The sequence below is a fragment of the Malus domestica genome, chromosome 08 (genome assembly GCF_042453785.1).
Source record: "Malus domestica chromosome 08, GDT2T_hap1".
In the NCBI taxonomy this organism is placed as follows: domain Eukaryota; kingdom Viridiplantae; phylum Streptophyta; class Magnoliopsida; order Rosales; family Rosaceae; genus Malus; species Malus domestica.
This window is the reverse complement of record NC_091668.1, coordinates 9448886-9574378: the sequence shown is the minus strand read 5'-3', so window position 1 is coordinate 9574378 and position 125493 is coordinate 9448886. Positions and strand designations below refer to the sequence as shown.

Genomic DNA, 125493 nt, shown 5'->3' with positions numbered 1-125493 from the left:
TCCTCATCCCCATCTGAGTATCTCATCTTTAGACGCAGCATCCTACCCTGATCTGCTACACGAGCACAGCCACAAGGAACGAATAGCCAGCAACAACAGAACGGAAGCCAGCTATCGGGATGAAGTTCATGGAAACCCACAAACAACGCTGCCGGCAAAGGCAGATAAGCCAGAGAAGGTGGCGGTGTTGGAAACACCTGAGCCAGTAAAACCGCCAGAGCTCAACACACGATCTCCACGATATTCATGGCTGAAAATCGGAATAAAGATGAACAAAGAAGAGGGACACCAACTAGGAAAGAGGGATAGAACAGATCTGGGTTGAAAGCAGGGGGAGAGAGCAGTAGAAACAAAAAACAGAGGAAAGGAATAAAGAAAGGAGGATACGGCGATTGACCCCAGCCACGGCTAAGGTTAGGGGTGGGCATGGTGCGGTTTGGTGCGGTTCCACACCTGAATCGGAACTGGAACCGGAAAATATCAACGGTTTGGTTTAGTGCTGTTCCGCTTAAATTTATTACTAGAACAGTACGGTTCGGTCTACACCGGTTCCGATTTGGCTCTTGCCAGTTTACAGTTCTGAATACTAAATTATTTGAACACCAAATCATGCATTCAAATTATTTATGGCACAAATCCTCAAGAATTGTACAATATGTTTTCACAAATGGGTTTGGCCAAATAGAAGAATAACTACCTAATTTCCATTTGGAATGTCCCTCAAATTGATCCACAAGCAGCATCAATTTGAAGTCCACATGATTTTTTTTTCTTGTTCTTTTGTCAAGAAATTGGCATAAAGTTTATGTAAAAAACCTAGGAAAAGCGATGAAACAAAATGCTCTTCAACTGACATGAGATCACATATCCTAGCAACAAGACAACATAGCAATAGATGCACCGCACCACCCTTTTCCTCTACTCATAGAACACTAAACCAAAGTAATGACACTCCTCTTGGGAGAATTTTCAATTTAAGGTAGCCACTAATATTGGTTTATGTAAAATAGAGTGCAGACATTCCTTTTTTCCAAATGGCAGCGACAACTAAAAAAGTGCAACCAAGTGGGGCCAGCTGTGTGAAACTGAAATGGGGGAATAGGGATATGAGGTTGTGAGTGAGGTGAGTGAGCCCTAATTGGGATGGGATCCATTGCTTTACAACTTGGTGAAACTAATTTTTCAACCTATTATACCATGACATGTGTGTATATATATAATTTATTTATTTATTATTAATAAACTGTTCGGTTTGATTGCGGCCGGTTCTTGTTCATTCGAAACCGAAACCAAAATCGGTTTGAACGGTCCGATTCGGTTTTTGACTCAAAGTTGACTTTTTCGGTCAGCATAGTTTTTTTCGATTTTTTTTTCATACGGTTCGATGTGGTTTTGTAGTTTTTATGCCCACCCCTAGCTAGGGTCGGTGCCACCGGGTTTTCGTGATTTTTGAAGACTCACACCAGAAGGTGAGAAAGACTCTCAGAATGAGAGAAAACTCTCACTCGGAGAGAAACAGGACCGGAAATACTGCTCTACTTTTGTTGGCAGATTGGAGGATTAGAAACATGACTATTACTTTCCAATTGGCTTTTTTGTGCATTAATTGCTACTTCATTAATTTTACTAATCAATGTACCTGTTGTATTTGCTTCTCTTGAGGGTTGGTTAGGGAACAAAAATGTTCTATTTTCCAGCACATCATTATGGATTGGATTAGTCTTTTGGATGGGTATTCTTAATTCTCTCATCGTCCATATTCTTATGAGTGACGTATTCGATAACTAATAATAACTGACTTAACTCAAATCCTTCGCTTATAATATTATTGCATAAAATTTATAGTATACTATCTAATTTAGGGATCATAATAAATACGAACGAATAAGAATAAAACGCTCATCCTTGCCAAAAGAATGATTATTTTAATGTATCCCCTTTGAAATCATATCAACAGCAGGTGGACTCGCTAGCCAATAAAATGATACATGAAAAGGGTCATCAAAATTTCTTTTTTCATACATGTTGTATTTGAGTTTGCATTTCTCCAACGGCGAGTTTAATATCAAACTAGCTATAGCTTCACAGAGTCATATTCGAATTAAGTATTTGTAAATCCATACCTAATTAAGACAATTATTCTTGGATTAATATTAGTAGTCACTTATGATTAGAACATGTAAGCATTCTGAAAACCATGTGTGGGCATGTTGTCGTGTACTAACCACTCACTAATGTTCTTATAAATTAGTTGACCAACTGTCGTTGTAATCCAACTTTATTAATATTTACGATCAATTATATGATTCTTGTCCCTCTAGTTTAGAGAAAGTTTTGGAATATGTAATTTAAACTGTCGCGATTTAACTTTTGAAGTTTATTAGCTGTTGCAATTTAAAGATAAGTAGATAATTGCGTTACTTTTTATTAATTTTATTAAAAATTGAAAAGTTTTGTCTCGTCCAACATGCCAAAATTTAAGAAAATGAGAAATTAGGTTTTCATCCCTCTTTTTTCAACTCCATTGATTGAAATCTTATTCATTTTCAAATTTTAATCAAGGTCTCTTGGTTTTAATAAACATAATTAATTATTTCAAAAATAAAATATTTTACATATCAAGATAATTAAATTTTATTTCTAAATTATTCATTTAATGTTAGAAATGTTACATTTCATATATTTTGTTACATTTGATACATTTGATATAAATTATTTCTAAATTATTCATTTAGTGTTAGAAATGTTACATTTCTAAATTTTGGATCATATATTTTTATTTTTAATTTGCAACCCTTTTTTTAAATTGTGCCAATTTTCTATTCAGTTTTAGTTTGTAACCATATATTAATTTCTTTTTGTGTCCACATTTTTCAAACTTTTATTTGTACTTATATTTTTTTGAACTTTTATTTGTACCCATAATTGTGACAGCTCGTCCCAAATTATTTTTATCGATAGCGTGAATTGATGAAATTGCCCTTGAGCATTTGGTGATGGTGTGTGTAGATGGGCTAAGGTTTTGGACCAATTAAGTTCATTTCCTAACTATTTGGACCCAATCAAATTTTAAAGTTTTATTTGTTTTGGTTGGTGACCCAATTTGGACCACACACACTCACCCTCATCTAATCACGTTGACCCTTTCTCTCTCTCTCTCTCGGATTTCCTTCCATTTCCGTACAAACTGTATGGTCAACCTCAAAACCCTTCAACCAGTCGCAGATCGAGGTTTTGGTTGGTGTCTTTGGACTCCTTACAAGCTTAGGAGTCGAGTGGTACCATTTTTAGGACACGAAGCCGTCAGAATACCCAAGAACCAGAAACCCAGATTCGAGGTACTGTTTATGCACACGTAAATGTGGAGTTTTTGGAAGATTCTAAGGTTATAGGAAGCTTTAGATCATCTTCACGAGGCTCGAAGAAGAAAAATGAAGTGATTTGGACGTCGGGAAGTTGAGTTTCGACGAGTTGCAGGTTTAGCCGGATTATCAAGGGATTTTCCGGTGAGATCCCATGAGTTTTATGTCCTAAAATTGGTAAGGATTGTTTCTACTTGTCTTAAGCTTCATTTTGGTATAAAATTCGTGAAATTTGGTTGAGAAATGAAGAAGATATTAAGGTTTTTCTAATTTCCAGTTTCCGGCAACGACGACGGCGACCGGCGATTCGCTGGAGAAGAAATGAGAATATTACATCGATATTGACGGAATATTCCTAACAGCAGCTAACGGCGTCAGGTTAGTTTTAACGGAATATTCTAATTTTTAGCAGAATATTCCCTAACGGCGGTTAAGGATTCTGTCAGGGTTGGCCATGCGTGGGGGCGCTTCGGGCCGTGCCTTGGCTGGCGCGTGGGAAGACGAAAAATTTTTCTAAAAATATGGGGATGTTCCTAAGGCTGAGTAAATCATGGTGGTATATTCAAATACCCCATTTGAGTATTGTATGAAAAGTTATTACCTAATTTTGTGATGTGCTTTAAATAACGTTTATTCAGTTATTTCGCATATAGGTGAGACATATCCTAAGGACGAGCGCCATCAATCAAGGCTCGGGGGCTACGACCCTTTGACATACCAGTGAGTGGGCTTTTGGTTTTCCGTATATACCTATATACTTGAGATTTTTCCCAGAAAATATGTTTAAATGAATATATGTTTTGAAAATGCCGTGCAAGTATCTATCTATTTTAATTATGCATTAGTAGTTGCATACATTCATGATTGGTGTTGCGGACGCACAGGTAAGTGCCAGGTAAGTTCATAAATCAAAGGTATGTGATTGTTTCGGTTATGTGAGATATGTTGTGATGTATTGAGAGCTCATAAACCTGCACCTCGGTGTTAGTGCTCCCACCCAAAGTTAGGGCACAGTCCTTCACGTGATGTTCACCTCCCGCACCATATGCTCACCTTGGATCCAAGTTAGGTGCACAGGCTTGTCGTACAAACCACTTTAGGTGGTTTCGACTCATAGGTGACCCGCGATCATTCGCACAGCCTTCACATGATCGTAGCACTAGAGCATATTTACTTTACACCTAGTCTTGTCGTACAGGCCACTTAAGGTGGTTCTGACTCGTGTGCAGGATTTGATTTGATATGATTGAGATTGTGTTGATGCACAAAATCAGTGCGGAATTTGGTACAACAGAAAGTGTTAAGTTTGTGACATTCGCTAGATTGCTCCGGTCTCTAGTGTGGATAAGTATGTAAATGGAGAGAGACAGGGAAGCAAACACAAGATGTACGTGGTTCACCCAGATTGGCTATGTCCATGGAGTAGAGGAGTTCTCATTAATTGTGAAGGGTTTACACAAGTACATAGGTTCAAGCTCTCCTTTAGTGAGTACTAGTGAATGATTTAGTACAAATGACATTAGGAAATATTGTGGGAGAATGATCTCCTTTTATAGAAGAGAGTTTCTAGCTTTATTCTGACATTGACACATGTTGTGTTGTGATTGGCTTCTGATGTTGACACGTGTCACACTGTGATTGGCTTCTGATGTCGACACGTGTCGCGTTGTGATTGGCCTCTTGGTTGGAAGGAAACTCTTTTGGGTCCTCGACGGTATAACGTTGACCAGTGCTCGGTAGTTTCGGGATTGGTCAAGTATGGTACAAACAGTGCTCCCTTAAGTTCCCGAGTGAGGGAAGCTCCTCGGTTGAAGACTTGCAAGATCTAAGCTGCTGAGTAATCACGAAACTTCTAAGTACCAAAGTGTGGTATCGTTTTCACTTGCCTTATCTGTCTCATAGGTAGGTGTGGCATCTTCTCTGGAAGTACTTTTCCTCCATCCAGGGATGGTATCTTTAACAGGTGGAGATGCACAAGGTAATGTATCAATTTCACTTGAAACTTACTTGTAGTTTCAGGCTTGGTCAAGCGCGATACAAACCATATAGTAGGAGTCCCCCAAGTCGCTGAGCTAGGAGATCTGCCGAAAGAGGTGACAGACAAGGTAAGCAATCAGAGTTCCAAGCAATTAGTCCCAGATCAAAAGTTTGATTTCGAGTTCCGGCTGATTGTTCTCATTCTCCCTATCTTGCAGGCAGTAAGGAGGATAAAGAGAAGAAAAATGAGAAGAGATAATATGAGATACTTTTTCTTTTAGAGAAGTAACTTTCCACAAGCTTATTCTTGAACTAGGCTGGAGGGTTTTCTGGTTTCCTCTAGAGTATAAGGCCGACTTAAGAATTTAAGGGTCAAAACAAGTCCATCAAATCTAGAGTACATTTGACCCTGATGATATGAGATACATTTGCTATTGATAAAGTAGTGGATGTGGCATGGTGAGGCTTTGCTCTTTGGCGACGGTGTCAGCGAAAGGTTGTTGAAACTTCTCGAGCTATTCGAATAGGGCAATGATGTCGAGCTTGGATTTGACTTAGACTCCTCTGTTTGGATTATGTGGTTCTGCAGGGGGCGTCGTGCTATAATGATCTGTTCCAGCTCATCGTTGAACATTTTATTTCAATCCTTTGCATCGCAGAAGTGGTGTGCAACCTTTACATTTGAATGGTCCTTCAGAGTACTATTTCTCAGCGACTCATCAATGCTTGGCAGCTTCAGTGTAAAGAGCCAATATTGTATCAACTGTTCTAAGGTATTTGCTGAAAGAATTCACGACCTTGACAACAATTGAGGATGAGTACTCGAGAGCAATGCTAGGTGAGCAACCAGGCAAAGGTTTCGGGCAATTAGTTCCAGATTGGAAGTTTGATTTCAGGTTTCGACTGATTGCTTTCTTTCTCCTTATCTTGCAGGTAAGAGCAAGGGCAAAGAAAAAAACAAGGAAAAAGCATGATATGGGATACTCTTGCTTTTAACCCTGATGATATGAGATACTCTTGCTCTTGTGTGGCTTGTTTGCAGAGGTATTATCAGGGAGAAAAGAAACTGAGTATTTCGAGAGACTCTGTTGAGAGTGCCTATCGGATGTGAAGAAAAGTTGAGCATTTTTTTTCTTTGCAGGTCTGCTTGGCTGTGGCTGATGGAGGTCGACATATATAGGAATTGTCCCAACAGCGAGTAGTAACAATGTTCCTTTACCCTTCTCGGTCATAGCAATGTCGTGGGAGCTGCAAGATTCACGTGTTTTAACTTTGTTAGAGCACTTTGAAACAGTGGTCTGTGGTATCTAGAAAGCTGATGCTGTGTGTGAAAATTGCAAACAAATTTTATCCAAGGAAATTTGGCTCTCGAAGTTCAGAGAACGATGCCTCTTTGGTTTTCAAACAAGCAATCCTGTTGGGGATCTGGCTCTCGAGATTCGGAAAGCGTTGCCTCTTCGATTTTTGAACAAGCAATCCTATTGGGCATCTGGCTCTCGAGATTTAGAGAGCGGTGCTTCTTCGATTTTTGAGAAAGCAATCCTGTTGTAGGTCTGGCTTTCGAGATTTAGATGGCGGTGCCTTTTCGATTTTTTAGAAAACAATCCTGGTTAGAGTCTGGCTCTTGAGGTTCGAGGAGCGGTGCCTCTTCGATTTTTGAGAAAGCAATCCTAGTGGGAGTCTGACTCTCGAGACTCGAAGAACGGTGCCTCTTTGATTTTTGAACAAGTAATCATGTTGGGAATGTTTTCTCGATGTGAGTAAAGGTTCGACATTTTTGCTAGTCTGCCTTGCCACGGAGCACAAAGGCTGACACACATAGGGACTTTCCAGTTGTCAAGTAGTGGTGACGTTTCTTTATTCTTATGGGTAATGAGAGGGTAGCTAGACCTTCAAAATTTATGTGTTTAAACTTTGTCAGAGATCTTTGGTAAAGTGATCTTTGTACCCTAGGAGCTGATGTTACGTGTGTGGATTGTCGACATATTTTACTCAAGAAAATCTGCTTCTCGAAATCTGGAGAATGGTGCCTCTTCGATTTTTGAACAAACGGCCCTACTGCCATTTCTTTTATAGGGGCACCAATTGTGTGCAAGAAGTACGTTCAGAGAGTTATTACTTGTAGGAATTTTCCCCTTATTTTTGTACTTCAGAGATTTATTGGACCTCATTTCTGAAAATGTCTGGCCCATCCGACCGTCGTTTTGACTTGAACTTTGGTGAAGAGGAAGTCATGCCTCCTCAAGACAACATATGGCACCCATCATTCTTATCTCTTACTGGTCCTTTTATTGTTGGGGACTCTATGATGAAGAATGATATGACCGCTGCAGTGGTGGCCAGGAACATTCTCACTCCCAAAGATAACAGACTACTTTCCAAACGGTCTAATGAGTTAGCTGTTAAGGATTATCTGGCTCTCAGTGTTCAGTGTGCAGGTTCTGTGTCTAATATAGCCCAACGCCTATTTGCTCGAACCCGCCAAGTTGAATCATTGGTGGCTAAAGTGATAAGTCTCAAACAGGAGATTAGAAGGCTCAAGCATGAGAATAAACAGTTACACAGGCTCGCACATGACTATGCTATAAACATGAAGGGGAAGCTTGACCAGCTACAGGAATCTGATGGTCAGATTTTACTTGATCATCAGATGTTTGTAGGTTTATTCCAAAGGCATTTATTGCCTTCGTTTTCTGGGGCTGTACCGCGTAATGAAGCTCCAAATGATCAACCTCCGGTGCCTTTTCCTTCTGGGATTCTGTCCAATACTAAGGCTCCGAATAATCACCCTCCGGTGCCTTCTTTTTCTGGGACTCTGCCGACTATTAAGACTTCTCCTGAGCAACTTTTGCGAAGACTCCCTCTTGTTTGTTTATTATGATTCATGTATATGTACATATTTGTAACTTATCGGAGATATCAATAAATAAGTTTTGCTTCATTTCAACGTATTGTGTTAAATACACCAAAGCTTTCTTCACTAAGTTCTTTGAATTTTTTCTTTTGTTGAAGCTTTGTGAGTGAAGCATGTAGGTTGAGGTAGTGCTCCTTTAATTTCCCGAGTGAGGAAAACTTCTCGGTTAGAGACTTGAAAGATCCAAGTCACTGAGTAGTCGTGAACCTTCCAAGTACCGAGGTGTAATAGCATATGGTAGAAGTCCCCAAAGTCTCCAGTCGAGGGAGTTAACGAATGAGGTGTCTTGCTAGTAACCAAGTTTCCAAAGTAACAAAACTTCACCATTTTCCTTTCTAAGTGGTAGCTCAAAATTCATCTTTCATATATATTTGTTATGAAAGTTGTTAAGCTCAAAGAATGGGAGGTCTAGGCTCTTCTTTTTTTTTTTAATTTTTTTTTTTTCGAATTTTTTATTTTTTTTTTCGAATTTTCGAAAAAAAAAATATATATATATATATATATTGGTGGTGAAACTTTGTTGTTGAAGTTTTGTAGGTGAAGCTTTTGAAGTTGAAGCTTTTGTAAGTAAAGCTTTGAAGTTGAAGCTTTGTTGGTGAAGCTTTGATGTTGAAGCTTTGTAGGTGAAGCTTTGGTGTTGAAGCATTGTAGGTGAAGCTTTGGTGTTGAAGCTTTTGTAGGTGAAGCTTTGGAATTGAAGCTTTGTTGGTGAAGCTTTTGTAGGTGAAACTTTGGTGTTAAAGCTTTTGTAGGTGAAGCTTTGGAGTTGAAGCTTTGTTGGTGAAGCTTTTGTAGGTGAAGCTTTGGTGTTGAAGCTTTTGTAGGTGAAGATTTGGAGTTGAAGCTTTGTTGGTGAAGCTTTTGTAGGTGAAGCTTTGGTGTTGAAGCTTTTGTAAGTGAAGCTTTTGTAGGTGAAGCTTTGGTGTTGAAGCTTTTGTAGGTGAAGCTTTGGAGTTGAAGCTTTATAGGTGAAGCTTTGATGTTGAAGCTTTGTAGGTGAAGCATTGTTGACACCATAAATTGATTTTGCTTCACACTATCTTGATCAAGAGTGTGTGAAGCTTTTAGCATTTGTAGTTGCCCTCCATTTGTTGAAGCTTTTGTTGGTGAAGCTTTTGTGTTGAAGCTTTGTAGGTGAAGTTTTGAGGTTGAAGCTTTGTTGGGTACCATGAATTGATTTTGCTTCACACTATCTTGATCAAAAGTGTGTGAAGCTTTTGAGAATTGTAGTTGCCCTCCATTTGTTGAAGCTTTTGTTGGTGAAACTTTGTTGGGTACCATGAATTCATTTTGCTTCACACTATCTTGATCAAGAGTGTGTGAAGCTTTTGAGAATTGTAGTTGCCCTCCATTTGTTGAAGCTTTTGTTGGTGAAGCTTTTGTTGTGAAGCTTTTATGGTGAAGCTTTGTAGGTGAAGCTTTGAAGTTGAAGCTTTTGTAGGTGAAACTTTGGAGTTGAAGCTTTGAAGCTTGTAGGTAAAGCTTTTGTGTTAAAGCTTTGTAGGTGAAGCTTTTGTGTTGAAGCTTTGTAGGTGAAGCTTTTGTTGGCACCATAAATTGATTTTGCTTCACACTATCTTGATCAAGAATGTGTGAAGCTTTTGAGAATTTCTGGTTGTCTTCCATTGATGCAGCTTTTGATTTCCACCATAAATTGGTTTTGTTTCACACTATCTTAATCAAGAGTGTGTAAAGCTTTTGAGAATTTGTAGTTGTCCTCCATTGATAAAGCTTTGTTGAATTTGAAAACTAGAAATTTGAAAATATGGGAGATATAACATATACAAATTTTGCTTCCACACTGTTGAGTAAGAGATTGGGATGCAAGCCACACCTTGTAGTAGTTGAAGGTTTGGATGAACCATATAAATTGAATTTGTTTTGAACAGTCTTGATCAAAAGTGTATGAAGCTTTCTACGAGTTGTAGTGTTTGCATTGTTACAGATGAGAAATGTCTGAAGCAGTTGTAAGAAGGCTGAAGAGCTTGATCTTCGTATACCATGCACTGAAGTCATTGTTGGCTTGCAATAAAACTTTGTTGGTGACTATAACTCTTGTTAGGCTCTAGTTGAGTTGTAAAGCTTAAGGGTTGTGCATTTCATCACCTGGTTGGTGGCACGAAGATGAGTGCCTTCTTCACTTGGTTAGTGGCATGAATGGCAAGTTGGCAAATGATATTAGAGTACGGGATGTACATTTCATCACCTGGTTGGTGGCATGAAGATAAGTTCCTTCTTCACCTGGTTGGCTATATGAGTGGCAAGTTACCAAATGATATTAGAGTACGGGGTGTACATTTCATCACTTGGTTAGTGGCATGAAGATGAATTCCTTCTTCACATTCATCACCTGGTTGGTTAGAATACGGACAAGGTGTCGAGGCACATTGTAGCAAGTGTCGAATGACACAAAGTATGTTGAACCATTTCGAAGCACAGTTAGCTTATGTATAGATGTGTTGGAATGTATGATGTTTATGTATGAATGTGTTGGAATGTATGATGTTTATGTTGATTGACATGATTGATGCTTATGAATGTTTTGTTATGCATGAAGGGATCCATGCTTTCGATATGTGAACCATGTTGGTTGTAACACTTAGTATCACATACTTTGTGTCAAAGTACGCATGTTGAAGCTCTGAGTTGGAGTGTAGGGGTAGGTTAGTGTAGACCAAGTGTTCCAGTGCTAGGAATGTAAAAGACTCAGAAGAAGTTGTCTGAATTCCCTCTTCTTTAAATATTTGCTGAATGGCTTATGTGACAAAAGATCTCAAGCGGTTGAGAGTCAAAACATTTGTAATGTGTATGCCTTCTCATAATAGCATTTTCTTCAGTACTTAGTCCTCCACTTTGAAAGAATGAGGCTTGGCTCCATAGTCATAATAGTCGACGGTATGTTCAGCCCTGCTTGTCTTGATACGAACTTTTATCCCTCTTGTTGTAATAGGCTTCCTGAGAGTAAAAATTCTTCCTCTTACCAAGAGACAAATACGTTTGGTGACTTAGCGAGTAGCTAAATGAGGCGGGAGATGATGCAATGGTTGCATGAATGGCCAAGATCTCCTCACTTGGCAGAACTTGACTTCCACTTCCTACTTGTTGATAGGGGTTAACCATATGAGGATTCCCTTGGTATGTCCTTGCTTCGGCGGAGGCGTGGTTATAAGCATGTGTCATCACCTCAGAGTAAGTTTCCAAGTGTTGGCATTGATCATGTACTTGAAGAAACAATCAGGGAGGCCTGCCGTGAAGGCTTTGAGGGCGGTCTTGTCATCTGCCTCTACGCAGCGAGAATACTCATTGCTGAAGCGACCGGTATACTCTCGTAATGACTCGTCCGGTTTCTGGCGAATAGTGTACAAGTCATTTGCAGAATGTAAGCGATCGGTCTGGAAGATGTGTTGAAAGACAAACAGTTTCCTTAGTTCCTCAAATGAATCTACTGTCTCAGGCGGAAGACGACAATACCAGTTTAGAGCTCCGCCAGAGAGTGTGGAAGGGAAGAGAAGACATCGCTCTTCGTAGGTGTGCATCCAATATGCCATGTGGACTCAAAGAGATTAAGGTGTTCAATCGGGCCATCCCTTCCAGTATAGAGTTGTAAACCAAGCTTTTGTTTTGTTTTTGCTTGAAGAGGGGTGTTGAGGATCCTCCTTGTGAAAGGCCTAGGCCTGAGTTGGTTCCAGTCAGGTATCTCGGCCTGACGTTCGACCTTCAACTTGTTTACTTCCTTAAGGAGCTGTAGAATAAAGAGGTCTTGAGTGTAGTCATGTACCACTAGAATTTTCTTCCGTAAGTCTCCATCGCCTCTTGGAAGTAAGAAAGTTTAAGCAAGAACGTGTGGTTTTTCCTTGGACTCGCCGTACTGACTTCTAGAGCGAGTATGTTAGAATACCCCCGAGTCCCCTATACCTTCATGTTCCTTTGGGACCTGTTGTTCCTTCCCTAGATTGGCAGCTGGCCTGGGTCGTGGAAGGGGACCAAGTCTTTCAGAAACCCTTGGGTCACTGATCTTAGAGCTTATGTGGAAGGGATTCTCTCGACGTTGCTTTAGGAAGTCTCGGTAATCACGATAAACGGCTTTCGATTCTTCTAGCTTTTCTGCAATTAGGTGTCTTCCTCCACTTCTTCTGCTTCGGGTCTAAGCAGCTGGGTTGAGAGAAGTCTCATGTTGATCAATGTTTTGATAATTAGCTCCCTCCTCATCAGGGATACCCATGTCAAATGAAGGTGACCCTCCGTGTTGGGGGGCACCCAGATGATGGTTGATGTCCACAGGGGCAACAAGCTCGCGTGTTTGAGTATGCCTAGTTTTGTGGAGCGTTTTGAAGAGCTTCTCATATTGTTCTTGAATGATCTCATTCTTTATTGATATCTTGTTGTTCTAAGCATCCAGCTCCTCGACTTTAGCTTGAAGAACGAGTTTTTTTTTTCCTTATTTCGTTGCTTCGCACTAGGTGCGAGAAGGGTGTCGTTTTGCGTGTTGTGGCTTCCTTCGCTTCCCATGTTGAAGAGGGATGCCTAGTCAAAAGAGAGTGTACGAATGGTGGAAACCAGCTTGACAAAGCTGAAGAGAGTAGGAATAAATGCGTTTCCCACAGACAGTGCCAAATGTTGATGCACAAAATCAGTGAGGACTTTGGTACAACGGAAAATGTTAAGTTTGTGACCTTCGCTAGATTGCTCCGGTCACTATTATGGATAAGTATGTAAATGGATAAAGACAGGGAAGTAAACACAAGATGTACATGGTTCACCCAGATTGGATACGTCCACGGAGTAGAGGAGTTCTCATTAATTGTGAAGGGTTTACACAAATACATAGGTTTAAGCTCTCCTTTAGTGAGTACTAGTGAATGATTTAGTACAAATGACATTAGGAAATATTGTGGGAGAATGATCTCATTTTATAGAAGAGAGTTTTTAGCTTTGTTCTGACATTGACACATGTCGTGTTGTGATTGGCTTCTGATGTTGACACATGCCGCACTGTGATTGGCTTCTGATGTCGACACGTGTCACGCTATGATTGGCCTTCTAGTTTGAGGGAAACTCTTCTGGGTCCTTGACGGTATAACGTTGACCAGTGCTAGGTAGTTTCGGGATTGGTCAAGTATGGTACAAACAGATTGGTTATAAGCTATATACTCAGCAGTGCAGTTTAAGTTAGATAGATTTGGCTGATGTGATATTTGATATTTATATATTTTTCCTGGTTTACCTATAGCATTGCATTGAGATACTTTGGCATGGCATACTTATGAATATCGTTTTCTGAGCATGGTTTTGAGATATGTATATATTCTATTTTTCTGGGAAAATTATACAGGTTTTACGACGAGGAGTTAGAATTTTTGAGAAATAAAATGATTTTGAAAAGCTTTGTTTTTGCCCACTCACACTTTCTGTTTTGCACCCCTCCAAGTTTTAAGTAGAAGTGCTTTGGTGGATCACGAGGATTCTGCCGGAGGGTTTTGACAGAATATCACCATGTAAGATCACCCTCAGGTATTGTATAATTAGTACTTGTCCTGCTTGACTACATCTAGGATATTATGCTCTGGTTGTGTATCTCACACTTAATCTCGCACTTGCACCTTATCTTATCTAGTACTCTAGTTGATTTGGTTTTTGTTTGTTCGTAATTCCTTATATCTCTATTGCTTCTGCACTGTGCACATGGCTACGTCACCCTTACGTGACGGCCAGCATGCCTCAATCTAGGTCGAGGTGTGTCAGTTTGGTATCAGAGCATTAGGTTTGCATTCCTGCATATCTTGAGAATTTCTAATTATTTTGATGTCTTCTGTCAGAACTATGCCGCCTCATAAAGATCCACGTCCTTCTATTGAGCCTAGTTTCCCCGATATAGCTCAGTTATGGGAAGCTATTGTTAATACCATTCAGTCTTCGCTTCGTCCTCCCCAAAAGACACCTCTTGAGACTATGTATAACTTGAAGCTAAATCATTTTATGGGGAATGAATGACATGAAGGAGCGGAGAAATGGATCAATCATATTGAGAAGACTTTCCGTGTAATGCAAAGTCAAGGGGAATCTTCCTCCTGATAGGTGGGTCGAGATGACTCCTGGTTTCTGGGTTCGGAGCCTGCATCTTGGTGGAGACAAAAGTCCTATCAGTTGACCCTAGAGGAAATTGAGGACTGGGAAGTATTTAAACAATTGTTTTAGAAAATGTTTATTCCCCATGAGTATATTGATCGCAAAAAGCAATAGTTTACTCAATTAAAACAGGGGAAGATGATGACAAATGAGTATTATAAGAGATTCACTGACTTATCTCGCTATCATCCGGAGGTTGTTGCTAATCCGGTTGAGATGCTCCATCGTTTCAGGTTAGGTACTAAGAAGAAATGGCGTTCTATAGCAACCTCGACTCCCTGTGCTACTTACCAGGAGTTTTATGTGATTTTGTTGAGGATTGAGGACTCAGAGAACATACCTAGTGAAAGTGAAGATGAGGAAGAAAAGAATGGGACTCAGAGGCGAGATGATAAAGGTAAAGGTCAATTTTCTCAAGGACCTCGCAAGACTTAGAACTTTAAGAGGAATGGAACTAGTTCCAGCTCTTATAGCAAAGGTTTTAGTGCCACTGGTCAGATGAGAGGTGGTAGATTTTCAGGAGGTTCTAGATTCCAAAGATAGGGAGATGCTGGAAGAGGAAGTGCTCATTTGTGCCGCATATGTAATAATAGGCATTTGGGGAGTGTAGGAGAGACAGCAGTGGATGTTTTACTTATGGGCAAATGGGACATAGAGCTATAAACTGTCCCCAGAGTCAGCAAAGGCCCCAGCAGCCTTCTATGCCACCACCAGCACCGATCCAACAAGTTCCAGGGTCTAGTAGTTATGGTCAGATAGGTCGAGGTGGTGCTTACCATTATCAGGGCGATGTCGCTCCTTATGCTTCAGGGCAGTATCAGTATTCGCAGGATCCATATTACCAAAGTGGGTATTCTCAGTATCCTGGAAGGTATACACCGTATCCTTCCGTACCAGCTGGTGGATCTCAGTGATACCAGGGAGGCCCCAACAGGTAGAGATTGCTTCTAACAGTGTAGGATCTTCTAGGCAATCTGGTCAGCCAAGTCAGGGACGAAGTGTACAGGGGCGAGGTAATCAAGCTAGTAGAGGTCGTGGAGGTCGACAGCAAACCCATGGACGTGTTAATAATATCTCTCCGCAGGATGCACAGAATCATCCGGACTTGATCATGGGTACGTTAAACATTCTTGGTCACTTTGCTAGAGTTTTAATTGATTGTGGAGCTACGCATTGTCATTTCTCATACATTTACTTAAGTGACACAACATCATCCTACACCTCTAGGGTATGATTTAGAGTTTGCTATGCGTAGAGGGGAGAGATTTTATATTGATTTTGTATATCTAGGATGTCCAGTGTTGGTAGAGGATGTGGTTATGCCAGCTAATATTATCCCGTTAGATATTGTTGATTTTGATGTTATTTTGGACACAGATTGGTTGCATTATAATCGTGCCAAGATAGATTGCTACGGGAAAACAGTTACTTTCCATCGTCCTGGATTACCTGAAGTTATTTTTGTGGGTGAACGTAGTGGGGTGAGGCATGATGTTATTTCTGCTGTAAGGGCAAAGAGGTTGTTATCGAAAGGTTGTTAAGGATATTTAGCTCATGTAGTGCTGAATGATGTTGCTTCTAATAATGTGGAGGATGTTCGAGTAGTCAGGCATTTTCCTGATGTATTCCCTGATTATTTACTTGGATTGCCGCCAGACTGAGATGTGGAGTTCACTATTGATTTGCTTCCATGTACGGATCCTATATCTTTGACTCCATGTAGAATGGCTCCTGTTGAATTGAGGGAACTGAAAATCCAATTGCAGGAATTAGTCGATAAAGGTTTTATTTAGCTTAGTACTTCACCCTGGGGAGCTCCAGTTTTGTTTGTAAGGAAGAAATACGGGACTTTGAGGCTATGTATTGATTATAGGCAATTGAATCGGGTAACGATTAAAAACCGTTATCCATTACCGTGTATAGATGATTTGTTTGATCAGCTTCGAGGTGCCTGCGTGTTTTCTAAGATTGATTTGAGGTCTGGTTATTACCAATTGAAGATCAGCAGCGAGGATGTCCCTAAGACTGCTTTCAGGACTCGTTATGGTCATTATAAGTTTCTAGTGATGCCATTCGGATTAACGAATGCGCCAGCAGCTTTTATGGATCTGATGAATTGAGTATTCCAGCCATTTATAGACAGGTTTGTTATTGTTTTTATTGATGATATTTTGGTATACTTTAAGACTAAAGCAGAACATGTTCGACATCTTACTTTGGTGTTGAAGAAATTAAGGGAACATCAATTGTATGCTAAGTTTAGCAAATGTCAATTTTGGTTTACTCATGTGGCATTTTTGGGACATGTCATTTCTGCTCAAGGTATTCAGGTAGATTCTCAAAAGGTAGCAGCTGTGGATAATTGGGAACAACCTCGAACCGTTACTGAGGTACGGAGTTTTCTTGGCCTAGCAAGCTATTATAGATGGTTTGTTAAGGATTTCTCAGTCATTGTTTTGCCATTAACGAGGTTGACTAGTGTTGATGCATAAAACCGGAGGGGTCTTGGAACAACGTAAATCCAACTGTGAATCTGCAAGAAAGTAAATAACACAAGATGTATCGTAGTTCACCCTAAGGTTTGGGCTACGTCCACACTGATATTGTATTTCTGAGGGAAAGAGAGCTCGGAATATAAGAGTGAGAACTTTGAGAGAGCTTAGAGCTTAGGGGATGTGAGAGTCCTAAGAAAATGGCATCCCCTAATGAGGTGAGTGAGGAGTTCTTTTATAGAATAAGGGCTCCTCACTTATTACATATTTGCCCCTTCCTTTATTACATAATTACATTTGAATCCCTCGAGTATTTATACGAGGTCTAAATACAGAGGCCCTAAGTATGGTACAAACAGTAGTCCCCCAAGTCTTCAGTCAAAAGAGTCTTTTAGCTGAAGACTTGAAATTCAGTCCATGTGTGGGTCGAAGTAACTAGATGACGTCTAGAACTGATACTTGATATGAGGCGGTGCCCAATCGGAAATAATGTTTAACCACATGTTGCGAGGCTGCTCTGCTTGGCTTATGTTGCCTTGGTTGGCTCGTGTTGTGGCGTTTGAAGGTGAGGGAGTCCCTTTTATAGAATAAGGGCTCACTCCTCAATACATAAATGATGGGCTAGAGTTGATGCTCGCGGCGAGACAGTTGCTCAGTAGGCGGCGATGCTTTCTAATGATGGTGAATGAGTCCCTTTTATAAAATAAGAGCTCGCTCCTCAATATATAAGTGATGGGTTAGGAGTGATGCTCACGGCGAGGCGGTTGCTCAGCTGACGGCGTTGCTCTCTAATGAAGGTGAGGGAGTCCCTTTTATAAAATAAGGGCTCGCTCATCAGTACATGAATAATGGGTGCTCTTTAATGAAAGTAGGGGAGTCCCTTTTATAGAATAAGGGCTCGCTCCTCCGTACATAAATAATGGGCTAGGTCCCCCAAGTATTTTTCATGAGGCCCAGTTGAGGCCCAATATATGGTACATAATGTAGTCCCCCAAGTCTTCGATCAATAGAGTCTGTTGACTAGAGACTTCAAATTAAATCCATGTATGGGCCGAAGTGGTGATTGTTCGGATGTGGTATTTGTATACCCTGCATTGAATCTTTGTAGGTGAAACTTTGCAAGTGAAGCTTTTGAAGCTAGAGCTCTGTAAATAAAGCTTTCGAAGCTGGAGCTTTTGTAAATGAAGCTTTTGAAGCTAAAGCTCTGTAAATGAAGCTTTTGAAGTTAGAGCTCTGTAAATGAAGCTTTTGAAGCTAGAGCTTTTGTAAATGAAGCTTTTGAAGCTAGAGCTATGTAAATGAAGCTTTTAAAGCTAGAGCTCTGTAAATGAAGCTTTTAAAGCTAGAGCTTTTGTAAATGAAGCTTTTGAAGCTAGAGCTCTGTAAATGAAGCTTTTGAAGCCAGAGCTCTGTAAATGAAGCTTTTGAAGCTAGAGCTTTTGTAAATAAAGCTTTCGAAGCTGATTGACATGAGTGATGCTCATGAATGTTGACATGAGTGATGCTCATGGATGTTGACATGAGTGATGCCCATGAATGTTGACATGAGTGATGCTCATGAATGTTTATGTATGATTAATATGAGTGATGCTCATGAATATTTATGTATGATTGACATGAGTAGTGCTCATGTATAATTTATGTATGATTGACAAAAGTAGTGCTCATGTATAATTTTGAAGTACTAGGTGTACCTTTGATCACCTAGTGGGTGATAATAGCGGCAAGCTGCCGAATAATTTTGGAGTACTAGGCGTACTTTTGATCACCTGGTTGGTGATAATAGCAGCAAGATGCCGAATAAATTTGGAGTACTGGGCGTACTTTTGATCACCTGGTTGGTGATAATAGAAGGCCTGGCTCTTTTGGGCATATGGGCATTCGCCCTCCACATAACATTCCAGCCCATTATTTTGGGCTTGTCGTTTTTTTTTATTACCCTCTGATAGGGTTATACAGATATCTCCGAAAGATACAAAAAATAAATCACATCATTCAAAAACAAGAAAAATAAATCACATCATTCTGGTGGGGTGTTTATTCCTTGCTTTTGCAATGTGGGTGTTTATTCTTTGCTTTTGCATATGGGTGGTCGATGGCGCATCCTCTTCTGTGAGATCCAGAACACATTTCTGTGTTTGCCCCACCATCAAACATTACTTTTACTTTCTTCTTTTATTCCTGTCATTTCTTTCTGCTTTTGCTTTCGGCTTTTCTCCATAAGCAACTGTTTTGGATATGTCGCATGATGACATGATTAAGAGCAATATTCCTTTCTCTAAAGTGACAGCTGCTTGGACAGCCTTTTCGACACCACCCACTTGCTTTTCTTGATCTTTCCGCTCATTCTCTGCCCACCTATGTTCTATGGCCTTGGAGACCATCTGGTTTTAAGCTTTTAATTGCCACTGTAATCCCTGACCCGGGTTTCGCTGGCCCTGTCCCATTTTCCTCTATCCGTCTTTTGAACACGTATCTAAATCCGCCTTTCCCAAGAATGCAATTTGGCCTGAAGCTTCCCGTTGTTGATTTTAGCTCCTTAAAAGTGAACTAGAGCAACTAACGAACCGGCTTCTCATCTGAAGGCGGTGGATTGGGAGCATCAGAGGATAGTTGGGCTTCATTTGGAGGCAAGAGGTCCCTATTGCTGGCATTAAGATATCTGGTGTCAAACTTAGCCTCTCCACATAACATTCTAGCTCAGCATGCTAATCCTGACGTACCTCTAATCAACCCCAAAACGCCTCATTGTTCTTCCTTATACCTTAATATGTCCTCTCAGAACCTTCTATGTGTCTACATCCTCCTCCGCCTTCATCCATGCAAATGCTGGATATGGTTCAATGGACTTTCCAGAGAATATTTAGTACTTTTTGGGGTAGTTGGGTAGGCTGAAAACTTCACTTTGCTTGACCACTTTTCTTAACCTCTCCCATCTGTTCCCCATTATTTAATGGCAGTGGTCGAAAAAGAGCTCAGAGTTGTCAGTGGACTTGCAGTTCTCATATCCGTCGCAGATCACTCTCATCATCTTTACAGCTCGTTGTTGTGAATCCTTGGACTTTTGCATCACCATTCTTTTCCAGATCATTAGGTGTCAGAGTGCTGTCATTGGTGGCAGCATACCTCCATCCCACTGTGGTTGCCATGGCAGCTTTGCTGCTATTCTTCAAGATTCCTTAGGAAAAACCAGCGAAGAGAAGAGATCAGCTTTGCTCTTCTCCAAATCTACCTCACCTCAAAGCCGCTTGCAGTTCTTTTTTCTTGAGAGAGAGAGAGAGTCAAAAGGGGGTTATGTAATGGATGGGAAGATTGCAGAAGATTCGAGAGAAAGAAAAATGGGTTTTTGGAAGGTTTTGCAGATTTACGGTGGATGTGAAAAAATGAAAGAGAACCGACATAGTTTTTCGTGTCGTTTCCTACAGATGACACCAAATGTTGATGCACACAACCGAAGGGGTCTTAGAACAACGTAAATCCGACCGTGAATCTGCAAGAAAGTAAATAACACAAGATGTATCGTGGTTCACCCTAAGGTTTGGGCTACATCCACACTGATATTGTATTTCTAAGGGAGAAAGAGCTCTGAATATGAGAGTGAAAGCTTTGAGAGAGCTTTGAGCTTAGGGGATGTGAAGAGCCCTAAGAAAATGGCCTCCCCTAATGAGGAGAGTGGGGAGTCCTTTTATAGAATAAGGGCTCCTCACTTATTACATATTTGCCCCTTCCTTTATTACATAATTACATTTGAGTCCCTCGAGTATTTATACGAAGTCTAAATACGGATGCCCTAAGTATGGTACAAACAACTAGAAAATAAGCTAAGTTTGGGTGGGATGATAATTGTGAGCAAAGTTTTCAGCAGTTGAAGTATTATCTCACTCATGCATCTGTTTTGGCACTCCCAGATGATAGTGGTAATTTTGAGGTCTACACTGATGCTTCTTTGAATGATCTGGGTTGTGTATTGATGCAACATGGTATGGTGATTGCTTATGCTTCGAGATAATTGAAACTCACGAGAAGAATTACCTTACTCATGATCTGGAGTTAGCGGCTATCATCTTTGCTTTGAAGATTTGGAGACATTATCTTTATGGTGAGAAATGTAAGATCTTCACAGATCATAAGAGTATTCGGTATCTTTTTACTCAGAGGGATCTTAATCTTCGGTAACGAAGATGGATTGAGTTGCTTAGTGATTATGATTGCACGATTGAGTATCACCCTGGTCGTGCAAATGCAATGGCAGATGCACTTAGTAGGAAGACTCCAGCTAGACTTAATGCCATCTATGATTGTCATGTTCCTCTTCTTGCGGATTTAAGGTCCACTGAGTGGAGTTAGGAGTGGAAGATTGAGAGGAAGCCTTACTTGCTAATTTTCAAGTTAGGCCAATTTTAATTGATCGTGTATTTAAAGCCCAGACGAATGACGAAGAGACCCAGGAAATAATTCAAGCAAGAAATCGGGGGAAGAAGAAAGACTTCAAAATTCAAGAAACTGATGGCATGCTTATGCAGGAAAGTAGGATGTATGTGCCAAATAATATGGAATTAAAGAAGGCAATTCTTGATGAAGCACATATTTCGGCTTATGCAATGCATCTAGAAGGTACAAAAATGTATCATACCATTCAACCATTTTATTATTGGCCGGGTATGAAAAGAGAAATTGCTGAATATGTAAGTAGGTGTGTCATTTGTCAACAAGTCAAAGCAAAAAGAAAAAAGCCTTTTGGATTGATGCAACCACTTCTTGTTCCACAGTGGAATTGGGAAAATATTACTATGGATTTTGTGTACAAGCTTCCTCGTACACAGAATGTTCACGATGGTATTTGGGTGATAGTTGATCGGCTTACTAAGTCAGCACATTTTATTCTTGTGAGGGAGAAGTATTCTTTAAGCCGATTAGCTGAATTATTCGTATCGAAAATCGTGAAGTACCATGGAGTCCCAATTAGTATTATCTCGGATCATGATCCAAGATTTACTTCTAAGTTCTGGATAGCGTTCCAGGAAACTCTTGGTTCGAGATTATTTTATAGTACAGCATATCATCCTCAGACAAATGGTCAATCAAAGAGAACCATTCAGACGTTGGAAGATATGTTGAGATCTTCAATGTTGCAGTTTGGTGATGCTTGGCATAAGCGATTGGATTTGATGGAATTTGCCTACAACAACAGCTTTCATTCCAGTATTGGTATGTCACCTTTCGAGGCTCTTTATGGTGGATCTTGTCGCACACCCTTATGTTGGTCAAAGATTGGTGAAAGAGTTTTAGTGGGTCATGAGATAATGAAGGAGACTACTCAGAATATTCAGGTGATTAAGTCTAACCTGAAAGCAGTCCATGATCGATAGAAGAGTCTAGCAGATAGGCATGCCACTATCCAAGTGTATAATGTAGGTGATTGGGTATTTCTGAAGCTATCGCCATGGAAAGGTGTTATGCGGTTTGGAAAGAAAGGCAAGCTGAGTCCTAGGTACATTGGACCGTATATGATCACCGAGCAAGTCGATGAGGTTGCTTACAACCTTGAGTTGCCTCCAGAGTTATCCAAAGTGCATAATTTTTTTCATGTCTCTATTCTTCGTCATTATATCTCAGATCCTTCTCATGTGATACCTCATCAACCTTTGGAAATTAATTCGGCTTGAACTTACGACGAGGAGCCAGTGACTATTTTGGATTGGAAAGATAAAATTCTGAGAAATAAAACCGTGCACCTGGTGAAAGTTCTATGGAGAAATTATTCAGTGGAAGAAGCTACTTGGGAGACAGAGAACCGGATGAGAGAGATGTATCCTCGCTTATTTTATGATTTTTAGTGGATTTGATGATTGTGTAAATTTCGAGGACGAAATTTTATAAGGTGGGTTGATTGTGACAGCCCGTCCAAAATTATTTTTATCGATAGCGTGAATTGATGAAATTGCCCTTGAGCGTTTGGTGATGGTGTGTGTAAATTAGCTAGGGTTTTGGACCAATTAAGTTCATTTCCTAACTATTTGGACCCAATCAAATTTTAAAGTTTTATTTGTTTTGGTTGGTGACCTAATTTGGACCACACATACTGATGCGAATAATATAAGCACACAAATTAAACCCTCTTTTGACAATTGTAGCAAAGTATGTAAGTAGGGATCGTTCTAAACCGGGGATTAGGAGGGCTTACTAAAACCTCTAAACTGACTCAAAAACAAAAAGAAACAAAGTTAAAAATGTAAACAAAAGACTTTAAAACAAGAAAGTAAAAGGGGGATTTGGGTTGGTGAAGTTGAAAGTAAAACAAATAAACTTAAACTTAAATAGATTTTTAGCTAGGCAGATTATAAAACGAATTTGAGAAATAAGATGATGGATGGATTAGTTAGAGGTCCGTTCTTCACACATGATACACTTGTACATGAATCGATTTCCAATTGCTTTTCAATAAACTATGATGCTCAACACTCCAGATTGACCGTGATGCACAAATTAACCCTTAGATTTTCCTTTACTTATTGAATTGGATGAATGCATGTGACAATCCAAATTATTCTCTAAAAGTCCCCTATATGAATGCATAATAGAGATACAATCAGAGATCATTACGTTCAATGAAAATCATAAGTGTTGACGAGGCAATTGTAACTATGAATGCATGATACGTTTGCCAAGAATTCAATTAACGCGATTGTGACAAGCAACCTTCACTACTCATGAATATAAACTTGTAACAATTAGGTGAAACTCATTTATATTCTAGCATCTAATTCATGTATGAAAACTAAGTATGCATCCTTAATAAACATACAAGAATCAGTTATGAAGAAAATAGATAATTGAATTGCAATCACAACTTATCAAATCACAATTGGAAGAAATCAATTCACATCACAAGCATGTTCATGGCTTCAAACTTCCCCCTAACTAAATAGGGGTTTAGTTCCTCATGTTCACAAAGCAAAGATAAATAGAATTATACATTGAAAACAAAAGAAAGAAAACACCTAAACGTTCCAACGATCCATGTTGGATAGCAAGCACGTACAAGAACTTTCCTCTTCTTCTTTGTTGCAACACAAGGTTGGAGAATGGTTAATTTCTGGATGTCCCTAATGAAGTTGCTGCCATGGGTATTTATAGGGAGGGAATGGACTTATTTAATTCAATTTCTTGGTGTGAACACAACAAAAATATACGGCAAGCATGTGGAAAATGTGGTGGGTTAGGTCTTGAATCCTTCACTCAATTTTCTAGTGTGAATCCATCAAGAACTCACGGCAAGGATGCACTTTTAGGTGTGAATCATTTATTCAATTTCCTAGTTGGTTAGGCATTGAACAATCACTCAAATTTCTGGTATGAAACCAACTAGGATGCACGGCAAGGATGAACTTTTGGTGTGAACATGGCTTTGAGTGGAATTTTGGTCAATCCTTCTAGAAACCTATCCTTTCTTTCAATTTGTATTTATTGCACCAGATTTTTAGCATGTTTATTTGATGTTTTGACTTCAAATTCGTCCAAACTCCTTGCTCCATGCATATGTACTTCATTCCAAGCCCAATTTTGCTCCTAAAAGCTCCAAAATGCTCATTTTTGCATATTTTAGACAATAAAACCTGAAATTGCCCGAAAATGACTTTAAACACTAAATTAACTAAGGAAAAACAACATAAATGCATGAGAACAAGCCAATTAAGTCGCATAAAAATGCTCCTATCACATACTCACCCCCATCCAATCCCGTTGACCATTTCTCTCTCTCTCTCTCTCTCTCTCTCTCTCTCGGATTTCCTTCCATTTTCGTACAAACCATACAGTCAACCTCAAAACCCTACAACCAGTCGCAAATCGAGGTTTTGGTTGGTGTCTTTGGACTCCTTACAAGCTTAAGAGTCGAGTGGTACCATTTTTAGGATGCGAAGCCGTTGGAATACCCGAGAACCAGAAACCCAGATTCGAGGTACTGTTCATGCACACGTAAATGTGGAGTTTTTGGAAGATTCTAATGTTATAGGAAGCTTTAGATCGTCTTCACGAAGCTCGGAGAACAAAAATGAAGTGATTTGGACATCGGGAAGTTGAGTTTCGACGAGTTACAGGTTTAGCTGAATTATCGAGGGATTTTCCAGCAAGATCCTATGAGTTTTAGGTCCTAAAACTGGTAAGGATTGGTTCTACTTGTCTTAAGCTTCATTTTGGTATAAAATTCATGAAATTTGGTTGAGAAATGAAGAAGATATTAAGGTTTTTCGAATTTCCAGTTTCCAGCGACGGCGACCCGCGATTCGCCAGAAAAGAAAGGAGAATAATCCGTCGATATTGACGGAATATTCCTAACGGCAGCTAATAGCGTCAGGTTAGTTTTAACAGAATATTCTAATTTTTAGCAGAATATTCCCTAACGACGGTTAAGGATTCCGTCAGGGTTGGCCGCGCGTCGGGCAGTGCCTTGGCTGGCGCGTGGGACGTCGGAAAATTTTTCTAAAAATATGGTGATGTTCCTGAGGTTGAGGAGATCATGGTGGTATATTCAAATACCCCATTTAAGCATTGTATGAGAATTTATTACCTAATTTTGTGTATGTGCTTTAAATAACGTTTATTCAGTTATTTCGTATATAGGTGAGACATATCCTGAGGATGAGCGCCATCAATCAAGGCTTGGGGGCTACGACCCTTCGACATACTAGTGAGTGGGCTTTTGGTTTTCCATATATACCTATATACTTGAAATTTTTCCCAGAAAATGTTTAAATGAATATATGTTTTGAAAATGCCATGCAAGTATCTATCTATTTTAATTATGCATTAGTAGTTGCATACATTCATGATTGGTGTTGCGGACGCACAGGTAAGTGCCAGGTTTGTTCATAAATCAAAGGTATGTGATTGTTTCGGTTATGTAAGATATGTTATGATGTATTGAGAGCTTATAAACCTACACCCTGGTGTTAGTGTTCCCGCCTAGAGTTAGGGCACAGTCTTTCACATGATGTTCACCTCCCGCACCATACGCTCACCTTGGATCCAAGTTAGGTGCACAGGCTTGTCGTACATACCATTTTAGGTGGTTTCCATTCGTAGGTGACCCGCGATCATTCGCACAGCCTTCACGTGATCGTAGCACTAGAGCATATTTACTTTACACCTAGTCTTGTCGTACATGCCACTTGAGGTGGTTCCGACTCATATGCAGGATTTGATTTGATATGTTTGAGATTGATTATGAGCTATATACTCAGTAGTGCAGTTTGAGTTACAGAGATTTGGCCGATGCGATATTTGATATTTATATATTTTGCCTGGTTTATCTATAGCATTGCATTAAGATACTTTGACATGGCATACTTATGAATATCGTTTTCTGAGCATGGTTTTGAGATATGTATATATTCTATTTTTCTGGAAAAATTATACAGGTTTTACGGAGAGGGGTTAAAACTTTTGAGAAATGAAATGATTTTGAAAAGCTTTGTTTTTGCCCACTCACACTTTCTGTTTTGCACCCCTCCAGGTTTTAAGTAGAAGTGTTTTGGTGGATCACGAGGATTCTGACGGGGGTTCTGACAGAACATCACCATGTAAGATCACCCTCGGGTGTTGTATAATTAGTACTTGTCTTACTTGACTGCATCTAGGATATTATGCTCTGGTTATGTATCTCACACTTAATCTCGCACTTGCACCTTATCTTATCTAGTACTCTAATTGATTTGGTTTTTGTTTGTTCGTAATTCCTTATATCTATATTGCTTCCGCACTGTGCACATAGCTACGTCACCCTCACGTGACGGTCAGCATGTCTCGATCTAGGTCGGATTGTGTCAATAATTTATTATTAATGTACCCATTTGTCTTTAAAAAGGTACCACTTTGTTATATGTAAAATGTAACTTTTTTTTTGTAAGTACCATCTCTTTTGTATAAAATGTACCAATTATATAAAACGTATCACCTTTCTTTGTATAAAATGTACCACCTTTTTGTATGTAAAATGCATTGTATAAAATTTACCAATTTTTTGTATGTAAAATGCATTGTATAAAATTTACCAATTTTTTGTATGTAAAATGTCATTAATATAATTAATGACAAATCATGGGTTTTATTTACGTATAATTTCTTTTAATATTTTCCACAAATTATGGATTTTATTTAAAATCTCATTAATATAAATAACTACAAATTTCAAATTTTAATTTAAAAATTATAATCCTACATAGAAATGCATTATTGCATTAATTTCAAAGACTTTAATAAAAATTGAAAACCAACAAGGTTTTAATCAAAGAACATTGATAGATAATGATCGCATCCAAAGTTTTCCTTAAGAAATTGATGAATTAAGCATATTGTCCTTAAATTGCAACAATTTGTAAGTAGTGATTGAAAATCGACACTGTAGAGACTACAATTATACTGCGACGTGATATTTGTATTAGTGCAGTATTACGGTCAATCACACAAGAAGCACACGGTGACTAGTTTTAGCCGTCAAGGTGTGCGGGGTGGCTGAACTTAACAAAATACTTGTATATATACAAGTGAAAACCCAGATTTAGTTTCAGTAATCCAACTTATCAAGTAGTTGGATTTTAAAACAATTTTTATCATTTGATTATTCTGATAATTTCTTAAAACGAATCTTCACCATTCATTCTATGAACTACTCAATGTTTCTGAAATATATTGATGAAATGAGGTGTGGACCCGGTGACCGGCGAATGAAAGAAGGAGATGGCATTTTCATACTCTTTCCATGCCCTCCTGTGATGTGTGGTCACGGTTAAGCCACGTTAATATTTTATATTAATTTTTATAAAAATAATAAAACAAAAAGTAATAGGAATATAAAATATTGACGTAGTTTAACCATAACCACATAAACAAAAAAAATGAGAAGAGTATGAAAATGGAAAGCCAGACAATTCACCTCTATGAAAGAAGGATGGAGAGTCCATATCCAACCTTTTGCCTGCATGTTCCAGGTTTCTTCTGTGAATAATATATTCAGTATTTAATTAATTAATTAATTAATTAAATTGTGAATCGTGCAAAGCTTTTAGTTTTCGGATGAAGACAATAACAATAATAATAATAATTAAGGGAACAAAAAAATGAGAACATTGATTCCATGAACTTTTCTTTTAGGCTGACACTGGCCTCTCTTTTTGTCTTTGCTTAATATTTGTTTACTCGTTTTCACAACGAGCATGGCCGCTGATGGAAATTGATATATTGCCCACTCTAATTCTTAGGTATCTACAAATTTTATACAATTAAATTAATAGTCCAATTTGATCTAATAGTTTAAAGTTTAAAATTGATGATCGTTGATATGTCACTGTGAACACGGAAAATTCCTGAAACGAAAGAGACAAGAACAACGTGCACAAACAAATATTTGTATTTAGATGATTTTGGGTTACAATCTCTCTCTATTTTGATCCTCTGATTCGATCTCCGTAAGGTGTTGATTTATGGATGTTTCGTTGATCCAAGGGCCGTCGGGGCTTGATCTTGGATGAACTGTTTGGAAGTTTCTTCAAAGGGCCGTGGGGTTGATCTTTGAAGGTGGATTTGAGCGGATCTTCAAGGAGCCGTTGGGGCTTGATCTTGAGGATGAATGTTTCTTCAAGGGCCGTTTGAGGCTTGATCTTGAATAACGGTGATGAGCGGATCTTCAAGGGCTTTTGGGCTTGATCTTGAAGAAACAGTGATGAACAGATCTTCAAGGGCTTTTGGGCTTAATCTTGAAGAACGGTTGGATGTGTGTGGATTTGTTGACGTTGTTGATCCAAAGGGCCGTTGGGGCTTGATCTTGGATGAACGGATGATGAACGATGGTGCTTTCTTCAAGGGCCGTCGGGGCTTGATCTTGAATTGGTGGATGATTGTTGATCCAAAGGGCCGTTGGGGCTTGATCTTGGATGAACGATGAACGAAGAACGAAGAGAGCTTTCTTGATTCTTCGGGAACCTGGATGCTTGAGAGCTTCGGAGTTTCAGAGCTTCAGAGCTTCAAGGTGTAATATCAATTCCTCGCCTAAATGAATGAAATGGGCTTGTATTTATAGAATTTTCCAAGGCCTAATTTTGAATATAATATCCCAGATGAAATAAGTCGTTTCTGCCAGGTGTTGACACGTGTCCTATTTGATGACTTTTCCAACTCATTTTCAATTTTTGTTGAGTCACATGCTACGTGTAAAATTTATGTAATACATGAGCGTTGACACTTTGATTTATCGGTCAACATTTATTTACCGAAATTTCGATGTCTACAAATGCCCCCACTTCAAGGCGCGCCGTATACATGTGCTTGTCGCGTGTAGGAGATGCGTTTTGAAGTCCCTTAATGTAGATGTCGATCCAAGGGCCGTCGAGGCTTGATCTTGAATTGGGCTTGAGATTTCTTCAAGGGCCGTTGAGGCTTGATCTTGAACTTTGTTTGAAATTCTTCAAGGGCCGTCGAGGCATGATCTTGAAGGTTGAAATTGGACCACAAGGAGCTTCATGTGGTAGATGATCTTTGGCTTTGGTAGTGGGTGAATCGGCACATATTTTGTTGCGCTTGTTGACTTTCCACAGCTTTGATTTTGAACTGGGTTGAAGGATTTTCTGGATTCCTCCAATTGTTGATTTTCCACAGCTTATTCTTGAACTAGGTTTTGATTCAAGGGTGGTAGACACTTAATCTTGAATCGGACTTGTGATTTCTTCCAGGGCCGTCGAGGCTTGATTTTGAATTTGGCTGGAAGCTTCTTCAAGGGCCGTTGAGGCTTGATTCTTGAAGGCTGACTCGAACACGTGGCAAGCAGGCACGAGGTGAAGGTGATGACTTGTTGCTTTGTTCAATCTTTCTAATTCACACCTGAGCAGTTTGGTCAACGGTATGATCTTCAAGATTGATGGGCTCTTCTTCCAGTTGGTGACTTGATCTTTAAGGATTTGATTTAAGGGTGGTGAATCGGCACGTGCAGCCCACAACGCATAGTAAGTCGACCCAAGAATTTGAGGGTCAAAACAAGTTCACCGTCCTCAGGCAGATGCGACATCTTCTCGAGTTCTTCATCTCAGACTCTTTCTGCTGAGTTGACTGTGCATGCTGCATTCTTCTCTGCTTGTTTCTTCAGGCAGATGTGGCAGCTTCTCGAGTTCCTCAGTTCAGACTCCTTCTGCTGAGTTGACCGTGCAGACCGCATTCTTCTCTGCTTGTTCCTTCTGCATCTTGTCTCCACATGCTGCAAGGTATCATTTTCACTTGCCTTATCTGTTCTCCAGGCAGATGTGGCAGCTTCTTTGAAAGTACAGCAGCAGTGGAAGACGAGTACTCGAGAGCAGTGCTAGGTAGGCAATCAGGGAAGGGTTCCAAGCAGTCGGTTCCTTACCCGAGTTTGAGTGGAAGTTCCGGCATATTGTTTTCTTTATCCTTGTCTTTGTAGGTAAGAACAAGGACAAAGGAAAGGACAGGGAGAACGCATGATATGAGATACTCTTGCTTTCTACCCTGGTGATATGAGATACTTTTGCTTTGGAGTCATTGGCTTGCAGAGGTACCCCAAGGAATAAGGAACACTGGGTAACTCGAGAGGCTTCGTTGGGAAGGCATTCTCAGAGATGAAGAAAGGTTCTGTATGTCTGCCTTGCTATGGAGGGTGAAGATGGACAGTTATAGGAAGTTCTTTAACACCTGTATATGTACTATTCTTTCACTCGTGTCGGCAACCGTTGGATGATTGAACAGTATACTTCACGTGCTTTCTCCTTCATCGAAAATCTTCGACAAATTGCCCGTGATTTTCGCCAAGCTGAGTGTGCATGTGACAGGTGTTGACGCGGCTGAAAAAGACTGGCGCCTCTTCAATAACTGGGATCGGCTCTTCGACAAATTACCCGTGATTTCCGTAAAGCTGAGTTTGCGTGTGATGGGTGATGACGTGGCTGAAAAAGACTGGCGCATCTTCGATATCTGGGATCGGTGCTTCGACAAATTGCCCGTGATTTTTCGCAAAGCTGAGTTTGCGTGTGACGGGTGCCGACGCGTCTGGAAAAGCAAGATGCTTCTCCGATTTCTGAGCTTGCCTCTTCGATTTTTGAATGGCCTCTTCGAATTCTGAGCTCGCCTCTTCGGTCTCTGAAATCCCGTCGAGTGCTGATTTTTTATAGAGGCACGCTGTTCGTTTCAAAGCACACTTGAATTTTACTTGTGAAAACTCTCTTCTTGTACTTCTAAGATCTTGATTTGTCCGATCTCTTCTTCCTTCAACACTTTGAAAATGTCTGGACCCTCCGACCGTCGTTTTGACTTGAATCTTGGTGAAGAGGCAGTCCCACCTTCTCCAGACAACATATGGCGCCCATCCTTCATATCCCCCACTGGTCCTCTTACCGTTGGGGATTCGGTGGTGAAGAACGATATGACTGCTGCGGTGGTGGCCCGAAACCTTGTCACTCCCAGAGATAACAGACTACTTTCCAAACGGTCTGATGAGTTGGCTGTTAAGGATTCTCTGGCTCTCAGTGTGCAGTGTGCAGGTTCTATGTCTAATATGGCCCAACGCCTATTTGCTCGAACCCGTCAAGTTGAATCATTGGCGGCTGAAGTGATGAGTCTCAAACAGGAGATTAGAGGGCTCAAGCAGGAGAATAAACAGTTGTATAAGCTCGCACATAGCTATGCGACAAACATGAAGAGGAAGATTGACCAGATGCAGGAATCTGATGGTCAGATTTTACTTGATCATCAGAGGTTTGTGGGTTTGTTCCAGCAGCATTTGCCTTCGTCTTCTAGGGCTGTACCGCGTAATGAAGCCTCCAATGATCAACCTTCGGTGCCTCCTCCTCCTGGGGTTCTGCCGAGTGGTGTGGCTTCAAACAGTCAACCTCCGGCGCCTCTCATTTCTGGAGCTCTACCGAGTGGTGAGGCGGCACCTGATCGTCCTTGAAGATCCCCTCTTGTAAATTTGATTTGATTTGATATTTTTTTTTTTTTTTTTAAGGTATGTATAATGCAAATTTATGTAAAATTTTCAGAAAAAATAAATAAAATGGACTTTATTTCTCTCAATGCATTTTTTTTTTTGCTATATATATATATTATGTACACACATATATATATATATATATATATCTATATATATTATTTCTTTTTCTTTTGGCGCTGTACAACCATCCCCTTTTTTTTTTTTTTTTTTTTTTTTCTCTTTTTCTTTTGTCACATGGTGCCAGACGCACCAAAGATTTTTTTTTATTTTTTTATTTTTTATTATATATATATATTGCCTTTAATTATGGTGCCAGATGCACCCCTTCCCCTTTTTTTTCATATGGTGCCAGACGCACCATGCATTTTTATTATTATTATTTTATTTTTTTTTTATTTTTTTTTTCTTTAATCATGGTGCAGTGTTCCACCATATATTTTTTTATTATTATTTTTTTGTATAAATTTGGATGACGGGATGGGGAATTTGCAGGGAGCGGAGCAAGAGTGCAGAAGGAGCAGCCATGGCGTCGTCGGTGCCCTTGATGACAGTTCTGGCGCAGAGGTTGGTGTCCAGGATCAGCAGCGCAGCCGATGAGGAAGACGGCGATAACTGGGTGGCCATGGATTCGTGGAGCACGCAGGAGGAAGGCGAAGGCTGAGGCCGTTGCGGCAGAGACGGCAAGGATGGTTGCTGCTGCGATCGGGGGAAGCGTTGACGGGGGACAAGAAGCTGGCTAAGGCGGTGCTCGATGCCGCTGCTTCTTCAATGGAGGGAGGAAGACGACGAGGCGGCCGCGGAAGGGCTTGGATCCATGGAAGAGCTTGGATTTGCTGCAGCCGTGGAGGAAGAACCAACTTGGGGGGAGCATACAATGGTCAACTGATAGTTGAGAAGAAGTGAGGAGGTTGTGGTGGCTTTCATGGCCGAGATGAAGGATGAGCAGGATGTGGACCCTGACGGCGAGCGACGGGCTCGGGTTGGCTTTGCCAAACGAATGTAGGAGAGAGCACAAAAAGGTCATAGCGGAGCTGGAGCACGCCGTCAGAACGGATTTGAACTTCTGGTGGCGAAAAGTCAAAGCCGCCGTGGTTAACAACCTCTTTGTTCTTCTTCACTTTCTTTCCCTTCCGATCGGCGGAGTTCTGATCTTCTCCGGCACCGAGACTTGCTGCAAGGCGGAGGTGGCGCAACCCAGGCCTCTGAAGCTGGAGAGGAGGACAAAGGGCAGTCGGGCGAGCATTTAGCCACAAACTGGAGTCTGGCGGAGTTCGTGAAATGCTTGTCAGTGGCCATACTTATTCATACCCTGAGTATCTAAAGCTTGGTAGAGAAGGCAATTGCAACCCAATCAGGCTGGGAAGAGGACCACTGCAGCTGCTCGATTTCAGCCCCAGCCGTGTAGTGCTCCTTGTCGCGCAGGTCAAACACTCTCACGGAGCCGTCCGCTGAGACGGAGGCGAATACACCGACGCCGCCCCAAGCGATGTCGTACACCTCATTGTCGTGGGCGATGAGCTGGGTGTCCACGGCCTCGCGCTCGATGTCCCAGATGATGCACGTGGTGTCGATGGAGGAAGTGCCGATGCGCTTGGGTTCCGCCTCGTTCCAGTCGAAGAATGTGATGGGCCCGCAGAACTCGGAGTTCTTGTTGCCGTTGAGGAGGGACTTGAGTCCACAGACGACGAGGAGTCCGAGTCGTCCTTATCCCCCGAGATGCGTCACACCCGGAGGAAATCGCTGGAGGTGGCCAGCAGGTCTGGCTTCTGGCACTCCTTGTCCGGGATGAAGATGGTCTTGGTTGGCGGGTACGGGTGCTCGAATGACAGGTTGGGGTCCGACCGGATCTCCCCGTTTGAGTCGTCCAGCTGCACGATCTCCACTCGGTTTGGGTACTGCTCGAGGAGGAAGACGGCGATGGCGATAATGGCTGAAGGTTGGGCAGTTGATGGTTCAAATGGCAACAAAATGACCAGAGACGGCTGATTTGCTTCCGAAGATCAACGTTTTGAGAGCGACGAACATATGATACTTGAGCCTTGGAATATCCAGTTATATTCCTGCTTCGGATGACACTTAACCGCAAAGATTGATCTAACGACTCTCTTTCTCTCGTATTTGTTGAGACAGCAGCTTAATTTGACACCGAAAGCACATAGTAAACCAACCAAGCTCCATCTGTGCATCATAAGCAGGGCCTTCCATTTGGAAGTGGCTTGCTCCATCAATCAGATGCGTTTCAACAGACCGGCTGCAGAGCTTTAGCTTGTTCTTTAACTGCTTCACGCTAGTGAACCCGTCCTGTGTCCCCATTACGAAAAGCTTGGGTTTTGAGGATTGTAGTACGGCTTTGTGGTGTCTCCCGAAAAGGATTGAGGCAAGCATGCCGAAAGGATAGCCTAGACTAACATAGCCCACCACTTGTTCAATCTGATCTACCGCAGAGCCTGCAATCGGGGCACCTAGTGAGAGAGGCATCTTCGTAGTAATAGGGTGACAATTTCCCCTCCTCCACAACAGCACTTGAATTGAATATGTCAAGTAGGCCCGACTTATGAGCATATACTACTGTTTCTCCATTCCAATCAGCACCAGCAACTTGAGCAATGGCATCAACATCAGCGGCGCGAACAGAACCATTGAGGGTACTAGGAGAGTAATCATGAATGCGCGTCTTCTTTTCAATCTTGCACCAACCGGCACCTTGACAGTTTAAACACACCAACCACACCAGAGAGATTGTTGACATTCCATATTTTGAGCCAGCTGGTCCTGTCCCTTGCTGGATCAGCGAAGAGACAATCACGGGTAGGCTTGCCAGGTAACTTGGCCTGGAGGACAGATCCATCAGGGAGAACCAGCTTCCTCAGAAGGTCAAAATTGTGATGTCCTGGCTTATCATTGACATAGATTGCACATCCACCAAGAGCACGAGCTGCACCGTGATACTCTACCGCTGGGTGTAAACGTCACCGTCACGTCCCTCGTCGTCGTCTTGGGACTTCTTCAACTTTTTGCAGTTTTTGGCGAGCGACGTCATCCCAGCATCGGTCAACTCACGGTATGCGCGGATCTTCAGGCGCGTGAGGTTACGGCATCGCAGAAATGAGGACAAGCGCCTCGTCGCCGACGCTGACGGATCTGCGGTCGCATTTGAGGGCGAGCTTGGTGACGGCGCGGTGGAGCGAATTGATGGCGGTGAGCCGAGCGGAGAAGGCGAGATCGGAGACGCCCTGGGAGTGGCCTTCGAAGGTCTGGGCGGCGGAGATGGTGGGAGTGGAAGAGTCATCGGGGAAGGAAATTAAGTAAATTCAGATCTCTGAGGCATTGAAGAGGATGACAGGGCCCTGTAGCTTGAGGGGTGTATGGATCAAGAGAGGACCGGGCCTGGATTTGTTGCTGGTGGACTTGGGTCTTCTTCTTGGAGCTGGATTTGGACATAGGTTTGGGCCTGGTCGCTGCCACTTGGGTTTGGATGACCTCCTTTTGATAGGCTGGCTGGATAGAGGTCATATATACATATATATATATATATATATATATATATATATATATATATATATATATATATATATATGTATATAAAAGGAATCTGTTTTTTTTTTTTTTTTTTTTTTTTTTTTTTTTTTTTTGCATTTGTAAAAACATAATAACATATGTATTCTCTTTCTCTTTTTTTTTTTAAATACATAATAACATATGTATTTTTTTTTTCTCTTTTTTTTTTTTTTTTTTTTTTTTTTGAAGAAATTGTAATTTAATTTTGTACACAAATTTTCTTAACAAAATAAATTTGTAATGAAATCGACCTTCTTTAATAAAACATTTATTCTTTTGATTTTGATGTGACTGAACTCGAAAAAAAATTGAACATTCGAGCTGCCTACGTACCCCTCCAAAGAAGAGATCAAGTCGTAACGTAGTTCAAATACATACATATTTTTTGGTATTTTCTTTTTGTGCCGTTTTGCAGTTTTAACTCATGCAGGCAAGGAGTGTTGGTGTCGTTTGCAGTTTCAACTCGTGCAGACAATGAGCATTTGGTGCCGTGTTGCAGTTTCAGCTCGTGCAGGCAAGGAGCATTTGGTGCCGTGTTGCAGTTTCAGCTCGTGCAGGCAAGGAGCGTTGGTGTTGCCTTTTATGCTCGTGCAGACCAGGAGCGTTGTGCCATTGCTGTTTAGGCTCGTGCAGGCGAGGAGCCTTGTGGTGTTGCCTTTTATGCTCGTGCAGACCAGGAGCATTGTGCCATGCAGTTTAGGCTCGTGCAGGCGAGGAGCCTTGGTTCGTGCAGTTTAGGCTCGTGCGAACAAGGAGCATTGGTGAATTTGTCAAGCAATTTTGGCGAGGCGTTCCTCACAATCTTCATAGCAAGGAGCCTTGACCGAGTGATTGAAGAAGTCTTCGGGCAAGAAATCACGCATCATGATGGCAACGGACGATCTTTGTGTCGCAATTTTATCATCTTCAACATGTTCACGTTGCTTTGAAGGTTGACAAGAGCTGTTTTGCCCCCTTTCCGATTGGCGGACTTGTGGAGGAGATGTATGCTTCTTGTGCAATTTCTTAGGAATGACTTGAGTCCATCCTTCAATTTTGCTTGTCTTGGAGGATGCCCCCAGCGGTTGAGGTGAAAACTTTGAGTCGGAAGAGCCAAAAGTGGATGTGGTATAGTTTGACTCCACCATATCGTCAAGATCTAGCTCGATGATTCCTTTCTGAGCCAGCTTCATGATGAGATCTTTCAGCACGAAACATTTTTCTGTCGGATGACTGATGAAGCGGTGGAATTTACAGTATCTTGGACTGTCGGTACGATTCATCTCTTCCGGCCGTCTACACTCAGGCAAACTGATCACCTTCTTGTCCAACAGGTCGTCTAACATGGCAACCACATCAGAGTTGGGGAATGGATAAGTCTTCTCCTCAAGCTCCTTCAAAGTGCGTCTACGCATCTTTTGATCACGAAAAGCTTCGGTTTGAATCGCCTTGCCTCGTGTGGATATTTTGACGGGAGATGTGTTGACCGTCATCGCTTCCTTGGTGGGTTTCCATGCAGCCTTTTCCACCTTTGTCCCAAGAACTTTGTCGTTCTTGTAGTCGGCGATCGGTTCTTTCTTCCCATGATGGGCGATGCTCAACTCCATGTCATGGGCGCGAGTGGCCAATTCCTCGAAGGTCCGCGGTTTAATGCCTTTAAGGATGTATTGCAAACCCCATTGCATGCCTTGGATGCACATCTCGATTGAAGAGGTTTCCGAGAGCCTGTCTTTACAATCGAGGCTTAGAGTGCGCCATCTGTTGATGTAGTCAATGACTAGCTCGTCCTTCCACTGCTTTGTGCTCGTTAGCTCTAGCATGCTCACAGTGCGGCAGGTGCTGTAGAAGCGATTGAGGAATTCCCGCTCCAATTGCTCCCAATTGTTGATGGACTCAGGCTCCAGATCCGTGTACCACTCAAAGGCGTTTCCTTTCAGCGAGCGCACAAACTGCTTGGCGAGGTAGTCCCATTCGGTTCCTGCGTTGTTGCAAGTTTCAACGAAGTGGGCAACGTGCTGTTTCGGGTTTCCCTTTCCATCAAATTGCATGAACTTTGGTGGTTGATAACCCCTCGGCATCCTTAAGGCGTCGATCTTCTTTGAATACGGCTTTGAGTACAACCCGGAGGTATATGAGCTCCCTTCGTACTGTGCCTTGATGGTGTTGGTGATCATCTCTTGCAGCTGCTGGATAGAAAGAGATCCCATGAGTGCCGCTGCTTGGTCTGGCTCCGGCTTCGCATCGTTTTTCTCCACCTGAGGTTCTTCGTCTCCGCCAGCTCCTCCCTTTAGCGGATCATCCTTTGGGTCGGGTTTCTCACTGTCCTGCGCCTCCAGTCGATTGACTAATGCCGTGATTTGCAAGTCTTTTTCTTCCACAGTTCGAGTTAGTCTTGCGATTGCTTCATTCATTTGATCAAGCTGTTCCTCGACTGAAGTTGCTCCAGCGGTCATGACTTGCATGGCTGAACTGCCGCTTGAATCGTCATCGGAGAGCATGGATTCGGAGTATTCCCTTGGTCTTTCCCCCTTAGTGCCCTTAGTGAGGCTAAAGTGATCACAGGCTCATGCCTAGGGTACTCTCGTTCCCCTGGCAGAGTTGATGCAGAGGTGAAAGAGGTGGCAGAAGTAGCTTTTGCTTTGCTTCGAGTCGTGACACCCAACGTGACACCACTTGCGACGAGGGCGCCTTTGTTCTTTGCGCCGGTTATGGGAACAGCTTGAGCCTTCCTTGACGTCATTGATTTTGGAAGTGTGCTTATATTCCTTGAACGGAGGAAGATATGAGAGGTAGAGACGTCCCACTGGGCGTGCCAATTTGTGAACACGGAAAATTCCTGAAACGAAAGAGACAAGAACAACGTGCACAAACAAATATTTGTATTTAGATGATTTTGGGTTACAATCTCTCTCTATTTTGATCCTCTGATTCGATCTCCGTAAGGTGTTGATTTATGGATGTTTCGTTGATCCAAGGGCCGTCGGGGCTTGATCTTGGATGAACTGTTTGGAAGTTTCTTCAAAAGGCCGTGGGGTTGATCTTTGAAGGTGGATTTGAGCGGATCTTCAAGGAGCCGTTGGGGCTTGATCTTGAGGATGAATGTTTCTTCAAGGGCCGTTTGAGGCTTGATCTTGAATAACGGTGATGAGCGGATCTTCAAGGGCTTTTGGGCTTGATCTTGAAGAAACAGTGATGAACAGATCTTCAAGGGCTTTTGGGCTTAATCTTGAAGAACGGTTGAATGTGTGTGGATTTGTCGACGTTGTTGATCCAAAGGGCCGTTGGGGCTTGATCTTGGATGAACGGATGATGAACGATGGTGCTTTCTTCAAGGGCCGTCGGGGCTTGATCTTGAATTGGTGGATGATTGTTGATCCAAAGGGCCGTTGGGGCTTGATCTTGGATGAACGATGAACGAAGAACGAAGAGAGCTTTCTTGATTCTTCGGGAACCTGGATGCTTGAGAGCTTCGGAGTTTCAGAGCTTCAGAGCTTCAAGGTGTAATATCAATTCCTCGCCTAAATGAATGAAATGGGCTTGTATTTATAGAATTTTCCAAGGCCTAATTTTGAATATAATATCCCAGATGAAATAAGTCGTTTCTGCCAGGTGTTGACACGTGTCCTATTTGATGACTTTTCCAACTCATTTTCAATTTTTGTTGAGTCACATGCTACGTGTAAAATTTATGTAATAGATGAGCGTTGACACTTTGATTTATCGGTCAACATTTATTTACCGAAATTTCGATGTCTACAGTCACCAATAAAAAATAAGCACGTTAATCAACGATTAAATAATAATTTAATCATCAACTTCGATATTATTTAATTTATAAAATGTAGTCTACAATTTTAATTTCTTTAACATTACGCATAAATAAAGAAGGAATCTAATAATGTAAATCTTTGTTGGATTGTATAGTATATTTTAAGATAGTTTCCTAATCATAAATGTATTACTTGAAAGGTAATTATTTTTCTTTCTTTACTAGTATAAATAGACACAAAGAGGTGAGAATTAATCACCAAATTCTTTTCCACTAACCCATCTATTTCTCTCTTAGTAAAATAGGTCTACAACACGTTATCGGTACACTCGCATTGTCAAAGGTTTTATATCTTTTGCAATTTAGTAGTAATCTTTTTCGCGTAAGAAAGTTTACTCTCCATCCCTTAGTTTAAATATCAATTTTTTAAATATTAAAAAATATTTTTAGTTTAAATATAAGGAATTATTATCCACATTGTTGCAGTCATATTGGAATAGAAATGTGATTGTGTAAATCCTAGTAGATATGAGAATGTATCTTATATTCCTATTAGGAGTAGATTACCTATTAAATGTTGTAATCTTAAAGGAAAAGGTTTTTACCTATCCTACTACTATAAATAAAGGTACAATGTGGTGGAATAGAACACACTCACAATTACACATCTCTCTTTCTCTCTACTATTGCCGCACCTTCCCTCTCTCTCTGGCCCCCATAATTGTTTAGTAAATTATGCCTACAACATGTTATCAGCACGCTCTTGACGCTACGCTAAAAAGAGTTTATTCTTCAATATGGGGAGTATTACGTTTTAATCATTCTTTTTGTGATTAATTTATTATTTTATTGAATTGATCTACATGATATTGATTCAATTTAATTTTTCTATGTTGAACGTGATACAACGCATTGGAGATGCAATTCTGGCTTTATGAGAATGATCTTCTACAAATTCAAAGGCTTTTGTTGTTTTTTGCCAATCAGGTACACGTAAAATAAAGTAAGATATTTGAATCAACTGTGAAGCATGAAAACATTCCCCATGATGCAAGAACCCCCTACATTTATATTTACCTTCCGATATATATATTGTATATGTGTATATATTTGTCAATATATATATTTGTTTCCTGCATCGCACAATTAAATTGTTATGTGGAATTTGTGAGTCAAAGCATAAAATTAAATTTGAAGCATGTTTAGGGTTTTCCTAAACCCTAAAGGGAATTGAAAAAAAAAAAAAAAGGAATGGATTTGGTGTGGCACTGCACCATCCCTGTGTGACCAGAAAACCAGGCTTCGCCCTGGAACGTCTCTACTGGGCCTGCAGCTCACGGCCCTCTCGGCTCGCACCCATATTGCCAGCCCATGTGGCTGGGCACTGCACGCACACATGCCAGCCAACAAGGTTGGGCTCCCTGCGACCCAAACCTTCAGCCAGCTCCTGCTGGGCCATCCCCGTGACCCTCTTGGCCCAAAAATCGAACCCAGCTACGGCTAGGGGTTCTTTTTACCTCCCATGGCCTGCAGCCATACCCTAGGCCCTTTCTATGGGCCATGCCTTTTACTCAAGGAACCCCGTGCCCTTTAACCCACAGCACCCATGCCCAAATTATTTTTGGGGCATTTTTCGACCCAATGCTATTATTTTAGCATTTTAAATCATTTTAACCCGAATGTTATTATTATTTTTGCTTCTACAATCGATTCCGTTTGGTCCCGATTTATTGAATTAATTAAAAGTGACCTATAGTCTATTAATCTGATAATGAATCCAAAATTATTGACCTGAAGATCACTTTTGGACATTAACGATTCAATAATTTATTTTTATACTTTGAACCGTTGACTTACTTTCGTAATCCCGAAGCACTCACACTTGAGTTTCCGAAGAACCTCAAATCCACTACACTTAGTTGTATATTGCATTATGTGTTCTTGCAGGAAACTCTCTTTTATGAACTAAACGTTCATAAACTAAATTGAACTTGTAGTTTCAAATTTAGTGCCTTTGAAACCCAAAGTTTTCATAAAACAATACACCCATGAAAACCTGACGTTTTTCATGAAAACCATGTCTTAGAACTCGAATGTTCTAACTTTGATGCTTATGGATGATTCTTTCCCATAGCAACAATCACAATCTTATTCCCTCCAATTCAGTGGATTGTCAAACCGTCACAAGTTTAATTTTCCTGATTTGGACGTTTCTAATAGAAACCATTTTATGTAGGGTACAAGACATGAATCTCCACTTGACTATCAAGAAGCTGAGAAACCATTGAAGCAAACAATGGCATGGAAGAGCTAAATAAAGCCTCCACCATGATCTTCATTCGAAGGCTTATGCCTGAAGCATTATCAATAGAAATACCTCCCGATCGAGGATTCCATAGCTTTTTGGATCACTTCTACGGACCGTCTAATCATGAAAGACATTGCCTGAAGCACACCATGATTACGTCCATGAATGAGTACAATTTTGAAGTTTATCAATCCGATCGAATTTTGACTAGAGAATACCTTTCTCGTCCTTCCATGTTTCTAACTCACCTCTGAAGACGTAGTGTAGAAAGCGAAAGTTTACCAAATTCTTGGATCTGATTACTACCACAAACGTGAGAGAAAGGTATAGACTCAGTTCGGATGGAGTCTACCGAATGGCTCGACCCAGTTCGGTCAAAGCCTACGAATGGTGATGCACTATTTCGGCAAGGATACATCGAATTGCATACTCTCTCACAATGATGATACAACCTTTTGGAACACTTAGGTTGAACAATGATGCTACAACGAATTGCCTAGAGTCGGGTGATTGAGCAGTTTACTTATTTTGGCACGACCTTTTGGAACACTTCGAACAATGATGCTACAACGCATCTCCTTACCTGAAGTAAGGATCTTGTGCCTACAAGCACACTTTGTGAAGCCTGCTCATTAAGGAAATTGATTTTCTATATCATTCATTTCAAAGATACGACACAACTCTCTTTTCACAGTGGATTTAAGGGAATGTATGTGGACTAATCCAACCAAAATGCAGACCATATAAATACATATGGTTTTGGTTGATGAATTGACAAACTGGTCACATGTTTTTCCACACACATTACTGCTAAACCTCTTGGTCGATTAAGGGTTCACCACCCTACTTATCCCTTAAGGTCCGAGAGACTGGATAATGCTGAAGAGTTTATATCGACAGTTTTCGATAAAGTATTGCATGTCGTTTTGGGTTTATAATTAAACATCGAATTCCCATGTTCACCCCAAATAGCCTCGCCTAGTGATCATAAAGCGCAATTTAAATGATCACCCAAATTTTGGTAAACGTACCAAGTTTTCAGTTTTTGCCTAGGGCTATACAATCCTTGTACGCAGTTATGTTGGTCCACCTTAAGGCCCATTGCCACCCAACCTATATGACGTTACAGTTGGTTACTGGGTACGAACCTGACGATTTTCGTATTTACGCATTTGGGTGCGCATTCCATGTGCCAAGTTGCGCCGCTGCAACGTACCACCATGGGTCCTCAAAGAATGATGTGTATCTTTTGTCGATCATGATTCTCCTTCACACTAGCTCTCTTTAAGCCCTTGTACGCGATCTCTTTACCGCTCATTTGCGGGTTGTCACTTTAATAAGACAATTTTCCCACCGTTAGGGGGAGATAAAAACGTCAATGTTCCTGTAGAACGACACGAATTTGCGTGGACGTTGCCCACTATGTCTCATCTCGATCCATATACCGCACACGTATGATAAGCAAGTGCGATGAATTCTAATTTTCAGAATGTTGCTCCAGACATATTACTCTGATCTTGCTAAAGTGACGAGATCATATACCAGCTGCAAACATGCCTGCAAGGATAGACGTACTTAACGGACGTCGAGTCAACATCCCTGGAGGGTGTGCCGCCCTTGTTGGACAGTTTGGACGCCCTTGTTAGACGGTCCGGTACACCGACGGATAGCAAATCAATTTGTCTTAGCCTGGAGCACGACAAATCATTCGGTTCATAAGATTCACTTCCCTAGAAAAGGAAGACATAGCACAACAAGGAATCTAAACTTGATTGCTGTCTCAAATCATTTTCATCTCATGAGATTAATCCGGATTTCTCCCGAAACTTAAAGTTCTTGGTCTAGTATACTAGTTTGGATGAGCTAAATGGAATTGAAATGAGATTATCATCGATGATGTTTTCCCTTATATGGTAGCTACCGACATAAATGAAAAGCGATGATATCGAACCGTGTTCCGTTGATTAAGTGACAACGTAAAACTGATTGGACAACTAAAGTTACAATCCAGGTCAAATTCCTTACCAAAATGTGTATTGAACATGTTGTTCCTACACTGCCCAAGGTAATCCTGTTATGTTTCAAGTGGGAAAGGAAGCGTTATGAGATGAATGAAATAGTGCGATATGATGCACGCTTTACGGCACAAGGTTTTTCTCAAAACGTCTTGTGATTGATAGCAACATTATGAAATGTGGTTAGTGTTTTCTCCATGGGGATATAGATACGGAGATTTACATGTAAGTTCCCGAAGAATTACATGGACTAGTTCAAATAGTTCCAAAACCACGAAACACTTTCTTAACTTGTTTGAGGCGTTCACTTACAGTCCGACGGATGTGGTATACCCGCCTAAGTGATTATTTGATTAGTCAGGGATATGAATTATGCCCTTGCGTGTTAAATTATGAAATCTTATTCCAAATTGCTAGTGTTACAGTTTATGTTGTTGACATGAATCTCACTAAGACTCCGGAAGAGCTTGAGAAAACTGCCTCGTACCTAAAGATGGAATTTGAGATGAAGGATCTTGGGAAAACTCGTTTATGCCTTGACCTGAAGTTGAAGCATTGTTATGACGGTATTTTGGTCTACCAGTCGAACTACACCTGAATGTGTTACCTTTGAGTATACCCATGATCGTCCATATGTTATATACAAATGAAACCCTTGAATAGGCTATGGAATCTGAAATTCCATATATAAAGTTCAACTTTACGCTTCGTTGTAATTAGTTCATTGTATTTAGACATGACATCTCCTTCACTATTGATCTTGGTAAAGATGCAGTACCGCGCCTACACGCAACCACTGAATTAGTATTAAAGACGTTCCCTGAAGGTATTACATAAGCAAATCCCAACACATCTTAGCGGATCCAACCCCCATGATCCTCGAAATGATGCTTGCCTTGTTTGTTATGTTGACGCAGGTTACTTATCAAACCCGCACAAGGCAAAATCCCCAAATGGTTATGTCTTTACCGTTAGGGATATCACAATATCTTGGAGGTCCACGATATGACCTTAGTTGCGAAATCTTCGAATCGTTCCAAGACTCACCTCACTTCACTATGCCACAAGTGAGACATGGTTAGGAGTAATTGTTAAGCATATTCGAAGTACTTGTTGTGTTTTCATCCATCGTTGAGTCCCAACGAAGATCCATAAAGATTATGCAGCATGTATCAACTTGACCAAGCCATGATACATCAACGAAGTCAACACCAAGACATATTGCGTCTACATCTACATCAGCAAAGCATCAAGAGATTGAAGTCATGCAAGCCGATCCCAGACAACCTTGCCAACCTCTACACGACATCACTGCAGAAGTCAACCTTCCATAAGCTTATCCGAGGAATTGGTATACCTAACTATCATATGCAAATGCTTGTAGTTCTTATTTGGAAGTTATGTCAAACTCAAGGGGAGTATCCAAAAGTATACTCACTTGATCTTAATGTACTTTTTTTCCCTACGATTAGGAGCATTTTTTCCACTGGGTTTTTGCTACCTAACTAGGTTTTAACGAGGCACCCATCCTAGGCTGATCATATCCTTGTGAGTTATTCTACTTGAGTCCAAAAGATGTATAGTTTTGACTTAATTCAACTTCTCAGGTTTCTCCTTAGACTATGGGTTTTTTCCCTGCCTTGGGTTTTACCATACCGAGGTTTTGTGAGTTTTATTTTTTATGCATTCTTCCGTTGATTTGAGACTTGCATTTGCTCATTGTGCTGACGACTTCATCAACTATACTTGCTTCATCACTGAAGACCTGATGCGCCATTTACTTGAGTATTACACACTCAAAGGGGAGTGCTGCAGTCCTATTGGAATAAGAATGTGATTGTGTAAATCCTAATAGATATAGGAATGTATCTTATATTCCTATTAAGAGTAGATTACCTATTAGGGAAAGGTTTTTACATATCCTACTACTATAAATAAAGGCACAATATGATGGAATAGAACACACCCGCAATTACACATCTCTCTTTCTGTCTACTATTGCCTCACCTTCCCTCTCTCTCTGGCCCCCATAATTGTTTAGTAAATTATGCCTACAACACAACTATTTTTATTTTCGACATCCTATTAATTTAAGTTCTTTGATTTTGTTTGATTCATTCGATTCGATGGGTTAAAATTAAAAAAAAGTGTGTGAAAAGTAAAGAGGACGGTGTAAATAGTCACCATAAATATATTTGATAAAAAAAATCATAAATATATAAAACAATATATTAATTTTCAATTAACCAAAAAAAAAAAAAAAAAAAAAAAAAATGGGACACCGTTGGTGTGTATGTTTGTGGGAGAGAGGGGAGTATAATGTACAACTACAGTCCAATACTTGGACTTCATCTCTCTCTTCCTTCCTCTGTATCTTCTTCAATGGCTCACCTCTTCAGAGACCTCTCTTCACTGGGCCAATCTAAGAGGGGGACCACTGCCGCCACCACAACTACCGCCATACCACTCACCATACCCGACAAACCCATTGCCACAATGGGCACCGATCTCCCATCTCCTCTCGGCCAGCTCTCGGCCCAACTTAGCGACTCGGACCTCCGACTCACCGCCTACGAGATCTTCGTCGCCGCCTGCCGCACATCTACTGGAAAGGCCTTGACTTTCACACCCTCCGCCGCTGACTCGCCAATCCAGCACGCCAATTCTCCCAACGGCTCGCCCGCGCTGCAGAGATCGCTCACTTCCACTGCTGCCAGCAAGATGAAGAAGGCTTTGGGTCTCAAATCACCGGGCTCCGGCTCCAAGAAGAGTCCTGGGTCGGCCGGGTCCGGGGCCGGGGCCGGGTCGGGTCCCGGGAAGCCCAAAAGGGCTATGACGGTGGGTGAGCTGATGAGGATCCAAATGGGGATTTCTGAGGCTACTGACTCCAGAGTCCGGAGAGCTCTGCTTAGGATTTCTGCTTCACAGGTCAGCTCAATTTCTGTACCTTTTTGTTTGTTTCTCATTTGTGGTTTTTGTTAATCTGACTTTGAAGGGTTTAATTTTGTATTGATTTATTTTTAGTTGGTAGTGTTTGTTTTTTGATAATTCTGATGAGATTGTTTATAGCTCAAATTTGAGAGTGGTTTGGTCAATTTTGGATTGCAAAAATGGTTTCTTTGCTAAATGTAGTTTGATCCTATGAAATTTACAGTGCTAAATGAATCAAAATCTTCGTTTCTAGCTAGTATGCTGCACCGAATGCTTGGTTTATAGTCGGTATTTTCGAGCTCTTGTTTAAGGGTCGTTTGCATTGGAGTTGTAATTAATCAAGTGTTTTGTTTGATGTACTCATTGCAGGTTGGAAGGCGAATTGAGTCAGTGGTGGTCCCACTGGAACTGCTACAGCAGCTCAAGTCCTCTGATTTCACTGACCAACAAGAATACGATGCATGGCAAAAAAGAACCCTCAAAATTCTTGAGGCCGGTCTCCTCTTGCATCCCCATGTGCCACTAGACAAGTCGAATAATGCTGCACAGAGGTTGCGCCAAATTATTAACGGGGCATTGGACAGGCCCTTTGAAACCGGTAGAAATAATGAGACTTTGCAGGTTCTTCGTAATGCTGTTACTGCTCTTGCGTCCAGGTCATCCGATGGTCTCTATGATACATCACATTGGGCAGATGGGTTACCATTGAATCTCCGGCTTTATGAGAGGCTTCTAGAAGCCTGCTTTGATCTTCACGACGAAACATCTATAATAGAGGAAGTTGACGAGCTAATGGAGCATATTAAGAAGACCTGGTCAATCCTTGGAATGAATCAGATGCTCCATAACCTTTGCTTTACTTGGGTTTTATTTCACCGTTTTGTTGCAACTGGTCAAGTAGAATTGGACCTATTGTACGCTGCTGATAGTCAGCTAGCTGAAGTTGCTAAAGATGCAAAGGCAACAAAGGATTCCGAGTTCTGCAAGATCTTGAGTTCGACATTGACTTCAATATTGGGTTGGGCAGAGAAGAGACTCCTTGCGTATCATGACACTTTTGATAACAGTAACATTGACACCATGCAGGCAATTGTTTCTCTGGGTGTAGTAGCAGCTAAGATTTTAGTTGAAGATATATCGAATGAGTACCGCAGGAGGAGAAAAAATGAAGTTGATGTTGCTCGTAGCAGGATAGACACTTATATCAGATCATCATTACGCACTGCTTTTGCTCAGGCAAGTCCTCAATATCTGCCATTGGCTCCTCCCTTTCCTTCCTTAAGTAAGAGGGAAAATACAACGAATTTCATATCCATTTTGGTTTTAGGGGATCATTTGATGTTGTGTGAAGCCAGTAACATCTATGCAGCATGAATACTAGAGCGGGATTTCTTATCCAACAACTTGCATGATGTTGTATGCTTTGTCAATGTACCCCAAAATAAAAGCCTAATTATACAGAGTCTGCATTACGTGCTTAAGGCATATCATGCATACGACATAACAGTATACTGTTATTGTGAAAGGCCTAAAAAGAACAAAAACAATAATTAAAAAATATACATGATAATTGATGTCCGTATATTGCTCTACCTGACCTGAATTTTTTTTGTTTACTTATTATGCAGAGAATGGAAAAGGCGGACTCAAGCAGGAGAGCATCAAGACACCAGCCTAAACCCCTTCCTGTTCTGGCCATCCTTGCAAAGGACGTTGGTGAGCTGGCAGTTAAGGAGAAAGAGGTGTTCAGTCCAATACTGAAGAGATGGCATCCTTTTGCGGCCGGGGTAGCTGTGGCAACCCTTCATGCATGCTATGCGAATGAGATTAAACAATTCATATCGGGTATAGTAGAGTTGACACCAGATGCTGTACAAGTTTTGATAGCTGCAGATAAGCTGGAGAAAGATCTTGTGCTGATAGCAGTTTTAGATTCCGTAGATAGTGATGACGGTGGCAAGGCAATAATTCGTGAGATGCCTCCTTACGAGGCTGAAACTGCAATTGCAAATCTGGTGAAAGTGTGGATTAAGACAAGAGTGGATAGACTGAAAGAATGGATTGATAGGAATCTAGAACAAGAGGTGTGCACTAACTATATTCATCTGTTAGTCTGAATCAAATGTTGATAGTGTTTTTCAGCCTTATATATGGAACACTCCTTTGCATTTTCTTTTAATGTTAGGCTTTTTTCATTCGTTACTTTTACTCATTACTTGCGACTTTGGTGAATCTTTCCAAAAGATAACCATTTACATTGCACTGTTTCAGGTATGGAACCCACAAGTAAACGAAGACGGATATGCTCCATCTGCTGTTGAAGTTTTGCGAATCTTTGATGAAACTCTGGAAGCATTCTTTCAGCTGCCAATACCAATGCATCCTGCATTGCTTCCGGACTTGATGACCGGCCTTGATAGATGTCTTCAATACTACGTAACCAAGGCAAAATCTGGATGTGGTAAATAATTTTGTAACTCAAGTTATGTGTATGTGGACTAAGGTGTGTTCTTTTTGTGGTAGCCAATATTGTTCATTTTTGTTGTGCAGGATCTCGCAATACGTTTGTTCCCACTATTCCAGCATTGACCAGATGTAACATTGGATCAAAGTTCCAAGGATTTGGCAAAAAGAAGGAAAAATCACCAGTTCCTCAGAAGAGGAACTCTCAGGTTGCAACACTCAATGGGGATAACTCCTTTGGGATACCACAGATGTGTGTTTGTATAAACACACTGCAAAGAATCCGGAGTGAGTTGGAGGTTTTGGAGAAACGGATTATTACTCATCTCAGAAATTCAAAATCTGCTAATGAAGAAGACTTCTCGAATGGACTGGGGAAAAAGTTTGAACTCACACCTGCAGCTTGTGTGGAAGCAATCCAACAGCTTTGTGAGGCAGTGGCTTATAAAATGATCTTCCATGACTTAAGTCATGTTCTGTGGGATGGTTTGTACGTTGGGGAACCATCCTCTGGTAGGATAGACGCTTTTCTTGATGAGCTGGAGAAGAATTTACTCATCATATCTAACACTGTGCACGAAAGAGTTCGAACGCGGATTATTACTGACATAATGAGAGCGTCATTTGATGGATTCTTACTGGTTTTGCTTGCTGGAGGCCCCTCTCGTGCATTCTCTCGGCAGGATTCCCAAATAATAGAGGATGATTTCAAAGCCCTCAAAGATCTATTCTGGGCCAATGGGGATGGCTTGCCTTCTGAATTAATAGACAAGTTTTCAACAACAGTGAGAGGTGTGCTTCCTCTTTTCAAAACCGATACTGAGAGTCTTGTTGAACGGTTTAGACGTGTGACCTTGGAGTCATATGGCTCGTCCGCCAGGTCCAGACTCCCGTTGCCCCCAACTTCCGGGCAGTGGAACCCAACTGAACCAAACACGCTCCTCCGGGTGTTGTGCTACAGAAATGATGAAGCTGCTACCAAGTTTCTTAAGAAGACTTATAATCTGCCCAAGAAACTGTAAGTTAACGCGAGGATGCTACATGGAAAGATAACCGTGGGGTGGACTTTTGGCGGGCATTGTCTTGCTGAACGTTCTCAGACCGTGCTGAGATGTCGCATTTGCCCTAAGGAGTGGCAGTGGTTTTGTATAGTAAATTCTTGAGATGAGTGGTATAAATCCAGCAGTTTGCCAAGACACGAAGACGAGTTTAGAAGGACGCAAACTTCTGGAGGTCGATTATTCTGTCTTTTCATTCATTTTCTTCGTTTAGAGGCTTATATAATCCTATTGGTGTTATTCTTATTCTTTTAAATGTTCTACTGCACAGCATTTTTTCTTACTCTCGAAATGTTCGATGTTATATTTTGTCAGCCATTTGTTGGTTTTTTTGTTGGTATAGAGAATAACATGGTTTTGCTGATCGTATAATTGATCAGAATGTGATATAAGTGAGGCTGTTGATTGCAATTTATGGATCCCTAATTCGCTAAAGCAATTGTTTCCTTTTCAGCCGGATGCGATGTGCAGAGGGAAGTGATTTTCGCACTCTGCACTCTTCCGGCTTTTTCCTTTTCTTTTGTATGAAATAAATCAAAGACAAAAACAGAGGACGAGAGTGAAAATCACTATCCTAAGATAACTCATTCTGTAATCCGAACTTCTACTCGAACATTATAACGCTAATTTACAAGGACGCCCATTTCGGGGAATTTCTGCGAGAAACTATCCAACACCTAATGCAGCAGTTTAACGTGTTGATGTCTATATCCCAGAGCTGCCGGGAAAACACAATTTCTTTACTCCTCCAAGGTGGCACGGCCGAGATTTGTAGCAAGCGCTAACCGTGCAGAAGTGAGGGCTTGCGGTGGTTAAGTCTGCCTCGACAACGTCAGGGTGGAGCTTAGCCATGTAAAGCTCTTGGAGTTTATTCAACAAGAGGCTTGTCTGAGACACATTTAGCAGAGGCCGCTCCGGCCAGTTAAGCGACTTTTACTGCAAAAGAGAAAAAAAAATTAAAAAAAACTCCAGCACCTTTCCTACCATGCTTGCAATGGTACACCCCAGCAATCTAAAAACTGAAAACCTTTTAAACACAAAGTAATAGTCTAGGGAGTAGGCTAAACCTCGTAATGATGGATCATGCAAACAGTACTACTTCCTATATTCCTATTTCTCGTACATAGTACATAAACTGATGATAATTTAACATGAACAAACGACATTATTTACACTAGCTAGTGGAGGAGTAGGCTAAGCCTCGTAATGGGCTAGTCATAATAACGTGATTCAAATTTGCCTTTGGCAACAATTGAACATAAGACTTCTCGCTTACAAGTAAAGAGGAATACCAATAGATCATAGTACTAAGTGACGGTAACGGTCAAATGTTATCTGCAGTTCTCTAAGTATGATACTTTAGGTTCGAAACTAGAAAATGACAAGTCCGTGTTCAATTTATTTTTTCACCGCAATAGTGTAGACATATCGTCGTAAAAAGAAATTATTTTATCCTATAAAAATCATAATTAGAATTGTTCAATCACAAAATATGTCAATTACAATTTAGTAGAGTGACGGAGCAGACAAATACATGATCCCCAAGCTCTTTATTCAAACATTACAAATCATTTCCTCAATCACACATTATCTCTTTAATTCTAAAGAATCAAACACTCACTTTACATCTATATAGCAAGCAAACAACTTGGAAAAACCAACTTCCAAAGTTTCTGTACAAACTGCACTGAGATTTGTATTGCAGATTCAAACATAGGCACATTGCCTTTGTATTCACCATTCACAATCACACACCTCGATTTACCGGAGAAGAACCGAGACATTCCTTTTATCATTTCTTACATCTCTGCTTCGGCGTCTCCTGTCAAATTTCTTTCCCCTCTGTTACCTCCATCGGCAATAGGTTTTCGCTTATCGTCAGTGTTTAATTCTTCTTGCTTGAAATCCGCTGTAAGCAGAGGCCACAAGACCTCAGCAGGAGAATAACAGTCAATCGTCTTACCATTTCCAAGAACCCCACTCCTTCCTCTCCCCCAAGACCACAGCTTAAATCCATCATTTGCAACAAGAACAGTATGGGCAGCCCCACAGACAACTTGGATTGGATCCTGAAATTTTGTTCCATTCAATCCGTTAATCTGTAGGGGAGAGATGGCATCCCCTGAATCAGTCTCGCTAAAAGTAGCATCTCGGCATAGGCCAAGACCCTTCTCCATTCCCCACGACCACACATCTCCAGCAGATGAAACAACGCTGGTGTGAAATAAGCCACAGTCAACAGACACCAGATATACATTCTGTGGCAGTTCTTTCACAGGTTCAGGAGACAATCCACTTTCGGTGGTTCCATGCCCGAGCTGCCCATTTTCTCCAAGGCCAAACGTCCAACACATGCTTTCCAATGTGTCATTTGGGCTTTTTCTGTGGGTAAGCAAAGCTGTGTGAAAAGCACCACATACTACCTCATAAACTGCGAAGGGGGAGTCGTGATCAAATAGTTCTACTATTTGAGGACGATTCCTGCTCTCTTTATCCCCCAGGCCTAACTGGCCATGGCCGTTACCGCCCCAAGAGAAGCAAACAAGATCTTCACCTTTATATGTTTCTCCGGCAGAAACCAGGGCCACAACATGCTCATTTCCACATGCCACCCTCACAACAACATGGCCATAGAAATCCCAAACAGGAGTTGGGGTGCAACTACTAATCAGCGAGAACCCACCTTCATTGCTGCTGCTTTCGTGTGGGAAATTTCCCCACACCCAGAGGACACCAATGCTATCAATTGCTAGGGACATCATCCCTCCAGCTTTAACAGAACAAACCTGATGTAGACAAAAACGGTAACTAGAAAAATTACACAAGGGTCTTATATTAATCACTCACTTACTGCAATGATAATATAACTCCTTCCATACCTTTAGTGGCACGTCACTCTCCGTTGCAGAGGCCACCTCAAGAAACTGCTCCAGCAAGATGGGCACCAAAGAATTTTCTCCAGTTACACCGAGTTGGCCATCCGTTCAACAGTCAAGGATTTAAACAACATAAATGAAAGAACACAATGGCAATTTCCACAAGTAAATCTTTTCATTGCACTGAATTACTTGGTAACTCTAATGAAGGATACATTTGTTGTGACCCCAGCACCAAACCGATCCATCTTCTGCCACCACGAAAGTAAAGTTAGAACAGAGGAGTTTCATGTCCACTTCGATTATTTCATATTCTTGGTCCTGATATCGAACTGATTGACTAAACACCTACCTGTATAGTTAGTTTATCTATAATATTATCATATATAGTTTGTCAAGCAACAAAATCCCATCACACACATACTACAACCACACTGTAACATTTTAAATTCCAATGCCATTAATCCCAGTAAAAACTTCAAAGTTGCCTTCTATGTATGCAAAATGGAGGAAAGTTATAAACTTTTCATTAGACGATATTTTAAACTACTCTAATATATAAGAAGCGCAGGATTCCAACTTTGGTGTAGTCAACTGGCCTAACACACGTCTGCGGAAATATGTGAACTTTAATTATCAGAAATAAGTTATAACCAGACAAAACAAACACACAGCAATCATAAACTGACCAGCAAGAGCAAGACTGTGGTAAGCACCGGCGGCAACTCCCACAAATTTGAGCCTCGCTCCTTCTTCACTGCGAGGATCATTGAACTTGATTCGAACCGGGGCAAGCTCGTCGGACTCCGAACCGGTCCCAAGCCGCCCAAACATGCCTCTTCCCCACGAATACACAAACCCATCGCCGGTGAGAGCCAGAGTGTGTGCTTCGCCGGCGGCCACCGCCACCACCTTTTGAGACAAGTTGTCGCCGTTCGGAGGAGTGACATGTTCCTCTTCCATTTTTGGAGGTGGAGCGACCCAGAAAAGGAGGCGCTTGACAAAATGCCGATCAGAAATGCAGAGGTCTTTCTCTTTAGCTGGAATTTCTTTGTGCAATGACCCTGCTTGTCAGATGTAATGACAAATTGCCAATGAGAGCTACACCAGATATATAATGAAAAGTTTTGTAGAAAAATATATTAGAAACATGTAGTACTTATGTTGTGATAGTTAATATTAATTTTCATACGCTCATTACGCACTCATGTTTATTTACTTGTATCGATTATTTTTTAATTTATTCAATTTGAATGTTAGATGTATATAAAGTAGGAAATCGAATCCTTTTTCTGGGGATTTTAGGGATTCCGTGATCGTGACCGTTCACTGTATATCGTGCGGTCAGTTTTCGTTAGATACTATTTATATTTAATTTTAAATTTTGAAATAATTTCTAACCGCACGATGCACGATACACGGGATCCTTAGGATCCTTCTATAAAGAAAACTTGTAAAATATTTTCTTTTTTGTTTTTTTCGTATAAATGATATTCTAGATTAATCTATTCTTAAGAAAATGAAAAATTTTGAATTCGAAGCATAGTTGGTTGAAAAGAAAAACGCTAAACATCAAGATAATCCATTGCTTGCATTTCTATTTTGTTATTGTCATTAATTAATTTGATTAAGGGATTAAGAAGATGAGGAAAACACCAGATTTTTCCATGTAGTATTAGAGAGGGCCACAATTAAAAATCATCATACATGTGAAGCAAAATAATAGATCTTGGGTCTTGTTGAAAGTGACTTGAATCAACTTTGGATAATGCTAATCTATCTGTCGATTGTAGTGTGAAGTTGTCATTGGCAGATGGTAATTTGGAATTGGATTTGTCAGACGCAAGAAGTTTTAAGTACGTACACGTTGCATTAAGAAGCTTATCCAATCAATTGGATTTCTAATTGTCAAAATAATTGATCATTGGAATTTGACTTAACCTACGACAGCCGTACAGTTGATCTCTTGCTTAGAGAATAATCTAAGAAATGTCCATTCATTCCTAATAAAATGAGAGAATATGTCATGCAATCTTTTATACGTCTCCTTGTATTGTATCTATAAGACGTGATGCGTATATATACACAATGAAATATATTTGGTGGCACATACATATTTTTCAAATAATGATTGGTTGCTGAAAGAAGGAGTTCAGGCTGAAATTCAATTAAAATTTGAGTAGTGATTGAACATATGGGGTGATATTGGTTCTAGTTCATTTATTTTTTTTAGACACGTGTCTAGTTGTGATTAGACTCTGGTTGAATTAAATAGAAGCTCCTGCTTTTCTTTCAGCATCAAATCATTGTTCTATTTTAACGCTTATGATGCTATACAGGTAATAATATGCAAATTGAGGACAATTTCAATTCCAGTAATTAAATAATAAACCATTGGTCTATCTCCTTGAAATTTTTGATAATTTTCAAGTTGCCACACTAAGCAATTTGTAATTTCCTTTTCCTAGATTATCCATCAATCTATTTACAATTATGAAGCATCCCTTGTAACCTGTTCTTGTAATAATTTAACTTAATTTACATGAAATTACACAGAGATTATTTGGGTCAACCATCACCCGATAGACCCTCACTAGCATTACCAATGTCATCTTGATCATGATTAGTAGCATAATAAGCAGCCAAATTCAAGTACTTATCTTGTTTCATAATCCTATTAATATCCTTCCACCTTGCCCTACAAATCACGCAACTAGCCGACCTCCCCCCGCTGCTCCTCTTCCACGTCATCAAACACTCTTCGTGTATAGGGTTTCTACACGTCCCGCAAGCCACCACCTTCTCTTGCTTTCCCGCCATCTCCTCCAAACAAACCGGGCAGCTACTTCCCTCTTCAATTTCCACCTGATGTCGTGGCTTTGTTGCTGACGACGACGAGGAGCCCTGAAAAAACAACTGGTGAAACCTCTCTCGAAGGCTGAAAGCCGCCAGTGCTTCCGGCAGCGTAGGCAGCCCTAAGAGGCGGTTGACCTGGCACGGCCGCAGCGTCCTCCTCCTCAGACATGCGTCATCGAGGGGAAGGCCCAACGCTCGGATGAACACGAAGAAAATGTGCTTGCATGGGGTTGTACGGTCCGGGCACGTGCATGAAGGGGTGGCGGATAAGGAGACGGTGTAGACGTTCCCCGTGGCGCCTAACACGAAGAAGTTGGAGTCTCGGCGGTGGAGGAGGCGGAGTTGGTGGTGGAGGGCTCGAAGAATGCGGTCGGCGAAGGGTTGCGTGGGTTTGAACCGGGTTCGCGGGCGTCGGGGGTGGTGGTTTGGTGGGGAGGAGGTGGAGGCGACGGAGTCCATTAGGGCAGTTATGGCAGCCGTTAAGGTCGTGGCTTGTTGAGAACAAAATGTGGCAAATGGCGAAGAACTGTTTGTTATGTGGGAATGGTGGGATTTATACGTGGATGGGATTCTTTGTGTGAGATGGAAGAGTACGTGAGGGATAGCGGGAGGGTCGGGAAGTTTGGTCAAGTTTTTTGGAGAACTACAAAGCCTTTTTGGAGAATTGGATTGTGAGGGGGTAGACTCTCAAGCCACGTTATAGGGCAAGTGCCGTGGTACAAATGTTTGGCAAACCATTTCTTTTCTGCATTTGCAAATTGGATAATATCCTGGAGAATTATTCTCCAAAGCCTAGCACCAAAATAGTTAGAGGTCTAAACTCTAAATTGTGACCAACGTTACTTTTGGTTTGGATCATTATTCCACTTTTCTATGTTGGAAGAAATTTTAAGTTCGAATATCTTCTCATGTTGATTAAAAAGACAAAAAAAAAAAAAAAAAAAAACTCTAAATAATTGTTACCGATGATTACTGTCTATTTTGATACCGTTTCATAGCATGCCAACATGATATATCTAATTCAATCATATTATAATATGTTTATGCCAATATTTTTGTCTAAATTATGAACAATAAACTCTTCAGACTTGGTTAATATTGTTAACATCATTTGCTAGTAGCGAACGTGATGAAACGGGTTGGTTAGAACAATGTATGTTTTGCACCCGCATTCAAATCATGCTCCAAGTAAAAATATCGTCTAAATGGTGTCCTAATTTGAGTAGTTCTTTGTACATCCAAGTTTCGTCTCTAAACACCCAGTTGCCTGTGAAGAATTCAGCATGAACTTCTGAATGGTTGGAATCAATTTCACCATTCAAAAGAGTTATGTGATTGTTGACCCTAGAAACTACAAAGCCTACGTGGCGCGCAGGCCGAGTAATCTATAAGCTAACTACGTCCTTCGGTGATTGCGGGGCGTGCCAACTCGTCGGCCGAGTCTGGCCGAGGAGTAAATTTGTTGATGTTGCGTTGGGTGCGCGGCTGACCTCTGCATCTTGCGATTGCGGCCGAGAAAGGAACACGTCTCGGCCTCTTGGGCTCTCGAACCTGAAGACAAGGTTACTATTTTTACGAAGTTCAATATCAAATTCGGCTTTCGACGTGCCGAATGTAATCACTTATGACACCTCACTTCGCCGAGAAGGCTGATGAGATGACCTCGACCAACAAGGATTCAGAAATCCTTCTCGACCGAGACTTGGATAGGTAATCAATCGTTCTTGCTGCAGTGCTGTTGATGCCAACAGAAGATACTGCGAGACCGACTGATTCTACGGTGACAGAGTTATCTATGCCGACTTAAGATATCATCGGTTGCTTCCACAGTGCTGTTGATGCCAACGGAAGATGTGTCAGCGAAAAAGGAAAAAAGAAAAATCACAAGTTGTGAGAATTTGCGCAGGGCAATTTTGTATTGATTTGCAGGGGGCTTTCTCTGACGCACAGCTTCCCCTATTTATAGCGCTGTATCTTGAATCCGAGTTAAAATCCTACTCGGACTAGGTCTTCCTCTCCGGATCAACACCACATCGACCAGTCCTATCTTCACTAGGATTGTGAACCTAGTCCTTAACTGAGCCGGAGTCGCTTTCTGGGTTACTGATCCCACCGAGACTCCTCATTGTACTAGGACTCGACTTGCGTTATGATCTATCCGACCTAGGCTTGGAAGCCCACGAGTTGAACGATCCATGGCCCTCTCGCCGCACGGCCTCCCGGGCCGAGGATGATCCTACCTTCGGCCCAAGCTATTATTTTGGGCCCAAACATTGCCCCCTCGCTTCTGAGGTCATCGGCCTGAATTCTTCGGCCGAGTTTCGGCCTTGAAGAAGCGAATCTACCACTCAGAACCCTAGTACCCGAGTTCCAAGGCGTGTTTATTGAACATGATTGCACGATCTTGATCCTGCTAACCAAACTCGCCACGTGGCGTCATCCAACACGGTCGAACCCCAATAATGACGTCTAGGGCGTGCGGCTGCCTGAACCGTCCTGCCATCATGACCTTATGGCTGAACTTAACCACTACCTCAATCTGCGAGCCACTACCTCAATCCGTGAGTCACTTGTCATTGTGCAGGCGTCGAAACGTCTTCCGCCATTAATTTCGCCGTCACACGCAATCGTGCACCCCCAAAACCTGAGACCTTCGGTCTTCTCAACCGCATTTCCCAAACGCTCATCATGATCAGCGATTCCTTTGGTCGATTTTGCCCTTTGTTTTGAATTTCAAACGATTGCTATTCCTGCCAAAATCCTATAAATACGGAAATCCCTCATTCATACTTTACGCTTCCAAAATCACTCCGAAATTTCTCGCCCTTATTCTCCAGCACATTTCTCTTTCCCAGGTCTTCGTCTTCAAATCCCCCAACCCAGAAAACTTCTTACGCCGTGCTTCCTTCCTACAATGGCATCCTTCATCTCTAAGCTTTCCAGGGAATGTGAACAGCATCAGAAAATTCTTGATCGGAGCTCGATCAAAACCATACGGTTTGAAAATGACATGAGCACTCCCCACCAAATCTTGGGCCCTCTTTTCAAGGCGGCAGTTCCGTCAACCATTACTGGCCTTCTCCAGGAGCACTGCCTAACACCCTTGCTCCAAGGGTTCGAATGGTCGAGATGGGATGCGGCGAAACCTCAAGGTTCCTGGCCCTCAACGACCACAACCTGGGCAGCCTGGGTTGTTCTAATGGAAAGGCTATTCGGCGAGCAATGGAAGGCCATCGGCCTCTACGACGCCATCCTCCTCTCGTCAATGGATGTCGTTCCCAACAAGGAGCTTCTCCTAGCCGCCTTGTGCTTCTGGTGCTCGGCCACCAACACCATGGTTCTTCCTCTTGGTCCCATCCCCACCATTCTTGATGTTACCGCCATTTTGGGCACTTCAGCAACCGGGATCCCTATCGACATAGCATGCCAACATGATATATCTAATTCAATCATATTATAATATGTTTATGCCAATATTTTTGTCTAAATTATGAACAATAAACTCTTCAGACTTGGTTAATATTGTTAACATCATTTGCTAGTAGCGAACATGATGAAACGGGTTGGTTAGAACAATGTATGTTTTGCACCCGCATTCGAATCATGCTCTAAGTAAAAATATCGTCTAAATGGTGTCCTAATTTGAGTAGTTCTTTGTACATCCAAGTTTCATCTCTAAACACCCAGTTGCCTGTGAAGAATTCAGCATGAACTTCTGAATGGTTGGAATCAATTTCACCATTCAAAAGAGTTATGTGATCAAAGTAATTACAACAGTCTTCTTTTTGTTTGAGGAAAGAAAAGGGCAAGGGTACCATACTTTATCGTTAAAGTTAACAATAATCCAATTTTTCCCTCCCATAAAACCCCTTTGTTTGATACAAGCGGTATTCAGGAAAGAGGAAAACTAACACAAGAATATAGGTTTCCATAAGTAAATGTTCTTAATCATTCAGACTACTGCTTTAATTATGACAATCATTATTTTTCTTTTTGACAAAGCGGAATTCTAAATCTACCTATGGAACCGAAGGTTCAACTCAGTTAGAAAAAATTGGAGACGCTGACTTTGCCAACTGACGTAATATTCACTTCTACTTTGTTGTGAGTTTATCGGTTATGGGGTGGGCAAATGGGTATAGGAACCGCGGGTCGGGGCGAGTAATCAAGGTTCGGGGCGGATCCAAAAATTATAAATGCAAAACGGGGCGGGGCGGGCGGGTACAGGTAAATAACAGGGTGGGGCGGGTAAGGAAATAGGAATAAACAGGCCCCCCGCCCGGACCGTTGATTTCCTACGTTGGTTTCCTACCGTTGATTTCACCCTCTCTCTCTCTCTCTCTCTCTCTCTCTCTTATTCTTGTCCGGGACTTCCAAGACTCTATTTCATTCTCAGACTCAATTCCCTTAACTCTCCCCTCTCCTCCCTCGATCTCTCCTCCTTGAATCTCATTTCCTCTCTCACCGCCACCATCACCATCACCATCAGACCTTGATCTCTCCTCCTGATTCACTCATGTCTTCCTCACTCCGTTCGCTGCCATCATTATCAGGCCTCGATCTCTGGCGACGCTTTGTTCGATGCTGATATCTGGCGACGCTTTGTGGTGCGCTAACAACAGGGTCGTCGATGAGTTCATGATGGAGCAGTCAATCCCGCCGTACCTGTTCACGTTCGCCGTCGATGAGCTACGGTACCAGGAAATGGGCCTGAGAACTAGGGTTTACGCTAAGACGGTGTCGGCAATGCTTGAATCCAACGGCAATTTATCCATTTCTCTCTCAATTTGTCTGATTCGTTCTATCTGATCGTTTTTCGAAACCCTAATCCCCAATTCTAAGGTTTCCCCTTACGGATCTCCCTCCATTTGGCTCCACTTTCACCCTCCGCAATCACTGCAAATGGAAATTCTAGTCATTGAAATGGGAAATTAGGGTTTGATAGTCAGCAGGTGTGTGTATTTTGTGTCACTGTGGGGGTGGTTTTTGGTGGCCATGGCTGCTTTGAAAAGAATGGTGCAGTCCAGCGTGAGCACTACTGCGAGTAGTTACAGTTCATGTAAAGGTGGTGGCGCAGTCCATTGAAATGGCAATTCCCGATCAGTTTCCAGCAGGCTTGTGGGTTCTAGTGGTTGACGACGACACCACGTGCTTGAGGATTCTTAAGCTGATGTTCCTCTGGTGTCTCTACCAGGGTATGTCGTTGATCTTCTAGCTAGGACCTCAGTGATTGAATGAAGTACCAAAATTTACATTCATACATTCGTTATCTTTTGATGGCATTAACTTTTCAATTCCTGATTATCAATTAGTTTAGATTCTTCTGTTTTTATGTCGAAAATTTCGATACATAGATGCTGTTTGTTTTTGCCTATTCCCATTTTAGAAATTATTAAAAAAAAAAATGAAAAAAGTTGGACCCGTGAGGCGGGGGCGGGGCGGGTCCAGTAAATAACGAGCCGGGTTAGGCCTGGTTCCAAAACTCAAAATCTCTCTACCTGGACTGGCCCGCCCCGTTACTGTTTAAAACGGATAAGGTCCAATTCCTCCAAAATTGAGGCCGGCCTGACCTGTGCCCAGCCCTAGGTTATGGCCTACGCAAAAGAGAGTATAATTTCACCCAACACTTAATAGACTGAAATAATAATATTATCCATGACCTTTTTGGTAATTTCACCAAAGAATCCCTGCCTCTCCAACCTCCAACTACTGTGAGTCTGTGACTGTTAACCCCAAAACCCTAAATCCATCATATCTCCGCTGAGTGCTCCAATGGCTTCTCGCTGCAGATCTTTCTCGAAGCCGGCTTTCTCTCTTCTCAAATCCGCCGTCAACAAACCGGCGTTCAAGGCCACTCCAATGTCCTCTCTCCCCACCGCCCGCCCTTCTATCAATCTCCCAAGGTGAGCAGTCCTTTCAAATCCATTAAATTCTCAATATTTTGGGATAATTCTCAATTGGACATTGTCGAATTTTTTAATTCATGCCGTTTTCTCGATTGGGTTTTTCCTCAAGTCAGCAAAGCTCTTGACTTTTTTCGATTTTTTTTTAATTGCAGGCCGTTTCCTCAGTTGGGTTGTCTGCAATCTCTGCTTCCATTTCACACGGCGGTGTCTTCAGCCCGGCTCACGTCGTGCCTCGGCATTGACTCGAGGAGCTCGAGGTCGTTGTCTCAGGGTATGCTCGGTGCAAACCCAGGAGTTTGATTTCTCCAATGTTTTGTATTTATTATCTGTAAGGAACTTTTTTACTCTATAGTTAGCTAAAAGTTGAATCCTGAATTTGTATTGTTCTTCATTTCCGTGATTTTAACGCTCAATTTGTTTACTTGTCGTTGCAAATCCATGAAACGAATAGGCACAAAATTGGTATTCATTTATAGCACTCTGAACCATTATGTCTTTGTTATTTGCTTACTCAGAATGTGCAAACTTCGGATCTTTTGTTAATGTGATTTATCTAGTCAAATTTTTGGTCTGAGAACAAAGTTTACAGGAGCAAGTTTGGGCCTCATAGTTAGAAAATTGAGAGGGTATATAACATCTAAAACTGGTAGAGTAATAGTACTGCTCAAGAAAACCAGCTTGCACTGACTTTTAGAAGTGTTGTTTGACATACAACATGTCACAATTGAGAATTCATCTAGTGTTATTTGTTGCCTGTGATAATACTTAGATTTTGGTAAGATTCAAACTTTTAGAAACAGGCACCTAGACTGGGGATGGTAGGTGCTGTTTGCTGCCAATAGTGTTGAAACTCTATAGGTTTTGTGTTTTCCTTACTTTACTATATAACCGGTGGCTTTTAAACCTCAATGCGTGGGAAGAAATAATTCATGAAAAGTTTCATACATGGAAGGCAGCAGCCAAATTGCACACCCCATACCAAATACTTGACATATTCTTTAATAGGATAAACTTCCAAGAAGCAAGAAATTTTGTCAATCTAATATTTTTTGAGAAACTCATGGCATAATCTTTGAAGTCTCAGAAAACGGAAAAAGGGTATGCATCTAATCTATGCACTGTACTAAAACCATTGTCTCTACCTTTAATTTCCTATTGTTGAGGTTCAGTTTCATAATGCTTGGAGGTTTTTCCCCTCTATGATCTTGTGAAGTCATGAATGGATTTTGAGCTTCAATTTGTTCTCTAGACGTTTAAGTCTTACAAACTTAGACATTTTTGTGACTTGGACCAGTTTGTTCAGTGCATACATCTAAGTTGTTTACTAGTCTTTGAGTATGATGAATGTTTGAGCATTTGTTATTTTAACTGTATCATATTGTTCTTATGAATTGCTTATGATAGTGATAGTTCAAATTTTGATTCCCTGATGGAAGACCTTGTAATGTGTGCACAAGCCTCAAAACTAAATCCTATTCTCTGGTGTAAGGCATCAGTTGAAAAGTGTGGTTTTCAAGTTTTGATGTAAATAGTTAGTAAGAAGAGCAGTCTGATTTGTAAAGGCCGAAGAAAGATGTAAATAATTGTGCTCATTTTATGATTAAATTGCCCATCATTATTTGGGTCATGAATATGTGGTTCTTAACACGACTATGGTACACTCAGAAGTATGGAAATCTGTTCTGTTTGAAAATTTTAAGTCTGACATTACGTTACTACCATTTGCCCTTCCTATTATGATCCATCCCTTCTCAAAATAGATGGATATACAAATTTCTAATGGTGGTTTGCAACTACTGGACCACTTCATGCAGTAATACTGATTATACATAATTTAGTTTGTTCTGCGGAATATTTGTGTTTGCTAAGGATTCTGATTGCCCGATTAAGTCGTTTTCATCAGTATTGAGAGTGAGATCCTTTAATTCTAACAAACTTATTTTTCTGCTTCTTTAATATATTCAGAAATAGGTCTCAGCGTGCCTCGATAAGAGATTGAAGAAGTTGGAAGATAGAGGCCAATGGATGAGTCTCATCACCTCTGCTATCAGCAAGTCCTTTTCATCTTGGAGTTAAGATTTAAACAGTTTTGTAACACAGTAGCTGCAAGAATTGAATGCTCTGACTCTTGTTTAAATTCTCCTTCAAATATTTCTTTTACCTTCCCCATGGATATCGTAGGAATATTCCAGTCTATACCGATACATACTCATGCATGCCATACACCACAGCATAGTAGAATTGTCGGCATTTTCCGTATGCTCTATAGCAGCACAGCAGCAATGTAGAGGAGAAAATAATAGTGATGAGTTTGTCACATTTCAAAGGGTGATATTTTGGCTTGTGTTCTAAGTTACAGTTATACATTTTTTCTCTATTTACCTGAAAATAAAGTAAAGGTGCCATTGCCAAGGTGGGGAACTGGGTTTCTGTCACGTAGCAGTCAATTTGAAAAAAAGGACAGGATAAAAAGTGAAGCGCAGGTGAGGATGCGGGGCGGTCGATGTGATAAATTGATGGTGTCCAAAATGTCTCCCATATGTTTTTAAAAGGAGCATTGGCCTTGGTCCCAATATGTCTCCTACCTCCTCCATCACACGATACACTTGCATGTGCACTTCTTTCAGACTGAAACTATGTTCATGTACGGAACTCATTGTCAATGTGTCACTTCCCAAGCATGATTGAAATGTAACGAAAATCTAATCAGTTGTTTCGTATTCAAGAGGTTTGCAGCTCAAGTTGTTAATTGTGCTTATCCTTTGCCCAATGTTTTGTGTTCGATTCCTGCTATCCTGATATTGCTTGTGCGGGAGATTTTGGTCCTTATAATGAGGTGAAGTTTCATTTCAGTCTAAATGGTTTCAAGTGTTGCTAGTCAATGTTTTTGAATTGCCATGGTGGATGGGGTTTGTTCTTCAACTCACTACATCTCGAATTCAAACCCCCAACCCACCTCTTTGATGTATATTATAATAGTTATCGCTTTTTTGAGAATAATACTAAGTATCCATTATCCACTGAATGAGCCTTGGCTGCCAGACATTTCAATGGTCAATATTCTTGTGAACATCAAAACCCCACTCCATAGCTAAATAAACAGTTGTCATTAGCAGCCCCTTCTGCAAGTGTACAAATAACCTGCCCCGTGTATTTGTTCAGTTAGTACGTGTTGAATGGAAATTTAATTAATTAATTAATTGATAATATATATATATATATATATATATATATATATATATATATATATATATATATATATATATATATATTGAAGTTGGAGAGTCACTGGTTACCATGTTAGGGCAATTGAGAGAGAAAATATATATATATATATATATATTGAAGTTGGAGAGTCACTGGTTACCATGTTAGGGCAATTGAGAGAGAAAGCTTTGGGAGCATATAAAAATGGTGGTCAAGTCACTGTCATAGAAAAAAAAAGGGCCGGGGGGGGGGGGGGAGGGGAACAAAACTCTTTATAATGCACATGAACATATGCTCCATGCATGGAAGCCATTCACTTTTGGTTTCGAAGATTTCAATTAGTGACTAATGACCATATTTAGTAGTATTAACTTTAATCTAATCCTCCAAACTGAAAGAGCAGTTTTCTCATCTTTGCTTGATTTGGTCGTTTTATTGAGTGGAGTTGCTTTTCTTCCACGAAGTGTGGTTGAGGGATTCTCATTTCCTTACAAGGTCAAGTGTACTTGAGTTCTGTTTTAATCTGATAACGGTGGTGAGAAACATTTAAAAAAAAACTAAATTATAAATATAAAGACATGCTTTTTTACTTCATACATACACTCTTAATTTGCGGTCGTCTAATCAACCAAATTAACTAAGATCAAAGGACATAAATTAACTAGGGGTGTATGAGATGTAAAAATAGGTGTTTGGATAGCACACGCCTAAACACATCTCACTTATATATGGTACAACTTTTTATTGTATTACTCTATAAAGAAATAGCATGCATGTAGTCATAAAAGATTTTTGTCCCAAATTGAGCCAGTTATATGGAAGAATAAATTCCACATTGTAATATGTTAACGCTCAAAATTAGGAGGTTAACAAAGACCAGTGTAGTCATGTGGTCAGCCCTTGGTTGGCTTCGGATTGCAATGATAAGAACTGAACAACAAAGTTTAAGCGGTTCACCCTGAAAAACTGGGTTACGTCCACTAAATCACTCGTACATATTGAATGAAAGGTTACAAATAACACTCGGCATAAACTCGTTTCTTTATTCTCTCTTTTTTGTTTGGCATGTTCTAAGGAGCACTCGTCCTCCTTATATAGTCCCTCAATAAGCCTCATGACCATGGGCTTGAGTCTTCCACCGCTTTGCATTTAACGCACCGAATACATAAACTTGACCTACTAGCTACCCCTCCGTCCTTTACTCGACACATGGTGACGAAGTGACATTTGTTTAGGTCCACTTGCATGTTTTCTTGGGATAATGTGTATTGAGCGCCTTGCTCGGTCATGGGGTTTATGGGATTCCACACCTGAGCGCTTGATCTGACAGCCTTTATGTCCTTCATAGGCTCTTGTTCTCTTAGTGGCAAAAAATTAATGACCGAGTAGGCCTGTCCCTGTGTCCTTGGAACTTCGCGCTATAAAATTTTCAAGATGTCAACTAGTCGTCAATAGTCAGAAAGTACTTTATGAGAAAGCACTTGACTTTATTGCTTATAGATAAACTAGACCGTTGAGTGGTCGACTGTAGCGCTCAAGACCATCCTTTCAATTCCGTTGGGGCTTGGTCTTTCCGTTTTGTGGACCTTCCTCCCTTTGGGCCTTTATTTCCCTTCAGGCTTTGTTCCCTTGGGCTTCCAGGGGTTGGAAAGGACCATGCATTAGCATAATAAGTTATAATTTTTCTACATCACATCTTAAGAAACTTGTCCCTACCATAGTCTGAAATATCGATAATATCGACGAAATATCAAGGATATTTCGGTTTTTTTGAATCACGGATATTTCGGAACATATCCATGTACATATCGTACAAATATCGACGATAATTTCGCTCACACTTCAGCAATATTTTGTCAAAATATCGATGTAATATCGCTAAAATATTGAAAATATCGATGTAAAGGAAGGAAAAAAAAAAGAAAGATAATTTCGCTCACACTTCAGCAATATTTTGTCAAAATATCGATGTAATATCGCTAAAATATTGAAAATATCGATGTAAAGGAAGGAAACAAAAAAGAAAAAAAAGAAAAAAAAGGAAAAAATGGAGGAAAAAAAAGGAAAAAGAAGAAAATATCGATGTAAAGGGAGGAAAAAAAAAGGAAAAAGAAGAAAAAAATGGAAAAAAGGGAGGAAAAAAACACAAAAGGGATTTGAACCGCTCCCATTTTACTTCTCCAACACCTTAACCACAATATATCACTTATGTTTTGGTAATAATATGCTAAAATATTTATATTTATATGAGTGGCATGTTAACAATTACATGCAAAACTATTTTGGGGATTTATCATTTGATGAATACTCTTCACAATAAACTTACTCTAGACATAGAGATGATGAAGATAGTGAAAATTTTGAATCTCATTGGAACTTTATGTGGTACTAAATCACTCATGTATCTTACCATGCAATGTATAAAGTGTAAAATATTGTAGTAAATCATTATATATAAATGATTATAGTGTGTTTAATCTTTTTTTCATTAATTACTACATATTTTCTACACTCACAATGTTTGCCAGCTTGTTGTATAATCAACTTTGTTGATGCACAAAATCAGTGAGGACTTTGGTACAACAGAAAGTGTTAAGTTTGTGATATTCGCTAGATTGCTTCGGTCACTAGTGTGGATAAGTATGTATATAGATAGAGACAGGGAAGCAAACACAAGATGTACATGGTTCACCCAGATTGGCTACGTCCACGGAGTAGAGGAGTTTTCATTAATTGTGAAGGGTTTACACAAGTACATAGGTTCAAGCTCTCCTTTTGTGGGTACTAGTGAATGATTTAGTACAAATGACATTAGACAATATTGTGAGAGAATGATCTCTATTTATAGAAGAAAGTTTCTAGTTTCATTATGACATTGATATGTGTCGTGTTGTGATTGGCTTCTGATGTTGACACGTGTCGCACTATGATTGGCTTCTGATGTCGACACGTGTCGCGCTGTGATTGGCCTCCTGGTTGGAGGGAAACTCTTCTGGGTCTTTGACGGTATAATGTTGACCGGTACTCAGTAGTTTCGAGATTGGTCAAGTATGGTACAAACAAACTTAAATCAGTTAAATCCATCATGTAATGCATTTCCTTCTAATTTTTTTTTATAAACTAATAGATAATTGACTAAATAAACATTCTCCAAAGTTTCAATAAAAATTTCCAAGTTTTTCTTATAATTTCCGTGGGTTTTATTCAATTTTTATCGATATCGATAATATCCCGATATTTCCACCGAAATTTCCATGTTTTTGGACTACCGATATTTCCGATATCATCGATATTTTATACCATGGTCTCCACATAGTAAAAATTCTCAATAAGTTAAAAACTATGCAATATTGTTATGAATATAAATTTAAGATGAAATAAAATATTTTTGACATTAGGTGTCTCTCTTTTACCAATGTTACATCTTAGAAATTGACATCCTCCACCACTAATCTAATGTGATTATTTGTTCTCATACTATATTCCTTATGGATAACTAAGTAAAAAAATACTTCTTTTTTTTAACTATACCTCTATTAGATAATAACCTCCCTATAGATATAAAATTGATTTGGTCCTAACATTACGGCTATATAGAGGTTTTACTTTAGCGCAACACCAATTAAATTAATAACATTCGAGTGCAATAGCAGGAAGGAAGGACCATGGAGTATGTTAAAAGGTATTGTCATTTCCTGAAATGGTTAAATTATAGATTTAACATCTCTTACCCTCAATGCGTAGTTCTCCTTACAACTAATAATATTAACGAAAAACACTAAAAGAGGCAAATGATTGAAAAAAAAAAAAAAAAACGCTTCTCATTTGGGTACGTGGAGTTATCCACACACCTGTGTTTTACCTTTCATACTCTCTTGTTAATTTTTGTCATTTTTCCTTTGTTCTATAATTTTTTTTTTTCCAAAGTATTACAGTTCAGCTTTATTTTAATTAATATTATTATTGTTTGTCACACTTATAAGATTAATATTAATGCAGAAACTGGTGTGTGTTTCTTTGTGAGAGATGGCATCATAAACCAGTGAGACTGGGTGCATGAGGGCATGAAAAGGAGGCATGTGACCACCGCAAACTTTGCTACACCCTCACACTAATGTACAAATATTTATCAGAATTAACTTTTTAATTAATAATTAAAGAAGCAAACTTTTATCTTTGAAATTAATTAATATTATTATTCCCACCAGTACTACTGCTAAGGTTCCTTGGTTAATTTCCTATTATTATTTTCTGTTTACTTTGTTGGCTAACGATAAGAGCAAAATCAAATTTCAGAGACAGAAAATCGTGCAAATTACATAGCCAGCTTAGAAAAATATAATTAATGTATAGAACAATGTATAAATTAAACCTAATTAACAGACCTTTGGATCAGCACTGTCTAGGATCCTGCATGCATGCATATGCAGTCTCATAGCATTTGTCAACTTCAATAAACAATTTAATTTCATTTACCAGAAATCAATTTTATGTACTTAATACTCTTAATTAGTTTTGTTTATACAAATAATATCGAAAGTTAGAGGAATCGAACTTAGAACTTCTAGTATACATAATTATTGCGTTTGATTAATTTAAAGTGCTAACAATGCACAATGTCAGTAGCAGACACCACACCTCTAGTGTAATAACAATCATATGAAATAACAGTTAGCTTCGCTGTTTTTCTCTTCTTAAAGAGACTTTAAGCGTTTTTCTTTCACATGAAAGAGAGCTTTGAAGAGAGTTTATTTATTTATTTTTTTTTTTATCCTTGTTTGATGCATAAAATTTGATAGATTTTGGAACAATGTAAAGTATTAAGTTTTTTAACTTGGTAAGGTTGCTCCGGTCATTAAGTATAGATACATATATAGAGGGATATAGATAGAAAAACAAACACAAGATGTACGTGATCACCTTAGATTGGGCTACGTCCACGTGGGTAGATGAGTTCTTATTAATATTTTAGAGTTTATGTAATATAATGGTTTAAGCATAATCATCATTAGTCAGTTCTAATAATGATTTAAGTACAGCAGTGGCTTTACAGATTAATTATAGAAGAATGGTCTCCTTTTATAGTTGAGTAGAGTCACACCCTTTCATCCGCGGTCTATATGGGACTCTTGGGGCTTCATTTTGGCTTTGACACATGTCGTTTTGTGATTGGCCTCCTGGTTGAAGATTGATGAAGGTATAAAGTTGACCGGTATTCAGTAGTTTCATAATTAGTGAAGAATGGTACAAACAACCCTGAACAACGAACCTTGAGCCAAACTGATATCTGGTTCGACCCAAGTTCGACCCGAAAATTTTCTTTTGAGTGATAACTTAGGAAACCAAAAAAAGTGACAATAAAAAAGAGTGTGACTTGTATTTCTATGGTCTTGGTCCTAGCATTTGTAGTCCTAGACTTATCCTGAAATCTTGTGGAAGTGAAACCACGTGCAATAAAGTTATAGAAAAAGTGTGGGTTTTGCGAAGGGAGAAGGATCGTCTATCCTCCCACTTCTAGTGCCCTTCCGTGCCTTTTTATTTGTGTGGTGACGGTTAAGCCACGTCGACATTTTATATTACTATTCATTTTTGTCTTATTATCTCTATAAAAAAAAATAATGTAAAATGTTGACGTGACTTAACCGTAACCACACAAAACAGAATGGTACCGAAAATAAGAGGGCAGACAATCATTGTCCTTTGCGAAGTACATGCATCTTCAATCCTTCTTTTCTTTTCCATTGGGAGTTTCGTATTTTATTTTCTCCAAATCCAGTAAGATTTTTTATCATATATATTTAGTAACAAATTCAGCCAACCGGATTTCTTTCAGCAGAAAACAATGTCAAAAAATCTGCTAGCCAATCTGCCTCTTCTTTCTAACATTCTCTGAAATGGTTAAAATCCCCACTGGCTTGAATCAGTTTTTCACTGAAATTCATGCAAAAAATTATAATATTAGACTAGTTAATTATCTTTCCTCACACTTCCTTCTCTTGCTCAAATCAAAATATATAAATAAACAGAAACAATTTATGTAATATTTCTGAAATTTTGATGTCTATAGTTCCGTTGTTAGTCGTGGTTACTCACATTTAGATTCAACCAGTAAGTGAAAAAGGATTTGGTGGGTGTTTGTTTACCATGAAAACCAAAGAGCTTGGAATGAAATCGAAAACACCGAGTTGGGGTGTGAAGGTGAAACCAACAGATTGGGACTCGTAGAATTATAATATGCTTTCGAGACTTGTAACTCAAGCAGTTAACGTGATCAAACTGATAACTGTGTGAATGATGGGTAATTAGTATATTGGAGGAGAGATTAAAGAGGGTGGAGTCCAGCAATTGTTGTGATGCAAATTATGATTAGGTTTGGAGACCTTTCACTTGGTGAAGTTGGGGTGTCAACAAGATAACATGATTATCTCTTACCAAACACCAACTTATTAATTAGTGGGTGCACATTTTGACAACTATAACATGTATAATTCAACATCAATCCCCTGCCCCATGAACAATTTTTATACCAATAATTACCTTAATTGCATAAAAATTGCATTCATACAAACCATTAACTTGGAAATTAGCTAGGGTTATACTCTTAATAATAATGATGATTAATGATGAAGATGATACTGCTCCAACTTTTTTAAACGCATTGGAGGCAACTCCAAACCCCAAACAACGTGGTAGGGGCAAACAAATAATGATAGGTTGCTAGCTCAAGAGTCTTGGCGCTATTCCATGTCAAAAATGAAGATATTATTAGAGAAATTTTTTGTTGTTTTTTTATCGTAGAATGTGTATTTGGTACTTTTGATATATTCTTTAAAAATGTTTTTACGGGCTTTAAAAACCACTGTAGCTTTGATATTAGTTCATTTCAATGTAATTATGCTCAAAGAATATGTGAAAAAATAAAATAAAGGAGAAGGTAGATTAAGGAAAACTAGAAAATTCAAAATTAAGTTAGGGAAAATAACCGTAGGATAAAGAAAATAACATTACGAAATTATCTAATTAATTAAAAAAAAAAAAAGATCAACTGGGTCCACTAAATTAACCTCGAAAAGTTGCCTAGTTTTAGCTACTCTAGCTCGCTCCCCGACTAGATCAGCTGCCGGAAATCGGGCCCCACGTGCTGATGAATCAAGTAATCTCCGCCGTTGGATACGTCAAAGACCATATTCTGATGGTGGTGGTGGTGATGATGCGGCGGCGGCACCTGGTGAATGAAAGTCTGCTGCGCCCTCACTATCTCCTTCTGCCGCCGCAACTCCAGCACCTTACGGTGCGAGTTGGAGTGCTTTGTCAGCACGAACGTCGGGCTCGCCGCGGGTCGGTACTCCGGCACTAGTCGACCCGACTTGTATCGAACCCCGCACGCGTTGCACAGTGTCTTCGGACCCATCGGCCCCGTCCGCCACTGCGGCGTCTTGTCCGTTGCGCAATGCATGCACTTTCTCCCGTCACCGGGCCCACCGCCCGAACCTTCCTGGCTCTCCTTCTTCTTCGGTGCCGACTTCACAGTCTTCTTCCCAGTGCTGGAAGGCGGCGGTAATGGAGACGCTGCCTCCGCCGCTGAAACCACGACGTCGGATTGCTCCGGAGTCGAGAGGAGGAGGAGGCGGGAGGTCCAGTTGCACGGGGCGGCCCGGGACCGCTTGCTTCGGGCCTTGGCGGGGACCGAAACTTCCGGGTTGAATATCGGGTTGTTATTGCCATTAGGATTGTTATTGGTTAGGGTGGGGTCCGGTTGGAATTGGCTGGTCTCGAAGGCGGCCTGGTCGGGTCGGGGTTTCATTCCGGATATCAGCTGCAGCTTCTGCAGGTCCTCGCTGGAAAACGACTCCTCCACGAAATTCGACAGCCATTCGAGCTCAGCCAAATCGTCGCACTGAAACACAAATCACATAATTAATTAATAAATTAATCAATTAATCAAAACCCCACTTAAATTTAAATTTGAATCTTCCATTTTTTTCATTTCAATTTCGAATTCCGAAGAACTGTAGGCAGTAATTCATTAAAACTCAATCATTATTTTGTCGTTTTTTGTTTTTGGGATTGAAAAACAAATTCAATAGTCAAATTGACCCAAAAAAATCAGCTAAATTATTTACCGGGACGCAGAGGTCACTGGAGAAGGGGCCGTCGGCGAGATTCCGGGACCCGAAATTGGGTTCAGAGCCCGATAAGGAGGACGAATTGCAGCTGTCGATGACGTTAAGTGGCGAAGAGTCGGTGGAGTTTCCGATGACGTTGTCAAAAGCAGCAGGACAACCACCGTCGGTAATGACAGCGTCGTCGTCGTTGGAAAAGTCGAGGAGGTCCTCCACCATAAAGTGGTCCCCGCCGCCACCAACGGCGGTCTTGTTGTTACTGCTGTCGAAGGAGTGGCGCTTTTCAGGTGTGAATTGTGGGCAGAAAGTTTTCTTGTAGTACTCCGGAGCTTCCATGGCTGCAAGGGAGCTCTAGAATTTTAGTCTGTTATTATATTTTTGGGGTTTTTTTTTTTCTGGTATTTTTTTGGGTGTTGGAGTTAAGGCAATGAGGAAAGAGAGGGAATGAGAGGAGAGGGAAAGTAGTGAGGGAGGAGTGAGAGAGAAAGTGTAGGAAGAGGGAGAGAGCTCAGAGGGTTTATTTTGCGCTTCAAGAGGGACACACGGACACCTAAAATGGTGGATTTTGACGAGAGCAAAAATTAAAAATTAAAAATTAATTTTTTTTTGTTTTTTTGGCAATGCAAATTTTATATTTTTAAAAGAAAAGAAAAGAAAATCACTTAATACAACAAAAATTTAAAGAGGCTTTAATTTTGGTTTTAAGGGGAAATCTCCCCATGTTTACTTTTATGTCCTTTGTCTCTTTTCGCTTCTTTTGTGTTCAAGTTTTTGTCTCCCTTTCTTTCTCTTCTTTTGAGCCACTTAATACTATGGTCTAATATTATTCTTCTTTATTTGTAAGTGCGATGTTTTAGGTTGGATTTTCGTCAAATGCAAATTTGAATAACATTATTGTTAGCTCATTGTGAGGCTAAGCTCACTATCTCTTTAGTATAGATATATCGTTCGTTAAAAAATATATATATTTGTTGCCCATTTGCTATTTGCTTTAACAAGAGAAAGAAAATCTTGAATGAGATCGTTATACCGCTACTAGATGTTGTTAATAAATTTGTTGCGGTCGATATGAATGCCATATCTTGGACCTAGAACACCTTTACAACATTTCAAACCAGTATTTCATTAGCACGTGAGAAAGTTATAGTAAATTAAGTAAATTATTAACCTTCGCAATAAGAAATTAACCTAACAACATCTACACTAAGAGGAGAGGACCCCCTCTTTATCAAAGGTATGAAATCGGACGCACGTGCATGGCTAATGATGTTGATAATCACTCGGTTGAACTATTGGCATGGAGGGTAAAATCGTAAAGTTAACGTGAATTTTTTAATTGGGAAATTTAACATAAAATATAAGTTAAAACGTGATTAAGAGTTAAAATTCAACCCCTTAGGAACCGATCTAGCAGGTTTGTCGCTGAGACTTGTGCATTAGCGTCCAAGTTTATACAGACCGATTCCTCTGCTTTTATTTTTATAGGGAGACGTGCTTTTATTTTTTATTTTTTATTTTAATAATTTTATCTTTTTTTGTTTCTGATTTTCACTCATTTTTTAAAGAGTAAATTATAACAATTATCTTTTAATTTTAACTTAATTAGAGCAATAGTTCATCAACTAAAAATTTATTATCATTGGTCCCTCAACTCATCAAAACGTGCAGATATGGTCCCTTAACTATAACCCAATTGGAGCAATGGTTGAGGGATCCCAATAATAGCAATGGTCATTCCAACATAACTTATTTTGCCAAAATTCTAACGAAATTGCTGAAAATGATCATATCTACACATTTTGATGAGTTGAGGGACCAGTGGTAATGAAATTTTAGTTAAGGAACCATTGCTTCAATTTATTAAAGTTAAAGGACTATTGTTACAATTTACTCTTTTTTAAATTAAATAATAATGGTAATCCCTGTGCAAAATGCTTTATTTTAAGGGGAAGCCCTCACTTGTAAGCACGACGGTTACAGCTAGACATGAGCTAATCAACGGCTAGGATCTTCCTAACGTGTTCCCCCCTTACTACTACCCTGCCATTTCGGATTTCACTTTTCACCTTGCCTTGCCTCGTAGGATTGTGAACGGGTCTATTGTTAATTTTGTAAAACACTTTTTTTTTACTAGCTACTAGAGTAGAGAATCTGCTTGACAACTGCTCAGAAAGCAACTTACATATTACATGTACAATGATAGTGTAATATTCAGTGTCATAAAAAATTACACTTCTCGATTGGATGCACACATGTGACATCAACATTTCTTTTTATTAAACACGATTAATGTCATTTCAATCTATAACTTTTAAATCCAAAAATCTAATCGCACGACTACTTATTTAGCCGCACAAGGAATAGCAAGTGACAAAGAGTTTTGATCCAGTCTTTTAAAAAACAGAATAGTCTTCTTCTCATTCGTTAACATTTGCAAAACTTGTAGCCGTCAGTCCGCCACTACACTCTTCTCCTCTACCACATGCTTAAACTTAGGTGGTCCTCAGAGATTCTCGCAGCCATTTATCTGGGCTTTCGGGTGGTTCCTTAATGCATTTGCCACTATATACTATTATAAGTTAACCAACTTAGGTTTGATTTTCGTCAAAGATGAATTTGAACCATATTATTATTAGTCTATTGTGAAACTTAATCCATTTCCGTACCCTTTTAATGTAAATAATATCATTTGTAAAAAAAAACAACTTAATTAAATTATTAGCTGCAAGTAAATTACAATTAGGTACACGATCAAATAGTATGAAATTTTTATTTGTCGTAAGTAGGGGTAGGAACAATTTGATTCCAAATGCCATAGAATATTTATTGCCGCCAACAAATATTAACCCTCTCATCTCCTACAGTTTACTACAAAAAACGAAAAGCCACGTCGTCCCAATTAACATGCATAAGGTAAGCCGACGGTGGTGAAAACTTCCGGACCAACAAAAAGATATCGTAAACCTAACCGTTGAATGTCGGGTAAGTCACCACGTGGCGGACACCCAGAAGTGCAGGCTCGGAGTGAGGTGGGTCCCAATCTGATGACACCAATCCCTATGTAAGTCCGGGTAGAATTGGATAAGTTATTTTTTTATAGAGAAATTGGAGAAGGCGTTACTCTTCTTATTTATTGCCGTTAAGATAATTTATTTTATGCTCCCTTTTTTTCTAATATTTTTATTTATTTTCTGACTGTTTTTGCGTGAATTAAAAGGAAAGCCTGAAAAAGAGAGGGTACCTGGGCCGTTGCTTGGCTTGGAGGGTTTCACTTTTTTCACAGATATTTTCGTCTTTTCACCATTTCATTTATGGTAATATTTAAATATCCTTTTGAAAAACTGCAGCAGGTGATCTTGTGATAAAGATGCGGATTGCGGTTTCTCAACAATCATAAGAAATGTGAGAGGTTCCGGTTTAATATTCGGAGCTATAAATCTGGTTGATTATGGTCATGGGTAAAATGAATTTCCGGCCCATAACCTATTTGGAATCAAAATGAGTGAATAATCATGATTTACTACTAGTTGTTTTATTTTTTAATAAATAAAACAGTTAATATATATTTTTTTATCAAGAGGGTTTGTGGGGTCCATTTTGCATGTGATAGAGTAGGGTGTAGTGTCAGCTGCCCATGTGAGTGCATTCGCTCGTGTTGAAAGCAAAAACTGACGGTGGCCAATGACACGTGTCGAGAATACATAGCGCATTGCCTTTTGTAAGGTGTTCGGACCTGATATGTTAGAATTTAGATGTAAATTTCGTGATTCATCATCTTGTAATTTAGGATAACGTGCATGCACGTGCCATGGGGGTAACATGTGAGAGGTGAGTAGTGTCGCGTGCGTCATTTTGTACACTTGTTGCAGCCATGTTGTGAGAGATATTGGTTTGGAGGTTGTTAGGTTTGATTTGTTTGACTAATTATGATTAGCGGGACGTTAATCATATGCGTCAAGATGCAGTTACTAGTTAATTAGTAAGTATTAAGGGCATAGATAGGGAGCTAAACACAATCGTCCAAGCACACATCAACCGTTGATATATGTAAACTCTACACCCATCAACGTCCGGTAATCATCTGTTTTAACCTTAATCGAAAACATAGTGACGGATCTAGTAATTTTTCAATAATTAATGAGAGGAAGGATGAAGAAGCACTAAGATAGTTTTGTGAAAAGAAACTATTCTACATCTAAGTATACATGTGATTGTCGAAAGAATAGCTCATTAGGGTTTTTGCCGGTAAAGCTAAAAGCAAAGCAAGAAGCAGTTAGAATTTGACTATCGTGATGGAGCTGGATCAATATTTCTTTTTTGATACAAACGACATTACTACTTTAAGCTAGATTAAAAAAAAAAAAACCTATAATGCAGTAAGTTGAAAAAAAATACTCTAACCATCGTAACTTTCCTCATCGTGAAAAGAGTTATAATGTTGTAATGTAACGAGAAAGGAATAAAAGCTGCATGCAATGCTCAGTAGTAGAAAAAAAACTCATCTACCACGGTGGATGTCCGTGATAAATTGCAATCTACCACGGACATCATGCCCGTTAGTATTCTGGATGTAATAAAAAGTCTCTATTTCTACCACGGGCTATGCTCGTTGACAAATGCAATGTAACCACGAATTGTGCTCATGGTATATTGGAATCTAATACCACGTGTTTTGGCTATTGTGGATTACAAATTGATCACGGCTATTGCCCGTTGTATAAAATTTTCCGAAAATTAAAAAAATAATAATAATCAATAAACAAAAAAAAAAAAATATATATATATATATATATATATAAAGATATTTATTTACAAGATTGCATATTTACTTTATAAAAATTCACATATTCAAATATTAAACTAAAAGCTAACAACAAAATGAGTAGTTATATTAAGAAAACCAAATCACTGAGTTATGCTACAGTGTGTACCAAAACATGTAGACTTTGTTTCACTCTAAAACAAACTCAAGTCCTAGTTCCATTCTTGGTCCTCCAATGATATTCATCTTCTCTGCAATCCTTTCTTCAAGAAAACACACATCTCTAGCAAGCCAATCACAATTCAAATTTGCAGGTGCCCAAACGTAGTAGTTGATATTTGAATTATAAACCCTCATGAATTAGAACCACCAACCACCTATGAGACAAACAAGGAAAAATATAAAGCTTAGAAATCAAAACTCATCACTTAAGGACATCATATACAAAACAATTCAAATTCACAAAGTCAATTAGACAAAAGGCAAGTAATCATGATCCAAGTGAGTACACGGTGCATGTCAAAAAAGTACCCAAGACACCTGAAATTATAAGGATCAAAGAGTCAAGGAACATTGAAACTTCATTTAGCATTAGATGCAATACATACCAATACTTGTTCAACATCCACCAAAGGAATCATCTTTAATTCTCCTTTTCCAGATAACACTTAGGTAGTCAACTCGTCATGTACGCCATGATAGAAATATCATTTACTACAGTTCAAACAAGAGAGATAGCAATACCTTATGACCCAATTCTTCCAACCAAAACCTTTCTCTGATCCTGAAATTCAATGTGGCAGTATAACAAAACATAAAGAAACTTACACCACGTATATCAGACTCGCGAGTTTGTTCTTTTACTCTTATAATTCAAACATAATTATGCAGGAACATTAAACTCCCATTATGCAATTTGTTTAAATCAATGCCCCAAAATTAATTTCATCATAATTCATTAGACAATGATCAATTAATCCCAACAATTTTCTTCATCATTTCACTTAAAACAATAAAATAAAAAAATGAAGCTTAATTACCCCAAGAAAAAGCAACCCATCTGAGGCAGCATAAGCGGTGTGCTCGCGATCACAAACAATGTCCAGCCACCACCAATTAGCCCCCGCCGTGCACCTAAAAAGCTCCGGAGAGTTGCTTCGGGATCCTTAACTTCTGCTCCTTCTCATTTCAACCTGTCTGCTCGGACATGCAATATCCTCACATGTAAATCGCCTCTTCGTCGGAATGCTCACCGGCCAATTGTGACCCAGAAGCTCATCAATGTCAATTTCCATAAATTCCCTTCACAAACTGAACCACAAAGTTGCAAGTCAACGTATTTGACAAAAAAATTGACAAATTTTAATCCAATTGAAGGAGAAAGTTGGGAGCTTTACAAAATGAGTTCTCTATTTGGTTACCGGGGAAATGGAATAGTGGTGAATTGGGATTATATCGGCAGCCAAATAGAGGGGAGAGAGGGAGAGAGAGAGAAAGAGAGAGTAGCGGAGATACCTGAGGACTCAAGGTGGACGAGGAAGCAAGGAGAAAACTGAAAAATGATTGTTGTTGGTGAAATGTTAAGAGAGAGGAGAGTGACAGAGATCGGTTTAATTTCTCACGATTTGGGGAGGGGGAGTTTTGCGGTTTCTAGCTGATGGAATGAGGTAAACTAATAAATGAAATTTGAAAAGTGTGCGGGACTGCTGTGAAATTTTCAAATTTCAAAATGTTATAAATTTTGCAAAATTCTTGTCCCACCTCCTCTAAATTTTTTAGTGTGTGTGATTCCACCACATATTATGTCTGTGATGGATAACAAAAAAACGATGTGGGGGTTAACAATAAAAACCACAAGCATTGTCCGTGGTGGTTTTAGTATATTTATAACGTGCAATTTTACGCGTGGTCATTCATTGCTATTTTACAAGAAGCTAAGATTTGTCCATGATAAAATATTGTTATTATTACGTGCTTATTATGCCCGTGGTAAATTTGTACTTTTTATAACAAGCTCATAAAGTCCGTGATAAAATTATCGTGGTAGATGAGCTGTTGTGTTGTAGTGGCTGCATGGCTAAGCTACTCGGCAACTGTCTTCAAAGGCCTCTTGAGATTCTGGGCAATGGGCAACTGTGAGTTTGCGTTGACGAAAAGTTACTTAGTCAAATGGATTAAGCAAAGGCCCACAGGTTTGAGTTGCAAGCCCAAATTCTTTTCTTTTTCAATATTTGGTACTGTGCTGGGTGCATATTTACCACTTTGCCATCCTAGCTCCGCATGCAGATGCAGTCCTTGGTTTCTTCGGATGGTCTTTAAGTCGAGTGCTTAATTAAGCTTTTTAATACTTGCAAATGAATGCGCCCCAAAAAAGAAAACTCGTCTAGTAAGTAAGGTATCAGAAACCCTAGAAATTGCAGAGAACGTGGAAGATGGGTGGGGATATCAGACGGGAAGATGGTTTGGAGACATAGAAAGGAGAAAGGTGGGAAAGAGTTATTTTTTTTCAATTAATTTTAATTATTAAATAAAAATCAATAATTTAACAGCCAAATTAACAAAAAATTTAACAGAGTTATGACATTGTAACAAATTCATAAGTTAAGGTATGACATTACAATATTTAAAACATGATGTATGAGATTGTAGTTCGACCTATAGTTGAGGTGATTTTATGTAATTTACCACTATTTTTATTATCTGATCGTGAAAACCTTCTTTATTACTGACGGTATATAATCAGTTACACTTAAGACTACTCAATTTTAATTGGTTGTTAAATATGTCATTCTTCTAATAGAGATGAGATTAAACTCTACCTCTATTAGGAGAATGATATGTTGCATATTAGACGGTCACCTGAGCTTTAATTGACAACCATGGCCGGGGGGCGGGGAGAGAGTTGAATGTTAGAGCAATTTCAGCGTGGGAGCCCTCCCCCCAAGCTATTCACTATTCAATCCACCTAGTGAACAGTAACTGCCCTTAATGAACAGTAACTGCATTTTGTATCTCCACCGTTGCACTTGAATAACCCTGGCAATTGACAATAAAATATTACTATTTTTTTTATTTATAAAATAATACAAAATAATTTTATTTGTAATTTCGCAAAGTCACTTGGCGATTATTTAATTTTTCATTAATTAAATTACTTAATTTCCATTAACACCCATCCTCTGTTTTCCCTTCAAAATTTTCCTGTTGTTTCCTTCGCATTCCCGAGAAAATCAAATCCAATCATGACGGCCATCGCCCTCTCCGACTTGCATCAAAATTACAGCCATTGCCCTCCTCTCCCTCTCCTTCTTCCTACTCGCCAACCACTACTATGCTACCTATCCTTCCCTCCCCTTCTTGTCCTCCACTGCCACATCCTCCACTGCGCAGTCTCCGTCTCTCGCATTGCAGATGCCAAAATCGCATGCTCCGAATCCTCTGTCAGCTCCTTCTCCTCCTCCACCGCGACCACCGCTGGAGGTGGAGAGCATGGGGATAGTGGACGAGATCGGCGCGATGTTGGCGGAGTTCGAGGCCTGACAGAAAAAAACATTAAAATAGGCGTTTGACGTCAGATCCACCTCAGGCTCTCGGGTCAGCGAGAATCGACGGCCCTGGCGCTCAGGGCTGCTTAGGCTCCCTCGCCAGCCAACGCTGGACTTCCTCCCTCGGGCAATCAAGCCCTGTTCCGGAGCTTGTCCCTCGAGCAGGAGCTCCCGCTAGAGTTGCTCTTAGGTGTGTGTGTGTGTGTGTTTTTTTTTTTTTACTTAACGAGGCAAAACAACCAGAAATAAATTGTTAGATTTTTATCTTTCGTAAGGGTTAAAAGTGATTTTTGCAATCAGAACGCTTCTGTCATAAAACCCGTCCAAGTTCTTTTGAACTTCAACCTTTCTTCTGATTCAAGTGCTTAAGAACAAAAGCGCTTCCGACAGAAGCAGTCCAGATTTTCTTTCTCGGGTTTGATAGCAAGAAATGGACTTGGGTTTTATGAGGCCTTTTGCCTGGGCTGGGTTCTTCCAGTCCAAAATAGGCCCATGACCAATAATCAACGGAGGAACACTGGGAACTTGGAGACTGCGAGATGAAGCGGGGCTTTGTGCATTGCGATGGAGCACTGAAATTCTCAGAGCTTGAACCGGAGTCAGATCGAGCGCGAAATTACAGAGAGAGATTCAGAGCAATGGAGAAGAAGCAAAGCAGACCAATGGAGCTGTTAAACGCGATGGTATCAGAGCCATACTATCTGCTCCATTTCTTAACTTTCTTCTCCTACCTCGTCCTCCGCACCTCCGCCGCCCATGTCCTCTCCGCCCACATCACCGATCACCTCCTCCACCGAGTAATTTCCCATCCCTCCCTCTCTCTCTCTCTCTCCATCTCGATCTCCATTTTGATTCATAAATTTACCATTTTCTGTATGATTGTAATTTTTTTTCAGGAAATTCAAGCGGCTTTGACATTTGGGCTCTTGACTGCAATCAAGGTTTGGAAATTTTCAACTTCAGCATTGCAATTGGAGCAAAACCCACGTTTAATTTTCAATTTGTGTTTCTGGGCAATTTGTTATTTTGTTTTTAAAATGTTTTATTTGGAATTATATAGATGGTGAGGGAAGAAACTTTGGAAGGACTTATTGCTGATTCACTCTTTTTTGCAAAGGTGAGACAAAAAAATAATCTCCATTTCCGCCACTTATTGGTCTTAATCATCATTTTAACAATGTATTTGTTGTATTATTCGGCGTAGCAATTTTGGCAATGCCTGTTTAGCTTCTGGCACAATGTGCATTGAGCCCATAAATTCGTAATCAACCTTGGCTGAAACTGTTATCAACAAACAAAATGACAATGCCGGTGTTTAACGTCAAATTCCAGTGTTTGTATTCACCTATTTGATTTCTACTCGAGGTAATATATTTGTTCGTTTCAGATTTTTCTTATCGGTCTCACTTTAATTCTGGACCGCCACTTGACTCTCTGGTACGTTGTGGCGTTTACAGGTGGGTGTATCTTCAAATTGCCTTGCTTTTTCTGCAGTGATATATGTATCTTGACCTAAATGCACATCTATTGTTGTTTTATTCTCTGCAGTGATATATATTTTCACACAACAACCCGCCTTTCAAAAATTAGGTACACGCTAAACTCTTTATTTCCCCGTCTTTCCTTCTTTTCCATTCCTTTTACCTTGTTAACGTCATGTAGATTAGATGCAAATTGTGAACGAGTTTTGCTTGCTATATAATTGAGTTTTGCATCACTATCAAAACTTTCTTATTGAGGAAAACAGTAGAAAACAGTAGAAGGTTTTGATACTTATGCAAAACTTCTCGATCAAAACTTTTTTCTTACTGAGGAAATGAATTGAGCATTTTGAGTGACTTGGTTGAAGAGATATTCTCGGAGAGGAAGAAAAGTTAGGCATTCTCACAGGTTTGCCTTACCATGGAGGATGAAGGTCAACATATATAGGGATTTCGCAATAGCAAGTAGTGGTCCTGCTCCTTTACTCTTGTCAGAGATCTTGGAACAGTAAAATTCACGCGTTTGAACTTTGTCAGAGATCTTTGACAAAGTTGTCTGTGATATCCAAAAAGTTGAGATTGCGTCTAAAAAGCGCCGACCAACTTTATTCAGGAAAAATCTAGCTTTTGAAATTCGGAGAGTGGCACCTCTTCGATTTTTTGAACAAGTGGTCTTGTTGCCTCTTCCTTTTATTGAGGCATCAATTGTGTTCAACAACACGCTCAGAAAATTGTTGCCTGTAGAAATTTCCCATTTTATTTTTTTTTGCAATTCTGAGATTTCAATTTATCTAATCTCCTTTTCCTTCATCATTTCTGAAAATGGCTTGCCTATCTGACCGTTGTTTTGATTTGAATGTTGTGGAAGATGAAAACGTGTCTTCTCAAGATAGCATATGACATCCATCATTCTTATCACATAACGGTTTCCTTACAGTTGGAGACTCTGTGATGAAGAATGATATAACCGCTACGGTGGTAGCTAGGAATCTCCTCACTCCCAAGGATAACAAGATACTCTGTTCAAGACTCTCTGACTTTCAGTGTTCAGTGTGTGGGCTCTATGTCCAATATGGGCCAACACCTACTTGTCCGAACTTGCCAAGTTGAATCATTGATGGTTAAGGTGGCAAGTCTACAAGAGATCAGAGAGCTCAAGCATGAAAATAGAGAGTTGCACATACTTGCAAATAATTACTCAACGAGCATGGAAAGAAAGCTTGACTAGTTGCAGGAATTTGAAAGTCGAATTCAAAGTGATCATCAAAGGTTTTGGGGCTTTATTCCAAAGGCGTCTATTGTCTTCGACATCTGAAAGTCACATGATTAACCTTTGTGAAGACTCTTCCGTTTGTTTGTTTTAACTCAAGTGTATGCATGTTTCTTTTGTTGACGGCGACAATGCTGCAAATGTTATTGTAGTGTTGTTGAAGTGTTGGTGATCGGCGGGTGTCGCAGTGGTTTATTGTTGTTGGCGAAGACTTCGGGATCTGTCTTCTGCTGTTGTTGGTACTGCGGCGGGAGAAACGAGGAAGCCATCTTATGGTTTTGCTCCATTTATTTTTTTATTATTTCTTTCCTTCTGCCAGCTCCCATTCAAACCTTTTTTTTTATTAGTTTTTCTTTTTCTTTCCACATGGTGTTGAAGAAAGTGGAATTCGGCCTGATTTTCCACCTATTGCCTTTTGAGAGCAGAATAGAGTGGAGAGAGAGCATGGTGCCGCTGCCATGTTTCTTGTTTTATGCACAAAATTTAATTCATGGGAACCATGCTCATAATGAATGTCCACGTGAGTGGACATATTTTGAGTAGCTTTTGTTTTCCTCTCTTGCTGTAGCTTTTTGGTGCATTTGAAATTTCGACTTATGAATCAAACATAATGATGACTAGAATTAATAACTTAATCTAGTCATGATTGATATTTAAGTCACATGAGTTGTCGAGGCAATAGGCTTTGGACGCCTCTTTGTTTTTTTTTCCTTCTTTTGACTTTTCACCTGTTATCACTATCACTTAATTCTCTCTAGTGCTCTGATGTGCTGCTCAAAATCAAAAGGCATGACATATGCCTTAATATATTATTAGGTGCTGCCAAAACAAAAGGCTTTGCCTTTTCTCTAAAATGGTAGACACCGCACCTTTTTTTTATTTTTTTATTTTTTTTCAAATATGAGAGCCTTGTGTGGCTGTTATCTTTTTCCTTTGCTCACTTTCAGCTGATTATCTGCTACTAAAAACCAATAGCATCATCATTGCTATCCCTTCATGATGATGTCTTTTTTTTTTCTTTTCATATGGTGCTGATGCACCATTCCAAAACCTTTGTTTTTTTATTATATATTTTTTCTTTCCATCAGACAGTCGGCACCATCATTCATACGGCACCATGCTTAATATATATATATTTTTTTTTCATGATGCACCTATGTGTTGTCATTGTCTTGTTGCTTTGCTCCTTTTGACATTCTTCATCATGACTTTCTTTTCCAAAGACTTTTTGAAGACAACCATGATCCATCAACTGAAATGGAGGTCTTCCATTCCTTTTTATTGGTGCGAGACTCATGCAGGACTAAGAGTGCCGTAGTGGTTTGGTGCACGGCTTCCTGCTGGGTCTTCAATAGTTTTAAGACAACGATCATCTTGTTTCTAGGTCCTTAACGAACTGGGTTTTGTGGGGGACGTGAGACATGGATGTCATCAGAGATCTGCAGTTTCTGCTGCATTTTGAGGCCTCGTTCTTCACCCTTTGTTGCTCCAAACTTTGCCACTCCGTGTTTGCTTTCTCCATCCCTTGCTGCGTGTTGCTGGCTACGTTCATCCCGTTGTTGTTTGTTGTTAGGCGGTAGTCGCAATGGAAGTGGAGGATCATAGTGTGGCTGCTGCATCCGTTTGGGTGAAGCCTGACTTCGGCGGTTGTTGTAGCGTTATGCGAGGAAGGAAAGGCTGCAGGTGCAATGTGCTGCTTTTGGTGGGTTCCTCGTCGATACTGCAGCGTTGATGGTGATTGTGGGCTGTTGTTGGTGAGAGGAGGGGAAGCAGAGTTGACGTCAACTGCTGTTCATGGCTGGGCATTTGGTGTCGGCGTTGATGGACGGTTGATGCAAAGCAATAAGACAACGACAACACACAAGTGCATCATGAAAAAAAAATATATATATATATATATTATTATTATAAGCATGGTGCCGTGTGAATGATGGTGCAGAATGTCTGGTGGAAAGAAAAAATATATAAAAACAATAAAGGTTTTGGAATGGTGCGTCAGCACCATGTGGACAGAAAAGAAAAAAAAGAGACGTCATCATGAAGGGATAACAATGATGATGTTGTTGGTTTTGAGTAGCAAACAACCAGCCGAAAGTGAGCAGAGGAAAAAGATGACAGCCACACATGGCTCTCCCTTTAAAAAAAGAAGGGGGGGCATGGGGTCTACCATTTTAGAGAAAAGGCAGAACCTTCTGTTTTGGCAGCACCCAATGATATATTAAGGCATCTGGCATTTTGGTTTTGAGCAGTACAACAGAGCACTAGAGAGAATTAAGTGATAGTGGTAACGTTTGACAAGCCAAAAGAAGAAAAAATAAATAAATACAAAAAAAAAAACACAAGAGGTCGCACTTGGTGCGATGGCAAGTGCCTTCTCCCATGAGCGGTAGGTCTCGGGTTCGAGACTTGGGAGCAACCTCTCCATAAATGGGGGTAAGGTTAGCCGACATTCACCTCTCCTAGACCCTGCGTAAAGCGAGAGCTTGTGCACTGGGTACGACAAAAAAAAAAAAACACAAAAAGGAAAGGTGATGGTGCGGTGTGTGTGTGTATGTTTATATATATAATATATGTATAGGGCACCAAAAGTATCACATGGAGAGCAAGTGGATGTAAACCAAAAAAGAAAAAGAAAAAAAAAGAGGCGTCCAAAGCCTATTGTCTCAATAACCCATGTGATTTAAATATCAATAATGACTATAATAAGTTATTAATTATAGTCATCATTATGTTTGATTCATAAGTCGGAGTTTCAAATACACCGAAAAGCTACAACAAAAGAGAAAAACAAAAGCTCTTCCAAAACTTTCCACTCACGTGGGCATTCATTATGAGCATGTTCCTTATGGATTAAATTTTGTGTATAAAACAAGAAACATGGCAGCGACACCATGCTCTCTCTCCACTCTGTATTCTGCTCTCAAAAGGCAACAGGTGGAAGATCAGGCCGAATTACACTTCCCTCAGCACTGTGTGGAAAGAAAAAGAAAAACTAATAAAAAAAAAAAGGTTTGAATAGAAGCTGGTAGAAGGAAAGAAATAATAATAAAACTAAAAATAAAAAATAAAAATGGTGCAAAACCATAGGATGACTTCCTCGTTTCTCTCGCTGCAGAAGATAGACCCTAAAGCCTCCGTTGACAGCAATAAACTGATGTGATACCCGATCACCAACACTTCAACAACACCATAGCAACATTTGCAGCACTGTCGCCGTCAACAAAAGAAAGATGCATACACATTAGTTAAAAAACAAATAAGAGGAAACCTTTACAAAAGTTACTCATGTGAAGCCTCAATATGGTAGAACTCGAGAAAGAAGAGGCACCAGAGGTTGATTATTTGGAGCCTCAATACTTGGTAAAACTCCAAATGGCGAAGGCAATAGACGCCTTTGGAATAAAGCCACAAACCTTTGATGATCACTTTGAATCCGACTTTCGAATTCCTATAGTTGGTCAAGCTATCTTTTCATGTTCGTTGAGTAATTATTTACAAGCATGTGCAACTCTCTATTTTCGTGCTTGAGCCATTTGATCTCTTATCTAAGATTTACCACCTCAGCCATCAATCATTCAACTTGGCAAGTTTGGGCAAGTAGGCGTTGACCCATATTGGATACAGAGCCCACGCACCGAACACTGAAAGCCAGAGAGTCTTGAACAACCAACTTATCGGACCGTTGGGAAAGTATCCTGTTATCCTTGGGAGTGAGGAGATTTCTAGCTATCACCGTAGCTGTTATGTAATTCTTCATCACAGAGTCTCCAACTATAAAAAGACCATTAGGGGATAAGAATGATATGTGTCATATGTTGTCTTGAGAAGACATGTTTTCATCTTCCAAAACATTCAAATTAAACGACGGTCAGATAGACAAGCCATTTTCAGAAATGATGAAGGAAAAGAATAAATTGAAATCTCAGAAATGCAAAAAATAGAACGGAGGAAATTTCTACAGGCAGCAACTTTCTAAGCGTGTTGTTGAACACAATTGATGCCTCTGTAAAAAGAAGAGGGAACATGGCCACTTGTTCAAAAAATCGAAGAGATGCCACTTTTCGAATTTCAAAAGCCCGATTTTTCCTGAATAAAGTTGGTCGGCGCTTTTCAGACGCAATCTCAGCTTTTCGGATATCACGAACAACTTTGTCAAAGATCTCTGACAAAGTCAAAATGCTTGAATTTTACTGTACCAACACTATTGCTGACAAGAGTAAAGGAACAACACCATTACTTGCTATTGGGAAATCCCTATATATGTCGACCTTCGTCTTTCTTGGCAAGGCAAACCTGCGAAAATGCCTAACTTTTCTTCCTCTTTGAGAATACCTTTTCAACCAAGTCACTCAAAATGCTCAATTCAGTAAGAAAATAGTTTTGATCGAGAAGTTTTGCATCAGTATCAAAACCTTCTACTGTTTTCTTCAATGGCGAAAGTATCTCATATCATCAGAGTCGAAAGCAAAAGTGTCTCATATCATGCTTTTTCCCTGTCATTTTCTTTGTTTTTACCTGCAAGACAAGAAGAAAGAGAGCAATATGTCGGAACCTGAAATCAAACTTCTGATCTGGAACTGATTGCCTAGAACCTTTGACTGGTTGCTTACCTTGCATTGTTCTCGAGTACTCATCTTCAATTGTTGTTAGGTCTCGAATTTCCTTAGCAAATACGTCGGAACAGTTGATATGATTGTGGCTCTTTATACTGAAGCTACTAAGCATGGATGAGTCACTGAGAAGTAATGTTTTGAAAGATCTTACAAAGGCAAAGGTTGCGCACCACTTCTGCTATGCAAAAGACTGAAGTAGAAAGGTCACTGATGAGCCCACAAAAGTTCAAGTATTGCATTGACACGCATCAGCCTAAAGGATTTGAAATCAGGGGGGAGGAGCAAAAGGAAGCAAGTCGAAACTCCGAACATCTAGAACTTTCTCAAACATCCAAACAATCGTGTTCTTCATCAAGCTCGTGGAGAATTAACAAGCACAACAAATACATGTGCTGATTCGTCCCCAACAAAGCCGAAGATCACCCACCACGTGAAACCGCTCGTGGTCCCATTTCATTCAAGATCAAGCCTTGACGGCCTTTAAAGAAATGACAAGTTTGATTAAAGATCAAGTGTATACCACCCTTGGATCAAATTCGACTTCAAAGAAATGAAGCAAATCCAACCTTTGAAGGAAATGAGAAAGCTCTTTGGCCAAAGAAAACACTCATGTTCTTCACCAAGCTCGCGGAGAATCAACAAGCAAAACTACACGTGCCGATTCAACCCCAACAAAGCCGAAGACCATTCCCCACGTGAAGCTCGTCGTGGTTCAATTTCATTCAAGATCAAGCTTTGACAACTTTTGAAGAAACCTCGAGCCTCATTCAAAATCCAGCATCGACGGCCCTTGAATCAACATCTACATTGAGGGACTTCAAAACACATCTTTTACACATGACAAGCAAATGTAAACGACGCACCTCGAAGTTGGGGCATTTGTAGACATCGAAATTTCGGTGAAATAAATGTTCACTAACGCATTAAAGTTTCGACGTGCCAGGGGATACGTGGCATGCACCACGTGTTGCATAAATTGTACACATGGCATGTGACTCAACAAAATCGGACGAGTTATCAAGGACACGTGTCAACACTTGGCGTAAAGGAATTATTTGATTTTTTAATTTAATTAAATCAAATGTTAATTGGCAAGGCTTGAGAAGTCTATAAATACAAGGCTCCACGGCAAAGGAAGAGGTTCAAAATTCATTTCTTGTCCAAACGTTGAAGCTTTGAAATTTCGAAGCTCTCAAGCACTCAAAGCCCCCGAACACTCAAACACTCGAGAATACTTGGAAGATCCTATGTGTTCTGTTGTCAAAACCTTTGAAGAATCAACAAGCACAACTACACGTGCCGGTACTTCTTTCACCACAAGCCAAATCCTTGAGGCAATCGTTCATCCAAGATCAAGTCATCGTGATCCTTGGATCAACAACTCCTACATCACATGTCTACACCTTTCAGAGATTGAATAAGAGGATCAAGTTATAAAGAGATTGTAACCCTACAATTTCATCAATACAAACATTGACTTTGTACACGTGTTCTTGGCTCATTTTTCGCTGGATCTTTGTGTTTACAATAATGTCTTAAACTAAAAACTTATTGTGTGTTTTCATTTTACAATTTCTCTCAGGTACTTCTAGTAAATTGACACCGCTGCAGTTAGAAAGCTTGCTGACTGAAGGGAGCACGTCAAAACATTGGCTGGTTGGTTATGCAGACTTCTTCTCGAGTTTTTTTCCCATAAGATATAGTGTATTGTGCTATTGCTATACACATCCTTTCAATAAATGCACTGTGATAGTATACGAAAGAGAGTTGCAATGTTAGCATTCTCTCCTTTGATATATTTAATATGGCATATTTGGCAGATTGAATTTCGTGCCTCTTACTCTCTTGCTTGCATACGCTCAAGTCGGTGCTTTCCTGAGCTTTCAATTACGTATGTTTCCCACCTAACAATGCACCTAAACTTGAGAGCGAGAGAAAGAGAGATGCAACGCAATAGTTTTGGCTGTTGTGATCGTTTTACTTTTTTTCCTCCTATTATTTACGACTGAATTTTGTGTTTTGCCATGAACTCCTTACCCACAGATACTCCAACAAAAATTTCTCTTTTGGAATAGTTGACCTCGGACTCTTCCCAAATGCATCCCAGTACTTTGGAATATCGCTTTCTGGTAAATGATATTTGACAACAAAGTTCTGAACTTAATTATGCATCGTTAATCGAAATTCTTCGGTTACCTCTAAATCCAAAGTACATAATATATCTTCTATGTCTCTATATTTAGTTACTGGCTCACTGCTCAGCAATCGACACTGAAACGATGTACTTGCAGGGAGCATGGGCCAACTTCCTACCTATGTCTTTTTCACGAATGGAGCTGAAGTTGCACGGTATCCACAACTAGAATCTCAAGCAAAAGCATTTCGTGATCCCATAACTAAGGTACTGGGACAAATTACATATCCAACATAGCTAGGTATGAACCAATTTCGTAGTCTTTGCTCTCATTGTTTTCGACTTCCCAGAACCTCAATGAGACTGATGATTTAAGTTGGGTTCACCAGCTGTTTGGGTAACATAATCAAACATTGCTAATTCAATCTATCATGCTTTGATTATGCATCAAAGTTTTGAAAATTATACTTCAACATGTGGTTTCATGTTAATGTGGTCCGACTTCCGACTGATTTCATTTACGGGCTTCTTGTTTGTGTTGCAGAAATTCCTTTCGGGGCACTTTAAGCTTGACAAGCACCTTCTTGAGTATATAAACGGTAAATAGGTTACATGTAAACCTTTTCCTCCATTTCATACGGATGGTGAGATTTGAGCAAACGTGATTAAGCAGATCCAGGCATTGATTCAATTGTTAATTGTTCGGAATCCTCATGACCTTTGTATTTTGAACAAATAAAGCAGATTGTAGTAGAGAAATTTCAAGCAGAGAATTTGGATCCTTCACATAACTCTTGTATTTTTTTTTTGTATAAATTTGAGATAAACGGAGAGGTCGCACTTGGTGCGATGGCAAGTGCCTTCGCCCATGAGCGGTAGGTCTCGGGTTCGAGACTTGGGAGCAGCCTCTCCATAAATGGGGGTAAGGCTAGCCGACATTCACCTCTCCCAGACCCTGCGTAAAGCGGGAGCCTTGTGCACTGGGTACATAAATTTGAGATAAACGGTTGATTAGTGATGCATATGTATTTTTTTTGTACAACTCTTGTATTTTTTTTGTATATTTAACCTCATGGAGTCATACAAATGCTTGTATCTCAAGTGGTTCAGAGTGTCCGGTAACCGTTCCCTGAGAAGCATTTACAGAGACAAGGGTGGGTTGGGCCTAATATGTTAGGCTTGTTTCATCTTAATTGGGCCTAATCTATTGCATTTAAGCAGTGTTGGGCCTAATATTTTGGACTTGTTTCATCTTACTTGGGCCAAGTGACCAGCTCCAACTTCAATTCTAGTTAGGCGGGTTTGAACTTGGGAAGTGAAGAAAGTGTAGAGGGTGGGTAAAGCAATAGCAGTGCCCCAATCCGAGAGCGCCACGTCAGAGTTGCAGTGGGGCCGGCCAGCCGCTTACTAGCTTTAATGTGGTGGGAAAACGGAAAACCGAGAACGGGCGTCCCGTCGCGGCCATTTAAAGTGGCGCCGCCGAATATTCTGCCGTTTGAAACTGTTTAATAGAATATGATTTGATGGTGATATTTGATTGAGATCGCCGATGAGAATATCAAATCGAGATCCAGGTGGGTCCCAGATCCATATCTCTATTTGTGCGCCGCTTTGTGGATCCCACCAATATGCCTCCTCTCTTCTCCCATTTGGTTGTCGGCTCACTCAGGCACGCTGGCCGGCACTCTGCTTACTTTACTCACTCCCATTGAATTGTGCTTCGCGATGTGCCCTCCCTCCATTCCTTCCTCCCATCCTTCCTTCTTCCTTCACCCTTTTAATTATAGGATAAGAGTAATGTTAGAAATATCATATTTTAAAATCAAATTATGTAAACTAAATTATTTGGTTGTTGGTCATTGAATTATTAAATAAATGCCGATTAATATGTTTATTTTTTACTGATAACAAATCATTTAGTTGGTAAATTTGATATCCCTAACATCATATGAATATTCATCCTTTTATTTCGCGTGCCTTTCTTCAACGGTGGTGTTATCTACTTTCTCGAGTTTCCTTCTTATTGTACAATTTCAAAAGATAACTTGAATTGTTTGTTTTAAGTCATTGATAAATAATTTAGAGTAAATTGTAGCAATGGTCCCTGAACTTTACTCAAATTGGAGCAATGGTCCCTCAACTAAAAATCCATTACCATTGGTCCCTCAACTTATCAAAATGTGTAGCTATAGTTCAGGGACCATTGCTCCAATTTGAGTAAAGTTCAGGGACCATAGCTACAATTTACTCAATAATTTAAGAGAAATATTAAAGAGACTCTCTCAAAGTGGAGCTCCTTATAGACTCTCTGACTCCTCATGTTTTTGACATAATGTTTTATATGTTGGTATATAAATTAAAGTTAAACTGTGAGATGACAGAGAGTTAATGTCCCACTTTGACAGAGCTCCGTTAACATTTTTCGTAATTTAAAACACAAAAGTTCAACTAAATCAAACAGTTTGTGAAAATTTTCACCCTATTAATACATTTAACACTGGAATTATATAGGCTACAAAGCAAAAGAAATTAGGTCATTGTATCGTAGTCCTTCCTTTCTTTGGTAACATAAAGGGGGTAGAACACTCCAAAACTAACTCATGAAATTATACAAATAGTTCGAGTCCATTTACATAAGTGTATAACATATATTGTCTATTAACTTGATCACATCTAAAAGTTCATTTCAAATGAACATCATGCATTGATGTACTCTAAAAGTTTCGATGAATTACATCATGCAAAGAATATGAATGCAAGTTCTATGTGTACGCGCAACGCATGCCGGCATGCATGTACGTTGGAGCTGAAAAATCTAACATCGTTGTCTTGGCGCATGCACACATTCCAATATTCTATACGATCCTCGATCGATCTCTCTCTGATTGTTCCTCCCAACACGTAAATAAGAGTGAGAAGCACTTCCTCCTAACACGTAAATAGGAGTGAGAAACACATACAATTGATGTTTAAATTTTTTTCAGCCACACTTTCATTTATCTCCAAACATGAACTGGGTAGGTAACAGTTCTTTCTATTTTTTAGAATCAACGAAAAAAATGGCTAGTAAAACATTTAGTTGACAGATTCTGCTGTGAAAGTGGCAGGCACGATGAACAAGGAAGTGAGAGTCAAGTGAATGATGACATTTGCGATGTGAATTAATTCGTACCAGAAATGGGCAAGCAAACCAGTAAAGATTTGAGCAAGTAAAAGATGCTTTGCAGTTGCACTACGAGGAAAATGGGAGGCATTAAATTGGGGGCCACCGTACACGGCGGCGACAGGCGCCCCACAATTACTCAAACTACAATAAATCGCGCCAACACAAAACTGATGAGGAGGACAAGGAGACAGTGATCCGTCGTGTCACAGTAAAAGGAGACGATGATGGAGATAAAAGAGTGAAGTGAGTGAGTGAAAAGCAAAGTCCGTTACGTTGACGAAACGAAGGTAAAAACATAATCCACGCATCCCAAGGAGAATACAGAGCAGAAGAGAATGTCACTCGGTCTCTGTCTCTCTCTGACAGCACCACCACCGAAAGATGGCGACACGCCTGCTGTTCACGGTGGTCCCGCGCCTCTATATTATATATCCACTTACCTATGCCCGGTAAGCAACTCGATCCAAAGTGCATGTGTTAGTTTTGTTTGGGGTCCTAAGCAAATATACCATGAAAACAAAGCGCCCTCGGATCTCATGCATTCATGTTACAAGACAGACTACGTATCTGTTGTTATTTAGTTTTGGATCTCAAAAAGTTGGTAATGTAAAATGATTAAGATTCAGTCACAAATTAACTTGTGCTTGTTTTTTTATTCAATGAGAAGTTTGTCACAATTAACATAAATCGAATCGAACCAAACCAAACTATCGTAGTTTCTTTAGTAATCTTAGGGTACATGCTTGTTTTTTTTTTTTTTCCCTATTTGTCAACTTCATAAGTTACTATATATGCGCAACAATATACTAAGTCTATGAAATTATTCCAATTTGTAACTTTTATTGGTGTTTATTGACACTAAGAGAATAAAAGTATGCATGAAAATTCGTAATTATGCACCTGAAAATCATGAATCATATCAACTAGGGAACTAATTTATCTCATTCTCATTCTTTATTTCATTTGCCGATGAGAAATGCTAAGGGGACATTTTTAAATGTAAGACTCTCTATGGACTCTTTACCACCTCATTTCTTATACAATGTTTCGTAATGTTGACATGAAAATTGATGTTAAACTTGTGGGATGGCAGAGAGTTCATTAAAAGTCCGACTTTAAGAGAGTCTCATTAACATTTCTCTTTTCCAATTCATGACTTTCCCGTTTCAAAATAAGTAAAACTGCCATATAAAGTCCGACTTTAAGCGAGTCTCATTAGCACTTCTCTTTTCCGATTCATGACTTTCCCGTTTCAAAATAAGTAAAAATGCCATATATTCATTTTCTTTTTCCGAAACTATCACTTAACCTCCCTGTTTTCCATCTTTTGTCGTCAGCGATAACCCCCTTCTCACCGAAAGATGTCATCTTATTTCCTCCATCTCAACCCTATAGGCCTATCCTCCATTGATTGTGTGGAGTTCCCTTTCTTTCTTAACGGAAAATTAGCCCTGGAAAATCTCTAACCTATTTCTTTTGTAATTCTTCGCTCGTATTATTGGTACCTTACATGCTACAAATGTTTAAGATATGCAATGCAATCGTCAATCTTGTGCGATACTATCATACTAGCGTTATGCAATCGTCAATCGTGTGCAATACTATCATACTAGCATTTATTCATAATTGTAGATTACATGTTAACCAATAATGATAATAGCATCATAAGCGAATGAAGCTATAGCACAGGCGAAGCCAATGAAGGTTCAGGAGGATCACTCGACCCTTCTCACGTCCAAGTTGTGGTTATATGCCTTGTTTGTATCTTTTTATTTTTTATTTTTTTATATATATATAAATTTTTTTAAGGTTTTGACCATGCTGGTCCATTGAAAAGTAAGTGTGATACTTGATTTTTTGATCCGTATCCTCAGAGTTATAATTCATAAATGAAATTTAACATTTTGTATTTTTTCTTTTTATTGTGTTAACGATCACTGATTAGCTAATTACCTAACCCTAATTATACAATTTCTAATTTCGCCACTGAGCTATCGTAACTCATTTTGTAATGAAAATTTGATGCTAGCACATAAATTTTACAAATCTGTATAAACTAAATAAAATGGGGAAAAGGCAAAATTCCAAAGAAAAAAAATACAAAGTAAAAAGAAAATGGTGAACATGAGGTGGTTGGCAAGGAGGATCACGTTGTAAGTAAAGCTGAGGGGAGGGCTCTGCACGCGTGCGGGGGCCACATCCTTTTGGGCCCACAATTGTGGACCACACCCAGAAGTGGTCTGCTGGCTGGCGTCGAGCACACTCTACACATCAATCGACACTTGTCGACCTGTTGCAGGCCCAAAGTTTTTACCAACAAAAAAATTTAAAAAGTAAAAAGAAAAAATAATTCACATAACTTTGGTGGCAAGCTTTTCTGTCCTACCACCGGGAGTGGCGGGGTAGGCTGTCACTTTTACCAGCCCACAGGCTTCTGTCACACCCCGTTGACATATAATAAATAATAAAATTAGATTAGGGCTTTTGCTTTAATTTTCTTTTGTGTTAGGCCATTGATGTTGCATGCCTCCTTATCTTTTAACAATTAACATAGATTAAGTCTTGGGATTAAAGCTAAGAGCTTATTAGTTAATTAGTGTAGACTCCTCGACAACTGTTAACGTTAGTTTAATAATCAGTTTGAAAATACGTATACTTATCACTTATAAACTGTTGATACAGTTTGAAGATTTTTGCTATATTCAAAAGGACAATGCTATTTAAACGGACAAAACGAATATACTTCCTGACACAATTTATATGTGATAGTATAAATGAGTTTTACATACTATGGAAGGTCATGCCTATATTAGAGAGTGTACAAAAATGTATAAGTTATGTGTGTTAAAATAAAATTTGGGTTGTTGTTAGACCAACTCTTTCGTCTTATTTTTCCAAGCCACATTATAATACCACCCATCATAAAAAGTAAAAAATTAAAATGTTATTTCCTCACTCATTATTATTCTTAGAAGAACCTCTAATATACAAGCCCAACAAAAGGATAAAATTGGGAAACACACGCTCAACCGTTGGATTTCTCTTATAATGAGATCGTGCGACTGTCAGTTAACCATGCCTTTTTACTTTTTTGTTTCTTTCTTTCTTTTTTCTTCACATATCTCTACCTCGCGAAGGCACCAGAGGTTCTCCGATTCTTCTTGAGTTCGAGGTTGGAGTCGATTGATTTGCGCCTGCTAGTGAGGCAGAGTGATTTCTCCCATTCAAGGGGGGAAAAGGGAAAAATAATAGGGTTTAAAAGTATTTTTATTTTTAAAAGCATACTTATTATAGTCAAAATAGTGTGGTAAGTGCTTATTTTCATCAAATGGAGGACTTATTCGTAAGGACCTTGAAAAAGTTTTAGGGTTTCGTAACTTACAAAATGGGGCAAAAAAGTGAATATCATGAAGGGGAAAAGAAATTAGATTATAATTGAATTCTTAAGTCTATCTTAAGATTTGGAGCATTGTATAATCAAACACCCACTTAGGTTGGTCTGCCATTAGCTTCTAATTTTGGCCAATCAGATTTAATTATTTTTTTTCCTTTTTAGTGACGGCCAACTTTGAGGAGTGGAGAATGTGGGAAGGTTTGAAAAATGCATGGTGGGAGATGAGAGAAGACCATGCCACATTGACCTGGCAAAATTTGGCAAGTTGTATTGACTTGTACATGTTCAGTAAAGTGAAATTATGGTGGAGAAAAGTACTGTATTATTTTGTGTAAGACTATGAGGGGATTCTAAGAAAGTGGCATACTTAAGTCTTTTACCTAGGACAATTATGGATCTGCAAAATTCAACCCCATTGTGACTTGTCATAGCCTAGGACTCAATAAGATATGGATAGATTGTGTAGCTAGATTGGCTTAGTGTAGTGTGCCAGTCACTTTGCACTTTAGTTTGATATTCTTCTTTGTAAATTAGACCGTATAAGTATAGAATGTGTTACGTGAGGTATGTTGTACATTTGTTACATGTAAGTTTTTCTTAGCTAATTGACTTATAGTTTGCAACTGCATTTTTTTTATATTGGAAGACAATCTTGTTGACAAGTCAGAAATAAACAGACTCAGTATCCTTTTTGAGAGTTAATTAACTGAATTGGTAGTATCAAAATTTCTTCTGGTTAGTTAACTCCAGTGACAAGTGACTAATTGATGGGTACATACGGAGAAATTTTTTAGTGCGCTGAGAACACAACCTGTTACATTAAGTATCATAATACAATTGATTGGATTTTTTTTTTTTTAAAGTTTCTAACCAATTATATTATTACACTTGGTATATCGGACCGTATGCCCGACATATTGAAAAAATCTCTCGTAGGTATGAAAAAATTAGTATTATTTTGACCGAAAGTGGAGGGAGTAGCATATATTCAATTAAGGTTGCTATGGTTTGGAAAAACAATAGAGTAAGACTTGGGTTATTGTTTGAATATTAGTGGGTTAGTAATATATAGTGGGATGAAAACGTGTTTCCTTGCTTATTTAATCAACTAAACACATATGTCTATAAAGAAAGGGTACATGTAATAGGGTCGTGGAACTACATCATCAACACGTAAGGATGAATATTCTGTATTCAGTCCAAACTAATCGATAGAGAAAATACTTCCAATCAATATTCGAGTACTAGGCGCCACAGTACTGAAATAACCCACTATATAATATGATGTATAAATATATTTTTCTATATTTTAATCTCATAAGCGAGGTTGATTAATCAAACATATATAATTTGTTTTCTAAGTATAAAGCAACCAGTTGGACACTTGTGCATGAGATCAGACTGACCCAAAATAATTAAACAACCATATGACAATATCCAATATTGCTTGACAGCCAAACTATGCTTATAAAAATTGCATGTATATATAAGTGCATATATATATATATATATTTGCATGAGGCGTGATGGCATGAGAAAATGAGGTCGCATGCTAAAACCCTCATGATTTTGTCTTTGTTTTCACATGCAAACCATTGTTTTTACCCTATTAACTTTTCACCTCATTTTCACATGAAGATTGGAGGGTAAATTCGAACGGACTGACCGTCTGGCATATGGCATGTACATCAAAGTGTGGATTGATGCAGAAAACTCAGAGATAAAAAAAGTCCTAGAGAGAGAGAGAGAGAGAGAGAGAGAGAGAGAGAGAGAGGACAGTCGGTGAGACAGAGTTGAAGTGTTGGAAAGCGCCCAAACAAACCAGTACCGCAAGAAAAATCAGCAGTAAACGAGAGAGAGAGAGAGAGAGAGAGAGAAAGAGAGAGAGAGAGAGAGAGAGAGAGAGAGAGAAATGATGTGAATACAAATACAGTTCCTCTTCTGTCTGAAATTAAGGGGGTTTTCTCTTCTTAAAAACCTTTTCCTTTATCATTTTTCTGCTCCATATATATTTATACATACATAACAGTTTGAGTTTGAAAAACCAAAAGCAAAAGAACACAGCCACTTCTCGACAACTCTGACCATGAATGAAACAACAAAATCACACTAATAGTCTCTCTAGCTTCCGGGCATCAACAAAACCTTCCTAGCAAATCCAAACCTGTAAGTTTCTTGTCTCAAAAATCTTCAATATTATCTCTTCTTCCCTTTATGATTCTGCTAGTGATTTTAACACTCATCTTTTAGTCTCATACGCTCCGTGCAGCGTAAAGTATGAGTGCCAAAATCGCGATGTATGATTCGTGTGCTTATAGATCCGTATAAACAGATGTAAATTTTGTGACTTTGGTGTTATATATAGTGAGGAGGCCTTGTCATGATGGCGGTGACGTCATCCTGCAAAGATGGTGGGATGAAGATGCAGATGGACAATGGCAAGTACGTAAGGTACACGCCGGAGCAGGTGGAAGCTTTGGAGCGGTTGTACCATGAGTGCCCGAAGCCGAGCTCCATGCGCCGCCAGCAGCTCATCCGTGAGTGCCCTATCCTCTCCAACATCGAGCCTAAGCAGATCAAAGTCTGGTTCCAAAACCGCAGGTGAAAAAAAGTTTAATATCTTTTCTGTTCATCAAGCAGTCAAATTTCTCAATTGGGTTGATTTATTTTTGGTTTTTAAATTTTGGGTTGGATCTATTTATTTATTTATTTTTGGCTTGGGTTGTTGTGTTTGAGCAGATGTAGAGAGAAGCAGCGGAAGGAGGCGTCGAGGTTGCAGACCGTGAACAGAAAGCTGACGGCGATGAATAAGCTTCTGATGGAGGAGAATGATCGGTTGCAGAAGCAGGTGTCTCAGCTGGTCTACGAGAACAGCTACTTCCGCCAACAGACACAAAATGTAAAATCATTCACCTCCATCATTTACAACATTCAAGTAAAAAAAAAAATCATCTTGGTCAATTTTCTTACACAAACGGAGAAGAAAAATGCAAATTCTCACCAAATCACCGTAAATTTTGAAAAGCGATTTTGACACTCCTCTTTTAGCCACTACACTTCAAATCGACAATTTTACAGTTTTTCTTAACTTACCGGCAAGACGTTAAAAAATGAGTCTTCAGATATTTTCACTCTTAATTTCTTCATATATAGTATTTCTTTTATTTTTGTTCCTTATTTCTTGTTAAGTTATTCAATCGTAAAGCTAGAATTAACTGGAATCACAAATTTTTAGTTGTTGTGGGTTGAGAAAGGGGAATTCTCTTATATTGGCTCAATTTGGTGGATCAAAATTGTTCTTCTCATAATTCCGATAAATGGGAATTCAAATCAATCTAGGAAAAATTTGATATTTTTTTTCTTGCAGATAATATATAAACTTTTATTTATTTTTTCCTTAGGTTTTTGGCATGATGGGGTTTTGAGATTTGTTGTTTCTTTGTTGGATTTGCAGGCGACTTTAGCCACGACAGACACAAGTTGTGATTCGGTGGTGACGAGCGGTCAACACCATTTGACTCCGCAGCAGCATCCACCACCACCGCCAAGGGATGCGAGCCCTGCAGGGTCCGTGTTCAACACCATTTCATGATTTTATTCTTCTTGTATTTGTTTTGTCCTTTTCACTTGTTTTTTTCTTTTCTTTGGACCGCTGAGAGAAGAGAATATATCAGATTTTGATTGTTCTTTCTTTCTTTTCTTTTGTTTTGTTTGTTTGTTTTTAGACTTCTGTCCATTGCAGAGGAAACTTTAGCAGAGTTTTTATCAAAGGCCACTGGGACTGCTGTGGAGTGGGTCCAATTGCCTGGGATGAAGGTCTCTCTCTCTCTTTCTGTCTCTCTCTATACATCTTTTTTTTATTCTCAATACCATTTCATCAAACTTTGCTAAGCTTCCAAGCAACACCCAAAACACATCATTATCTCAATTTTTTTTGACACACTAATCTTTTGCTTTTGCACTTTTGGGTCCCCCATCCTTCTTATTTTTGCTTCACCCAAGGCAATAGAAGAATATTGTATTGCATTCTTTTATTGCACATAATTGTCTAGTAAAAGCTTTTGAAGTTCTCTCTTTATCAAATTCAAATGTACAATGAAGAGAAGTTATTTTCTCAAAACGCATAAAAAAACAGTTGTGTAAGATACACAAAAGTGTAAAAGCATTCTTTTTACGTACTTTGTTAAATGACTTAAAGGATAATCAAGATGCATAAGAAAACATGGTGTAAGATACACTGAATGTGTGTATTTTTTTTTTCTCAAAACGGATTAAATTTGATAAAGAATTGATAAATATGCACAAATTAAACCTTATATACATTTTGCATCAAAACTAATAAGGAGGACCGTATTTGACAATAAACAGTTAAACCTTTATTGTCTATTTAGTATTCCTCTAATTTTATTTCGAATTAAAAGTTTATAACCGATTTTAGTCATGCACATTTCCTTAAAGAATTAAGGAAGTAATTGCAATTATTCTTTTCTTTTTTTTTGGTCGGGTCCCAACTCTGCATGCCAATGCTGATTATGTACTTTGTACGTGTGTTTTGAACTGCACAGCCTGGTCCGGATTCCATTGGAATCGTTGCAATTTCTCACGGTTGCACTGGTGTGGCAGCACGTGCATGCGGCCTTGTAGGTCTAGACCCTACAAGAGTAAGTTCTTCTTCTCCCCCACTTGCTCTACTAAATTAAAGCACTAATCTGTGTAAAATTTTGGTAATTAAGTGTTAATCAAAGACACTCTTGCTGTACACAGGTCGCTGAAATCCTCAAAGATCGGCCTTCGTGGTTCCGAAACTGCCGATCTGTGGATGTGCTGAACGTGTTGTCCACTGGCAATGGTGGAACCATTGAACTGCTTTACATGCAGGTAAGCAAGATCCTCTCCAGCCTCTATTTCTGTAGTTCTCGTATCTGTTTTCATCAATATTAATAAACATGCTTAACAAATATCTGAATTTTTTTTGCCTCTTTTAGCTCTATGCACCCACAACTTTGGCTCCAGCTCGAGATTTCTGGTTGCTTCGCTACACATCGGTACTAGAAGATGGTAGTCTCGTGGTATGTGATGATTTTTTTGTCCTTACGAAGTTTTAATATAAAATAGAACTTGGGTGACACTAAACGAACAATAAGCCTTGTACATTAATTAGTGTCCCCCGTTCCATTTTTTTTTAAAAAGTTTTGTAAACGATGTCCTTGTTTCTTTTGTATGAGCACTCAATAATTTGGTGTTACTTGTTTGTAACTTTGCCCACTTCAAGCACCTTTAATTTGGTTTTTATGCTGTAATTGTTGTTGGTAGGTCTGTGAAAGATCACTTAACAACACACAGAACGGTCCTAGCATGCCACCGGTGCAGAATTTTGTGAGAGCAGAAATGCTGCCGAGCGGGTATCTAATTAGACCTTGTGAAGGTGGTGGCTCGATCCTTCACATTGTTGATCATATGGATTTGGAGGTATGCAGAGCAGCCTGGCTTTTGTACGTTGAAGCAATGTCATTTCCTTGACTTGATTGATCACAATTTTGACTTGTTAATTTGATCGCTTTAAACCAGCCTTGGAGTGTACCCGAAGTGTTGCGCCCGCTTTATGAGTCATCAACACTTCTTGCTCAGAAGACAACTATGGCGGTAAGATAGTTTTCTCCTGATCGATGTCGTTTTTTCTTGTTTGGATATTAAAATTTGGTAGTTGAGAATGTTTGTTTAAAACAAGTTAGAATCGTAGAAATGATGAGCTTGCATAATATTCGAAGAATGAAGCACCATACATCTTGTGTTCTAATGTAGACGTATTTCTTATTTCAGGCATTACGCAACCTGAGGCAGATTTCTCAAGAAGTTTCTCAGCCTAATTCCGCTGGTTGGGGAAGAAGGCCTGCAGCTCTCCGTGCTCTTAGTCAGAGATTGAGCAAGTGCGTTATAATTTCACCTCCTTATGATTTCTTAGAATGGTTAATCAACTTTCACCTTGTTGGAGTCTTACAAATTTTGTATTGCAGAGGTTTCAATGAAGCAGTTAACGGGTTTACAGATGAGGGATGGTCTGTTCTAGAAAGTGATGGTGTTGATGATGTTACCCTTCTTGTGAACTCGTCTCCGGGCAAGATGATGAGTGCAAATCTTTATACCAATGGAGTTCCATCTATGAGCACTGCAGTCTTATGTGCCAAAGCATCCATGTTACTCCAAGTAAGGATTTAGATGCGTTTTGGCCAATAACTAACAAAATTAAGTTGCAATAATACCTAATAAGAAGCAGAAAAAGTATCCAGAAGGCACATATCAAATGATTTTGGTTTACATTTTGGTTTTTTGCTCTTTTTTCTTCTCTAAAACAAACATTTCAGAATTTCGTTATTGACTTGTGTGTATCGTTTCCATTTCCTACAGAATGTGCCTCCAGCCATACTTCTTAGATTCTTGCGAGAACACCGATCAGAGTGGGCTGACAGAAGCATTGATGCTTATTCAGCTGCTGCTATCAAAGCTGGTCCCTGCAACATGCTAGGGCCTCGAGCTGGAAGTTTCGGGGATCAGGTTATTCTTCCCCTGGCTCACACAATTGAGCATGAAGAGGTAGGCACCTGGTTTTGAATTTTTCAGTTAACCGTAAAAGGCCATTCTTTCATTAATTTAGCTGTTTTTTTTCATCTTAGCATAGCAATATGCTATCTGAATTCTGATATATTTTGGTTTTCTGTAAACAGTTCATGGAGGTCATTAAGATTGAAAACATGGGCCACTATCGAGAGGATATGATGATGCCTGCAGCTGACATTTTCCTCTTGCAAGTAAGTACATATATTTTCTTTTCGATTTGATTAGTAGCATAATGTTCTTGCAGTAATGCTCCACAGAAGTATTTGCAGTATATTTTTACTCTTCATATTTGATAGCTCTTAACATCCTTACTGGCTATGGTCACTGATTCTTGCTGTTTCTGTTGCATCAAACCCCAGCTGTGCAGCGGAGTGGATGAGAATGCCGTCGGGACCTCCGCTGAACTAGTATTTGCTCCCATTGATGCATCATTTTCGGATGATGCTCCAATTCTACCTTCTGGTTTTCGCATCATCCCTCTTGATTCTCGGATGGTAACCATTCATCTTTTACGATATATCATAATATTATAGAATTCATTTTCCATCCCATTTGTTTGATATGTTTTGTGTGATTACATCCTATATGCTTAAATTGTTGTGCAGGATACTCCGAGTCCAAACCGTACGCTTGATCTTGCCTCAGCTCTTGAAGTTGGACCTGCAGGAAGCAGAGCATCTGGTGATAATGCTGGCCACTCTGGCAATACAAAGTCTGTGATGACAATAGCATTCCAGTTTGCATTTGAAATTCACCTCCAAGAAAATATAGCCGCCATGGCTCGGCAGTATGTGCGCAGTATCATAGCATCAGTGCAGAGGGTGGCACTGGCACTCTCCCCGTCTCATTTTGGTTCGCATGCTGGTTTCCGGCCTCCACCTGGCACCCCTGAAGCACAAACACTTGCTGGTTGGATCTGTCAGAGCTATAGGTGCGTATAGTACAAGTTCTTATGTTACAAGAGATTGGGTATTTGGTTTGAAAATGGCAATGATAGTATGACACTTGTTGCCGGATCCTGCCATCAATCGTTCGTCGTAGAATTGGACAAAAGTGACTGCTGTATGCTGATTAATCTTGATCTTTTCAGGTGCTATCTGGGTGGAGAACTACTAAAAACCGAAGGAAGCGAGTCCATTCTCAAATCCCTTTGGCATCACTCGGATGCAATCTTATGTTGCTCCTTGAAGGTAAATTGCTTACCATTTTTCTTTGGTTTTACAATATGAAGCATTTAATTTCATGCCTTTCGTAACAATTTGGTTCCTCCTCCCCTTCCATAATCTAACTGCATCATTTATGCAGGCAATGCCAGTTTTTACATTCGCAAACCAGGCAGGCCTTGACATGCTTGAGACGACGTTAGTTGCACTTCAAGACATAACACTGGAGAAGATTTTTGATGACAACGGAAGGAAGACCCTATGCTCCGAGTTCCCGCAGATAATGCAGCAGGTATAGTACTTTGAAGTCCAGCTAGATTTTCGGTACTTTTGAAATAGGCGATTAATTAACCTTTCGTTATTCAAATCTTGGGGGTGCAGGGTTTTATGTGTCTTCAAGGAGGAATATGCATGTCAAGCATGGGAAGGCCGATCTCGTACGAGAGAGCAGTGGCATGGAAGGTGTTGAACGAAGAAGAAACTGCTCACTGCATCTGCTTCATGTTCATCAACTGGTCATTTGTTTAACACTTTGGAGGCCACAAGAACAACATCATAGGATATAGAACTTAGAAATTAAAACCTCTTCTTTGCACCAAAGGCATATTGGGCCCAAATTTTTTTGGTTATCAATATCATCTACTCTTTGCTACTTTTCTTTATGCTTTATTTATGAATCATAATGCTGCTGCCCTTTGTTTTCTTCTCCCTTTAAAAAAGACTACATACCAGCTTTGTAATCTTGGAGTTGAGATGAGCACTGCATTTGAATGCATTTTAGGATCTCGTTGAAAAGAAAAACTCACTCACAACGGGGTTGTATACCTTCTCTATGTCAGTCTCGTCATGTGATAAGTCCTGTTAATTGCGGGTTTCTATGACACTCATGTTTGAAACTGTGGGTTTGAGATTAAATATGAACTTTAGGTTTATGGGTACCTACATACAAACACATAGATATATATAGACACACAAGAATATATATTTTGTATTGGGGGTTATTTCGGGACCATACGTGTAAATGATAGGTCACGGTCCAAAATTGTGGGGTGACATGGGCTACATGCCCATCTGGTGATTGCTGGGTTGTGGGCTAGCTGAGAAAAATGGTGGGTCAACAGAACCCAACCTCTATTATTGGGCTAAGAAAGATAAAGTGAAAAAAAATAAAGCCCAATATGTGGTATGCTTATTCATACAGGCCAAATAAAATTAGGCTCAGAAGAAAGAAATGAGAGGCCGGTTTGGGCAAGCCTAATTGGGCTTTGAGTTGGCTGAGATCCAAGACCAGCGTAGCTGGGTTTGAGGGTTTCACCAAAAAACCACATGGGGGCGGCTGTAGGCGGTGGTGCATGGTGGCACATATACTAGAAGGGTGTCAGGAGAGGTAATCTCAGGTGGTGGCGAGTCAGGGTTTGATTGGAACCTTGAAATTCATGACACGAGGGAAGGGGGGGATCTCGAAGTCGAGGCTGTTGGGAAAAGGTTGAAGATGCTATTGTGAATACTGTGTTTAAGAATGGAAAAAGTTGAACAAACTCGGAAAATTGAAAATAAATAATCAATACAAACAACACCAAAAATTAACATGGTTTTGCTATATGTACCTACGTCCAAATGGCAGCAGTAACAATTTTTCACTACATCAATAATGAGTACAACGAATAATCCTGCCAAGCCTCTAGAATAATAAACTTGATGAAAAACCTGAAAGAACAAGAAATACACTTTTTATCTCTTTTCTTTTCTCTCGCATACACTTTGCCTTATCCCACTTTGACTCATTAAGTGGTGTATAACTTATTGTTATGCTACAATTCAAAACTAGTGCAATAGCCCTTCTTATACACATAATAAAGGTCTTCTTCAATGAGGATTAATAATCCTGATTGGATTCTAGTTATGCCTCTTTCTCCAATCGAGAAACTAACTCCAATTGGGAAAACAACATAAATTGGGTAAACAAATTAAATTGCGAAAATAATTCCAAGTAGGTAATAATTTAATCCTATAAGTCTATAATTCTAATAGACTTAAGACAATTTATCATGGGCTCGAAAAACCTAACAATCTTCCCCTCCACACCATGAGGATGGTATACCAAAATATGATTGCTCCTTTTAACAAAACTCCTATTAATCAAACTTTTCATAACTAGGCTCCCCCTAATTGTACTACTCATAACCAGACTCCTCATGATCAAACTACTTATAACCAGGCTCCACCTGATTGACTACTCAACTTCATTGGTAAAGGCAATTATAGACTTCTTTGCTAAAAAAAAATCGCTCATTTGCACTAAAGAATCTCTTCAACGTAAGTCACAACGCCTATGGTATTGTTCCCATCCTTTTGTTCATTTTTTCTATTTACGACAATGCTTCTTCATGTGACCATTTTTTCCACAATAGTTGCAGTTACCACTGAATCTCGTCTCACCAAATGTTTTGCCTATTTTCTTAGTGACTAAGAGTTGTCCAGCGTCTACACTTGAAGCTTTTCTCCTTGTTTCTTCATTGAAAATACCATCATTAACATCATCCATAGACAGTACACAATTAGAAGTCGAATTGCTTACAGTTACAACGAAGGTTTCCCAACTATCTGGCAAAGATCCTAGCAACAATTCTTCAATATTCAAACCCATAGTGGCCACTTGATTCATCATGTTCTAAAAGTTGTTCAAGTGCTCAGTTACACTAACATCTTCCGCATACTTCATGTTGACAAGCTCCTTGGTAAAGAATGCTTTCTTGGCAGCAATCTTCTTCTCAAAGAGGAATTCTAACTTTTCCAAAGAGTTTACGCATCAGTCTCTTTAGACACATGATGATGGATCTCATCCACTCATTGTATAATCGTACCAATAGTTACGATTCACCTTGGTTCACTTGGTATCATACATACTTGTTGGCTTGCTCTTAAGACCTTCAGTTAGCTCATGGAGATCTTTACAATAAAGCATGTACTCCATTCTTGATTTCCATATTATCTAGTTGAAGCGGGTGAGTTTCATCATAATTGCACCATTCATTCTAAACGGCTATCAGCCAAACTAGGTTCTGATACCACTTGTTATGAATATCATGTTTAAGAATGGGAAAAACTAAACAAACTCAGGAAATTGACGTGGTTGGATTATATGTGCCTACGTCCATAAGGTAGCAACAACAATCTTTCACTATATCAATAGTGAGTGCAACGATTAATCTTACCAAACCTCTAGAATAAAGAACTTGATGAAAAATCAGAAAGAACAAGAACTACACTATTTATCTCTTTTCTTTTCACTCCCACACACTTTGCCCTTCTCTCACTCTGACTCCTTGAGTGGTGTACAACTTATTGTTTTGCTCCAATTCAAAACTATTGCAATAGCCCTTTATATCGACATTATAAAGGTTTTCTTCAATAAGGATTACTAATCCTAATTGGAATCTAGTTATGAATCCATCGCCATTTGAGAAACTAACTCCAATTGGAGAAACAACTTAAATTGGGTAAACAATTTAAATTAGGTAAACAACTCCAATTGGGTAATAATCCTTTAAGACTATAATTCTAATAGACTTACGACAACTCATTGTGGGCTGGAAAAACCTAACAGGTGCTACTGCAGTTGGGTATGCCTATGTTCAAAGATTTTCGATATTTTAAAACTAGGTGAGTAACTAACATTTCGTTATTCAAATATTAGGGGTGCAAGGTTTTATGTGTCTTCAAGGAGGAATATGCATCTCCAGTTGTTTGGGCCTAAATTCACATTTTTTGCCAAATTGAAGTTAGCCCAAAAAAGGGGCTATGAGTTTAGGCTCGATGGTGCAATATTGATAGAGTAGCTGAGTCCCAGATACACTGAGATTGTTGAGGATTAATTGAGATGTTTTCTGTCACATCCCGGCCCGGGGCGGACCACTTCCCGGGCCCGCTCCACCATCGTAACACGATATTGTCCGCTTTAGGCCCCGACCACGCCCTCACGGTTTTGTTTCTGGGAACTCACACGAGAACTTCCTAGTGGGTTACCCATCTTGGGAATGCTCTCGTGCGAACTTGCTTAACTTCGGAGTTCCGACGGAACCCGAAGTCAGTGAGCTCCTAAAAGGCCTCGTGTTAGGTAGGGATGAGGTAGGGATGAGAATATACATTTAAGGATCACTCCCCTGGGCGATGTGGGATGTTACATTTTCTGATGAGTATCAGAATATTCCAAGGATTGAAGATTGTGGCTAATGGGATAAGGAATGAATTGAACACATGAAAGGACTAGGTTCAGAGTCTGAATTCAAGTGGAAAAGGCTGAGAAAGGATGGCGATAGAGTTTCGGCAGAGAATAATTCCGAATATATTCAATGAATATGTCGAGGAATTGCAATATTATTAGAATTTATCACTCGGCATGCTTGGGCACCAAGAAATATATCCCTATAAATATAGAAGGATTTGCAACGTAGAAACCCCTTCCAACTCTGCAAACAACTCAAAATGCTCTACGCGAAATCCTTTTCACACACCTGAGAAAAATACTAGCTATCATAACACTCTTGTCAATACATTTTCAGTTTGGATAAGTAAACAACATCATGTTGACAATCGATGACACCTTGAGTTTGGATAAATAAATAGCAATGGAGCCGTAAAACAATAAGATTTAGGAGCACCTTCAATTTGGCAAGTAAACAACACTGCTTCTGGTCGGTTGGTTATTTATTTAAGTATCTGTCGATGAAAAGTTCTTAATTCTTTCGCGTAAAAATGTCACTTTATTAGCTCTGACGAAGTGAGGTGTTCTATGATCGGTTATGTGGACTTCATATTTCAACATTCAGATGACTGAACAATGTTCATTATAAGGACACTCATCTCTTTAGAATACCTTTGCCCCCATAACCTGATACTGATACGGTGTAGTTATATTCTCACGAATATAGTTGAATCGACCGAACCCCGTGCACAAGATCCTGAACTTTGTAGTGAATTAAGCAACCTTATCTTTAGGTTCTAGAACCCTAGACCAAGAGGTGTTCCTTCCTTGGTCGTAGTCACTAAAGTGCAGAAGTCAATAGCGCATTCAACAACACCACCACATCTATTCAACTCACCCGACCGAGCTCAATCACGAGTTGACATGCCTGCATTCACAAGAAGAACATAGTTAGTTCATAATTACTCGGCATGCGCGTCATGTAGGTTTTGTAATTTTTAAAATCAACACATGCATAAAAAGACCGATCTTGTACGAGAGAGTAGTGGGCATGGAAGGCGTTAAATGAAGAAGAAATTGCTCACTGCGTCTGTTTCATGTTCATCAACTGGTCATATGTTTAACACTTTGGAGGACACGAAAAATATCATAGAATTTAGAAAGACAAAAACTACAGTAATAGAAATTAAAACCTCTTCTCTGTTATGAGCATGGTCACCCAAACGCATGTTGGACCCATTTTTAACTTTTAATCTTTGGTTATCATATTACTCTTTGTACTTTTCTTTATGCTTTATTTATGAATCATAATGCTCCTGCCTTTTCTTTCTTCTCTCTTGAAAGAAACATATTTTATTTTAGTTTTGTAAAGCTTGGGGATGAGCACCAGACTTTGAATGCTTTGTATGATCTCACTGCTGAGTGAAACTCACCTTTAACGTGTGTATCCTCTTCTCTCTATGATTATATTGGCATGGACATTTCTTTAAATCCAAGGTATAATAAAAGTAAAGGATAATAAGTTAGACATGAAGCAATATTTTTCCTTCTAATCGTACCAATTTGAGGGGATTGATATTAATGGATCATTTTTCTTCATAATTGATTCATCTTCTAACTCTAAGTTGAGCACGAATTTTTTATTTTATTTTTCTTTCATCGTACTTTAAAAACAGTAATTTATTGTTTATCCCAATCCAAGTCTATAAAACCAAACGAGTTCTGAGGGGCAGCGAGCATTTTACTTGTTCAAGGTCTGCTCCAATGTAGTTGTCAATTGCTCCCACCTTCCTACTTTCTCCCTTTCCCTAGTGCACATTTGGGACCATTGTCATTGGCATTGGTGCCAGTAATAGATGGATGACATGAATGCAATTGGGTCAAAACCACAGTATTCCAAATTTTTTCTTTCTTTCTTATATATGATCTCTTATTCTTCAGTCTCCTCTATATTGCCTCTAAATGCACCTTCACAGTGTTCTTTACCACATTTATTAGAGTTATTATTGACAAGAATTTCATCTTTGAGGAAAAAAGCAAAGCAATGTCATTTTATATAATCCCAAAATGATAAAATCCAAATACTAAACCCCAAAAATTCTAAGATATGCCAAAACCCTACAATGCCAACAACAAAATGCCAAATTCCAAACCGAAGTTTGCTAAATAGTCCTTAGACATCTGCACTTCATTACATCCCAGTTCAAACATAAATTAGTATAATCTATAGGTTATCAAATCAGCCCTCAAATTTAATTATGGTGGCAAACCAGTACTGTGAATGAACAATTGAAAAGAGAGGAGCTAATGAGACAAATATTACATATAATTAATCGTCATATGAGTCAAACTTGATACTTCTCACAACTTATAAGTAAAAAAAATACCAATATATAGATTGTAATACTAGTTGGTAAGCAATTGGCATTATCAAACTATTTAAGTATCTCATGCTGAAGGCCCATCCTCCTCAATCAATCAACGCGCTATTGTCACTGTTTTACATGTGTACGTAATTGTCATCAACCACAAATCTGCCTTTGGAGTACATGCTTTGTCTAGTTTTTCTTTACTTAATATCATAATAACGTATATAATCTAATTGGTATCATTTCTGCTAAGTACTCTTTGTTGTCGCATTGATTAAACTTGTTACATTAATCAGATAAGCAATCCTACCTGCCATGTTGAAAGTTGTCAAATCCTTGCTGCGCTCAGAAATTATATATGTTTACATCAAACCCCGCCAAAAGCACAAACAAAACAACACACAAAACACAAGATTTAAATGATTGGACTTATAGCCAATCTTTACGTTTGCGGGCATAGAACGAACACTTCTTTTTTTCTTTGAATAACTAGTACGTACTTAAGATTTTTTTTTTATTAAGGATAATGAGTTTAATAAAATTTTATACTGACAGCACTTAAACCCTGGTTTCTCCGGAGTTAATGGTATTGATTGCTATGTTTGGACTGCATTCGATCATTGGTAGTGAAGAAAAAAAATTTGCTGAAAATATAGATTTATTCATTTATTTTATATGCAAAGATGACAATTTATGGCAAGTCACGATTATTCATCATTTTTGGGCCCTGAAAGATTATGGGGAATTTCACCTTGTCCGTGGCTAGGATCAAGTAGACTTACCAGCTTGGAGCTTCGAACTTGAAACCTTTCATATTTTTTGTTTATTGGGGGCCGCAGTCCGTGCCTTTACTACTGGGCCACTTTCTGTGGTTATGAAAGTATTGATTTCAACTCTCTCAATCCTAATCGCAGTCTACCATGTATGGTACAAGAACTGGTTTCCGTAGAAGTACGTGAATGCATGTCAGCCGACATTCGTTTTGTTAAAGATGTTTGCTTTTTACACTACGACTTAATGTTTCCTTCATTCGTTTTCCAGACGTGCTTATTCATTGTTTGTATCCTCAGAGATATAAATCATAAATAGTTGCACTTTCGACCATGTCGTCAAAAGCACTTCTAAGCATACTATCATCAACATTGGCGGCAGTAATCCACGATTTTAATTCAAATAACCGAAATTCGATCGCTATGAAACGGTATGCAACTATTTATTAACCAAAACTTACTAACTTTAATTTATGTTTTGGGTTGTGCTTAATGAGTGGGTTCTTGCCGTGATATACCATAATCATGTTTGAGATGGGATGCACGTGTATCCATTTATTATCATTACAATAAAAAAGTCGTAAACAAAACACGCCTATCTTTAGTCGAAACCCACTCTAAAAATGTTTGATTTCTGATCTACAAAGTAAACGTAAAAAAGGAGAAGAAAAATGCTGCATGTAAAGAGATCATCATCTTATATATGCACCCAGCTCTCCCCAAGAAATTGAATAATATATTAAAAGGAGCTTTTTGAATAAGAAAGAAGAAGGCCACATAACCTTTTGCATGGTCTCCAAGAAACCATCATTAAGATTTTGAGGCTTTTAAGATGAAAGCCTTCAAAATATAGATGATCGTATCCGTGCATGCCAGCAAAACTGAGCTGGGTTTTTCTCCTAAAAAATGTCAGCTACTTTAAACTTATGTGTTTAGACATATATTCTTTAGTGGAATCTTCTAACTATTTTAACCCTTATGATGATGCGGAGTTTCTGCAGCTGATAGATATCAGCTGTACAAATCAAAGAAAAGGATTCTTGTATCATGCACTTTCATCATTGCTATAAGAGCAAATAGAGTGAATAGAAGAATAAGGAATTAATGGAAATCATTAACATTACTCTTGTTAATTAAGCACCATAATTGCTACGTCGAAGGGAATGTAAGTCAGAAGAAAGATTGATGCATGGTGGCCTGGTCGGAAACAGCCCTATTAATGCAGCAGGACAAAGAGAAGAAATCAAGCGATGGTAAACTGGAATCCACCAGAGACATATGAGAAAATTTCAATGTTTATTAATTGATAATATGAAAGATAACCAGCCATAGCACCCTAAAAGTTGTCTATATATAACGTCTATTAGCCTTAGACTTTCTAGAGTACAAATAGAAACAAAATGAACATATAGCAAGATACCGAAAAATATTCTAAAATCTTAAAATCTCGTTTTTGAACTAGTATACGATAGAATTAGACCAAAATGCCTATATGTCAGGGCAAAGCTCTAGGTCTTGTTTGCATCATTGTTCTCTTCAAAATAGAGGGTCACGGACCCAAATCAGACATTGAAGTCCAAATTTGAAATGCTTAGATCTTATTGTTGGATTTGAGCCTTTCAATTTGATCTTTAGTCAATTCCACCATCTAATCTATATAATTTACATTTAAGATTGTAAGTTGAACAAAGCTTCAATTAGGAGCCAATAAACACGTTGAAAAAAATAACAATATCTTGAATGAATTAAGAGCTATTGATCATCATTCCGTTACAATCGTGTACTGCAAAAAGTTATTATGTAGTCAAATTTTAAGTTAAAGATGAAGTAGAATATAAGAAAAAGGTTAATGATCAAAGGTTTGCACCTTCTTCTGAGGAAAATTCTTTTGATATTGTAAAAACCCTAGTGTGGGGATAAACGCAAAAAGGTTTTTTTCTTCTCTGTCTAGCATGAGCTTTAACATGTGTTTTTTTGGTCAACAGCTTTTACTTATCTAGATGCAGCCTTGCGATTGTAGAGTTACTATTCTTTAGCCTGTTTCAATCGTAAAAGAGTCCGACAATGTGACAAAAAATAATCATCGAGGGATCAGATATTAGTACAGTTGTTCCCTGCAAAAGAAGTGCCCATACATGATGTCCGCAAGTTCTTTGACCTAACTTACCGATCACGACCATTCAGTTGCCGCATTTTCTCTTCTTCCATGAGTACTTGTAGCCAAACAAATTCAACCATCTGTAGCTGTTTTATGCTTGTCCTAGTTACCTTCTTCTTTTTCTTCTATATAATGAGCTATTATTGACACTCTAAACAAATTCATGCTAGTATATATACATATGTCGTCCTAATTCCCAATTAAAAACTTCATAATTTAGTCCGATGTAAACAACTGATTGCAAATTCTGCATAGTTAAGATATAATCAGCATACTTAAGTTGAAATTTTCTTCATTTCCTTGGTGAAAAATTACGTGAAAAATTACGAGTATATATAGAAGTTTTTACTGTCTCGTTTAATTACTCCCCTTTCCTCCATATGCAAACCCTTCTTTTGCCCCTTGAATAAATTTATGAGAGGAGGAAGGCTCTAGTGTGACACGCACTCACTATAGGAATCAAGAATATAGTAGGAAGAATTCAAACGTTTTTTATTTTCTTTTGTTGTACAAGTTAGGTCATAACAATGAAACTGACTTTCACGCATGCGATTAGGAACGGTACATTCATTCATCTTTTTGGTAGTCTTCTTTTCTTCTTTCCTTAAGAAAATGAAAGAAACTTAAGAGAAAAATTACTCCTTTTTTTTAATAACAGAAAAATTACTCCTAGATTAATTGGATCTGTTTCCTTTCCCTTGCATCTCATAAAGAAAGGGATGAGGGTGATTCCAAAAACCAACTATTTTTACCAAGATCATTCCAAATGATCTGCACGTTCATATATACTTATATAGTGAGCATATGTTTGACGAAGTCTGGTAAATCATTCCGTGAAGAAAACTTGGCAAAGAAATTACCAATCGAGTAATATTGATAAACAATTGGATTCTGAAACAGTTGCATAATTATATTAATGCGGTAACATTTACTTTACATATCTACAGTTTTACACTCAGTAGTATGTCAAACATACCATCAAACAAAACATTTGAGCTATAATACTAACAATTAATTAACACCTTATGTTACAAAATACAACAAAAGGTGGTAATTAATTCATTAACACGTACATTACGTTAAAAGAAACACAAGAAAAAAAATTTAAGTGAAAATAAAAAAGCTAAAAGAAGCTGAAAACAGGAACAAAAATTCCTTGAGGGAGAAATCAAAAAGGTGAAGTAACTTTTAATCCAGGAACACAAGAACTACTTGTCCTCATTACAGATTCTAGGGTTTTATATATTTCATTCGCGCATGGTCTAGCCATGGGGTCACTAGCAGTGCAGTGAAGGGCTAGGTTCATGGTTTCCACAATCTCGTTCTGATTGCTCGACACGTGTTCTCTGATCATCGAGTCGGTCCAGACATCAAGATGGCAGTCTGAGTAGCAGTACCGAGCCCACTCGACGACGCTCTGGTGCGCGCCAAATTCAGTGTCACTGGGCCCTTTTCCGGTCAGCAATTCTATCAATACGAGCCCAAACCCATAGATGTCAGTCTTCTCTGTAATGCCGGCTTTGCTTTCTTTATCTTCTACAAAATGAAGCTTTAGAATTTAGTATAGAGCATTTCTAGACTTATAGATTGTTTGCCAAAAGAAAATAGATGGGACTGTGTTTTATTTGTTCAAATTTATTTATTCAAACATGTAAGATATGACATGTGTGTATATATATAGTATGTAGAGTTTAAACCAATGGATATGCATGCATGAATATATGTTAGTCAATTACGTACCCGGAGCAATGTATGCTGAAACAACGAATCCCTTGGAGTCCGTCCGAACTTGTTCGGAGAGACTCAATCGAATTCGAGGCTCATCTTTTGCGTCCACAATCACTTTCTCTGCCGACACACAACCAGCTACAACGCTCGGAGAGCAACAACAGTGCAAGAACCGTAAAGCCTTCGCAATTCCAACCGCAATTTTCCGGCGCTGATCCCAACTCAAATCCCTCATAACTTGACCCAACACTTTCCCTTCACAATACTCATAGAGCACATACGCACCGTTTTCGGAATGACATATTCCGATCAGTTTGATCACATTGGGGTGCCTAAGCTTCCCAAGTGCAACAATCTGTGACAATAAACTTGGTGGAATTGCTTTCACAGAATCCTCTTTTACCAGGAATTGCATTCCATTGGAAACTGATTCTCCTTTATATAAAATCCCAGTCTTTTCCATTGCAATGATATTACCTTCTTTGGCTGCCGATAAAATTTCATGAATTGTAACCGATCTAGAAACCCTCGATTCAAAAAACTGCAGCTCCCAAATCCCATCTTTGCTCTCCACCGTTTTAACCTCCAAATCCTTTCTCCTCCTCCTCATTAACACAAATAAATAACCGGCGACTCCAAAAGCCAATAATGCAACAAGAAAACAAGTGACAATAAACCACCAAGTAGGGTTTCTCTTAACGCCCTTGCACGGAGGTAGACCACTAATGGTGTCACTTCCGCCGCAGAGGTTGTTGCCGTCCACTGCGCTGGCATTTATGGCAAGAAACGCTGCTGTGGGCGGCAACATGCCGTGGAGTTTGTTGTGGGAAATGTTGACTTGAACAAGCGATACTATAGCTCCCAAATTCCGTGGAATCTCGCCCGATATTTGGTTTTCGGACAAATCTAGGTCCCCGAGAACCGGCATATCAGAGAGGCTAGTGGGAATCGTGCCGGTGAGGCGGTTGTGGCTGAGGTCGAGGCTCACGAGCTTTTTGCATGAAGACAATTGTTGAGGGATGGGACCAGAGAGTTCATTGCGAGAAAGCTTCAACTGCATTAGTTCCGACAAGTTCCGGAAACTCAGTGAGATAGTTCCCGATAACCAATTTTCGGACAAGTCCAAGTTCTCGAGCTTTTCGCTTCCGAAATTTTCCGGTAACTTCCCGAAAAATCGATTTCTCGCCATATTCAGCATTTGAAGAGAGGGCATGTCCCAATTTTTGTCATCGATTCTGCCAGAGAGATTGTTGCCCGAGATATCCAGGAAATAGACAAGTGGGAGTTTGGTGAACTCGGCCAATATTTCACCGGAAAGCCGGTTGTTCTGCAGTCTTACTCGGCTCAAGCTCTTGCAAAATGACAAACTTAGGGGGATTTCGCCTTCGAGTGAATTGGAGAAGAGGATGAGCTTAAAAAGCCGGCCTGAGTCGCATAGCGTATCAGGTATTTTTCCAGAAAGGTTGTTTGAGGAAAGGTCTAAGACAGTGAGGTTGTTTTGGTTTCCGAGACGTTTCGGGATTTGGCCCGAGAACTTGTTTGACCATAACTGAAGGACTTGAAGCCTTGGCAGAGAAGCCAAAGCGTTGGGAATTTTTCCTGTGAAGTTGTTTGAAAAAAGGTGGAGGATTTCCAAGTTTTGGAGTTGGAAAACACTTTCCGGTATCTCTCCCGAAAGAAAATTGTCACTAAGGTCTAGAGAAACGAGTTTCTCGAGACCAAATAAGGATTGTGGAACTGGACCTGTGAGTTTGTTTCCATAGAGGAAAAGGTACCGAAGATTAGAAAGGTTGCTGATTGTGTATGGGATTTCGCCGGTGAGGTTGTTGTAAACAAGATCGAGATGATTCAAGCCAAAAAGGTTACCAATTTGTCCAGGGATTTTGCCGGAGAGATTGTTGTAGCCCAAGTAGATCCACTTCAAGTTCTTCATTTGGCCTAATTGTGTAGGAATTCTTCCAACAAGTTGGTTTGAGGCCAAAGTTAAGTACTCCAAACTAGACAGGTTTGATATGGAACCAGGGATGTTTCCCACCAACAAATTTCCTCCAAGGTCAAGAAATTTCAAGCTCGAAAACGATCCGATGTCATTTGGGAATTTGCCTGAAATCATGTTGTTGGACAAGTCGAGTACCTCTAGGGTTGTGAGTGAGCCTTGTGGAACTGTGCCGGTTAAGTTGTTGCTGCTGAAGTTGAGATGGCGAAGCGAATTAGACCCGTTTATAAACACGTCTTTGGGGACTTGGCCGGATAGCTGATTGTTGGAGAGGTCGATGGTTTCGACTTGGGACAAGTGGAAGATGGAGGATGATATCTTGCCAGAGATGTTTCTTCCAGGGAGCTCGATGGCTTTGATGTTATTGTTGTCGTTGCATGTGATGCCATGCCAATTGCATAAAGTGTTGGCTGAAGTGTTCCAGTTTGAGAGGTAGTGTAAAGGGTCGTTGATATAAGCTTTGAAGGATAAGAGAAGCTGAAGCTCATCAATACCATCCAATGCACACGTATCATTTGAGAAGAAGAATAAGAACACGAGCATGCACCATAAGAGACGTGTTTGATGAGGTTGTCCCTTTTCCATCTTAATCATCACCTCAAATTAATTAATATCCACGTAAAACACACTGAAATGAGAGAGAGTGGTATTATTTAACGTATGATTAACACATAGTTCATATCTTAGCAGCTGATGTAAACGTTTTCATTCAAAATTAAAGAAATTCATTTCAAATTGACAAAACTACACGAAGAATATACTTACCACATTAACTTTCATGAAATTGTAATCAAACACGAACCCAGAATAGCTTTATAAGATCCTAGACAAAGATTGGACCAACACATAGTTAGATTATAATTATTATCTGAGTGAAACAAAATTGAATGAATATAAAAATAAATAAATAAATCTTTGGTAAAATGTCCATGACGTACCTATTATTAATTAGGGTTTACGTCTGTAGATGATGAAGAATACGTTTTTTTTTTCATTGGAAGAGAAAGTAGAAAGGATCGATTGGAGAGGGGTTGGAAATGAAACTATTTGGTGAAGAGGGTTCAGTGAGGGAGAGTGGGAGATTGGAGTGCTTAAATAGATGAGAGGGATTAAAAGATGGGGAAAGTGGGCAAGCAATTTGGAGATAATTACGAAATGGAACCTTGACTTTCTTTGGAATGATGGTTTGAAGTTTGAACACGAACGGTTGAAAGGGCAACAGGGACAGATGTTGGGAAAAAAGACTGATTTTGTCGGGTTAATTACTAAAATGCTCTTTTGACTGACCGACTAACTGGCATATATTTGTAACCGTTGAAGACCTTCCAAACTTTTTTATGTTTTTTCTCAAAAGAAAGAAAAATGAGAACTTTTGAAGAGCTTTTACAAATTTATTGTTGCGTACAAATTAAGAAGAGAAGTCTGTTAACAAGTTAGCTTCAACAAGAAGATTAAAGACGAACGAAAATTAAGCTAGTTGGGATGGAGGAATGTTTTTACTTACAAACTCTGCCTTTAGAGGAGAGATGGGTGTGCAAGTAATAATCGTAATGGCATGTGTAGTAGAATAGCTTTTCATAGTCTAAAGCAAAATTCAAGATCATGAAAAACGCAATTAAGAAGATTAAACTTGGAGTATTTTTGTAGGATTTGTTAAGGGGAAATGATTTTTACATACAAATTTTTTATTTAATTGTGCACACTCTCGAATATTTGAGGCTTTCAAATCGAAAGCAAAGATAATATTCTAGGACGAAAAAAATAAACATGATTGTGCAACGAGAGAAAAATAATGTGTAGAAATCATTTTCCTAGAATGACTTGTATTAAATAAATGTTAGGAAGTCCATATATTTATACAGTAATTGAGCTAAGATTTTAGTCTTGGAGTGGCCCAAAAGTCTAAATCTAAAACGCTCTCTTGATCTTACGAAATTTACTCTGGTGAGCAACTGACTATCGTCGTTTGGGTCTAGTATGGTGTCATCCTCAGCATCCTCTTCCTTCAGCCTAAACCCCAAGTCTTTGACTTTCTTCCTCTCTCTCTCCATTGATCCCTAGATTAGATTCCACCTCAAAGCTCACAAGCAATCGTTTGTATGAACTCCATAGGAGTCGCCAACCTCAAATCAAACTCGAAAAAAGAAATTAAAGTAAAAGTCAGTTTGGGTCCTAAGCCTACAGAAAAAACTTGAAAATATATGCATAATACTAAACTTTTCTGTGTAAAAAAATTGTCAGATGGGCATGAAACTATCCTGACCTCTTTATGGCTCTGACTCTATATTTATACCCTTTTGGTGTATTATATAATGTGGCAAGTGATACATGCAACCAATATCCAATGATATAAATTTATTAATTAACGTAGTATATAAATATAACTTGCCACATCAAATTATGCATAATTATTACCGTTTGTTTTACATATTGGTGAAGTTGTGTGAACCTTTGTTACAGGTTCTATTATTAATGAGCCTGTATAGTAGAATTCTAAACGACGGTGAACCTGTGCGACTCGACCTCAGCATGTATATTTTAATACTTTGAATTTTTAAGGATACCATCGTTATTATTGTGGTCTACATCATGACATTTACATGTATATTTTGAATTTTTAATCTATCATTTCATACTGAAATTTCACTATATTGAGGATGAGACCCAAATTAAAGATGAACATCTAAAGAAAAAAAAATTGTGCATGACACTGTTTCTTTGGGGGCTATATAAACCATAATACTATGCCGATGCCATTGAAACAATATCATGCTAACCAAAGAAAATCAAAACTTTTCATTATGATTCACATCTAACCCAGGCCTGAAACACAATAACTAGGGCAGTCAACAAAATATAGTGTGTGTGTGTGTGTGTGTAGTGCATGTAATCTCAATAGTTTTTTTTATTTTTGTATTTTTTATTTTTTTTTATACAAACGATAGTATTAGTGAGTTAAATTATTAGTTGTTAGAAGGGAGGGGGATCAATGAAGATTGAATATGTACTATAATGCATAAGCATGATTGTTTCCGACTACTACGGTAAAATGTCATATGCGTAATTTCAATAGTTTATGAAGAAAAAAAATTGAATTTAGACATCCAAACTTGCTCAATTGTTTAAATGATATTCTGTAAAAGATTACAAAGCACACAATTTAATAAGGGTGACATCATCACAAATTTAGAAAGTTTCTTAGGTAGATCAAAAGTCAATAGACCTATACTTATAAGTAAAATATTAAACGTAATGATTGATGAAAGAATTGTCATTTAATACTACGATTTAATGATATTATTCTTCAATTGTGACATTATTGCTAGCCTATTGTGAGGCTTAACCCACCCCTCCATCTTAGAATAGATAATATCTTTTGTTAAAAAAAATGATTGATGAACGAATTAGTTCTATTTCCAATTATCTCAAAAAAAAAAAAAAAAAACCTCTCTAACATTTTCCATTGAAGTATCATTTCAAAATGTTAAATTTGACAACGCTACATCCGTTCAGATTTCATCATTAAAGCACGTCTCTTGTATGCAGCCTAACAACAACAATTGTTCAAACCCATTCAACGGCTTGGTTGGGAGTTTCACACTAATCATTGTTGCAATATCTACACCTACTTGTGTAGTCATTCATTGGTTTGTTTCTAAATGACTACTTTGTCAGGCACAATTATGACAAATTAATAAATCCAAATTATTCTTCAATCCCACTTTAGTGTGTGTATACAATTTATAGTACAAATGAAACTTGGTATTTTTATAGTAATTATAGTGCATAAGCAAGGGCAACTTGGTAGGTATAGCTAGTGAGCTGAAGCTGATCATGATGAAATTCCCCTGCATGTAAAAAGCAATGTTCTTGAACCCTTTTTGCTTGGACTCTAGCTTTTTATTATTATCTAGGATTCTCTCCGAATGAGCAGAGAGAGAGAGAGAGAGAGAGAGAGAGAGAGAGAAAAGGAGAGAAAGGAAACTGTTTGAGAGAAATAGCCTCTGAGATGTGAGTATAGTACAAACATATGGAAGGCGTTACAAGTGAAGGCAAAAATGAACCAGAAGAAAGAACAGTAGCAGTGGGGCTAAAACCAAAAGGCACAGAGAGAGAGAGAGAGAGAGAGAGAGAGAGAGAGAGAGAGAGAGAATTATTAGGGCAAAGCAGTCTAAACAGGGGAATGGATGGATTGAAAAGAGAAACTAAAGTAGTAAAGTGGGGTGTCTTTACGTTACATACATACACTTAGTGGCAGTACTCGTGCGCACACTTTCCTCCTCCTCTATTGCCTTTCTCTCTCAACTGAGGAGATAGAGGGACCCAAAGTCTCTTTCTCGAAGGAATATACAGTGTGTGGTCTTTGTCATAACCGGCATGCTTTGCTCATCTCCATTTTCTAGGGCTTTACATTGCTCAGTTTCGGTTCTGTTTCTTTCTCTCCTTCTCTAGTTTTATGCCCACACTCAGCATTTCGGGCCTTTCCCCACTATCAAGTATCAGCTCACCATCCGTAACTTTTTATTCGATGAGTAAAATACTAGCAACTTTTTTATTTTACTTTTTCAGTTCTTATTCTCATCCTACAATATTACATGATAATTTGGTATGTATATTCTTTAAGTTACATGGTAGGATGAAAAGAACAAGGTAAATTAAAAAGGTTTGAGTAAAAAAAAAAAAGTTGATAGCAACCAAAGTTAAATGGATTAGGTAACCTTACGAGTCGACAAATTGTATTCCTCTACGTGTCTTATTCCCACTATATTTTTATCATATGTAACCCTAGGTGATCGAGCTTTTCTATTTATATTGGTTGGATCGGATCTTTATAACCTATCAGCCTTCTGAAAACACTATGCAGTCGTGCTCCTTCCACTATGTCTCTCATGTGAAAAGGTCATTAGGAATAGAAAATACAAAAGTATACTACTACTAGTTTGTATCACATTGATACAAAGACCAGCTGGTTAGTGGGCAAAAATGGTAAGTGCGCTCGGCAGCTAGAGAGTGACAAGCAGGGAAGGAATATTTGCTTCTAACACTTCTTTATTTGCACCAAACAAAAGCGGAAATTGAAAAGAAGCTATATAGCAATAGCCAATAAGATATATATACCCAATCAAACACAAAAGGCTCTAGATTAATTAACTATTTACTTAATTAATTTCCTCTCATATATATCCACTACTTGGAGTTGGATGTGACCATGTGGATACGACATTATAGTCGAATATGATTATTTTAATTGTGAATTCAGTTCAAAATCCTCTTTGGAGATATTAATATTGAAAACTTAACTTGTGCCAATATGCTGTAAAGAGCGCATTAAGTCCAAAACTAGGTTTTAGTGATTCATTTTGTATTTATACTAGTAAATGTGTACCACTTTTCATTACATAGACCTTTTTCAATCTCTATATGTATATATATTTTTTAAGGATAATGCTTTCGTCTTCCACTGCAGAAAGTCCTTATTTCTTCCTAACACTAATCCACCATGCATACAAACATCATAATTAGAATTATTCATTTTTGTCATAATCTAAAGATTATCTATAAAATATTCATGCAATTTGGAGAACTTTCTTCTTTATTAGGAATGGTAGAAGTATTATTCTTTTCAGCCTCTGCTTGTTTCTTTTTCATTGATTAATTTGATCAGTGAGTTGTATGCATGACGTGGAGCCGACCCATTTCCCTTGAATAAGGGTCTCGATAATCACTTTTGAAATTTGTAGGGCTTCATGTTCTTAGTTAGTGGCCTAGTTCATTCACTTAGACGAAACTTTAATTATATTTACTTTGCTTTGTTTAATTTAATGACTATTGTTAACAACTTTGGCTTGCACTTCGTTGTTTGTTCTTTGTAAAACAATAGCTTTCCAATGTATTATGACAGCAAATGTCGGGCGGAAGGGTCCACTACCATTTTGACTCACGGAAAAGGATCATCGCCGGATCATTTTCCTAAGGATCTTAGGGATTCTATGATTGTGACAGTTCATCGTATAAAATGTGGTAAGAAATTATTTCAAAATTTAAATTTTAAAATTAAATATAAATAGTACCTAATGAAAACTGACCGCACGATATACGATAAACAGTCACGATCACGGGATCTCTAGAATCCCAAGAAAAGGATCTGACGAGGATCCTTTTCCTTGACTCACATAGCCATTAATTTAGCCAAATTGAGCCACACGATAAAAAAAATAAAATAAACAAACTTGATAATATCAAATAGAAGTGTTACACTGACAATCTATTTATACCATTATCGTGTATCATATTTTTAATAGAAGTATGACCTACCAACACACGTAGATCTTATCTTTATTAGAGAAATGATACAAATAATAATACAAATAACATTTTTTTGTATCGAATATGCATCAAATAGATTCTTTGACAAGCATGTATTATAATTGTGTTGTGTTTGATACTTAATTATTGATAATATTGTAATTGAATTGTTTGGTTTCTTTAACTGAAAGCTACTTTGGTAAAGTTTTAAAATTTAATTTGATTTCGATTTTTCAATTTTTTTTTACATAATATTTTGCTCTGCAAAGATTGCGAAATGAATTGAACAAAAATATCACAAGTGCTTTAGCATAATGTCGGACTGTCACATTATGGACCCGCCAAGTTTAAATTGGGAGATCGATGAGCCAGGATATAAGACTAAAAAGCACAGAACTCACATGCAACATGTAATTTGGGTTTTAACTTTTTTGTTTAAAATAATAAGTGCCCCATGATATATTCAAGCTTTGAAAACCTAAAGTGGATGGTATACATATTGCACGTGTGAAACTCACGAGCGATATGAGATTTTGCACCAACTATGATCTATGACTAGCTAGAGATTGTGAATATATTTAAGTTAAAATGTACAGGGATTTTGATATGTAGTTTGATTTACAGGGGACCATTTTGCAATTATTGCACTCAATGACGAACATGAACCCCATATGTTTTAGCCTGATTGACCTTTGTTTTTCCTCCTTTCCTTTCACTTTTCTTTTTTGGCAAGGTTCAGATGACGATGATACTTGGAGTTTGCACAGCTCAGGCTCCAGCCCATTGTTACTTTGGGCTAAAGCTTGTCCCTTAGATTAATTGCATTGTGATTCAGGAATCGTCCAATTGGCTAACTGTTTTAATGACTAGTCCTATTATTGCCGGACAATACTTTGTATTCTTATACGCTCCT

The 125493-nt window shown here is 39.2% G+C and overlaps 8 protein-coding genes, 2 long non-coding RNA genes and 1 pseudogene across 16 annotated transcripts; 5 read left to right on the top strand and 6 right to left on the bottom strand.

Moving 5' to 3' along the window:
- Window positions 1–33174: 33174 nt before the first annotated feature.
- On the bottom strand, window positions 33175–34170 carry LOC114826252 (WD repeat-containing protein LWD1-like; annotated as a pseudogene).
- Window positions 34171–45775: 11605 nt separating this feature from the next.
- Window positions 45776–50349, top strand: LOC103441160 (protein unc-13 homolog). Its single transcript, XM_008379862.4, has 5 exons — window positions 45776–46414; window positions 46787–47653; window positions 48046–48501; window positions 48689–48878; window positions 48968–50349. The coding sequence occupies exons 1-5, from the start codon at window positions 45806–45808 to the stop codon at window positions 49900–49902; spliced, it is 3057 nt and encodes a 1018-aa protein (XP_008378084.2). The 5' UTR covers window positions 45776–45805; the 3' UTR covers window positions 49903–50349.
- Window positions 50350–51469: 1120 nt separating this feature from the next.
- On the bottom strand, window positions 51470–53964 carry LOC103441159 (ultraviolet-B receptor UVR8-like). Its single transcript, XM_070826246.1, has 4 exons — window positions 53504–53964; window positions 53019–53065; window positions 52818–52922; window positions 51470–52724 (listed from the first exon to the last, which is right to left on the bottom strand). Exons 1-4 carry the CDS (start codon window positions 53775–53777, stop codon window positions 51738–51740), a joined length of 1413 nt encoding a protein of 470 aa, XP_070682347.1. The 5' UTR covers window positions 53778–53964; the 3' UTR covers window positions 51470–51737.
- A 1220-nt stretch (window positions 53965–55184) lies between these two features.
- On the bottom strand, window positions 55185–56349 carry LOC103441158 (uncharacterized). The gene has a single exon (XM_008379859.4). The coding sequence runs from the start codon at window positions 56127–56129 to the stop codon at window positions 55383–55385; it is 747 nt and encodes a 248-aa protein (XP_008378081.1). The 5' UTR covers window positions 56130–56349; the 3' UTR covers window positions 55185–55382.
- Window positions 56350–61331: 4982 nt separating this feature from the next.
- On the top strand, window positions 61332–63908 carry LOC103441157 (protein NONRESPONDING TO OXYLIPINS 2, mitochondrial-like). Of its 2 annotated transcripts, none has more exons than XM_008379857.4 (3): window positions 61332–61573; window positions 61729–61904; window positions 63542–63908. In XM_008379857.4, the coding sequence occupies exons 1-2, from the start codon at window positions 61443–61445 to the stop codon at window positions 61874–61876; spliced, it is 279 nt and encodes a 92-aa protein (XP_008378079.1). In that variant the 5' UTR covers window positions 61332–61442; the 3' UTR covers window positions 61877–61904; window positions 63542–63908. The 2 variants fall into 2 exon arrangements, with proteins under 2 accessions (XP_008378079.1, XP_008378080.1); XM_008379858.4 differs by having other exon boundaries at window positions 61349–61573; window positions 61729–61847.
- A 7814-nt stretch (window positions 63909–71722) lies between these two features.
- On the bottom strand, window positions 71723–73424 carry LOC103441153 (GATA transcription factor 12-like). Its single transcript, NM_001328973.1, is given in 2 exon segments — window positions 71723–72680; window positions 72907–73424. Coding segments are annotated over 2 exon segments (1125 nt in total). The 5' UTR covers window positions 73243–73424; the 3' UTR covers window positions 71723–71891.
- A 4350-nt stretch (window positions 73425–77774) lies between these two features.
- Window positions 77775–79365, bottom strand: LOC103441154 (uncharacterized). Of its 2 annotated transcripts, XR_011583664.1 has the most exons (4): window positions 79184–79364; window positions 78709–78979; window positions 78277–78452; window positions 77775–78045 (listed from the first exon to the last, which is right to left on the bottom strand). It is a non-coding gene; the product is annotated as an uncharacterized lncRNA (long non-coding RNA). The 2 variants fall into 2 exon arrangements; XR_011583663.1 differs by lacking the exon at window positions 78277–78452 and having other exon boundaries at window positions 79184–79365.
- Window positions 79366–81612: 2247 nt separating this feature from the next.
- LOC103441155 (uncharacterized) lies at window positions 81613–91502 on the top strand. Of its 3 annotated transcripts, none has more exons than XR_011583662.1 (10): window positions 81613–82010; window positions 82110–82154; window positions 82274–82330; window positions 82601–82670; window positions 82762–82803; window positions 90160–90233; window positions 90398–90468; window positions 90621–90706; window positions 90821–90978; window positions 91256–91290. XR_011583662.1 is itself a non-coding variant. In XM_070826758.1 (10 exons), exons 1-10 carry the CDS (start codon window positions 81753–81755, stop codon window positions 91316–91318), a joined length of 876 nt encoding a protein of 291 aa, XP_070682859.1. In that variant the 5' UTR covers window positions 81613–81752; the 3' UTR covers window positions 91319–91502. The 3 variants fall into 3 exon arrangements, 2 of the variants coding, with proteins under 2 accessions (XP_070682859.1, XP_070682860.1); XM_070826758.1 differs by having other exon boundaries at window positions 90869–90978; window positions 91256–91502; XM_070826759.1 differs by having other exon boundaries at window positions 90869–91012; window positions 91256–91484.
- Window positions 91503–93324: 1822 nt separating this feature from the next.
- LOC139198425 (uncharacterized) lies at window positions 93325–94522 on the top strand. Its single transcript, XR_011583899.1, has 2 exons — window positions 93325–93728; window positions 93819–94522. It is a non-coding gene; the product is annotated as an uncharacterized lncRNA (long non-coding RNA).
- Window positions 94523–99044: 4522 nt separating this feature from the next.
- Window positions 99045–105701, top strand: LOC103441156 (homeobox-leucine zipper protein ATHB-8). The gene is given in 19 exon segments (NM_001293821.1): window positions 99045–99437; window positions 99637–99872; window positions 100011–100170; window positions 100726–100838; window positions 100997–101087; window positions 101837–101932; window positions 102036–102149; window positions 102257–102340; window positions 102585–102740; window positions 102840–102914; window positions 103092–103198; window positions 103286–103475; window positions 103677–103862; window positions 103994–104077; window positions 104246–104380; window positions 104492–104817; window positions 104977–105076; window positions 105192–105341; window positions 105431–105701. Coding segments are annotated over 18 exon segments (2535 nt in total). The 5' UTR covers window positions 99045–99437; window positions 99637–99651; the 3' UTR covers window positions 105578–105701.
- Window positions 105702–115439: 9738 nt separating this feature from the next.
- LOC103421151 (leucine-rich repeat receptor-like serine/threonine-protein kinase SKM1) lies at window positions 115440–119343 on the bottom strand. 3 transcript variants are annotated; one of them, XR_001788287.3, is made up of 5 exons: window positions 119213–119343; window positions 119040–119097; window positions 116291–118902; window positions 115620–116086; window positions 115440–115572 (listed from the first exon to the last, which is right to left on the bottom strand). XR_001788287.3 is itself a non-coding variant. In XM_008359186.4 (4 exons), exons 3-4 carry the CDS (start codon window positions 118866–118868, stop codon window positions 115719–115721), a joined length of 2946 nt encoding a protein of 981 aa, XP_008357408.3. In that variant the 5' UTR covers window positions 118869–118902; window positions 119040–119097; window positions 119213–119343; the 3' UTR covers window positions 115440–115718. The 3 variants fall into 3 exon arrangements, 2 of the variants coding, with proteins under 2 accessions (XP_008357408.3, XP_017183792.3); XM_008359186.4 differs by having other exon boundaries at window positions 115440–116086; XM_017328303.3 differs by having other exon boundaries at window positions 115440–116083.
- Window positions 119344–125493: the final 6150 nt, after the last annotated feature.

What these genes read in the sequence shown, in the direction of transcription:
- LOC103441160 (XM_008379862.4), top strand. Translation starts at nt 45,806, where the DNA reads ATGTACAACTACAGTCCAATACTTGGACTTCATCTCTCTCTTCCTTCC. An exon ending in TTAGGATTTCTGCTTCACAG is followed by an intron (nt 46,415 to 46,786) that starts GTCAGCTCAATT and finishes TACTCATTGCAG; the next exon opens with GTTGGAAGGCGAATTGAGTC. An exon ending in TACGCACTGCTTTTGCTCAG is followed by an intron (nt 47,654 to 48,045) that starts GCAAGTCCTCAA and finishes CTTATTATGCAG; the next exon opens with AGAATGGAAAAGGCGGACTC.
- LOC103441159 (XM_070826246.1), bottom strand. Translation starts at nt 53,777, where the DNA reads ATGGAAGAGGAACATGTCACTCCTCCGAACGGCGACAACTTGTCTCAA. An exon ending in ACAACAAATGTATCCTTCAT is followed by an intron (nt 52,923 to 53,018) that starts TAGAGTTACCAA and finishes CTTGACTGTTGA; the next exon opens with ACGGATGGCCAACTCGGTGT. An exon ending in AGAGTGACGTGCCACTAAAG is followed by an intron (nt 52,725 to 52,817) that starts GTATGGAAGGAG and finishes TGTCTACATCAG; the next exon opens with GTTTGTTCTGTTAAAGCTGG.
- LOC103441158 (XM_008379859.4), bottom strand. Translation starts at nt 56,129, where the DNA reads ATGGACTCCGTCGCCTCCACCTCCTCCCCACCAAACCACCACCCCCGA.
- LOC103441157 (XM_008379857.4), top strand. Translation starts at nt 61,443, where the DNA reads ATGGCTTCTCGCTGCAGATCTTTCTCGAAGCCGGCTTTCTCTCTTCTC. An exon ending in CCTTCTATCAATCTCCCAAG is followed by an intron (nt 61,574 to 61,728) that starts GTGAGCAGTCCT and finishes TTTTAATTGCAG; the next exon opens with GCCGTTTCCTCAGTTGGGTT.
- LOC103441155 (XM_070826758.1), top strand. Translation starts at nt 81,753, where the DNA reads ATGAAGCGGGGCTTTGTGCATTGCGATGGAGCACTGAAATTCTCAGAG. An exon ending in GGCTCTTGACTGCAATCAAG is followed by an intron (nt 82,155 to 82,273) that starts GTTTGGAAATTT and finishes GGAATTATATAG; the next exon opens with ATGGTGAGGGAAGAAACTTT. An exon ending in TTTCCTGAGCTTTCAATTAC is followed by an intron (nt 90,469 to 90,620) that starts GTATGTTTCCCA and finishes CCTTACCCACAG; the next exon opens with ATACTCCAACAAAAATTTCT.
- LOC103421151 (XM_008359186.4), bottom strand. Translation starts at nt 118,868, where the DNA reads ATGATTAAGATGGAAAAGGGACAACCTCATCAAACACGTCTCTTATGG. An exon ending in TTCAGCATACATTGCTCCGG is followed by an intron (nt 116,087 to 116,290) that starts GTACGTAATTGA and finishes TTCATTTTGTAG; the next exon opens with AAGATAAAGAAAGCAAAGCC.